This window comes from Varanus komodoensis, unplaced genomic scaffold, assembly GCF_004798865.1.
Source record: "Varanus komodoensis strain SLA01 unplaced genomic scaffold, ASM479886v1 scaffold1, whole genome shotgun sequence".
Lineage (NCBI taxonomy): Eukaryota > Metazoa > Chordata > Lepidosauria > Squamata > Varanidae > Varanus > Varanus komodoensis.
The window spans coordinates 8,475,076-8,601,415 of record NW_025335268.1 but is presented as its reverse complement, the minus strand read 5'-3'; the positions used below and the strand labels follow the sequence as shown (position 1 = coordinate 8,601,415).

Below are 126,340 nucleotides of genomic sequence, written 5' to 3'. Positions count from 1 at the left end.
CCAGTGGTTGGGGCATAGACTTGGACTACTGTGATGTTGAATGGTTTGCCTTGGATTCAAACTGAGATCATTCTGTCATTTTGGAGATTGTATCCCAGTACTGCTTTTCCTACTCTTTTATTGACTATGAAGGCTACTGCATTTCTTCTGAGGGATTCTTGCCTGCTGTAGTATACCTGATGGTCATCTGAATTAAATTCACCCATTCCTGTCCATTTTAGTTCACTGATTCCTAAGAGGTCGATTTTCAGTTTTGTCATCTCTTGTTTGACCACATCCAGCTTGCCTTGATTCATAGATCTTACATTCCAGGTTCCTATGGAGTATAGATTTTTACAGCATCAGACTCTCCTTTCACCACCAGATGCATCAGCAACTGAGTGTCCTTTTTGCTTTGACCCAGTTGCTTCATTCTTTCTGGTGCTACTAGTACTAACCCTCTGCTCTTCCCCAGTAGCATATTGGACACTTTCCGACCTGAGGGGCTCATCTTCCGGCGTCATATCTTTTTGCCTTTTGGTACTGTCCATGGGGTTTTCATGGCAAAGATACTGGAGTGGGTTACCATTTTCTTCTCCAGTGGATCATGTTTTGTCAGAGCTCTCTGCTATGACCTGTCCGTTTTGGGAGACCCTGCACGGCACAGCTCATAGCCCCTTCACCACAACAAGGCAGTGATCCATGAAGGAGGGCACTGGCTTAGGTCCCCCCTGATCCTGGATCCAGGCCTGTCCTTATTCCAGGATGTCTCCTGGACCTCTAAAGGACTCCAGTATTCAGATATTACAGGAAATGCATGTGATCTGACCTCAGGGAAGTTGCAGCTGGCCACCCTGCAAATGTCCGGATTTCGAACTGAACATGCACTGCGCAGACCTCACTGGGGATGACTCAAGCAAGCCAGACAAGCCCAGCCTGCTAAGAGGGAGACATTCTACCTTCCTTATCCGGTGTCACCAGCCAGAGTGAGCTGGAGAAAAGCAGTCTGCCAGGGCCAAATACTTCCCAGGGCACAGAAAGGGGAAAGAGGCACAAATCTATCGCAATCCAATCTCTGAGCAAGCAAGATTACCCTTGGGAAAACAAAAGTGTGTTGACTTGGCATGCCATGCCCAGGGGCACCAGAATTGCAATCACAATATTGGTTCCTCCTCAGTTTGTCCAAATAATATCATGAGGTCTTTGTGCTCCCCACTCTTGAGGGGAATTGCCCAGGCTTCAGCTGTATGCTGGGAGAGAGAAAGTGGTCTTTCCCTTAATGAGGACCGCATTCCCTCTGCGGACATCTGTCAAGAGCTCGCCAGCCACATCTGACTGGAGATGGGATCGTCTCCTTTCTCTCTTTCTCCTTCACACCCTCCCTGCCCAGTGGACTCACGTCAGGGTAGCCATGCATGGAACTGGGCTGTTCTGTACCTCTAACAGTTAAAACTTGTTTTCCGGTTTTTATCTCCCTTCCATAAAATCACAGCAAACTTCGGTTTATGCAGGTAAAACAGATGAGAATGTTTGTGCAACCTGTACTTAGTCTTAGGATTCTGACAAGATAGAGATCAAAGTAAATAACTGTTTGTTTATTACCATGACTGTGAAAAGTAATCTTTCTTAGGGTATGAGAAAGGAAAACCATAACTTTAATTCTTTGCTGGGCAAACATCCATGCAGCTGGATGAGTATTATGGCAAGGGCGTGGGGAGGATGATAAATATGAGAATCCTAAGCCATCATGATTTATTGAGATATATACTGAAAACAGGTTAGACTTCTTCAGATCATAAATATGCCTTTCAGGATACAATGAAACACTGACTATTTGGGAGACAGCTCTGCCTTAGAGAGATAAAACACATGGCAGCCAGAGGTACTCTATGAAACTATGCCAGCCGAGGAAGTCAAACAACCGGAGATGGATTTCTCAACTGCTCTAATCAAGGAACTACATTTATTATAACCACAATGAGCAGCTCCCCAGAAGTCAAGCCTCAAAGTCAGGCAACAGAATAAAACCTATGGCGAGAGTGGCCAAACTGCAACTTGCGGACCACGTGTGATCCCCCATGGCCTGTGCCACCCCCGGCACCCCCAGAGTTGCTGCTTCAACAAAGCAGTCAGTGGCTTGCTGCCAGATTCCAGTGGCAAGAATGATAGTTGCCTAGAAAGACAGATCTGGCTGTAAAACAAGCCAAGTTGGCCCTTTGAGGCTACTGTTGTTGTAGTTTCCCGCTGAAATTTGGTGTTGTTTTCGGCTATTGCTATCAAAATTCAGTGGCACATGGTGGGAAGGCGGGACCTGAGGGCTTCCTGGGGTTTTAAAGTGGCCCTCCAAAGTTGCCCACCCTGTCCTAGAGGGCCAGGCCAGTGGAACAGGCTGCTCAAAATTTTCAAGTCAGTAGGCATGTTTGGAAGTTTGATTGTGTGTCGTAGGCACTTCCGTGCAATGGCTGCCATGGCAGGCGTGGCAAGTCACAAAGCAGCCATTTTCCAGAAGGCAAACTGGCCAGGCTAAAAGAAAAGTAAGATTCCCAACTGCCTAAGTACAAGACAGAGGTGGGGTTGAAGCATCAAGAAAGAACACTTTTGAAGCCATCAGTTGGCTCCGACTCCCATTTCACGGAAGGCAAACTGATGTCATAGCCACAGAAATAAATGACAAATGAAAAGCAGATGCTTGACCCACAAAGCACCACAAAATCTCCATTTCACAGAAGGCAAATTGGTCACACCCAAAGAAACACACACCGCATGAAACTAAGAAAAGAAAGGAAACCTGGTGGTGTGCACACATACGCCATGCATGCGCAAACCTTAGTCAAGACTTACACCAAACCACAAAGCCAACCTGAAAAAGTGTGCAAAACACCACACACTGGGTGTACCAATATGTGCACAAATCCACATATTGGAAATATGGAAATAAAGAGGCAGCATGTAGGGGTTGATCAAGAAGTCACGTTGTCCCCCAGAACCCATTGGGGACTGCAAGCTGCCCCTGCCAATTTTGTCAAGAAGGGACATGCTTTAATTGGAGCAGAGTCACACTCCCGGGAGGCTTCTGTGAGTGTGATTCTGATCACACACCCTGCCCCCCCCCACACACACACACAAGATGCCTCATTTTCAAGTAAATGTGCTGGTTTTTTGCTACCCCTGCTACTGTGGATTCATCAACAGTGACCTGGGGAGGTGGTATTCTAAGTCAAACTGAACAAAGTTGCAATATTAGACTTCTGCATTGACTTGGATGAGATCGATTGCATTATCATTACATGTCACGGGTACTCTCCCGTAATATGCTTGTCCCCCTCTCTTTCTCTTCATGTGTAAAGTTGCCACCAAGAATTTAATCCCAATTTTATTAATGAACTTCTCCCTCAATATTGTGCCCAAGCTATAAGAAGTTTATTAATGAACTTCTCATTGGACCAAGTGGTCCTGAGAATGAGACACTGGTATTCAAACAGCTTATGACCCTGGGTTAACAATACACAAAATAAACCTTTAGTTGCCTGTGCACATTAAAAAGGAGCTGTATTACTTCTCTGCCTCTTTTCTAAATAAAATCTTGATCCCATTAATGAGACTCTTGTGCAGATGAAGAGGATTTGGATTCAAAGGCATTAGACCTCATTTTTGAAGGATTTAGGAGATCTGTGCCTCCGGTCATTTTAACGGCAACATCTCACCAGCTGTGATCCTGCTCACATAGGTCAGCCTTCCCCAGCCTAGTGCCTTCCAGATGTTTTGGATGACAATCCTCTTTGCCTCATGGGCTATGTTGGCAGGGGGTTTGTTGTCTAAAATATGTGGAGGGGACCACGTTGGGCAAGGCTGACTTAGACTGTATTCTGCCTTTACTTTAACAGTATCTTTATTTGCCTGCAGAAGATAGAAAACCATCCCACATTTAAAAAAAAATGAATGTAGTGTAGTTACAAAACTAAGCTGAATCAGAATACTAAGGTGCAAAACTACAGAACAAATGACTCCATCATCCAAAGAAACTAGCAAAATAAGCTAGAGTCGGTAAAGATCTGTCTATCAAATAAGCTCTAAACATTGGAAAGCACTGCGGAAATCTGTGATTGGAACTCCCCCTTGCCTCTTTCCCAATGAAAAACACCCCAGCGGTACACCTTTTCTCCCCATAGGGAAGCTTCCGTGTTCACAGCTGAGGCACCAGGAGTGGTGAATACGTGAGGACCCATGCAGCCCTCCTTAGCTGTTTTTTGCTCCTGCCTCTGCCAATTTGCTGAGGAAACAACAAAAACACAGCAAGCAGATATATGGCCCTAGAAGCCTCCTGGGAGCAAGACTTCACTCCAGACCAGAGGCTGGCCCCTGCTTGCCTTGTTTCCTTGCGAAATCGCTCCACTGTTTCTCTCTAGTGTGAAGATTCAGACAGTCAGCCAGCCACTAGATGCAATGGGTATGCAATGAAACCAGTGCTGCCAGTCTGATATCATGGGGGAAATGACTTCTAAAATGCCCCAGTCAGTTTCAGGGTCTAGCTGGTAGACCTCTCCCATTGTAAACATCTCTGTTCAACTGAGCTATGGATTGAACTCTTCATCTGATAAAATGTAAATCATCAAGAACATCACAACTGCAATTTTTCTAAAAATCTTCCTTTTCCTTTTTTGATTTTTTTAAGCAATAAAAAGCCTTACCTTCTTCCAAGATACCTTACCCACTCACTGGAATTTAGGAACACGTCTGGGTAGAGTCGCTGTGATGGTCTTCTGGAGCACTCTGTTGGCAGCAATTGCTGTACTAACTTCTTTCATCTAAACATTGATGCTACATATGCAAATATAACAGCTAATCTCCACCTACCGAATGCTCAAGGAAGGCAAAAGGAAATACAACGGGTTTGTACAGCAGAAAGTTTTGAAATAGTATGCATTTTCTGTCACTCACATGACTTACCTGAAAGGACCCATCTATTCATCGTAAAATGACACAGCCATTGCACAGAACAAAATACACTTCCTTCTCTGTTTATGGTTTTGTTTTCCTGTCCAAATCTTAAAGCATGAACAGGTGAGATAGCCAGACACACCCATGCAACTACATGATGGATGGCTCCAGTACACAAAAACTAGACTTCTGTTTTCACATGGAGAAAAACAGGCAGGACATGACAGTCACTTCCTCTGTGCAGATTAGCTAAGGCTGAGCTCCAACACAAACACAAAAAAGCAGATGCTGTGAAGTTAATGGAACGTACTTCCAAGTAATATTCAAAGTTAGGGCTCAGTGGGAAGTAGAGCCACTCAAAGCCAGTCTTGATAAAGAGCAAATTACATGGAGTGGTGCTGACTTCCCCTGCAGACACCATGACTCCACTGAGTATTTGGGATGCAGTTTTGTTTCATTTTTAAATTCGCAACCATTTCCCAGGCATTCTTCACTGATGGGACCTACACTTGGATAAGGGGACGTTTACCCCTAGGGAATGGAATGGGCTTCCACTGGAGGTGGTTGAAGCCCCATTGGTGAGGGTGTTCAAGGATAGGCTGGACATGCACATGGTAGGCATGTCATGAGCGGAGCCGGCTGGAGCCGGGGTCAGACTAGATGGCCCAGGAGACCCCTTCTGACTTGCTCTGTTTCTCTGTTTCTGTGTTACCACTGGCCCTGACTTTAATGTCATACATGCTGCCAAGCCCCTGCCCCAATCATATTCCCTCTGAGTCTCTGGAAAGGGGCTCCTACAAATGAACCCCTATACCAACAGGGGCTGCTCTTTACAGATTCTGATGGCTTTTCCATGTGAATTACCCTTTGAGTTATGTGGTTGTTGCTGGAATAACCAGCAGCCATACATGAAACCCCACCACATGGCCCTGAGCGCTCCCAACATGGCAATGACTCATTAATAAGGGTTTCTTTAATTTGGCTAATTTCTGTCAGTGCAATGCAGCCAATGCTTCTTTTTAAAGTTAGGTAATTTGGCAATGTCCAGGACTTGTTTCTTTTGGGGAAGAGGTTATTCCATTTTGTACTGCAACTGTCTTAAATGTTTGCCAAGGCTTGGTGTGTTAAGCTATTTACCTGTTGTTGCTGAGTGACACAAGGTTACTGCATGAACAAATTTTGCATTGGAGCAGTCTTTACATTCTTTATATCTGTATGTTACAGATGTACATGTTTAAAATGTTTGTCTCCTTCATGGAAATTGATGAATGGAAGGAGAAATGGATTCTTTGTGGCCTTGGACAGCTAAAAAACTGATACTTCAACACCGGAAGATTAATCCTCACCTCCTATAATGCAATAGTTGAAGACCTTATGAACAGGTGACATACAGATGCCAATGTCAAATAAATGCTTGTCGGATATCTAGTCTGCTTTTGTTGAAGCCTATCTATAAACACTAGTAAGTTATATTAATTTAATATATATTCATTGTATATATATACAAAATCATGTCTGCATATTAAAAAAAAAACCTCAAAAAAGAGAAAGCCACTGCATGGAAGAAAGATAAGTGGCTGAAAAGGCGGGGGTTCCAAGGCATTGTCTGGAAGCCACAGAAAAGCTGAAATTCCCAGATCTGAGGTCAGCTCCTTCCACCCATGTTGTGGGTGGTGACTAATTCTGAGATGCTGATAAAGTTGCTGAACTTCCTCTTTAAGCAAACGATGAATCAGAAGTTAGTCACCGGCAAATTTTTGAGGGAATATACATTTTGGTAACACTCTTTTCCTTTGTTTGGGAGCATTGTAGTTAATGAGAAGACACGGAAAACTGTCTGTTACTAAGCATGGGACACCATGACATGTGCTAAAGGCTACCTACAGGTATGTATATACAAATATACATACAGTAGCATGTTGTGACTACAGGTATTGGCAGCTCCTGAAATATGAGATTCTGCATGAGCAGGAGCTTTGTCTGAGATACTAATATATAACCCCAGGTAATCATCAAAAGCTCATAGATTATCACCCAAAACCAAACCAAGGGTGGAGCAAGCAGAGCAAAATCCCAGAAAATTATGGAATGTTAAAATTATGATCTCCTTCATGAATCACTGCCTTGTCGTGGTGAAGGGGCTTGCATAGCTCAATGACGCTATGAGCTATGCTGTGCAGGGTCTCCCAAGACGGACAGGTCATAGCAGAGAGCTCTGACAAAACGTGATCTACTGGAAAAGGAAATGGCAACCCATGGAGAGTACCAAAAGGCAAAAAGATATGACACCGGAAGATGAGCCCCTCAGGTTGGAAGGTGTCCAATATGCTACTGGGGAAGAGCAGAGGGCTAGTACTAGTAGCACCAGAAAGAATGAAGCAACTGGGTCAAAGCCGAAAGGACACTCAGTAGCAGATGTATCTGGTGGTGAACGGAAATCCAATGGTGCAAAGATCTATACTCCATAGGAACCTGGAATGTAAGATCCATGAATCAAGGCAAGCTGGATGTGGTCAAACAAGAGATGACAAGACTGAATAATGACATCTTAGGAATCAGGGAACTAAAATGGACAGGAATGGGTGAATTTAATTCAGATGACCATCAGGTATACTACTGCAGGCAAGAATCCCTCAGAAGAAATGCAGTAGCCTTCATAGTCAATAAAAGAGTAGGAAAAGCAGTGCTGGGATACAATCTCCAAAATGACAGAATGATCTCAGTTTGAATCCAAGGAAAACCATTCAAAATCACAGTAGTCCAAGTCTATGCCCCAACCACTGGAGCTGAAGAGGCTGAAGTTGACTGGTTCTATGAAGGCCTACAACACCTTCCAGAATTAACACCCAAAAATGATGTCCTTATCATCATGGGGGATTGGAATGCTAAAGTAGGAAGCCAAAAGATAACTGAAATAACAGGCAAGTTTGGCCTTGGATAACAAAATGAAGCAGGGCACAGGCAGGTAGAATTTTTCAAGATCATACGATGGTCATAGCAAACACTCTTTTCCAACAACCCAAGAGACGACTCTAAACATGGACATCACCAGACGGTCAACACAGAAATCAGATTGACTACGTGCTCTGCAACTGAAGATGGAGAAGCTCTATACAGTCAGTAACAACTAGACCAGGAGCTGACTTTGGCTCAGAGCATGAGCTTCTTGTTGCAAAATTCAGGCTTAAATTGAAGAAAGTAGGGAGATGCACTACGCCACTCAGGTATGACCTAAATCATATCCCTGATGAATATACAGTAGAGGTGACAGTAGAGGTGAATAGATATAAGGAATTAGATCTGATAGACGGAGTGCCTGAAGAACTAAGGATGGAGGTCTGCAACATTGTACAGGAGGTAGCAACTAAAACCATCCCAAAGAAAAAGAAATGCAAGAAAGCAAAATGGCTGTTCGAGGAAGCTTTACAAATAGCTGAGGAAAGAAGGGAAGCGAAAGGCAAGGGAGAAAGAGAAAGATACACCCAACTGAATGCAGAATTCCAGAAAATAGCTAGAAGAGATAAGAATGCCTTCTTAAATGAACAGTGCAAAGAAATAGAAGAAAACAATAGAATAGGGAGGACCAGAGCTCTCTTCAAGAAAATTGGAGATCTGAAGGGAACGTTTCATGCAAAGATGGGCATGATAAAGGACCAAAATGGCAGGGACCTAACAGAGGCAGAAGAGATTAAGAAGAGGTGGCAAGATTACACAGAAGAACTATACAAGAAAGAGCTTAACATCCCTGATAACCACGATGGGATGGTCACTGACCTCGAGCCAGACATCCTGGAATGTGAAGTCAAATGGGCCTTAGGAAGTCTGAGCAACAACAAAGCTAGTGGAGGTGACAGCATTCCAGCTGAGCTATTCAAAATCTTCAAAGACGATGCAGTAAAAGTGCTACACTCAATATGCCAGCAAATTTGGAAAACTCAGCAGTGTCCACAGGATTGGAAAAGGTCAGTTTACATTCCGATCCCAAAGAAAGGCAATGCCAAAGAATGTTCAAACTAACGCACCATTGCACTCATTTCACATGCTAGCAAAGTTATGCTCAGAATCCTACAAGCTAGGCTCCAGCAGTATGTGGACAGAGAAGTACCAGAAGTACAGGCAGGATTTCGAAGAGGGAGAGGAACTAGAGATCAAATTGCCAACATATGCTGGATCATGGAGAAAGTAGGGAGTTCCAGAAAAACATCTACTTCTTCTTCATTGACTATGCTAAAGCCTTTGACTGTGTGGATCACAACAAATTGTGGCAAGTTCTTAAAGAGATGGGAGTACCAGACCATCTTATTTGTCTCTTGAGAAACCTATATTCGGGTCAAGAAGCAACAATGAGAATTGGACACGGAACCACTGATTCGTTCAAAATTGAGAAAGGAGTTCGGCAAGGCTGTATACCGTCGCCCTGCCTATTTAACTTATAGGCAGAGCACATCGTAAGAAAGTCGGGCCTAGATGAATCTCCAGTTGGAATTAAGTCTTCTGGGTGAAATATCAACAACCTCAGATATGCAGATGATACCACTCTCATGGCAGAAATTGAAGAGGAACTAAAAAGCCTCTTGATGCGGGTGAAGGAGGAGAGTGCAAAAGTTGGCTTGAAACTCAAAATTAAGAAAACTAAGATCATGGCGTCCGGTCCTATCACTTCCTGGCAAATAGATGGGGAAGAAATGGAGGTAGTTACAGATTTTTTTTTCCTGGGCTCCAGGATCACTGCAGACAGGGACTGCAGCCAAGAAATTAAAAGATGCTTGCTCCTTGGGAGGAAAGCTATGGCAAATCTAGACAGCATACTAAGAAGCAGAGACATCACCCTGCCAACAAAAGTGCGTTTAGTCAAGGCTATGATTTTCCCAATTGCAGTGTATGGCTGTGAAAGCTGGACCAAAGGGAAGGCTGAGCGCCAAAGGATTGAGGCCTTTGAATTGTGGTGCTGGAGGAGACTCCTACGAGTCCCTTGGACAGCAAGGCGATCAAACCATTCAGTCCTAGAGGAGATCATCCCTGACTGCTATTTAGAAGGCCAGTTACTGAAGATGAAACTCAAATATTTTGGCCACCTAATGAGAAGGAAGGACTCCCTGGAGAAGAGCCTAATGCTGGGAACAATAGATGGCAAAAGGAGAAGGGGACAGCAGAGGATGAGGTGGCTAGATGGAGTCACTGAAGCATTTGTTGTGAGTTTAGGTGGACTCCAGAAGATGGTGGAGAACAGGAAGGCCTGGAGGAATGTTGTCCATGGGGTGGCAATGGGTCGGACATGACTTGGTGACTAACAATAATAATAAATTGCCTCCCCCAGTTAATGTAAATATATGGTACAACCATATTTGGAATACTTTGTATACGTCTGGTCTCTGTATATTCAATATTGTAGAACTGGGGAAAGCATGGGGAAGAAACAGCTCAAGAGAGAGAAAAAAAGTCAGTGGGTGGGATGAAAGATGTTTCTAATAATATACATGGTGTGAAGAAAGAAAGTTTTGAGAAGTAAGGTTGTTTTTCCCCTCTCCTGATAAACCTGGGCGCATTCAAGGAAGCTGAATGGAGGAAGATATAGAACATATTAAAAACATGTTAGCTCCCACAAGATATATTGATGGCCATCATTTTGAAGAGGGGTTATGAGTGAAAGATAAGCTTCTCAATGGCCACTGAGAGCCACTGCAGCCTGGTGGTTAGAGAGTTGGACTGGAGACCCTGGAGATCTGGGTTCTGCTTGGCCACGAAGCTCAATGGCAACACTGGGTCAGTCATTCACTCTTGGCATACCCTACCTCACTGTTGTGAGGATAGAAGTATGCATGCCTCCTTGGGTTCCTTGCAAGAGGAGTAAAAGCAGGATATAGATGCAATGTAAGAACAGACAGTTCTGCTGACTATATGCTCCATCCAGTAGCGGAGAGAGCAATATAAGATGATTGCCAGGAGCAAGAGGTAAATATGGCAGCAGTTACTCAGCAGAATTGCAGACAGTCCCACAATTTCCATCACTATGTCCCAAAAGTAAATATTCTTCTGAGGAAAGTCATGCCTCAGAGCTCCACAGATGCAACAGCATCCCATTAAATGCTATCCATTGGCCACACATTGCTATTTGTCAGCAGAACTCTGGCAGTCTTTTCTGTCGTTATTCATGGAACAATTACAACGATTCCCATTTTTCTTTGGAAAAATCCTGACATGCTGCATAGCTACAACTGGTTCCAATTTTTCATTGAGGAGTACGCATTACTCAAATAAACCAACAAATAAATAAATATAAAAATATAGGAAAAGCCTTGCTGGATTAGACCAAGGGTGCACCTAGTCTAGCTGGATGGACTAGTAGCCAACCAGTCACAAGTAGAATAAGAGCACAACAGCACCCTCCTGCCCATGTTCCCCAGCAAATTGTGGTTATAGGAATAATACCTCTGATACTTTAGATGGCATAAATCCCTCAGGACCAGTGGCCTTTGGTAGCCTTATTCTCCAGTGAATTTGTTTAGCTCCTTTATAGCAGGCCAGATGGACGGCTGTCACCACATTCATGGCTTGAATTCTATAGCTGAACAATATGCTGTGTAAAGAAATTCTTCCTTTGTCCTTAGTGGCTATTGCGGCTTACTATGACTTATTTATTTATTTAGCAAGCTTTTGGATATTTCTTTTTGCTAATGTCCTGCTATATACAATTTTAAAAACTGTTCATGACCCTCAATGGGCATGAACTAGTACAGCCCTGCTTACACATCCATAACACAACTACTTGAGATTTCAGCTGCTCCCATAGAAATCCTAAAAGATGCTTCATTCCCTTTTGTACCCTCCAGATAGCACAGCGCCTCAGCTTTCTCCAGCCAAAGCTACCAGCTTTTACACTATTGAATTTCCTGGCATTCTGAAGAGTTGTTGATTCTCCCAGCCAAGGATGATTCCATGACTCCACATAAATAAAATGATGGTTCCCCGAGGAGCTTTGATCCCTCAAAATGGCTCCAGTCTATGCTTGAGTTGCAGGTTTTCTGTGAGAGCAGCCAGACATTGCTGTAGGGATGGAGAAAGTAGAGACATGACCTCCAGCCTGGATTTCCAGAGATATCACTCTTCCATCCCCGTGATGGGGACAGTTTTGCCTCACCCTCAGTTAGGACTGAAGAAGGACACACGGCTGCCTGAGGGCATTCAGTGCAAAAAGCACTCTGCCCATGAAAGGAAATGGGCAGACACTTTATTACAGGAGTGCAGAACCTGAGAATCAGGGTCCCAATCTAGTCCTGTGTGGGTCCCAGTCAGCCTTGCCCATTTGCCAGGTCCCACTCTTTCCCCTAGCTATGGACCACTGGATGCTTTCCCAGCTTTCCTACAGTGTTCCTCCACCCATTCAACAGGGATGAAGTGTTTCCTCTGAGATTTTGTTACTGGCAGAAAGTGCATTAATGTAAAACATGCTCTTATTTGGGTTCTTTTTGGCTCTCCCCATTTGCCTTTGGGCCTCCCCACCTCTGCCTCCCCAAGCATCTCCAAAATGGAATTTGGCCTTCTGGTGGAGAGAACCTCTGCACCCCTGCCTGAAAACATGGTCTGTTCCTCACTGCCTGCACACCTGGGGTAGTCTTTCAACACTTAGTATAATAGGCTTATTGTCTTGGTCAGTGCTAAGATAATATCTACCTACTAGGTATACAGTGACTACGCACAAGAGGTGAGCTCACATCGCCTGCCCAGCTGCCTCTCATTGCTGGCCAGAAGGGTAGGGCAGGAGTGCTCCTTGAACCCTAGAGGCTGTAGCCCAGTGGGGTGCAATGGAGCTGTTGTCAGGAGTGGCCCATCTTCGTTATGCAACTTTCTTTCTTCCTTCCTTCCTTCCTTCCTTCCTTCCTTCCTTCCTTCCTTCCTTCCTGGGCCAGGTTGAAGGTTCTAGTCCTTCTCCCTTACCAACCTGCCTGGTCACAGAGGACAACTGGTAGTTCCACAAGAACGTATCCACCAGGAGATATGTGTGTCGGGGGAGAGAAATCGCCTGTTTTCTGTGCCTTTTCTTCAGTTTTCAGTAGTTTTCAGCTACACCTTTATTCTGTGAAGCCTTTCTTTCTGAAAAACCCAGAGTTTTAACACTACCTTTGGGCATTCGGGGGCCAAGCGGGGGGCTGGGCTGGCCACGGGGCTTTGTTTGGCTGTGTGATTTTTAGCCTTCCTGCTATGCTGCATGTCTAAGTTTTTAACTGTTTTTATAATTTTATGGTATTTTACGTTGTTTTATGGAGTCGTCCCTGGCCATGTTGCCGCTTGCGCTTCCTGGGGAGCGCACGGGCACTGCCATTGGGGTAGTCTTGGGCAATGGACGTTACAGCGGTGGGAGCTTAATGTGTCCGCATAGAAGAAGGAGGGACAGATGGTTGACACCTGTCCCTACTTCTGGTTTTGCTCCCAGCCAGAGGGTGCCAGGGAGTTTTGTCAGAAACCCCTTGGGCCTGACGGTGCTGTTGCTTAACGCCAGGTCGGTCAATAACAAATCTTCCCTCATCCATGACTTGATTGTGGATGAGGGGGCCGACCTGGCTTGCATAAGGGAGACCTGGGCGGGGGGGGGGGATGTGGCCCTCTCCCAACTATGCCCGCCCGGGTATCTGGTTCAGCACTGTTCACGGCCGGAGGGGAGGGGAGGGGGGTCGCTTTGGTTTACCGGGCCTCCATCTCCCTCACAGGACTTCCGGTCCCTTCGAGGCCGGGGCTGGAGTGCCTCTACTTGGTGTTGGGCGAACAAGACAGATTGGGGATTCTGTTGGTGTACCGTGCACCCTTCTGCCCAACAGTCTCCCTGCCTGAGCTGACGGAGACCATCTCGGACCTGGTGTTGAGGACCCCCAGGATGTTGGTCCTGGGGGACTTCAATCTCCATGCCGAGACTGATCTGACCAGGGCGGCTCAGGACTTCATGGTTTCCATGGTGGCCATGGGGCTGTCTCAACATGTCATCGGCCCGACCCATGAACGTGGACACACCCTGGACCTGTTTTCTCGACGGGACAGGAAGAGGGTGGTCTGAGGGTGAGGAATTTATGTTTGACTCCCCTGTCATGGTCAGATCACTTCCTGGTGAGGTTTGTGCTCGAGAGCGACTTCTCCCTCTGTAAGGGTGCGGACCCGATTGTGTGGGTCCGCCCCCGGAGCCGGATGGATCCGGAAGGATTCCTGAAGGCCCTGGGGGAGTTTCCGGCTGACAAGACGGGTGCTCCTGTCGAGGCTCTGGTCGAACTGTGGAATGGGGAGATGACCAGGGCTGTAGACACGATCGCTCCTAAGCGTCCTCTCCCACCGGGCAGAGCCCGCTCTTCCCCTTGGTATACCCCTGAATTGAGGGCGATGAAGCAGGTTGGGAGATGGCTAGAGCATAGGTGGAGGAAATCACGTGATGAATCTGACTGAACACACTTGAGAGCCCACTATCAGGCCTATGCTGTGGCGGTGAGGGCGGCGAAAAAGAGATTTTTTTCCGCTTCCATTGCCTCCTCACAATGCCGTCCGGTGGAGCTTTTTCGAGTGGTGCAGGGCCTGGTTTGTCCAGGTCCGAAAGAAGATCTGGTTCCACCATCAAAGGCCCGCTGTGACGACTTTGCCAGGCATTTCAGGGAGAAAATCTCTCAGATTCGTCACGAGCTGGATTCCACTATTGATACAGAGGTTTTAAGGGAGATGCCAATGCCGCCGTCTGGTCCAGAATTATTGGATGAATTTCAGTTATTGCGGCCCGATGATGTGGACAAGGTGCTTGGACGAGTATGTCCCACCACTTGCTTATTGGACCCTTGCCCGTCTTGGTTAATAAATAATTCCAAGCATGGGATTGGGACCTGGATTTTGGAAGTGATTAACGCTTCTCTGAGGGAGGGTCGGGTGCCAGCCCCTTTAAAGGAGGCGGTAGTCCGACCGGTCCTGAAGAAGGCGTCACTGGATCCAGAGATGGCCACTAATTATAGACCAGTGGCCAACATCCCGTTTCTGGGCAAGGTGTTAGAGTGAGTGGTGGCGGGACAACTCCAAGCACTCTTGGATGAAACTGATTATCTGGACCCATTTCAGTCCGGCTTCAGACCCGGGTACGGTACTGAATCTGCCTTGGTTGCCCTGTACGATGACCTGTGCAGGGAGAAAGACAGGGGGAGTGCGTCCCTGTTGGTTCTCCTGGTCCTCTCAGCAGCTTTCGATGCCATCAACCATGGTATCCTTCTGGACAGGCTTGCGGGATTGGGGGTCGGAGGCACTGCTTTGCAGTGGTTCCGTTCCTATCTCAATGGCCGGTTGCAGAAGGTGGTGCTCGGGGACTATGGCTCTGTGCCATGGCAGTTATGCCATGGAGTACCGCAGGGGTCCATTTTGGCCCCTTTGCTGTTCAACATTTACATGAAACTGCTGGGAGAGGTCATCAGGAGGTGTGGGCTGCGGAACCATCAGTACGCTGATGATACCCAGCTCTACCTCTCGTTTTCCACCAATCCAGGTGAGGCAGTGGCTGTACTGAACCGGTGCCTGGCCGAGGTAATGGGCTGGATGAGGGCCAATAAACTGAAGCTCAATCCAGACAAGACGGAGGTCCTGTTGGTTGGTGGTTCTGGCTTTGGAGTGTGGGAATTCATTGCTGGGTCATGCTGTACTCACGTACCACACGAAGACCAAGAGTATTGTAATTTACCTATGTAACCATATAAGGCTTGTAACCATATAAGGCTTGTAACCATATAAGGCTTGTAACCTAAGCATTAAGGTGTTGGCTGCTTGTGTACGATGGCTAATTGGCTGTATTCAAATGCCTAGGTAAAAAGTGTGAAGTAATAAAAGCAGATGCCGGTGGTGAGGGGGGAGGAAAAAAGGAGGAGAGCAAGAAGAGAGAAGAAGAAAAAACCTTGGGGGAAGAAGTTTTTGCTGTTCTCCCCCTGCAACTAAACCGAGCATGCTTTGTAACTGATTTCTGGACTGCAGTCTTTTTTTTCTTTCTTTAAACTTTCTCGCGCCGCTTGCCGAGGTTGACTGGCTGGCCCAGCCAACCCGCCACATTGGAGAGGGTGAACTGAACCTTGTTCTGAATGGGGTTGCACTCCCTCTTAGGGACAAGGTCCGCAGCTTGGGAGTGCTCCTCGACCCGGAGCTTTCACTAGAAGCTCAGGTGACAGCAGTGGCGAGGAGCGCTTTCCTTCAGCTTCGGCTGATCCACCAGCTGCGCCCCTATCTGGAGTACGACTGCCTTGCAACAGTGACACATGCATTGGTGACTTCCCGTCTCGACTTCTGTAACACGCTCTACGTGGGGCTACCCTTGAAGACGGTCCAGATACTTCAACTGGTTCAAAACAGAGCTGCCAGGCTGCTGACGGGGACTGGGCGTTGTGTTCACATGACTCCAGTTCTCCGTCAGCTTCACTGGCTTCCCATTGAAGTCCGGGCCCAATTCAAGGTGTTGGTGATGACCTATAAAGCCCTAAACGGCTTGGGTCCTGGTTACCTGAAGGAGCGCTTGCATCCATATATGCCCAGCCGCCCCTTGAGATCGGCGGGGGAGGCCCTTCTCCGGGAGCCCTCAGTGGAAGAAGTTAGGAGGGTGGTTACTCGGAGGAGGGCTTTCTCTGCGGTGGCGCCTAAGTTATGGAATGCTCTCCCCGGAGAGGTCCGCCTGGCGCCGTCGTTCTTTGTTTTTCGGCGCCAGGCGAAGACCTTTTTATTCAAGCGGCATTTTAACTGTTAACATTATTGGTTTTATCTGGCCAGGGCGGCTTATTTTATTCTGTATTGTTGTATTCTTAATTTAATATTTATATTTTTAATTTATATTATAATTATTTTAACATAATGATGTGAGCCGCCCTGAGGCTTCGGCGAATGGGGCGGCATAAAAATGTTTTACTAAATAAAATAATAAATAAATAGATAGATAAATAAATACCTTGTTTTTAACATATTTTTAAAATCCTTTTTTACTTCGTACTGATCAGCCACCTGGATTCTGCCCTGATATGGAGTGGTATACAAATACTGTAGATAAATTCAATCACTTACAGACCTTTATGGAGGCAGGTGATGAAAGGCAGAGTTCAGTTACACTGACTGCTGCTTTGAGCCAGGGTGGTACCGCCTTGTAGGAGACGGCTGGACACTTTCTGGCAATCTCAGGAGGGAAGAATGCTTATTACAGTTAATCAATGTGGTAGCTCCTAGCTCAGCACTACTGCCTCAAGCCTCCGATGAGCTGATGAGGCAATCACAAGCCTCCATCAGCCACAATTTTGTCTGGCGTCACTCTGCCATTGCTGCAGTCATACCACTTCTGCGTCCCAGTTGATCCCCCATGAGACTGGCATTTAACACCAGCTGCCTTGCAAGGAAGGATGCTGTTGTGATGTAGCGGCCTTTCTCTGCTGCTGAAGAGAATGTGCCTGGTGGAAGATCAGCACAGCAATCCTTGTCCTTCAGTCAGAAAGCGCCTGGAGGTGGTCCTGCTGAGCACCAAATCTATCAAAGCAAAGCTCCTGTTTATTTTGCTTTAAAGCATAACGCTGAATGTAAATAGTGTTTCCCCTCCCTCTCTTAAAGCTGCATGCAGCGCAGTGTTTTCTTCTCTTTTTGCAATAGCCACCACTCTGCAGCTCGTCTCAAGGAAACATGAAGACACGGCCGCCAGGGACAGTTCCACCCCTGCTGTTTCCTGAGACGTTTTTTGCTTGCTTTCTGTGGCAAGCTAGGGGGACTAGCGAGCAATAAAGTGATTATATTTCTTCTTTTCCCAAGGAGGAAAGAATAGGGCCAATAAATTTAGCTCTGCAGCTTGGCTGTTTCCACCAGAGAGTGAGCAAGTTCGGCAGCTCGTGAGCTGACTGAAGCACGGGACATTTTCATGACTGGCAACCTGAGTCTGCAGAAGAAAATGAAGGAGCAGTAACCTTGCTTCCCTGGTTGCAAAATGTTCAGCTGGCTGGGCAATGATGACAGGCGAAGAAAAGACCCTGAAGTCTTTGAGACTGTGAGCGAGGGTCTGAAAAAACTGTACAAAACCAAGCTTCTCCCTCTGGAAGAATGCTACAAATTCCATGAGTTTCATTCGCCTGCCTTGGAAAATGCCGATTTTGACAACAAGCCCATGGTCCTGCTTGTGGGGCAGTATTCCACTGGGAAGACCACCTTCATAAGGTAAACTACGGCGTGCTCTTTATTTTTCCTGGGCAGCAAATAATCACTGGGCAGCATTGGGAAAAGGGTGAAAATGCGTGTGTGAGCATTGTGTTTCTATGTGCATATTTCAGGGCAGAATAAAACATCTAGAACCTGTGTTCCTTTCTTCTGGCTCAGGAGATCTGAGGGTGGAAGACCAGGCTGTTACCCTTCCAGGGTGTACCTGCTGTTAACAATTGCTTTACACACACCCTTAGCCATGCTGGTTTATCAGTAGTTCTTATTTGCCAGAAGAGTTTTGGGAAAGCCCTTCTGATGAGATGCAAAATGCATGAATGAATCCATACTAGCTATCAAATCGTTGCCATCCATACTGAAGAATAAGTTGCAATTCTGGCTCTGCAAGAAACATTCCTTTGTGCTTCCGTGGTCCTGGAGGTGCACAGAATCATGTCAAAAGCATGTGAGAGCAGCTGCATTTTACCAGCAAAATATTTTGCTAATATTTGTTGCTGAACTTAAACTTCTGGCAAAAGATCACATACATCTGACACTCATGACTGGAGTTTATTAAGAGGGTCTAATGTCACGTAACAGGACATTTCAGGACTTTGTGGAATCAGCTTTTCATAACTGAAGGATACTTTTGAGTGGGAGGAGATGGATTCCAGGTATCTTAAGATGGCTTCTTAGAAATTGGCAGTGGCAGCTGCAGACTTGAAATATATCCTTGAAATATGTAAGAGAAGTAATTGCATAGTCTTCACTGCTTAGCCATTTCCCCTTTCCTCTGTTGTTTCCCGGTTTCTAATTTAGATAGTAAACCCTTTGGAGACAGACACCTGTCATACCTGTTCTTTATAAAGTGCCACACGCACAGTTGTGTCATATAAATAAATATTCATATTCTTATATGTCAGCATCAAGTGTATGGAGGTTCAGTTTGAAAATATCTGCAAGTGCGCATCCCTGCTTTGGTCTCTGTGTCCAAAGTAAGGGCTGGTCAAAACTAGAGATGCTCTCTGGCTGTCATACTTACTCTACTGGTGTATGATTCTTGCAGTCATTAACCAGCCCTTTCTAGGGAATATTGGCAAGGGCCATGTGCCTAATGGAAGATCACTAGTAAGAGACTTTACATCACCTTGAGATGGTTCAGGTGTAGCTCCCATTGAGTGCTCAGCCTCTGGGTGGAGCCATTTCAGATTGCTCATACTACAGCCTAGAGACACAGACTTTGCCATTTTAATAAGTGCTTGGCCTCAGCCAGGGTTCAACTGCAAAGCTTTCCCTGATGATAAATCGAAAGCCTCTAAATTCCTGTCGTGTGGTTTATGTCCAGCATGTTTCCTCCATACGGCCAGGGCACCCTCAATGGGCCCGTCCTCCATGAGCCTTCCTTCTCACCACCATTGTCCTCAGCTGCAATAGTGCTTCATCAAGTTTTCTTTCCCATGGTTGCTCCCATGGGCTTGCTTGCTTGCTGGGCCAGCAGGTAAGCCAGTAAGTGAGCCAGTGGTTCCATCTACCACACCACCACCGTGGCCTAGGTCAGAATGAGAGGTAAGTGAACAAGGAGGTGGCAAGGCGGAGCAGAGGAGCAAGGCCACCCTACCAAGTGCCCAACCATGTCCATTCTTGATGCTGTACATGGGCACAAGCGGATCATGAGCAAGAAGTAGGATATAACCAATGCCAATTTCAGAAGGTTGTAATGGGAAGGAACTGGGGAAACATTCTAACTTCTCTGGCCTCCAGGGCGTGTAATGGAGATGCAGTCCTCTTTTAGACTGCAGTATCACACCTCCTCCTGTGTGTGTGATACTGTGTGTTCTCCTTTGCTGCTGCTTCAGAAATAGCAAGCATATCTCCATGAACACTGATATTTATTCTTTATGATCTGCAGGGAAGACATTCCAAATCTTTACCTAGCCCTTATGGACTGTAAAACAACTCTTGGAATTTTCCTCTAATAGCACAGACAATTCTTCTGCTAACGCTAGAATCTCTCTTCTGGATTAGTATAACTACAGCACCTCTGTAAAATGGAGCTACTCAGAGGCTGGAATAACTTATAAAGCGTATGAAGGGTTACAGAGAACTTTGCTTTCATTGCTGAGAATAATATCAGGAATTCGGGTTTTTAAGAAAACATTAGGGACTAGTGGAGAATGGTTTTCAATGCTATTCCTCCTACTAATAATTCATTACTGAGAAGGCAATGAACTGGGAAAAGATAATGAAACTGGCAATACTTGGTGATCCGTAATCTTGAGTGACCTAGGCATGTCTGCATGCTTTGATATTGTTGAAATCCAATGCTTGTAGCAAAGACCCAAATTAGGATTAACCTGGCAATTTAGAAAAACAAAACTGTTATCCCAGTTTTAAGCCAGAAATTCACTTATTCCAATAAGGCAGACATTTTTAAGGAGAACATGCAATGGTGGGATAAACTGTGTGCAAAATTGGGAAGGTAGAGAAATGATGTGAGTAAAATGCCCTTTTGGTGTATTCTGTTGATTCTTCCCTCAAACCTAGTGCTAGGCAAAGACCTGGTTCATATAATCCAGCAAGCCCCCATAGTTTAAATAAACCTAAGTAGCTTGCTTTAATCCCCACTATATGCAGGGCATGCCGGCAAGAGCCAGATGACATTTCCCTCATTACCCATCCTGGTGTCCGTCATGTTACCTGAACCTGGGCAGCATGTTGGAAGGGGAGGCAACCCTACTGTGGGCAAATTGAAGTCTGTTTCCCCTACAAGCCATGCTTCCTAGGTTCAGACAACAAGACAAGCCTTTTAGGGAATGTTATTTAGGGAAGTGGCATCCAACACATATCAGCACATGCCGGGGATTAAAACAAACCACCATGCCTAGAAAAGACAGCTGCTTTAAGCTGCAGTCTAACACGTATGCAGGAAACAAGGCTGGGGAACGCTCCATTAACCTGAGTCCAGAGGATAGAGCATTCATCTTGGAGACAGAACAGAGCTGTGTTCAAGTCACACTTTAGACATCAGCCTAGTGTGCAATATCTCACAGGCCCTCTCTCCAGATAAACCAGCTGCTTATTTGTAGGTTGAGCATTTGCAAGATGGGGCAACTATCCACCTTACTATGCAATCTTCCATCCCCAGCATATGCTGGCAAACGTCAATATTATATTTTGCCTCCAGGCTTCATATTCTCAATAGCGCTTCTTGCTGCCTCTAGAGCTTTACAAAAGACAACTTCAGCCTTTCCCAACTTGATGACTTCCAGACTGCAACTCCCAGGCCTCCTGGCCATTGGCGATGCTGGCTAGGGCATGGTGGGAGAGAATGTCCAAAGCACCTGCACATGACCAGGTTGCAGAAGGACAACCTATCATGTTATGAGTGTAGCCCTACCATGGAGCAGCCTTATTTTAATCAGGTGTAGTTAGTACAGTATCTTGTATGTGGACCTTGCTTCTTTACTTCAGGTGGCATTTCATCCCTGTCCTTTCCTTTCATATTAAGTGCAATAGCAAGCAGACACTGGTTCTCTTTAGATTGTTTCAGAAGGTTCAGGAGGACTTCAGCGAGGCAGCTGAAAGAGACCCAAGAGTCTTTCCATATGTGATATAAAGCTCTGTGAATGCTGAAAGACAATAATTATTAGTTGCCAGTAGTACTGTACGGAGACCAGACAGATTAAAATCTTGAAATGGTTGTCAGTGATAATCACCAGTGTTGGACCACTGTGTGATCACATACCATGAAGACAATGGCCTGAAGAAGCTTAGTTGAATCCTCCCTCTTTCACCCTGAAAGTCTGAAGAATCTGCTTTAGATCAGGGAGGGGGCCAAATGGAATTGTCACCCTCTCATGCTGTCTCAACAGTCAGGGGTATTGGGCAAGGTTACAGAGGCACAGCCAAGAAAAGCTGGCTCGTTTTAGTATTCCTGGAGGCTTTGGAAGTGAAAAGAAAGGAGCCCTACTGTGTTTAAGGTCAGTGAAGCAAGGCTGAAGTATGCCTGTCTGGTTCCAGGGGAAATCCAACTGTGCTCCTTTACAGGCCCAGGAAGCAGTCTCTTTGTCAGCTGAAGGATACTGTTTTCCCCTTAGATGGCTTATATTTCTTCTCTTCCTGTCATGTTCCCCCAATCCCTTCAGGTTGTCCTATCAGAATGCCAAAGTGTGTAGCAGGCTGCAGGAGCTTAATTATATGGCTTGAATTCCTTTCGATGTTAACTGTATCTCTTTTAATGACCAAACAGGGCTAGGGTCTCCTGAGAGAGAAGCATCTTTTGTGCTTGCCAGGCCATCCATCTTTCCACAGTTGGTTTGGAGTTGTTGTTGCTGTTTATTTTTACAAAGATCAACTCTATGTACAAGTACACCAACACTAGTGCATGTTGGGTAATCTAGGTCAGTTACACAAAAGAGTAACTGACACTTGGGATAGTTGTTGCTTTTGCTCCTCGTGGCTAGTGCTGTGCCAATATTTTAGACAAGGATTTTGAGGGGACATGCACAAAGGGGAGTACTTAAAAGAAATCATAGTCATATATTGGGTAAAGAAAGAGGAAGAAAATTTCATAGAATCTAATAGTTTGGCCCAGAGCTTACTTTACAGATGTTATGAAATGCTGGAGGGGTTTAACCCTTCCTTTAACTAGCTAACTAAACACAGAAATCCTTGCATGAATCACAACAATTTCACAGAATGTTTGTATTTCCTGGACCTTGGGCAGCCCTGAGAATTTTTCCAGAAGTCTTTTTCCCTTCCCATGCAAAATTATTATTCCATTACATCTATATCTTGCTTTTCCCCCTCTTGTGATGAAGTCAAAGCAGCTTACATAGTCCTTCACTCCAGGTCATCCTCACAAAAATGATCCTATGTACTAGGATGGTCTGAGTGAGTGACTGGCCAAAAGTCAGTGAGTTTTCAGGGCCAAGTGAGGAGTAGAACCCGGATCTCTCAGGTCCCTAGTCCAACTCTGTAACCACCGCACCACACCACACCAACAGAAGAACCACTGCTTCTTCCACGGGCAGCAAGGGGGAAGAGTTTTAGAAACTGAGAAGGTCCTTGTATTTGTGAGGACTGAATGCAGAATACTTGTGCATCTTACTTTACAGAAGATGGTCCTCCAATGGATGACATCTTCTGTTTGAAGGGCTGTGTAGTTCAAAGATAAGGGACCATCTGAAATGGCCTGCTGACAGTGAGCATCTGAACAGCAGACTGAGTGGACCTGCAGTCATAGCCTTTGATATTAGCTGAAATGTAATCCTAGAAAAAATACCTTTCACCAATGCAATCAAAGTGATGACCATGAGCATCCTCCAGACAATTAGCTGAAATCATAACGGTAGCTCCTTTGGTTTTGTAACCTGCACATGCTTTGACTATGTCACGTTAAACTTATTTTTTCTAATAAATTAAGCCCTTTCAAATTGAATGTTTTTTTAAAGAAAAGCTAGAACTACTTTATTTTGTTCATTTGTATTGTGACTTTTTCCTCTTAATGGATGGTTCAATCCATTAAGATTCTGTCTTATAACATGCACTTATTCCTTGCTCTTATGATCTGTTTTTGAAAAGCCTTCACCACTACCTGGTTCTCTTTGTCCCATGACTACCTCTCTCTTCTTTTCAGTAGCTTTTTAAATTCAATAGTACATTTTCTTGCTCATTACTCCAAAAATCAATTTCTCTCCTTCCTTCCTTCCTTCCTTCCTTCCTTCCTTCCTTCCTTCCTTCCTTCCATTCCTTCTCCCATAATGTAAGAGTCATTTATAATTTTTTCCTCCTCTACAGATTCCCACAGTTACCAATTCTTCTTTCAGCCAAACCCCTTTTGGCCAAGCTGCTTAAATTAAGCTCCCATCTAGACAGTTTGTATGCAATTTTACTAAATATAAAAAACAAGCCATCTCCTCTATTTACTAACGTTTCCATAGGCAGAACCAGGAAAACGTGCACAGAAAGACACCAATGATCAGTTTCTCCTTGTTGTATATTCTACTTCCACATCTACTATAAATATTGGCTCCTATTGAAGATACTGCAACTTGTTGTAAAATTTTATTCTATTAACAAGACCAAACGCCCATTATTGAATCCTTCTAGAATATTGCATTACTTTAAAGCTTGCTTTCTCCTTTGGATTGCAGTAGTGCTATCCAAGGTTACTGCCTGCAACCTTCCAGAAACAGAGTTTTTGGGGGCCCCTCCACAGGCACTATTAGAGGTGCTCACGGGTAGCATATGAAGGATGCCTCCTCCAAAGCTAAGCTGGAACTATGACATGCTTTATGTTTGTTCTTAGGTACCTTCTTGAACAAGATTTCCCCGGCATGAGAATTGGACCAGAACCTACCACAGACTCTTTCATTGCTGTGATGCGGGGAGATGTGGAGGGTATCATTCCCGGAAATGCACTGGTTGTGGATCCAAAAAAGCCCTTCCGGAAGCTTAATGCCTTTGGCAATGCCTTCTTGAACAGGTTAGTATGGTGTTATCTGATATCAAGCTACTTGCAAGGTAATGGAAAGATAAGTTCCTTGGCTCAAATGGGGTAAAATCTGGACTTTGTGGAAGCTCTATTGAGAAAAGCAAATTCTGTCCTAATCTTCACCCAGTGAAAGCACCAGCAGCAGCCACATCCTTTCTTTTTATTTTTGTTCTAGAGTATAAATGGACCAAGCTAGACTGGGTCTCCGGCTTGGGGGTTAGCTTCAGGAATTCCCCCTCCCACTACGGGAGCACAATTTATGGTGGGACTGCTCTGGATTGAGGGCACTCTTGCAATATCTATTGCTAAAAGCCTTTTCTATGGATTTGATGGATGAAGTATTAAATCAAGGGACTGAGAACAGGTTTTGCAGGCAGGGTCAAGGTGTTATGTCGCAGCTGCATGTACAGTACATAGCCCTACCAATAAAATACCTAGGAGAAGGAGGCATTGCTAATTGTCTGTTATAACTGCCTAAACCTGTTTTGTTGGCATTTGTTTCCTTGTCTTTTCACCGTTAAGATGAAACCTAGCCAGCACCATGAATTTCATGATGTGACAAATATGACCATAATATTCCAGTGGATGAAAAATAAAATGCATCTAGTGCATAAGATGAGAACAGTTGAAAAACATTCCTCTTACGGGCATTTTTATTATGGGCAATTATTATGGGCATTTGGACTTCCAAATTGCTGCTTCTTGTTTCTTAGATGGAACCAGCTCTTCACGATTTCTCCACTGTTCAGTGTTATATTTCTGGATTTGGTCCATTCCAGATCATTTGCATTTTTCCTCCCTCTACATTACTGGTGAGGACACATGCATTAATCAGCCCTGCAAATAAGCAGCCTTGAAGTCATTATGTGCATGACTGGTGAAATATTACACCAAGTTCTTAATGCAGTCATTGCATCCAGATTGCTTGTTTGTGGTATAGTTTATTAATGCATATCTATGCATTACAATGGGAATGGGTAGAGTTGATTAATGCATGAGTTAAAGCTGGAGATCAAGCGAAGTGGGATTCAGGAGAGAAAAGGTACGGCCAAAGCACCCTAACCAGATTTTGTATGGGATAAACATATATTGAGCAATGGACTTAAGCGAAGTGGTGGCAGGAAGGTAGGCATTGCTCTTTAATTCCAGCAGATGGGAAACTGTGAGCAGAGTAATGTGTTCAAACTAACCTTGCAGGAACATTCTGAAGAATGGCCAACTTAAAATTCTGTGGAAAAAAAGTAGAAAAATGTCTTTCACCACACCTAGCTCAGTTAATCTTTGCACAGAAAGGCTTTAAGCTGCATCATCTGAATCATGAGCATGGTATTCTAATGATCTGCACTAGGACAAGATGGAAGAATCCTTTGGCTAGGGATGGTGCCAGGATGATGTAAAGCAGGATTTCCCATCCCGTAATGCGTAGTATACTGAAAGAGAAACCAGTCTGGTAATGGTGCAAATGCTTTGTGGTTCTCCAGGTATCTTGTGGTGAAAAGGATTCCTGTAAGTTCGTCTTCTCACTCACTCAGCAGAGTATCACATAAGGAAGAAAAAGATTATCAGTTGTAGCTGTAACTGGCAGCCAAGAGGACTCAACCTGCCAGATGATTAAGACTACAGCACCCAGAATCCCAGTGAACATGCCAATGGCCCAGAATTATGGGAGCTGCTGGTACAGAGCATCTGGAGGGGTGGGCCACCCTGCTTCAGCTGCTCCTTGCTCCTTTTGCTTGCCCTCCCCTCCCCCTTCGTTCAGCCTCTCTACCCTCTGTAAGGGCAGCTGTCTGTACGGTTCGGGTCAGCTGATGGGGCTGATCCTTCCTGAGCTGCTCAGTTGTGTGCCTGCTTCAAACAGCACCTGCAAAGGGTTCACCTTTGAACAAGTCTTTAAGAAAACTGAGGTGCCAATGCAACACAAGTTTCTGTAGACAGGTATAGATAGCACATGCAGGTGTGGAGGAACCCTGCCCCCTGAGGGGAATGAAGGTAAATGAACAGTGTAAGAGGGGGGTTACAGGTTTAAAAAAGAGGCATTCCACTGGCCCTTTCAAGTACCCCCTTTCCATTCCTTCCAAAGAACTAGAAGTGATTCTCCACTGAGAGTCATGCTATAAATAGGAACAAGGACTTTGAGCACTATAAATTCAATCCAGATCCTCATTTAGCAGCGTATCCTAGAGCAGACCTCTACTCAGGACACTCCTACTGATGGAAACTGTGGTGGAGAGGTGATCTCTGGCAATTCCTCCACCACCTCCAGCAGGAAGGGATACACAGACACAGCCCTCACTACAAGAAACACCAGCAGATTATAGCTTAATGCTCTTTCTGCCAATAACTAAGCCTGAGGAGAGACATCTGCCCCTTTCCAGCATGCAACTCTTTTCCTGGCTGTCTACTCACTAACAAGCCAGGTTTAAGGGTTTGGTACTTGTGTGCAAAGCCCTAAACAGGACCAAGAGTTTCTTCTCCCTTGCCAACCTGTGTGGTTCATGAGGTCATTGGAGGGGATGCTTCTGGTAGCTGAAGTGTCAGACTGGGAGAACATTCAAGATACTATCCATGGTACTGAGCCTATGTTGGGCATAGAGATCAACACTGTGGATAGCTCCTATAAAGCTTAGAGTACAATCTGGCTATACAGCCCCACTTACACCACAACACCAGCCAACAGTTCACATAGCTTGTGGCTGAATAGGAGTCTACCCAGAGAAGAACCTTCAGGGGCTCAGCTCCCTTTCTCTAGAACTCCTTGCCTCCGGAGCTCAGAGCTGCCTCTGGAAGCATCTTTCTTTAAGGAAGCCTTCCTAAATTAACCAGCCATGGTTTTTATTGATTCTGTTTAATGTATTGTTTTACTCCTTCTTGTTGTTCACTACTTTGAAATCTGCATTCTGGAATATGGAGCTATATGCAGATGATGCAAATAAAATAAAGAATTATTAATCCTTGTAGACCATTGGAGGTGAGAGGTGGGGGACTACAGAAGCTGAGAAACTATTGAATGACTGGTGGTTACAGGATGAGACCAAGGGAAGAGGGGAAGCCAGGAGTGTCTGTCTCCTAAGAGTGTTGGATCTGGCCTGAAGGCCCAAGTTTCTCCAACACATGTTGTAGCAATATCAAATGCCTCCTGTGTTGATTTCTAATTCCAGGATAATTCAGGTCCTCACAGAAATACTCACAGAATACTCCTTAGGCTCATGTGCCTTTTCCAGCAGGATGTGTGTGTGGTACTTTTTGTTTTGCTTCTTGGCCCAATCTGCCTTCTGACCTTTCTGGCATTTAATTAGCTTGGTACGGCTTCTGCAGTGCTAACTAGCAGAGATGTCTGAAGGTCCAGTCTCCTGCAGAGGAATACTTAAAAGCAGGAAAAACAGGCATATTGGCAGAGCAACCTAAATTCACTCAGTAAAAGAGTTCTCTCCACAGCAAATGCAAACCACTCAAAGAGGGACAGAGAGTGGAGCTGGTGGCATGAGGCCAATATTTCATTTGTTATTTTGGAAAATAAAGCTGTCATAGCATGCTTTCAGGATAGCAAGCCCCACACCAGGGTGGAATGCACAGGCCAGTGTTGAAGGAATAACTCTTGCTAAGCTTTCATACTCGGGGCCCATTTTAATGCCATTCACCATCCAGACTACTTGTTGCCAGATGCAGGGTGTGGAATTAATTTTAAGCACACATTGGCTTCTGACTGAGGCTGCATCTTCACTGAGGTGGGTAAAGCTGTATTTGGGTTTTCAGTCTGCAGGTGAGGTTCACATGTTCAAATGCCCCTGAATTCAAAGCTCTGGGTTTCAAGGAACTTCTGTTATTAAGAAGAATCCAGTTGTGTGAGCCTCCATCTGTACTTTCCATTTTAGATTTCTGATTTCAGAACCTCACTTTTGTCTGGATTTTGTAAATCATCTAATGTGAAATATCCTGAGCTGTCAAATTTCCAACTGCAGTTGACAAATATCACCAGATGGCAACTACTGATTTCAAGCAGTGAATATTAGCCAAATATTCAATGTTACAATGCATAGAAGAGAGTTCAGAAGAGAATTAGTTCCTGCTCTGGATATTATCCATGCTTTGTTACCCTCAGTACTTTATTTCAGTAGGGCTGAATCTCTTTTAGCCCAAAAGCCAGATTCAATGTTAGAACAACTCTTGAGGCCCCAGTCATGAATAGGACCTGAAGCAAAAGGGGATGGATGCAAAATATACCCCAATGCCAGCACATTTTAGCTTACAGCACTTACTGCCAGTAATTAGCACTTCAAAGGGGCATGTCAAACCTTTTCACTGGGGTGCATGGATTGCAAAGGCTGGGAACCCCCCAGATGTTCAACAGTGGTGGGAAGGGGAAGGGGAAGCGGGCTGCTGCAGGGGAACCCTGAAGGGCCAGAGTAGAAGGCCAGGAGCCAGATTTGGACCATGAGCCTAAGATTTAAAACCTCTACTTGACTGTGTTTGGTTTTGTTTGTTCTTGTTCTTAGATTTATATGTGCTCAGCTGCCAAACCCGGTGCTTGAGAGCATCAGTATTATTGATACCCCTGGGATCCTTTCTGGAGAGAAGCAAAGAATTAGTCGAGGTAAGTAAAAAAACTGCTTCCAGTTTTGGGAAATGGATGCACTTGCTCTGGGTTTGGCTTAGGTTTTGTTTCAAAATATGCAAACATGCAAATTGAGTAGGGTCTGATGAGCACATTCTTACAATGCTATTGATTTGATCCTAGAATTGGCTTCAGAATGTCCTGCCTGTATAGCTGTGCACCAAGCTAGCATGTTGATTCACCTTTGCTAAGCTAGAAAATTGCAGGCCTGCAGCTGGATGGGTGACTACATGTGGAAATGGAGTAGGGTAATGGACATGATGGTCTTGTAGGCCTCTTCCAACTCTACTAGTATTTATTAAAAGTGGAAATCAGGATTGAGTGCCTATATTTCTCAAGTAAGCACCATTCCCCTTCAAGAAGGAGATAACTCATTTTTTTAATGTATCTCTCACTAAAAACATATACCAGTGAAGAGAAAAGTGATGCATTGATGGGCAAGAAAATTCCAACCTAGCCCTTGACTTGACATGCTACTTTTCTGTATGTATTTTTTTAAAAAAAATGGAAGTGAGGCATTTAAATATAAAATACACCCCATCCCCAGCATTTTGAAGTAGTATAATCCAATGAAAGGTACACTAATGAGCTAATGTGCATGGGTCTACAGTTTATTCCAGATGTGGGTGAATGATGACAGACATATTTAGGCAAGGTTTTTTTTTTTTAAACCCATAGATCTTGCTTCCTTCCAACTCTGCACCATGCCATTTATAGGCCAGATCTTAATCTTATATATGTTTACATCAAAAGAGATCAATAAAGGCAGGCATGACCCTACCATGAAGCAAAGTGAGGCAGTTGTCCCAGTTGGCTGGTGCCGGGAGGTGGCAGAAAACCTTTGGCCAAGAGAACTGTGGACCAAGTGGTCTATCCTGTGTCCCCTAAGCTAGCCTCCTGCCTCCAGCTGTGGTGGAGAATGGGATGCTGCCCCATTGCCAGAGCTGAAGAAAGTCCCGCTGCTGACCCAGTTGGTTTTTATATACAGGATAAGGGAGTGAGCTATCTTGTCCTTTGCCTCAGGCAGAGAAATATCTTGGGATTGCCTTGTCTGGAAAATGCAGCTAAGCTGCCAACTGAGTTTAATGTGACAGGTGACGTATTACTTGCACAGAAATTCTGTTTGTGTCTGAGGTTGTGGCAGCTGTGCAGGGACAACCCAAAACATTTTGCTAACAGAGACAGGAGACAAGATGCTTCTCCCATTCCATGCACAGAAATGAAGCAAATAGGCAAGTGAATTTTACTTTGGCGCTGGTGACAAGGCTGTGTCTTCCACAGTACCTGAGGGCAGTGGGCTAGTTTAATGAGGAGAGGAGAGGCCTTGTGGCTCACACAGCTCAGAGGGGGATGGCCAGAAGGGGGGCTTTGGCAGGATGACTGGGGGACTAGCCATGGCCAGTCCTAGCATTAGGCTGACTGATGGACCCACATTGGGCAGCAGAGCAGAAGAACAGTGAATTGCATTGCCTCCCCTGATGCACAACACCCCTGCCAGGACCCTCCAGCCACCTCCAGTGCATGCTCCATAGCAAGAGGGCAACTCACAGAGTTCTCCAGAACATCCTGCTGGCTACACTGCTAGCAACTGCTCCTTCTTATTGCAGACTCTCTGGGGCTCACCAACCGTACCTGCTTGGCCAGCTGGCTTGCTGGCTACTCCCTCACTTGCTTGGCCAGCCAGCACATCTAGCCATTCACTCCTGCCTGGCTGGCCACTCTTGCCTTGCAGCCCAGCGGCTGGGTACAAGGGAAGAATGGCCAGTTGGGCTGAATAGCCCAGCAAATGAGGGAGCCACCTGCTGGCTGGACAAGCAGAAGAGAGGCAGATTCACTGAGCCAGCTGTGGCTTCCAGGCTGCTCCCTCCCAAAGCAAGCTGCTGCAATCCTTCATTGTTAGCTCTTGCAAAAAGAAGAGTCCCGTGAGAAACAATCCTTCTTCCCAACAATGCACACCGAGTCCCAGAGGACTTACTGTCAGAAGACCTGTGTATGGGCACTGATGTGAAACTTGTCCCGCACTTCTAAATGCTCAACATCACGCCTCTCTTGTGTGCCATCTATGGCAGCCTTCTCAAGCTTGATGTCTGCAGAGTATTGGACACAACTGGCTGGAGCATGCTGGAATTTGTAGTCCAGCCCCTCTGGAGGACACCAGGCTGAGGAAGGCTAATCTGTGGTTGATTAAAGACTATGCAACAGTCCTTTAAAAAGGATGCTGCCAGACAGCTTGAAAGAAGAAAGGAAGGGTAGCGATGGAATGGAACCAGCAGATCAGCCAGGAATTAGTCAGATTCTCCGAGGAAGCACAGCAGTGGGTAGACATGTTTAAAAATTATTAGCCCTGCCTCATCTGGAGGGCTGGAGACACAATGGACTACAATCTGCATCTGAATGGCGCCAGGTTAGGGATGGCTGGCTTAAAGAAAACAAGGAGCAGCATAAGCTAAACTTTGTGGTGGGGGAGGGCATGCCTTGTGCAATAAATAGCTGATTAAAGGAAACTTTGAAAGATAAGATCTAGAGAGCAGATTAGATTCAGAAGAGTAAACAATCAAGCAGACACAAAAGAGGAAATCATGGAAAATGTGCAGATTAAGACTATGCAAGCATCCATGTTTGTTTCTATAGACATGTATACTCTATCTTGCTTTAATTAGCTATTTAATTTGGACAGCCAATCCATGCAACCCCCCCCAAAAAAACTCTATATAAGGGAAACCATTGATCAAAGCAGTAAAAAAGACAGAAAGTGAAATCCAGACAAACAGAAAAATGAAGCAAATTAATGACCTCTACAACCCTATTTGCATTCTCTCTCCCCCGCTCCTTCATTCTTTCTTGCACTCTCTCTTACACACATGCACACACACAACTACCCCTTAACAATATGTGTGCGGGTTACAAGATGCTGGAAATGCACATTTTAATGAGCTGAACGAATTGTGAGTCCAATATAATAGCCTGATTATGTAGAAACCTCAATCTAGTAGTTAGTGCCTTTGGTGTTCTCCAGGTAGCCCTCAGCAGTAGCCCTCACCTTCCCCTTCTCCTCCATCTGAAAAAAGGGGAGATTTCCAAACTCTGCAACTGCATGTACTTTTTGGTCCATCTCATAAACTGAGCTGTGTAGCATTTCCTCCAACTGCAATATTGCTACTAGGCATAGGAAAGTTACCAGCAGTACTCCTTGTTCATGCATGTCAGTGTATTCAATAGGAAGGACCATAAAATTATTATTTTTGTATGTAGACAGATGATACAGATACACATACATAAATTATATAGATATAGGTATGTGACTGTACTTTTGGAATCTAAAACTTTGCTAAAAATATTTTTTAAAAATCACACTGTTCCAAAATCTTACCCTTTCCTCCTATAAGATGTAAGACAGTCCATTTTGAGGCTGGCTGGCTGGCTGGCTCCCATATTGATTAATATGTGTTAGTGCCAATATCAATCACACCACAGGATACACACTGTTCGATCGAGTTCATATACACCATTTAACGGGTCAATACTTGGAACAGGAACAGTGTTTTCATAAGCACTGGACCATTTTGTCAGAATATCTTTTCTGACCTGATCTTAAATAGATCACTGAGTTATCAGCAGATTCCAAAATAAGAATGCTCTTCACAAGCTTGCCTCCAAGGATTGCTGTTTGTTTGAAGGCTTTTGAAAATCTGGATCATGGAGAAAACAGAACTGCATCACCAAAATATGACCAAGAATAGGTGGCACGGTTACAAAGCTAACACAATGTTATGTAGAAGTCAAGAGGGTGAAGGGAGAGAAGTTAAGCCCCTGAAAACCATCTTTCAAAAAATGAAGAGATCGTTTTGAAACTTGGAGCATGATTCCATTCTTGTGCAATCCGTTTTAGATGGATGCTAGTATAGTGATTTAGCAGAAATTACTCCAATGGTGTAGTGAAGGCAGGATTTGCAGGGAGAAAGCACTAAAGCACTCTTTATTTCCAAGGATGCTGAAGTCTCCCACTGCCTTCCTCAGAACTGCCTGTTCCCTGCTGAGCTTATGTGCACCCCTCACGGTGGCTGGGCTGCCAGGGGGCAGGATAGAGGGATTAATTTTTCCAGCAACAATATATTACTCCCTGTAGTACGGATGAATTTTCGGGTGGCTTTGTCTTGAACAGAAATGACAACCCGTTCACTTTACAAAAGACCTGCTCTTGGTGGAGATAAAACTGCTAGAACTAATTTGTAGGTGTGGATGAATCCAGCTGCCTAAATGTTTGGACTCTCCATGCCTGAGGCACAACTATGGGCAACTGTCATGATGCACACCTGCACTTCAAAACTTGCCATTGTGTGCAGCAGCGTAGAGAGATCCGAATCTAGTGTCCTCTCCCCTTCAGTATGAAATCCACACTTGAGCAATGCGTCAAGCTGAGATGTGCTCTGCTCTACTTTGTCTTCATCTAAATGTTAGTTCTGGATGTCTGACACACGTACATCATTCTTGGCTGAGGAAGTAGTTCAAAGGCACTGCTGTGGAAAGTCACTTATATAATTCTGCCTTGGAAATGTTTGCTTTTGTCAAGATGTCCCTTTGTTTGTTTTCCTTTTGAAGGAAGGGAAAGCAGTTGTTAGCCTAGAGTAGACATTCCAAATTAGTCTGCTTATCCAAAGTCTTCTGAGTGGCGTGATATGCACCAGGAACAACATATTTGCATCACAAAGGCAGGTTTCCCTACAATCTATATGGCTGGTATCATGGGATTCCTGGTGCATAATCTATTTATGCATAAGTGCAATGCACCCATGCAGAGCACCCCAACAGAGCGCAGTAAAGCAGCATTCCCCGACATCAGCTGCATATGCACACAAGTAAACGGTGCTCCTTTATCCTGATGTTCCCTCTCCATTCGTCCCAAATCACTTGTTCTCTGGGCACCTGCGAGGAGATGTGGGCATCCATCAGATTCCCTGGGCTCGGCTTCCCAGGCTCAAGCCACTTTCTGGCAGCCATGGGTCTGCCTGACTGGCAAGTGCACCAAGCAGCAGTGCAGCGCTTAACAGGACTCAGGAGGCCCTGGGCGATCACAACACAAGCGGCATCCTTCTTCTGTGCACATGATCTGCAGCTTCTTGTGCTGCACATGATGCAGAAAAAGGTGACAGGTGGCACATCTGGGGTTCTGTGAGTGTTCCCAGGCTTCCTTTCAGCCCAGCTCACTTTCTAAGCCAGGGCCAAGCATGAGAGGAAGACCATGAGCTGAAGAGGGACGGATTCCAAGGAGCTTTGTTGCAACATGGCACTGACTTTAACTTGGGAAAGAGCAATGTCCAGGTGGGTACCTGGAAGTTACATACTGGCTGGATATAATTTAGATGCTGATGCAAAAGTCTGACAGTGTTCCAAGCACAACTGTAGGGCACATATGGGAGTGTGGCTTGCAAGGCATTGACTGGTACTGCATGCAGGCTGAAATGCGCCAATTCAGTCTTCCCAAGCCTGCAGGTGTTTTGGGCTTCAACTCCCACCAGCCTCAACCATTGCAAACAGTGGTCAGGAGTGTGGGAGGCTGTAGACCACACATCTACAGGGCACCAAATTGGGGAAGGCCAAGCCAATGGATGCATCTTGAGTGACTGCCACTGAAAAATCATTTGGATCGTTGGATCGTCGATCCTAATGGTAAATGCAAAATATTTGCACAATTAGAAAATATGTGTCTTCAAGTACCAGATCCCTTTGAGGATTTGGTGATGAGGCTTGGTGGGGAGGGGTATTTCAGCTTTACTTCTGAATTGTGAGTTATGGCTCCACTGCTCACTTGATGCAATTAATTATAGCACGTTATAAAGTGTAACATATCCCAGAAGCAGAAACAGGAATATATTCTTCAGTGGTTCCATGGCACACTCAAGCTGCAATGGCATGCTTGTTCTTTAATAGTTTTGGTTACAGAAATAGTTATCCATGTATCTCAAATGGCAACTTTCTCCAGGCCAGTGCCCTTCTAGTTGTCTGGAGGATATTGGGAATAGTACTCAACACAACTGGAGGGTATCACACTGGGAGAAGACTGATACATGACATTATCTCTGATTTTATAAGGACCTTTTCTTCCTCACAGGCTATGACTTTGCTGCAGTCCTCGAGTGGTTTGCTGAGCGCGTCGATCGCATCATTCTCCTCTTTGATGCCCACAAACTAGATATCTCAGATGAATTCTCACAAGTTATCAAAGCATTGAAAAACCATGAGGATAAAATGAGGGTGGTACTCAACAAAGCTGACCAGATCGAGACCCAGCAGCTTATGAGGGTTTATGGCGCCCTCATGTGGTCTCTTGGGAAGATTGTCAACACACCTGAGGTGATCAGGGTCTACATTGGTTCCTTCTGGTCCCACCCATTGCTCATCGCTGATAATCGCAAGCTTTTTGAGGCAGAGGAGCAGGACCTCTTCAAAGACATTCAAAGCCTACCACGCAACGCAGCCCTTCGGAAGCTGAACGATCTTATTAAACGGGCACGGCTGGCCAAGGTAAGTGCCAGGCCCAGGTGTGCCTTTCTTCACTTCTGAAGGTAGCTTGGTAATCAGACATAAAAGGAAGGTAATTGGACTACAAATGGGCCACTCGTGAAGAAATTGTAGGGTCACTTGTGAAAAAATTAAAGGATCTGTCCCAACATACAGCAAAAGTGTTAAAATTTAAATAGGTGACCAAATGGCACCCCAATTGCGGAATTCACCCCCCAGAGAGGTTCGTCTGGTGCCACCACTTTATTCTTTTCAGCGCCAGGCTAAAACCCTTTTATTTTCCCAATGTTTTAAGGCCTGATTGTTTTAATTGGGGTTTTACTGTTAGTTGAATTTTTAGGATGCTGTGTTTTATTTTACATTTTGCATTGTTAAGCCATCCTGAGACTTTGGGAAGGGACGGTCTAGAAAAGTTAAATAAAATAAAATCAAAAAGAGCCAGAATGGATTTCTGATAAAACTCCTGCTTCATCCAGGGTGCTGAACCAGTTCCAACATCCTAGGGTTTTCTTGAACCTGAGGTTGTTGTGAGTGAAGTGGTTGGTTCTCTCTCCTGACTCCTGGACTAAATAGCCCTACATTACCATGGATCTAGAAGAGAGTTTTTCATGGCCCAGTCCACATGTCATGTTTAACAGTTTGGGAACTCACCATCCACACACTGGTTAGCTCCAGGAGGAAAAACCAGGTGGTGGGAACCAGCACACTTGCTGCATCCTCCCATGTTCATAACAAGACAGAAGTTAAAGAAAACAACCCTGGATTGTTGTGATAGGTCAACCAGGACATTTTTTCTAGGTTAGCCTGGATGAAGAGAGATAATCAAACAAATAATGACATGCACACTCCAACATACACATGTTTGTGTTGGCAGTACACATGGGCATTAGTCTTGTAACAGTTCTAATAACTGTACTGTAATAATAACCATACAAAGAGTCCCATGTGTGAACGAAGAACAGATTGGGCTTATTGACTGATTGATTTACATTTCTGTATTCCCTTTCTGCCCAGACATCCAAGGCAGTTTATAGTTTCTAAATATAGAAACAAATAAATGTTATCACATGCATACACAAAAACCTCAATTGAATATGCTTGTCTTGGGCCAGTTGAAGGTCTCCTCGGGAACTGAGGACACGAGCACTCTGGCTGGCTTCGTCCCCTCTGTGTTCTCTCAGGTACAAAGTTCTGAAGTAGCCTCAGGAAAGGTGCCAAAGGGCTAGTCCCACAGTCTTCTCAAGTTGTCAATGGACCCTGCAGACATCTGGTTGGACACCATAAAGCACTGAATGCTGATCTAATTGGTCTTTGGTCTGTTCCAGCAGGGCTCTTCTTACATTCTTATAATGCTATTGGTTTTGAGAAAGAGAGCCTTATAGTGCCTAAGTTGGAGGTACCTATTCCCTCATATATCTCTCTGTGAGCCTTTAGGAATTGCCACACATGAAGACAACATGTTCAGTAAATTTTTCTTCTCCGGTTCATGGGTAGACATGGTTGAATATTTCCATTGCTGAGTACTTCCAAGCACTCACACCCCACCAGAACCTGCTGGACTTGCTGCTCCTTCCACCGTTTCAACTGTTTGTTGGCTTGCCTGTTGTGTTGGGAAGGAGGAGCATTAGTTCCACGGCCTACTTCTTCACTGCCTCTCAGCCTGTCAAGAGAACAAGCAGTAACAGTGATGGGAAAGAGGATAAGGAGCAACAGCAGCTGGTGACAACAGTGATGAGAAAATCAGCTCACTGAAGCAAGGGCCTAGTGAGGGTATCTGACCCAGGGGCTCTCCAGAACTTAACCAGGCCCTGTTCATTATAATAAAATTTGCCCCAGGATCTTGGCATCTGATTGGATTTCCTTCACATTCAGGATCTGAGAAAATAACTTTGACAGCTGAGTGGAGTCTAGGCTACTCCATCCACCTCTGACATTATCTGTGATGTCATGCTGAATCACTGTTAGACATAACAGAATTGTTTTTGTTGTTATTTTTGGTTGGTTGATTGACTGTTTTTAAAGCTGACTAATGACATAGCTGGTATCGTTTATCCTTGTTTCAAAATTCTTGTTCAACCTTAATGTTTCCTAAATAGCTTTGAGCACATCACAGTGTCTCAGTCCAGAATACCATTAGGTTTTGCAGTTACCATTATATATGCTTCCATTGATAAATGAGGTCAGATCTATAAAAACTGGGGGATAATTCTTTCTAAAATAGAAAGGAAAAGAAGAATGGTCTCTGTATGTGGAGATACATGAACATTATATGCTAGCAATATTGTGGTGTTCCTATTACCCTTCTTTTTTTAAAAGTATACCACCTTCTGTGATGCACCAGGTCCATGCTTACATCATTAGCTCACTTAAGAAGGACATGCCATCAGTTTTCGGCAAAGACAGTAAGAAGAGAGAACTTGTGAACAATTTGGGAGAGATCTATGGGCGGATTGAGCGAGAGCATCAGATTTCACCAGGAGACTTTCCTAATTTGAAAAAGATGCAAGTAAGTGCCAGAAGCAATAGAGAATCTGAGAACAGCAATGGTGGAGAATGTTCCATTTCAATTACATGGAATAAGCTGAATTTGGCTGCTCCCTGTACTAGAAAATTCTGATTCAGAAGAAATACTGGAACCCAGAAGAGAACCCAGTTTTCAGTTTAGGTTACTGTAGAAGGGGAAATCTGCCTTTCTTCTGCCTTCCAGAATAATAGGGCAATGTGTTAAACTGTTGTGGTAAATAGAAAAAAGAAAGGAAAGTACCCGGTGTCACACACTAAACCAGTGTAACACATTAAAGGCTAATACCAGCAATGTGACCTACGTTTTTATGGATGAGACCCCGCTTTCTCAGATTCATGGGCTGGGCTCTGAAGTGGGCAGCCCTCTGTGTTGACAACCCCAAAGTCCAAGCAGTGCAAGGAAGATCTATTGTTTAGAGTAATGCTTTTAAGCATAATATTCTTACTCTGCTTCTCTACAAAGCAATTCAAAGCTGACTTATACAATGCAGGCTGATTTTGCAGTTTAGGAATACAGTGGCAAAAATTGCTTCCTTCTTGCAGTCGCACCAATAACCCCTTTCCCCCCTTGCACTAGCAAGCGCTAGTGCAAACCTTGGGTTTACACTAACCTGACATCATTAGTGCTATTGTTCAGACACCCATGCATGCCACCCAGTTAGACGTTGCAACATAATAGAATTTTAAAGTGACCTCTAATCAATGCATACCAATAAATAATACAAAATCAGGCAATTAAAATAGTCTGCATGTTAAAGCAGTAAATCCAGGATCAGCAGCTTGATGGTAAAATGTATGTCTTGCTTTTGAAAGCTGGCTGGAACTGAGAGGTCTTCAGCAATCATCGGAAAGCGAATAAAGAGGGTGCCAGACAGAGTCCCCTGCTGGGGAGTTCAGAGTCCTGGCAGGACAGCTGAAAAAGCCCATCTCGTGTGCCCTGACTCACAAAGGGATGGAACATGAGTTGGACTTGCCCTGCTGACTGTAAAGGCCCAGCAGTTTCATATCGAAATGGGTGTTTTCTAAGGTCCCTTATTCTTAACTCAGAGCTAGTAAGTAGGAATGCCTTGCGTATATTTGCCATGCCAGCGCCTTCCCCAATCTGGTGCCCCTTCAGAGAGCTAGAACAACACCACCCTGGTCATTGGCTGTATGATCTGGGGCTGATGATATTTGGTCCAAAACATCTGGAGGGTATTGGGTTAGGAAAGGTTGTCCTAGTGGGTAGAGCAACAGGAGCTGTGTCATGCCACATGGGTGAGGTTTACAACAAAATTGGGCCAGCAAGCTGTACATTTGTGGCTGGCAGCTCTGGCTTCCAACCCCCATGTTTTTGTGGAGGGATGCTGAACTTGCTTGTCACCAGACTTGCCCACTGTCTGTACTCCTGGCTAGTTCTCCCAAGAGCAGGAGCATTAAATGAATTTTGGTGGCATGTGTGGGACCCGGGAGGGTATAGCATTGGGTGGTTGCTTGGAAAAGGCTGAATATTCAAGTCCTTCTGCTCCTGCCATGTATGCGTCACATCCATCGTCCTTTGCATTTTCTCTAACTTGGGGGCTGACTGAGAAGAAAACATGTGTCTTAAATGGTTTTTTATTCATCTTAACATCCTAACCGTTGTTCCCCTCCTTCTGGAATTTTGCCAGTTTAAATGACAAGGACACCTCTGTGTCATGTGCCATTTTCATACACACCGCAAAACAAACAAAACACCATGCTGGAGCAGGAGTAAAGGAGGGAGAGCACTCCTACATCACCAACTACACCCCCTTCCATACAAATGCTGAATTCAGATTTCTGGAATTGTGCAGAAATTTGCAGTCTGACTTGATTCCAGATTCAGGATTCAGCCAGATACAAAGTCCAGCCCTTACAGCAAGTTCTTATACCTGTTTCTAGTTGCTGCCTTTATAAAGTAATTTGCCTTCTCTGTCTGATTGTGTGGTTCAGATGCAAAGCACTTTTCCTTCAGGGAACAAAACCATGCTGTTATAGTGTGTCTCAGAGTTCATCCTTCCATTAAGCTAGCTTTCAAGCTAGCTTAATGGAAAGTAGAGGCAGTGACAAAGGTTTTAGCAATGCACACCGTGGAGTTTGCAAAATCCATTGCCTTTTGCTTGTTAACTCTTTCTTGGAGAGCTATCATTTCCTCTTTCTTTTGGGACCGTGCAATGTGCTCTTCTGCATGGACGAGGAACATGCTAGTGCAGCGTATCCCTTTTCCACTGCACTCATTTGAGCTGTAATAGCCCTATGTACATAGCCAGAGCTGCAGGACTTTACAGGGAAAGCCACAGGTGGGCAAAGCAATGAATTGAGGTTCCTCAGAATTTCACTGTATTTAATTTGCTTGTAAAGATCACAGCTCGGCTCTTATCGCATGGCTTATTTTCACACAGAACTGGAGGAACACAGTGCCAGGAATATCCTGAAAAGAACAACTATTTATGACATTCATGGCCACTGTAGGCAAGAGAGAGCCTTTTTGCATCTCTCATCCAGGGCCAGAAACTGGGGCTGAATCAGAGCCATGGCTTCAATGTGGTAGCTGACGCTTCTGTGTGCAGACTATATTTGGGAAGTTTGTTGGCAAGTGGGAGCCCACAGCTGCAAAGTGATGCTGGGCATAGGCTCCTGGGCTCCTGGTATTACTCCTCTCCTATACTGAATGGCGTAAAGCACACCCTGTTCTGTGTCTTACAGGAACAGCTGCAGGCCCAAGATTTCAGCAAGTTCCATCCTCTGAAGAGCAAGTTGCTGGATGCGGTAGAGGATATGCTGGCCTACGACATTGCTCAGCTCATGGTGCTTGTCCGCCAGGAGGAGTCCCAGAGGCCTGCCCAGACGGTGAAGGGAGGCGCCTTCGAAGGCACCCTGCACGGCCCCTTTGGGCAGGGCTATGGTGAAGGAGCAGGGGAAGGAATCGACGATGCAGACTGGGTGGTGGCCAGGGACAAGCCCATGTACGATGAGATCTTCTACACGTTGTCACCCGTCGATGGGAAAATAACTGGTGCTAATGCCAAGAGGGAGATGGTGAAGTCCAAACTGCCTAACTCGGTGCTGGGCAAGATATGGAAACTGTGTGATATTGATAAGGATGGGATGCTGGATGAAGAGGAGTTTGCTTTGGCTAATCATCTCATCAAAGTCAAGTTGGAAGGCCATGAGCTTCCCAGTGAGCTTCCACTGCACCTCATCCCTCCATCTAAGAGGAAGTTGAGGGAGTGAGGCTCAAAGCAGACATTACTCCAAATGTCTGTCTTCATTTCATTTTTACTTCAGATGCAGGGATCCTGTTATAGATGCTAAAAGGCCCCTGTCCCCCATTCTAGGGTCCTGATATGGATCAGGATCCTGCACCTACTCTCAAGTAAAAATGACAAGAAAAATATGCAACTGTGTTTAAGGTAATGTCCTGAGAGGCCCCTAGAAAGCATGGGGAAGGGGAGGAGGAAAATAAAGTGGACTTGCCCACTTTGTACCTTTTGAGGTGTGAGGTCACCTTTTGGCTTATAGAAATTTCCATGAATGAGGAGGAACCTGATGGGAAAATGAAGTCCAGTATTTTTTCATAGAAACAGAGAGAGTCAGAAGGGGTCTGCCAGGCCATCTAGTCTGACCCCTGGCTCCAGCCAGCTCCGCTCATGACATGCCTACCTTTTCATGGCAGTTAACTCTTCCTTGGCAACACCCTTCTTCTTGATATGTGTTGATCCAAGGGAAGCGATGCTAAGAATTGAAGGAGTGAAGCAAGCAGTGATCTATCAACATGGGTATACGAAATTTCCAATATACGTAGGTTAGTGCTTGTTCCAAAGTACTATTTGAAATTCTTGTTGGGTTTGTTGCTGATGCTACGCACGGCAATCACTGACGGGCCCCAGGACAAGACCTTAGATGAGAAGTACCTCTGGTGGGAGGTGGGCACTTAAATGTGCATTTAATTGTTAAGCATCTTTATGGAGTAGTCTTTAATTCACATCCAGTCCTCCTGACATGCCCTTTTTAGACCTTCCCCAGTCTAGTGCCACCAGAGGTTTTGGATGACACAGATCCTGTCCCCAGACATTATGGGGCTAATGGTAGATCTGTGTCAGCTAAGCACTTATCCTTATCCTTCCATATTCCTTTATGGCATGAAGGGAGGCCTTAGCCAAAAAGTGCCACATTAGAACTCCCTTCCAGTGCTTCAGGAAATCAGGATACAAATATGCAGCCTTCCGGGCACAATGCTATCAACCCTACAGCAGATGCTCTTGGGCGGACCTCTGAACTTGGAGACTTGCAAGTGTCCAATAAGGGTGTGAGACACAGCAGCAGCAACCTCCACTGCTGCAGCAGCCTGCCATTTTCAGTCATCTAGATTTAGTTCTTGGGGCAGGGAAGGAAGGGGATTGTGGCAGTGAAGGGAACCGGGGTAATTCCACAGCCCCACCTTCCTCCCTTCCCTGATCCAGGAAACCCTCCCCTGCAACTCCAAGGTCAACTTGCCAGCTTGCAGGGACGGCTGGTGCAGTTCTTTCTGCTAGCTGGAACTTTGAAGGATCCTACAGTCTCCCAGATGAAGTCAGGAAGTTAGAGGATTGCACCCTACATATTTTCTAGTTAACAGCGCACAAGATCAGAAATGCTGCTGGGCTTCTGTGATGTAAGTCTGAGAATGGTTTAGCAAGGTTTCTATGTATTGCAAATAACAACCCAAAGCAGGTGGAGAGGCCAGTCATAGCCTCTTCCCACCACAATATTCACCTTTGATTTATCTCTGCAATAGTTGTTTCCAGCTCTGTCCACATGCACAGGTCTGGCTCAAGCTATTTCCTGCTGCTTTTCCTCTCCCTTATTTCAATTCTGTCTCTTTTTTGCCTCATCATTTTGTTGGGTTTGGGGTGGGATTGCAGCTGAATGTCTCTTTTGTTGTGATTTAAGCAGAATGAGGAACACAGAGAATCTAGCTAAACTAATTTTGTCTCTCTGTATCAATAGCGCATAGAGAAATATATCTTCTGAATGTGCAGAAATATTCTCATTGAAGTGCACTTTAAAAAAGATGGTGACACGTTAATCTTTTTTGTATCCCCTCCAAACCATGATTAAAAAATGAAGGCCAGATCTATTTTGTTTGGTGTTCCCTTGTGTGTTTTAATTGGTAGATTCTCAAAATCCTGCCCACACCTCATTTGTACAGTTTAATCCAACAATGCTTAGCATAATATTCCATGTGCCATCAATTCATCAAGTACTGATAGAAAACCATCAACATCTGTCTTCTAGAGACTTATCTCACTGGTTTGAAATCTATCTGTAAGTAAATTAAGGTTACCTGTCTGTGCAGCTATACACTGAGCTAGTGTGTAGAGCTACTTTTGCTAAGCTTGAAAGGCATGGGCCTGCAGCTGGATGGGTGACCACATGCAGAAGCAGAGCAGGGGTTTGGAATCGGTGGCCCTATAGGCCCCTTCCAACTCCTACTGTATTCTGAAGTTCAGGAACTTTAACTTGGAGTCCTGCAGTAAACAAGAGGTTGGGTCCAATGGCTTTACTGGCCCCTTCTATCTCTGCTATTCTGTGATTCTATTATTCTAGCTCATCCTGACACTCCCTACAGGCACATGGCCAACATTCAGGCAGCCATTTCACCAAACAGTTCTAGTGGGTTTTATCTCCGCTAGGAACTGGTCTTTTGTAAAGCTGATGGGCCTTGATTGCCCATTCAGGACCAAGACATCCCATTCAGGACCATGTCAGCACCCCTGCTAATACATACAGCGCAGCCCAGCTTCTGTGGCACCACTGCAAGGAGTCAGAATTGAGCTGGAAATGACCAGTGAAGCCTGCAACATCGATCAGCTCTGACTTTCTTTGGCTCTGTGGCTTCTGTAGCGACAGTACTTAGCAATCAGTGGTGGTGCAATGCAACCATACTGAGTCAAGGGTGCTTGGTTTCCCCAGCCATGACTTTTCTGTGAAGCAGCCTACAGGGTGCTGTCTTTGTACATATTTGTTGCATTCTTTTGTAAACCGCTTTAGGCTTTGTGTGAATGAGAAGCAGCATACAAAGATTGCTAATAACAGCAACAACCATGCAGACCGGCCAGTTTGAACATATTCTGCCTCCATGTTGCCATCTGCACTGGGTGCTAGAACATTTCTAGGCCCAGTTCAAAGTGCTGGTTTTCATCTTCGAAGCCCTAGATGGCTTAGGGGAGGGGGCAGGTTATGTAAAAGAGCATCTGTTCCATTTTAATCTTCCCAAGCATTAAGTTCATCACCTGAGGTCCTTCTCCTGCAATATGGTGGGGTAGGTGGCTATAAGAGAGATGGTCTTTCAATGGTGGCATGCAATCGGTGGAATGCCCTCCCTGGAAAATCCCTGTGGGGGCCTCAGGTGAAGACCTTTATATTCTCCCAGATATTTTAAGAACTGTTTTAATGCATTTAGATCATGGCATTTTTATTTTGCTGTTGCTTAACTTCAGTTTAATGTGCTATATTTTTACTATTTACTGCAGGCTTTATTTCTATTTTTATGAGATGTTATTTTTACTATTTTATTGTTTGTAATTTTAATGTATTGTACACTGCCCAGATAACTTTGATTATTGGGTGGTTTAATAGTGAAATAAATACATAATAAATATTTACTCTCCTATATAAATTAACATTATTTTGCAATTAGATCAAATGCGTACAAAACTGAGTTACATTTGAAGCAGACATCCAAGATATGCAGAAGCAAAGCATTCCATCATGCTTCAGAGGTACTATTGCTTATTTGCAAATGTTAAGGCTTTTTAATTGCAGCAGCAGTTTTGTTCCTGATTCAAAGTTTAGGTTCACACATGAAGTCCTAGAGTGCACTTCCTGGCTGTGCTTTCTTCCCAGACCAGAAAAGAACTTATGGAAATCTGGCTGGGTCAAGTTCAGGGGCACCAGAGCCCAGCCAGTCTAATGCCCTGATTACCACAACTGCCTTTCTTCCCAACCATAGCTCCAAAACAACAAGCAAATTTTGTTTGCAAATGAAATGTGCATGTGGCACAAAGGAGGTGTGCCTCTTTCCCCCTCATCCACTTGTGCATAGAGAGAAGTGCTTTTAAGAGAGTGCTTTACCATCCATCATTTTAAAGAATTTTTACTTTCATATACATCTGAAAATGAAAACTTGTTAAGGATTTAAGATACATTTTCAGCGGGGTCAGCTTTTTGTATGGGTCTATCTTAAAGAGCCACTTATAAAGAGCTCCTCAGAAGTAAGTTTGACTGAGTCTGAGTCCCTAAATATGTGTAGGGTTGCAGGCTGAATTGATTAATTTAGCTGACTGATCAATTGTAGTCCTAGTCCCAAATCTTGGCTGCAGCACCAGAAGCTTCCTAGATCCATCACAAATATGTAAAGTAGCATCAGTTCGGATATCGGAAGTGGTAGAAAGAACTATATTTCATTTATGCTTTTGTCCCCTTAATAAAGCACACTGAAGAACACAGGGATGTGTCACCATTTATCATGAATTTAGCTCCCTCTAGTGGAAAGCTGTGCAGAACATGTTAAAAGGTCATTCTACATAGAATGCCCAGCTGTGTGTGTTATATTTTAGCCCACCCTCCCTCTACAAAGCTCACAGCGGCCTGCCTGGTTTTCGCACAACAACCCTGTGATGTAGGGCAGGCTGAGATTATGTCAATGAGTCAAGGGAGCCCACCAAGCTGTCTGCCCCACTGGGGAGGTTTGGCTTGGCTTCCACTTGGCTCATGGCTACACATAAATAACATATTGTCATGGAAGAATCAAACACAGCTGCCTGAAACAAAAACATGACACCTGCTGGGGTCAGTTTCTGTAGCTGTTCCATTCCTGGAAAGCAGCACTGCTCTCTTACTCAGAGAAGAAGGAATTGAGCAGGGGAAGAGAGAACGCCAGAGAGCCCTCTGTCTCGAATTGCTCTGCAAATCCCTTGCTCTTCAAGACAGGGTCAGTTGCCCATTTTGCTGAAGGCCCTTCAGAGCAACTGCTCACTGAACAGCACATTTAGTAAGATTTAGTGCTTGGCTAAGGAGGAGGCTGGAAAACCAATTAGAATCAGCGTAAATCTGCAGCCTCGGCCTCCTTCCCTCCCAGTTTCCCAGCATGCCCCCCTTTCCCCCATTCTAGGCCCAATTGAGACCTCAGGGAGGGGAAAACCCTTTCTGTGCCAACTGTGAGCTGACAAGGTGGGGGCTCAGCCTTCCTGGAGCTGGGACTCCAAAAAATCCTATGACTTCCCAAGCAATGTCAGGAGGCCACAGAACAGCATCTTTCATTGATTATTGCTTCCTATGCCCCTAGCAGCTAGGGCCTAATCTGGCTCCATAGCACTTTGCAGGGCACAGTTCTCTCCTGGAATGCTTCCTTGGCTTGAAGGGCAATCTGGTCCAAATGAAGATAAAGAGCCATAAGAAGGCCATGGAGTAAGTTGTCCATCAACAGTTAGCACCAGTTCAGCAGACTGGTGAACTGGCTCACAGATCACCTGCTCTTTTCCACTGAGGTGCCTTAAATTTCAGGTTAAATTATAATAACTTTTCTAAATTTGAATAAATACCTAGACATTAGCAGGTTCATACCTGTGGCTTCTTTTCTCTTCCTTGTTGGCTATGCATCAATGCCCAACCTGATAAACCCTGCCACTGAAAGCCACTTCCAAGTCTTGGGATTTGGAACAACTGGGTGGTCACTCCTTCATAGTTTAAATGATCCATTCGTATTTCAGGATCTCTCTCCATGAAAGATGGAAAACATTGAAAAAGACAGCCTGGTGAAGCAATTGGACTGTTACACTGGGACTTGGGAGACCAATGTTCAAGTCGTGCCTCTACCATGAAGTTCATTGGATGACTTTGGGCCAGTCAGAGTCCACTTCACAGAGTTGTTGTCAATATAAGGAGAGGAGGAGGAGGAGGATCAAGATCATGCACGCCACCATGAGTTCCTTGCAAAAAGAAAGGAGGAGTGTGAGCATAGGCAGAGTGTGAGCATATTTTCTAGAGCAGCAAAGCAGGTGTCTAAACCAACATCAATCACTAGATGTTTTTAATTTTAAAGAGCAGTCCTTACTTGGAGAAAATATGCTTTCAGCAGGTAGCAAAGAGCACCAGAAGGCACACTTAACTATGACAAAATCAAGAACTAGTAAAGGTAGGAGCCTTTGTTCTGCTGGCAGAATAAAACATATAATGCTATTTTTTGCTGACTATCAATCTGATCATTAAAATTGCAGGCAAGAAAGGGGACATGCAGGAAAATGCTGCAGCGCTGAGCACCCCTGTGCTGTGCAGGGCCTCACCAGCCATGCATTTTCCCAGGATGCTCCAATTCACCCTCACAGGCCTTTAGCATCCTGTAACCACTTGCCAGACAACTGCAGTGACACTCAGTCTAACTCTGGTTAGTACTGCGCAGAAGAAGGACATGCTAATCCACTTCTGAATTTTCCTTCTTGAAAACACTATGATGAAACAATCCAAAATGAAACAAGAGATAGTCCAATAGCCTAAGCACTGAAATTATCTGGAATGATTGTACTGGGAAGCAATCAACAATCAAAATCTATGTAATCACAAAAAGTGTGATATTCAGTATTTCATACCTTCCTGCATACATGCCAGAGAAACAAGTCAATGAAGTACAGGCTCCAGCTACTATTAATGGATATTTTCACTGACATTTCTATATAATATTAACACTTAGACTTAGGTGAAAACTTTTTCACATATTTGAACTTTGCACAGTAACCAAGAGAACAGACTTGGCCATTTTTTCACAGGCGTTCTTTTGTGAGCAATGAGGCTGAAGGGATTTCTGGGTATGACCAGCATTATCTATATTCCTGTGGAAAATGCTGTGATTTGGCTTTCTGGTTCATTTGGGTTTCTCTGACTGTGTTGGCTATATCAGCACGCAAAACTTATCCCTGTACAAACAGTACTTTAACCTGTTACTTCTTCCCAGAGTAAACATCCATGGTCAGTTTTGTGGACACTACTTCAGGTTACTCGGCCTGCTTTTATTAGCAGAACTCCCATTCTTGAGCCGGAGAGGATAATGCAGTTCCTCACTCGAGTCTGCATCTTTGCTTCACTGGGCTTCATTTCCCTGCTGTGGTGGAGCCATCTTCTCTGGCGACCCACACGCCATGGCCAAGGTAGGACCCCTCCACCCCAGCTGCCAGTCTATAGAGCAATTCTTCACAAACTCAATCCAGGCTTGTATACATATCCCACAGTTGCTGATTTCTGCCTTGTTCTAAAGTGCTTGAACACGACAGAGGATTTTAATCATGATTAGAATGGATTTTGTGTGTGCGTGTTGTTTTTGGTCAAAAGTTTTCCTCATTTCTGCAGCCTTTGCTGCAGTAACTCAGAAACTGTGGAAGGACATTCATAAATGCACCCATCCTGGCTAACCTTGGTGGGAAAGAGCAAGTGCCAGTGCTATTTTGTCTGTCATCGATTCCCCAAAGATTTCTAGCTTATTGTGTTCAGAATTACAAGTATGAAAAAATTATTTAAAAACCAAGCTGCTTTCCACTGTCAGAGCTGTAATTCCCAGGGCTGTGGAACTAGTGGCGGTATCTACTGCATCAAAATGCACTTCAGCTGACTTTCCAGGAGTCATATTACTCCATTGCTGCTCTGATAGCGTGCCATTGGTATTATTATTATTATTATTATTATTATTATTATTATTATTATTATTATTTCATTGTGATGCAGAGGTTTGTGCAGCATTACTGGTGTAAATTCATTTATTCTATAGTCTGCCTGGAATTTCTTGAAAAAGCAGGATACACTTTTCCAAAATCCCAGCAAATAGCCCATTAAGGAGAGGGCAGCACTCCGTGGTGTCATTTCACAAACTCAAACAGCACTAACCAAACTCTGCCAAATTCCTCCATTGTGCAAGCAGTTGCACAGTGTACTCATGCCCCCACTTGCACAACTGGTTATGCTTGCTTAAACATACCTTTAATTGCAATTTCTCCTGGCATACAGTTTGGAACCCTGTTTAATCAAGTAGTGGAAAGACAGCTGGATACTGCTCTGAGCTCCAGATTTGGAGGATGAGATCTGATCTTGCAATTCCACTCCCCTGTTCCTCCTGTTCTTCCTGCTACCTTCCCTTTCTGATACTGGAGAGTGGAAAAGAAACATTGGTTGCATCAGGACATAAGTTGGCCAGGATGGGGAAAGCTCTGGCTAGGCAACATCCAAAGCTCTGCCAGCACTCCAGCATGGAACAGTGGGAATTAGACCAGTCCATGGGGAAAATGGGAGGGAAATTCTCTCTCTCTCTCTCTCTCTCTGGAAAATTCAGATAAAAAGGAGCAGCAAATTCCCATTGGAGGCTGCTGATTCCAATGTCAGTGGAGCAGTGTATTCATTCCAGGTCATCATCTGATTTGTTAATGGACTTGTTATGGTGTTGAACCTATCTGGGAATTATGGTTTAAGAATAGCTCCTTTAAAGATCAGATTAAAATCCAGAGTGGCTACATCACTGGCATGGATAGAATCGCTGAGAAAAACCCAGAGAGCTTCTGTTATTGGATGGTATAGCAATGAAATTAGTAATAATGGATAAACTGACATCTTCCTATCTTCTTTTCTAGGTAATCTGATCATTAAGGATGAGGGAGTACATTTTCCATACAAATTTGACACTCTCCTGCATATTCAACAGTCCCGGAAAAAAATGCTGAGGTCCTTCTGCAGCAAAAATCATAAAATTGTCACACTTCCTCCTTCCCAGGAGGAAACTTCTCAGTTATTGTCTTTCATTGCAGTAAACAACAAATTGCATTTTCTGTATTGCAAAATACCTGGCACAGGAGTTAAAGGCTGGGAACAGCTGCTAGAAATGCTGGAGGAGAAAGGTGTCACACCGCCAATGCCAATCCCCTATCACCAGCTGTTCGGTACCCAAAAGTCACTCAGAGATTACAACCTGTCATCCATGGAAAATATGCTGAAATCCTACACAAAAGTGATGTTCATCAGGGAACCTTTCCAGAGACTCATCTCTGCTTATTTGCATGGCTTGGCCAAAGGCGTAACCTTCCAGGAGTTCATTCAGAACATCTTATCCAGGGGATCCATGAATGCCAGTGCTGAATGGGCACCATTGGTCAACCTGTGTCATCCATGCCTTGTCCAATATGATTACATCATCATGTTTGGATCCCTTGGCAGTGAGGTGCAACATTTATTGCTCCGGGCTGGAGTTGCTGGGAACCTCCAGATTCCTGTGTTCAAAAACTCCAAAAGTCCGTGGGCATATAGGTGGTCAGAAGAGCAGATGCTCAGCAAACTCTCACTCATGGAGAGGACACAGCTCTGCCATTTCTTTCAGTCTGACTTTGCTGCATTTCACTTTCCCAGCAGCTTGCTGTGGTACTACACTTGTGTTCCAAGAAGCAATTCGATGGAATAAAACACCTTGACTGGGATGTTCAGTATGCAAAAGTGAGTGCAAAACTGAGCTGAACTGCTGAAATTGCTGCAGGAAACAGAAGGGTGGTCAGCACAGATCAGTGAACTGTTCCTGGAAAGCACTTTTGACAAAATAAGCAAGGGATGTGATCTAGTTCCTCAGTCTCAACCCATTCAAGAGAACTGCCTGAAAGTTTTGTCACCAGAAATGGCATTTTCTCCACATCTATTTCATTTATTCATTGATTCATTTAGAAACAAAGAAACAGAGTGAGTCAGAAGGGGTCTCCCGGGCCATCTAGTCTGACCTCCAGCACTTATCATGTTTCAATACCTCCCAATAGCTAAAGGTCTCTGGGTGGTTTACAAAGATTAAAGCTGAAAAAGCCCAGTATTCTACATAATGTAAAAGGCATTTACATAGATGCATATAAACAGATAAAATGGATGGATGGATGGACAGAATTGTCACAATCAAAAATATAAAATCCCAGGACCTGATTGAAAACCTTATTGTATGTTGCAAAAGACTTGAGAGTAGGGAAAGGTCTTAAATTGGCACAAAAAGGTGATAGCATTGGTACCAAACTGTTTCCCTGGGAAAATCATTTCTGAATTCTGGGCCCATCACCAAGAAGGCCCCCCACGTTTTTCCAGCTTCTGATTCTTCCATGGAGGAAGCACTCAGAGGAGTCCCAGATGATGAGTGAAGCATCTGGGTAGGTTTACACTAGGAGAGGCTCTCTGATGGGTATTGCAATCTCAAGGCCTGTAAGACTTTATAGCTCAAAAGCAGCATCCTGTATCAGGCTTGAAAATGTATGGGCAGCCAGTGCCAGTGGCCAGAACTGTGGTATATGTCCGGAGTGCTTTCAGTCTGGATGCTGCACTTGGCACAAGCTACAGCTTCTGAACAATCTTTCAAGGGATCCCCACACAGAGTGTATCCAGTCTCTAACCTGTTGCAGGCAGTACCCATCAGGGCTGGATACCCTCAGGATGGCCTGGCTGGTGACCCCTGGTAACCAAATGATCTGGTAGGCTTGGTACCTGGTTCTGAAGAGCTGTCTGTCAAAAGGGAGGCCCCCTCCTCCATGAAATCATTGTGAGGGAGGGGGAGAGAGGCAGCCTTATTAGCAATTGGAATTTGACCATTGGAGCTTGGCTACTGGGGGAAGCAGCTAAGGTGGGGGAAATTGATCTAAGCTTGTGGTGTTTGCGGAGGGGGACATTCAGTTTTTATTGTGAAACTTAACCAAATTTTATAAAAAGAAATGGAGAAAAAAGAGAAATGTATCTGTATGCATACATAGATTTGTTCTACATTGGTGACTACATATGAGATGTTTATTATATGAAAATACAGTTTTCTAGTAATCATGCATAAGTAAAAGCAGACCAGATATCCAAGTAAGCATCCACCTGAAGGCAGCATCTCTAAACTTGCTCCATTTAAAACTTGAAAAAGTTGTAATGTGTAATCCATAATCCATAGGAGTTCTACTATGGATTTCTATTTTCGGTGTTCTACACTCGGTCCTTTAGCTGTCAAAAGATGGCAGAAAATCTGTCAAAGCCTATAAGTCATATATATAATGAGATTCAAATGGACCAAAGCTTAGAGTTTGGTAGAAATGGTAGCCAGTGTGTTTCTTTTGTTTCTCTTAAGTAAACTCTCTGTCTCTTAATCCATGTTTTCGATCTGCAAATCCTTCCTTCTTTTAACCATGAATGAAGAAGCCGCATTGTGAGCATTCAGTGGATCCTGCAGCATCATTGCTAAGATACCTTCCTCACTGACTTCCCCTATGATGCTGTAACCTCAACCCTGATGCACAAATGAATAGGTAGAACTTCCATTGATTAAATCATGCAATCATTGACACATAACCAGGCCTGAGAAAAACCCCTCTTCTAGAAATCAGCATGTGCATCCTTGAAATGTAGCTGACACTGACCAGGCACCAGTCCAGAGAAAACTAGTAGGTACTTGACAGATCAAAGCAGCTCAGACAAAGAGCAATTCACCCCAGCCCCACCGCATTCTCCTCCTCTTCTATGTAACAGCAGCCCATCCTCACCCCTCCTTCAGAGCATCTTCTTTGGTATGCAAGTGGGAAAGATCACACCTTGTAACTTTTTGCTTCTATAACCTATTGGATAGTGTTAATTATATTTTGTGTAACCCTCTAATGATCATTGTATTCAAGGGTCAGCTGAAAACTGCTCAGGTGCACCATCTGGAACAATTTGTAGGTAGCCAGTTATTCTTAAGAATAAATCCTTTTGAAGAAAACTCCCCCTGTTGTGTGTTTTGGGCATGCGCACACCAAGACATGGACCTTTTGGTCAACAAGCCTGTCCACAGCGTTCACAGGGTGCTTCCTCAGAGATTGCAAAGGGCCAAGGGTGCTCCCAACCCAGCCAGGGAAATACAGGAGGTGGGGACTGGTGGCAATGATCCTCCTGAACAAACTGGATATTGCATGTTACTAATGCTGGAATCTTCCTGTGTAATAGGAAGATGGTCACATCACAGCCTGAATGAGAATTTTGAGGTGCTGGAGAAAATGCATGGCGTGCCTCTAGTTTTGGCATGTGGACACATTTGATTTTTTGTTGAGTTCCTGAACATTGCATGTCCCATTTTTATTCAGTGCGGTAATATTTCCTTCAGAAGAGGAGGTGGCCAGATGGAGTCACTGGGACGGTGGGTGTGAGCTTGGGTGGAATTCCAAGGGATGGTGGACAGGAGAGCCTGGAGGAATGTTGTCCGCGGGGTCGTGATGGGTTGGGCATGACTTTGCAACTAACAACAACATTTGCTTAAAAAGTAGTATGGAGCAATGTTCACAATAGTTTATGAATTAATTTGAGAGTTGTGATGGCATTTGAAGCACTATTAATACTGCAAGGTTTTGAACTGTCAAGCTTCATATTGTGTTAGATGGGCATTTGTCTGTATCACCTATCAGGAATTCTGTAACAATGGATTTTTGGCATTGGCAGGAGCTGGATGAGATGGGCTTTCCTGCTCCCTTACCATAGAGGTCATCCAAGGATATTCTCCTGGTAGTTCTGTATGGACCTATGACCCTACTGGAGTCCACCAGTAGGAGAGCCTTCCATATGGTGACTTCAGTTCTTTGGAACTTCCTGCCCCTGGAGATCAGCCAGGCCTTAACATGATGCTCTTCTCAGCACCTGCTGAAGACACCTTTTTCCGGGAAGCCTTCCTTGTTGACAAGCTATATTTTTAATGTAATGTTTTTATTCTTTTAGCTGTCTTATCTTTTTATTGTTCCCCACTCTGGAATTTGCCAGATGGAACAATATACAAATAAACTCTATGACTGCACAACTTTGTGACTAAGTAAGCTAGTGCCCAGTATTTCACCCCAATATTCTGAGTTACCAAGAACCCAGGATGAGGCTCTGTTTATGAAGTGGTGGGACTGTGCAGCTAAGAACTGGCTTGATTCATAGTGTCTGTAGTCATCAGAAGTTCTAGTCTTCAACCTAGGTGAGTTCAGAGTGTACCCTTTTGCTTTCTCCCATATAACATGGTTGATAGCCAATCCGTGGAAGTGGGGAACACCACTGCGTTGGACAATATGCTTTGTCTTCCACACCCAACCCTGTGTGGCATGAACATCACTTGCAAGGATCTGTAGAAGCCCATGCTCAATCTCGAGCTAGTAGGTAAGAAACAGATTACAATGTATTTTTAAAGCACATTTATTTTCAGTGTTGTTCATTTCCAGCTCAAATTCTTACACATCCTGATCACAAAGATACCAAACAATGAGAAACTTAATTAAAAGGATTCTATACATGTGCCATGCTATGCACGTTAAACGGGAAAAAGGCCTATTACTCCTAGCATATACTAGCCAGCCGTCCTGGCTGGGACATGCTGGGAACAGTTGGCCTTTCTACTGTCTAAACATGCACAAGATTGTGCCTTAAAGTAATTAAAACAAAGCTCAGTGGTTCCTAGAGACACGTCATTCTTATGAAGGATTATTAACAATTATAGGCTGTTTGTACTATGTGTTTATTTGACTTAGCATCATATTTTATGGATGGGACAAAAAGCATGGACCTTGCTGAGCATGATATTTTATGGAATAGTTAAACATCACAGATTTTTCCACAAAAAGTAATTGCAGAAGGAACCCTTCAAGACTCCAAAAACTGAGAAAGAGTCATGGGTTGGATTTATGACAGCAAATATCAAGGACTGGAAAATGATGGTTATAAATGAATCACAAGAAGTTATACCGTTGGCTACAATGCTGAATTAATGCACTAAATGTTTGCTGTGATTTGGCTGTTCTTTAATCCACAAAGTTTACATACACTAGAAGAGTCCACACAATAGTCACACTTGACCAGTCTATTTTCTTTGTACCAGTGGAACACAAAACATTTGATAGCTTCGAGGACCAACTTTCATTTTAATAACAAACAGTAGCAACAAGTAATACCACCCTACTATTAAACAGTACCACTAATTCCCTAGATTCCACTAGACATCCATAGGAGAAGTCAGAACCCCAGCCCAGACCTCAGAAGTATGATCCAAATTCAGAACTGGGTCTCCAACCTTGGAGTGCCCCCCACTGCCTTCAGAGCACCCTCTTTCCACCCATTCCACACGAGCTACAAGGTTGGAAGATAGACCTCAGATATGGAAGCCTGGGGGCACTCCAAGGGGTCAGGTGAGGAGAGAGGCTGTTGAGGTGGCACTCAGCCTCCTCACCTGGGGCATATGGCCAGAAGCTTGACATGGCCAAACCTGGTTGTCAGGTGCACTTCTCCCACCCTCCACTGGGTGTTCATAATCCTCCAATTTAGGAGGGTTATAAGCAGTCACACTGGATTGCACAGCCCACATATTAAACAGATCATTAGACAAACCAGGGATTGTAAATACAGAACCATTGAAATCAATAGGCCCTAAACTAGACAGGACTAACATAATTTCCATTGATTTTACTGGGTCTACTCTAAGTATGTCTCACTCTAAATCCAAACCAATATTGCCTTGTCTCACATCCATCCCTATCCACCTTTTTCAGGCTCTTTTCTTACACTGTGGAAATGCCAAAATCAATGAACGTTGACTGTGTCTGTGTCCTAGAAGGTATGCACCCTGTTTCCATATTGCATGCCTGATGTCAACAAGGTATCCTATCTCAAGGGCACAAGGCAAAATCAGAACCTGAATTTACATTTAATTACTTGTTCTTCTTTGTACATAGGAAGTATATAGCACAAGGAGTGCAATATGGTTTGGCCTGGGGACATGGAGTGTAGGCTGGGCAAAGGAACTTACATGGTTAGCCAATTTTTATTCCAACATCTTTACTGTTCTTGTGAACTGATGCATCTTTAGAAAAGAATTGTCCAGGGCTCTCCTCATTGCTCCATCATTTTAGGGCATTTCTTTTATCATTTAAACATGGCAATAGCTCTTCCTACAATACGTTTGAGAAATAGCCATACACTGCTCTGCAGCGCACCTGAGCTTATTGATTTTAATCCTGGATGCTATGAAAAGCTACAGTAGTCACTCTAGGAGTCGTGTAAATAGCGAGTCAATGGACTTCTACGGCTGCTCCACACACATGATAGGACAGAGAGAATGTAAGACACATCTAAACTAATATACATTCAATGGAGCGTTCATCTGACCTTCTCTGTACCGCAAAGGAGGGGATGACAGCACTTCATAGGGAGTCACCACCAGCTTTCTAATGTGCATAAAACCCACCATCCTCAGCTAGCCTCCTTTCAGAAAAACCAGTTGGGGAGGGGGGAAGCACCATAAGATGCAAGAAAAATGGACTTTCCATGACTTATCAACACCTATCATAGCTAAAGCTCTCTAGGAAGTTCATGGGATTGTTCACAAGTCTCTTGCAGTGCAATATTAGACATATCTACTCAAAAATAAGTCCCATTGAATTGGGTGCTTACTTCCAGGAAACTGAGTATACTCATGGAGTCTTATACTTCAGATTCAAGCACACTTACCCTTGAGTAAATTGCATTGAAATCAATGTGTCTTACTTTCAAGTAAATACATTCAGGGTCAAGACAGTAACCAACCATTGTGCATTTTATCCTAATCTACTTGAGATCCTCAATTTACCAAAGGAAGAAAAAACAAAGGCAGGAGCAGAGGTAAGAGCCTGTTCATGAGATGTTAATGGTTTTCCCATGAACGTGGGAAGAGTGCAACAGGGACCTGCCCTCACTGTTGTTAGCGATTATCCATCCAAAATACCAGGGAGGAAACAGAAGAAGAATTGGCTGCATCAAAAGCTGTTAAATTAGGATTTCTCTGAAAGTCACAATTACACTTCAGAAGTGAACACATTCACAAACAGGCTTAAGTATTTCTCTGACCTTCGCCTGAAGCTTAAATGAACTTCATCACAGTTTCTGTTTCACAGATTGCAAAACCATCATTTTTCCCCTTCTTCATTAAGTCCCAGCAGTAATCCATCAGCAATAACCCTTTTCTTAGGCAACCGATGATGTAGCAATTGAAGTACAAGGGTCCATGGATCAGCAGGGCAAAAACAAGAATGGGGATCTGTTTGCAGCAGTGAGTCTTTTTGGTCCCTCATGATGAAACCAGCTGAACCAGCTGACATGGATTCTAGATATCAAGTCATTCATACTCTCACAGACCATGGTTTGAAGGTGCCTGGCTCAGCAGATGGACACTGCACAAAAAATAAGATTGAGATACTTGAAATGGAAGGGGAACAAACAGTTGCCATCACAGAAAACATCTAGGCCCAATCCCAGATTTGACCTGTCTTGGCAACTACAGAACACATTGTCTTCAGATTTAATCATTTTTCACCCATACAAAGCAAAACTGAGTATTGTAGCTGTTTGACTTTCATCTACTACATGGTCAGGGTACAATGTGATCAGCTGCCCTATTTTAGAGAAGACAGTCCTCTGTTTGGAGGTGCCCTCCATTTGCTGGGTCACAGTCTGGATTAACGTAGATGGGTTAGCCCCTCAAGAGCAGACTAACTGAGCACACAAGTCACCTGGTCAGTCCTCCTTCCATGGTGAGATGTCTCATATGTCTAATTTAATTATTCTTTCTACAGTTGTATTTATCCTTGCAGAACAACATATGCACCTCTTATGCAATTGAGCATCCTCCTTTGTCCTCTTTTTGGCTGACGCATTTCCTCTTTCTAGCAAAGCATTAAGTGGGTAGCAAATCAGAGCATAGGGCAAGGCCCCCAGTTTCTGGTGCAATCCTGCATAAATGCCAAGAAAGATGAAAGCGTCTGGTACAGAGTAAAGAAGCAGGTCCAGGCAGAGAACAGCTTTGGAAGGAAGTGGTGAAGTTAAACCTGTTTGAAAGTCTCGTGTTCATTTCAAAGATTCTGGCACTTGGGTGGGCTTAGGGGATGGCGCTTGGGTGGGTCAAGGACAGGGTCTGCACAGGTACACATACAGTTAGGCAGGTGCATTAGAATGAAAGATCAACTTTGGGCATGTAGAAGCAGGCCACCTGACTATACTTCAACAAAAATTGTGGAAACTAGTGAGGATGCAGGAAAAAATGGCCAGCCAGAAAGACAAGAAAAAAGCCCATCTGGCTGGCAACACAACACACTCTCATGCAGACACCCTCCCATCAAAAGTCCACTTGAGGTGTGATACACTGAGAGGTGGAGCAGTACAACAGCTCAGAGAGTGAGCTGTGGCTCAGAAATCCCTGATTTGAATGTTGCATTGGGCATAAACTCACTGTGTAATCTACCTTACAAGATTTGGGTAAAGTTTGCAGCTAGATAATGCACAGGTAGCACTTTGGACTATACAAATGTTAAGCGTTGCTGTTCTTATTGCTTAATATAAGGGTAAATCATTAGCACAGAAAAGTGTTCCCAGCTGTCCCCCTAGTTCACAGTCAGCGATTGCAGAGTGTTGAATGTATCATATTACAAAAGAGAAAGACACGTGGCACAGACAAGTTATCCTACCAGTTTGGTGAAGACATCAACGCAAGCATTGCGAATTCTCTCTGGGGTGGCTGGGCTGTCCAGTCGGAATGGCCCTTTTAACCCTGACTCTTCCCTGGCAGAGACAATTGCATCCTTGATGGCATAAAAGACGGAGGCTGACAGGAACAAGGGGGGCTCACCCACAGCCTAGAGGGAGTCAAGAAAATCAAGCACTGAATCAGGCACGGCTCCTGCACAACTTACAGCAAAATGCTCATTGTATCGATTGGTCATAATCAATATTCATAGCAGGAAACTTTTCTTCATTTATTGATTCGTATTTTCACCACAAGTTTCACTTTAAACACACAGTCAAGCCACATATTCACCATCCCTTTCACAAACAAGGTAATGACCAATAACCATCCAAGGGAATGGAATAAATGCAGGAAACACAGAATGAGCCATTCTAAAGGTTCATAGGAAATTCCCCACAATGCCCCAAGTTTCAATGTTTAGATGCGGTAGATATCCTCAGAGTAAGGAAACCTATAAAATGTTATAGCAATTGTAGCAAACCCTATTAAAACACACGGGAAATTTCAGAACAACTTTCTGTCTTTGGCATAACCCATGGACATGCAATAGCCTCTTTCTTCCTCACTTGTATAGGAGTCCCCACTAGACTAGTGCCAGTGAAGATCCATCACCATCGCCTAAGCTGGTTAGGGCTGGTGGGCGCTGTAAACAGAAACATGTGGTGTGCAATGCTTGCGCATCCCTGCTCAAATGGTACAATTACCTTGGATGAATAAATGGCTTTTCTATTTGGACAGTCCCGGAGAAGAGAAACATAGAACTCTGTTGGTATGTCTCCAAATGCAGGGATTTTGTACATTCCTGGCCCTCGGGTGTATAAGTTGCCTTCTGGGGAATAGCGCAGCTCCTCTAGAGTAAATAGCCCAATTCCTTGGACAAATGCTCCTTCTATCTGCAAAAGTAAACCAAGACTGAGTCACTTTTTCCCTTAACAGAATGGAACAGAATCATACAGTTGGAAGGGAAGGTCAGGTCCAACCCCCTGCTCAATGTAGGACTCAAGTCTCCCATCCAAATACTGACCAGGCCTGACCCTACTTAGCTTCCAAGATTAGGTAGGATCAGTCAATTCAGGCTATATGGAATGTCAATTAACCCCAAAGTGGAAGGTTTCAGACTGCACTGTTTCACATAGGTGCCAAGTCAATGCACCTGTAGCACAATATATTCAGGGGAAACCAAACCAGGGAAGGTTGTTCTAAAGGAATAAACTTCACTATCTTCAGTTGTTGAAAGTGCTTTAAAATTAAGTGCCATATCTACTGCCAATGCATTATTAAATAACAGTGTGGCATCCAATCTTATCTTGAAGATAATGGTTTTCCCCTTTTTCCAGTTGATGGAGAAAACTGCCCCATGGGATAAAAAGAAACAACATAAGGTAATTATAAATTAGCATCTAAAACCTTCCAGAACAAGCAAGTTCATGTTTATGCCACTGTTTGTCAGGCTTGTTGCTGCTTCTTAACTAATTTAATTTGCTTGCATGCACATCCTGCCCCCCAGAGCAGAGCCCTGTTCTGTCGCTTACCTGCCCTATATCTATAGCTGGGTTCAAGCTGGTACCAACGTCCATCACAATGTCTGTTCGGAGGTTCTAAAGAGTGGCAGAAGCAAAGACTAAATAAGCACAGGGTTAACCATATACAATTAACTAAACCTTACTTCTGTCTGGCTCTGTGTTTTCATAAGCATTATAGGTGACGGTTCTTAGTGCTGAATAGCCTGAGCTGAGCCAGGCATGAATGTGCCCTGCTTTTGCCTAAGGCAAGACATTGGTTGCATCCACTGATAAGACAAGCCACACGGCAATTGCTTGTTGCTATGCGTGGTCCATTTGGTTATGGCGAATCCCCACAAAGAGCCAGCGGTCTGTTCCCTGCTGTCCTTGCTTGGCAGAACATGTGAATAAAGTTGCAGTGTTTTTCCACAGTTTCCCCATTTACTTCAGTGAATTCATATGCACCATGGAATGCATGAAGAAAAGATGGAGACTTGTGGAAACTACTTAGAGTGGTTACCATGCAAACATGCGAACCCAGGACACAATGTAAGAGACCATGCTATACAGTAAGCATGCGGCCTGGTTTAGCATTATGTGTGAACACATCCATTGTCTCTCAACCAGGACTCACATTCGCACGTGTAATGCAGCAATAAGAAAACTGACATAAATTATGACAATGCTGTATGGACCCACAAGATAGGAGAGAGGGCACTGGATTTCGGTTTAATCATTCCTAGAGCAGATCCATTGAAATCAAAAGTCCTTGAATAACTCAATGCCCATTGATTTCAATGGTTCTACTCTACGTGTGATTAAATTTTGGAAGTGACACATAGCATGGTTGACTGGGAAATTATGGGAGTTGGAGGACTTTTTCTGCCTAATATAAATTATCAGTCCCTATCAGAGCAGCCTTCACAGCTTGTCAATTCTGTGCAGAAACTATTCAGAGAAACCCACCATCAAGATGAACTACATGATTATTATAAAATGGACTGGGGGTACAGAGAAAGAGAGAGAGAGAAGTTAAGACCCTTACTCAAGGACATGTATGAAGGCCAGAGCAGAAAACAATTTTTCTTGTTAAGTATGATCAAATTATTACATTAGATATATAGAGTAATACATATTTTCCCCATCAAAATGAACCAAATAACTTTTAATTGTCTGCCTAGCTGGCTTACCTTGTGGTCACCTGTCAGGCAATCTATCTCAACCTCAGAACAGGCAACACCATAAGTGAAGTAACAAAAGGGCGTCCCTGTATTTGTCTTGAAGTCATATCCAACGTCAGGAATTCTTGAAAGAAAGAGAGAGGAAAAGATCAAGTGAGCAGAGATTTCATTTACCATTCCACTGAAGTCAAGCTCCTCACCACCACCACCACCACCACACACACAGGTGAATCACAACCTGATGTATAAAACTGAAGGCTATTGGATTCAAAAAGGTGAGCTAATTTTGAGGATCAGGCTAGGATCACTACAAACTAATAATGGATGGCTATTGGTGCTGTGCTACCATCATCATCATCATCATCATCATATTGTATGTATATCCTTTTTTCTTCTGGTGAGGAACCCAAGACGGCTTACATGATCTTTCTCCTCCTCAATTGTATCCTCACAACAACCCTGTGAAGTAAGTTAGGCTTAGTCAGTTCTGGCCCACGCAGGGAACTCAGATAACAAAATGGGGACTAGAACCCAGATCACCTGGGTCCAAACTAACCAATTTTCCACACCAGCTCTCAGTATGGCGTGAGCCTACCTATGCAATAAGTTCTTCCTCCAAGGCCCTCCTCAAGGTGCCATCTATGAGTGAAACTTGGAAGGTAGGGAATGCTTACCCCAGCAAGGCCTACCTGGCACCATGATACTTATCTTTTGACCTCCATGTTAAGACTTTTCTCTTAGTTCAGGCATTTAGCAGCTTATGATGCTATTTTAATCAGGTTATTTTTTTAATCTGGATTATTTTATTGTTGATAGTTTACATTTCTTGTAGATGTACATGTGTTTTTGTGTGTGCTGTATGTTTATAAGGCATTTTAAAGGCTTTAATCTTTGTAACCCATCCAGAGTGCTCCGGTTACAGAGCAATATAGAAATTTAATGAATGTACTAATTTTTTAGGGGGCTTCTGTAGCTCAATGAAGCTATGAACTATGCCGTGCAGGGCCACCCAAGACGGACAGGACATAGCAGAGAGCTCTGACAAAATGTGATCCACTGGAGGAGGAAATGGCAACCCACTCCAGTATCTTTGCCATGAAAACCCCATGGACAGTACCAAAAGGCAAAAAGATATGATGCCGGAAGATGAGCCCCTCAGGTCAGAAGGTGTCCAATATGCTACTGGGGAAGAGCGGAGGGCTAGTACTAGGAGCGCCAGAAAGAATGAAGCGACTGGATCAAAGCCGAAAGGACACTCAGTTGCAGATGTATCTGGTGGTGAAAGGAGAGTTCGATGCTGCAAAGATCTATACTCCATAGGAACCTGGAATGTAAGATCCATGAATCAAGGCAAGCTGGATGTGGTCAAACAAGAGATGACAAGACTGAACATCGACATCTTAGGAATCAGTGAACTAAAATGGACAGGAATGGGTGAATTTAATTCAGATGACCATCAGGTATACTACTGCGGGCAAGAATCCCTCAGAAGAAATACAGTAGCCTTCATAGTCAATAAAAGAGTAGGAAAAGCAGTATTGGGATACAATCTCCAAAATGACAGAATGATCTCAGTTCGAATCCAAGGAAAACCATTCAACATCACAATAGTCCAAGTCTATGCCCCAACCACTGGTGCTGAAGAGGCTGCAGTTGACCAGTTCTATGAAGGCCTACAACACCTTCTAGAATTAACACCAAAACATGATGTCCTTATTATCATGGGGGATTGCAATGCTAAAGTAGGAAGCCAAACGATAACTGGAGTAACAGGTAAGTTTGGCCTTGGAGTACAAAATGAAGCAGGGCACAGGCTGGTATAATTTTGTCAAGAGAACACGATGGTCATAGCAAACACTCTTTTCCAACAACCCAAGAGACGACTCTACACATGGACATCACCAGATGGTCAACACAGAAATCAGATTGACTATGTGCTCTGCAGCCAAAGATGGAGAAGCTCTATACAGTCAGTAAAAACTAGACCAGGAACTGACTGTGGCTCAGATCAGGAGCTTCTTGTTGCAAAATTTAGGCTTAAATTGAAGAAAGTAGGGGAAAGCACTAGGTCACTCAGGTGTGCCTGAAGAACTATGGATGGAGGTTCACAACAATGTACAAGAGGTAGCAACTAAAACCATCCCAAAGAAAAAGAAATGCAAGAAAGCAAAATGGCTGTTCGAGGAAGCTTTACAAATAGCTGAGGAAAGAAGGGAAGCGAAAGGCAAGGGAGAAAGAGAAAGATACACCCAACTGAATGCAGAATTCCAGAAAATAGCTAGAAGAGATAAGAATGCCTTCTTAAATGAACAGTGCAAAGAAATAGAAGAAAACAATAAAATAGGGAGGACCAGAGATCTCTTCAAGAAAACTAAAGATATGAAGGGAACGTTTCAGGCAAAGATGGGCATGATAAAGAATCAAAATGGCAAGGACCTAACAGAAGCAGAAGAGATTAAGAAGAAGTGGCAAGATTACACAGAAGAACTATACAAGAAAGAGCTTAATGTCCCTGATAACCACAATGGGGTGGTCACTGACCTCGAGCCAGACATCCTGGAATGTGAAGTAAAATGGGCCTTAGGAAGTCTGAGCAACAACAAAGCTAGTGGAGGCGACAGTATTCCAGCTGAGCTATTCAAAATCCTAAAATATGATGCAGTAAAAGTGCTACACTCAATATGCCAGCAAATTTGGAAAACTCAGCAGTGACCACAGGATTTAGTTTACATTCCAATTCCAAAGAAGGACAATGCCAAAGAATGTTCAAACTACCACACCATTACATTCATTTCACATGCTAGCAAAATTACGCTCAAAATCCTACAAGCTAGGCTCCAGCAGTATGTGGACCAAGAAGTACCAGAAGTACAGGCAGGATTTCGAAGAGGGAGAGGAACTAGAGATCAAATTGTCAACATGCGCTGGATCATGGAGAAAGATAGGAAGTTCCAGAAAAACATCTACTTCTGCTTCATTGACTATGCTAGAGCCTTTGAGTGTGTGGATCACAACAAATTGTGGCAAGTTCTTAAAGAGATGGGAGTACCAGACCATCTTATTTGTCTCTTGAGAAACCTATATGTGGGTCAAGAAGCAACAGTGAGAACTGGACATGGAACCACTTCCTATTTAACTTATATGCAGAGCACATCATGAGAAAGGTGGAGCTAGATGAATCACCAGTTGGAATTAAGATTGCCTGGAGAAATATTAACAACCTCAGATATGCAGATGATACCACTCTAATGGCAGAAAGTGAAGAGGAACTAAAGAGCCTCTTGATGCTGGTGAAGGAGGAGAGTGCAAAAGAAACTCAACATTAAGAAAACTCAGATCATGGCATCCGGTCTTCTCACTTCCTGGCAAATAGATGGGGAAGAAATGGAGGTAGTGACAGATTTTATTTTCCTGGGCTCCAAGATCACTGAAGACAGGGACTGCAGCCAAGAAATTAAAAGATGCTTCCTCCTTGGGAGAAAAACTATGGCAAATCTAGACAGCATACTAAAAAGCAGAGACATCACGCTGCCAAAAAAAAGTGCGTATAGTCAAGGCTATGGTTTTCCCAGTTGCAATGCATGGCTGTGAAAGCTGGACCATAAGGAAGGCTGAGCAACGAAAAACTGAGGCCTTTGAATTGTGGTGCTGGAGGAGACTCCTGCAAGTCCCTTGGACTACAAGGTGATCAAACAATTCAGTCCTAGAGGTGATCAACCCTGGCTGCTCTTTAGAAGGCCAGATACTGAAGGTGAAACTCAAATACTTTGGCCACCTAATGAGAAGGAAGGACTCCCTGGAGAAGAGCCTAATGTTGGGAACAATTGACAGCAAAAGAAGGGGACGGCAGAGAATGAGGTGGCTGGATGGAGTCACTGAACCAGTCAGCGTGAGCTTAAGTGGACTCCAGGAGATGGTGAAGGACAGGAATGCCTGGAGGAATGTTGTCCATGGGGTCGTGATGGGTCGGACATGACTTCGCGACTAACAACAGCAACAGGACTATGCATCACTGTAATCATTTCAGTGCCTCTCCCTCTCTTCTTCTTCACTGCCTTCACTGCCTTCCTCCTCCCCTCCCCATCTTATCCACCAGCCACAGCAGATGTTCAGCTGTTCTCCCTCTTGTGCAGCCTTCCCCAGCCCAGGTCCCTCAGAAACGTTGCTTCATACTTCTAAGGGCATGATGCTGTGTGCTTCCAGCATTGTCAGGGGAGCATACAGTTATTTGGAGTCCCAGCTACAAGGTCCTCTCAGACTGGTGCAAGGACACACACACACACCTCTGAGAGCCAACTCAAGAAGAACTGTGTTGGCCACCTCTCCAAGGCTGTCTATCGGCTTTGCAGAGAACTAACAGGGCATGTAGGGGGTGGCTAAGGGAGGAGACTGGAGCTAACAGCTTATCTCAATGGCCATCCCATCCAAATGCAGTGCCGGGGCATGAGAGCTGGGCCAGTGAAGACCGCAGCTGCAGCTCATCCCTGCATTGGATATATGGGAGCTTCTCTGTTCAAAGGTCTCTGCAGGATCAGGATGGAAGACTTTGGATTGTTCCACAGTAAATCAAATAAAAATAATTTAATCTTTAGCCATCCATTTTAAGTGTAATGATGCAAATGAAGGGAAATGCTTTGTGTGTATTTTTCATTATGGATCAAGCAGAGTTTGGGACTTCAACACAAAGGGGGAGTACACTCCTGGCGCCAGGTAAAGACCTTTTTATTCAACCATTATTTTAATAATCAAGGGTTTTAGATGTTTTAGGATTTTTTTTTCTTTTTCCTCTCTTCACAGTCACATTTTCTATTCTTTCCTCCTTTTTCTCAAGTTCATGATGTGTTGTTTTATATTGTTTTAATAACTGAGGTTTTACATTGTAATTTTATATTTTGTAAGCCATCCTGAGCACTTGATGGAAGGACGGGATATAAATGCTTGAGATATAGATAGATAGATGTATTTGACGTGTTTTTATCCCATCCTTTACAGGAGTCTCAGGACTGCACTACAAAGCAAAGTGGCAGCATACAATAGATTATAATTCTAATAAAGCACAATATTAAAACCACAATTAAGTCTTAAAATGAAGAGAAAATAAAAAGGTTTTAGCCTGGCGCCGAAATGTATAAAGGGACAGTGCCAGGAGCACCCTTCTGCAGAGCAGTTTCTAGAGTTAACAGGCAAATCATGTTTACAATACAAAGCATTCATGAAAGAGGTGGCTGAATCATTTATCTTCTTCCTTGTCCAAACACTTATTGAAATTAGGACTTACAACAGCCTTTCAAAGGCCACCTGGAAGCTATGCTGACTCACCTATAAAATCCTGTAGCGGAGAGGCTCACACAGTTATGGTAGGCTGCTAACACCTGATGAAAGAATACAGATTTCTTTTTGAAAAGCTAGTTCTCTTTAACTAGACTGGCTGCCAGTTATTACAGAAACCTCAGGGCAGAGGTGTTCTTTAGCAGGGCAAGAAATGAATGCATCCCATCTATGTTCCAAAGGAACAGCATCATTTATTTTTATTATTTATTTATTAAAACATTTCTATGCCACCCCTTGCCGAAGCCTCGGGGCGGCTCACAGCACAAATAAAATACAATAAAATACAAAAATAACAATATAAAATTAACAATATAAAATAAATAACAATATAAAAGAAGTCGCCCTGGCCAGATAAATAAGCAAATTTTGTTAACAATTAAAATGACGTTTAAATAAAAAGGTCTTCGCCTGGCACCGAAAAACAAATAACGACGGCGCCAGGAGGACCTCTCTGGGGAGCGCATTCCATAGATTGGGCGCCACCGCAGAGAAAGCCCTCTTCCGAGTACCTACCCTCCTAATTTCTTTCACGGAGGGTTCCCGGAGAAGGGCCTCTCCCGCAGATCTCAAGGGGCGGCCGGGCATATATGGATGCAAGCGCTCCTTCAGGTAACCAGGACCCAAGCCGTTTAGGGCTTTATAGGTCATCACCAACACCTTGAATTGGGCCCGGACTTCAATGGGAAGCCAGTGAAGCTGACGGAGGACTGGAGTCATGTGAACATAACGCCCAGTCCCCATCAGTAGCCTGGCAGCTCTATTTTGAACCAACTGAAGTATCTGGACCGTCTTCAAGGGAAGCCCCACGTAAAGCGCGTTACCAGGAGACTCTTACACCGCAGGCAAACCCTCCTCAAAGACAGGGCACAGAGCACTTCTTGAAGAGTAGCTACAATGTCAGACAGTCCCCACTAACTCCCTTGGTCCTTTCCACAGCAGAACATAGGACAGATTATGGATAATTTGCTAAGGGTTGCAAATGCACACACTGTAATGGCAGCAACATACCCAGTCTTCCCAGGATCCTTTTGGGTTAGCAGATTTCATTGGTTCCAATCTCTTTAAGATCGTCTGACAAGCATTCTAAAAGAAGAAGAAAGAACTCACAGCAAACAGCAATGCATTAGAAATCCATATGTGTTGTACCCGACAACTGCAGTTAAGTAGACTCATTTTTCTTAAGCTTAAGAACAGGTGACTGCCCACCACATATCCTCTGCTCCTTTGTGATAGCACTCGCTCTGTGTTCCTGTGAAGGCTCCGGATCAAGAGTGAGCCAAAATTTACTGTTTCCCAGGTTAGAAAAACCCAAATTTCATCATAAAGCCAGACAACCACATGCCACAGATTCTCAAGTCCCTACTGCTGGTCACTTTTAACCATACTAGTCACCCTAAAACTAAGTCACATAGGATCCTACAATCCTTGCTTTTATAAAGCAAACCAGACAGACTTTTAAACAGGGTACAAACATACCACAACAGAATGAATATTATTAGTGATACCCTATTAGTCTTTCAATCCAATGGCTAAATTCAGTTTTGCAGGGTAGACTCCTGTTAATGGCAGGCTTAAACACAAAGCAGGGTATGTCAAAGGGTAAAAGGAGAAGACCAAATATATTATAGTTTAAAGATGCAATGAAATGCATGCTGAGAGAGAAAATCATTGAAAGTTAGACATGGCAAACTTGGAGTTCATTGGTTTCAGTGGGTCTGCTTCAGATATGACTATAGCTGGTTCCGATTCAGAATATAATATGTTAAAAGAGAGGTGATTTTATTTTTCAGTGGCATCACATATAAGTGTACACTCACAAATTGCTGGCCCTTGAAACATTTCCAAAACATGGGCCAATTCATACTTGTGAAGATACAAATATCTTGTTTACAGTTCTCCCTGTAGATTGATAAAAAATATACTGATGGAGCTGTGTATAATGAATGTTCCTTACTAAAACAGCCATCCCATTGATATCAGAACTGACGGAGGCAGCTGTTGGAGATGCGTTTGGCACGGTGTTGGTGCTTGTCTCACTGATGTGGATCTTGGAGGTGGGTATCGCCAGAGCCCTGCTGGCAACCTGCAAAGACACAGCACAATCTCATTCTAAGTCCACCAAGTTCTGAAGCTCCTCATCACACCGTATTTCATGACATTATGAAAGGAGCATCGCCCAGTTAAGCAATTACAGAATACACTGCTTTGGACTAAACTGATCTGTCTTCATTTGTTGTTGCAAGTAAAATCAAAAAATTCCACACAAGAAAGATTCCACACTCCCAAAGAACATCTCATTTTCAAGCAAGCATTGAAAATAATATGTTATTCATCAACCAGATTTTCTCAAAGTAAGGAGGAAAATTCTTTTACTTTCCTCTTTATTAGGATTTTCCTATTATACTGGAGATATTTAAATAATAATGGCCACAGTCCACAGGAACACAGGAGGTTAAGTAACTTGGACATCTCATTCTTTTGCTTCTTTTCTCAGAAATAGTCCAGCCCTCTGCCTATCCGAAAAGTGGCTTCTCACATAACATGGAGGAAAAAGGGTGGTGTGGAAATTTGCTTTGGAAACGAAGGGCTTACTAGGTAGTCAGTATCTCCTGTCATATAAACCTAGTGGAGCATGGATGATACATTTTAAACAGCACCAGACCATTACATATGCACTCATAAGTTACCTGGATCATCTTGGTGTGTAGGCCCTGACCCATCTCGGTCCCACCATGTGTGAGCAACACAGAACCATCTGTGTACACGTGTACCAGTGCACCAGCCTGCCACAGAAATTAGGGGGAGGGGTTGTCAAAAACTATTTATTCACAGTTTGAGGGCATGCTTTACAGTCATAGTACATTTACAAACATTTTCTTCATTCCATATTTGTATATGTGGCTCTAACCATCTGCATGGCCTCAGAAACCCACCTTCGTCCCTGTTAGTTGAGCAACTGAATAGAATGTGACAATATAGGATGCAAATAATCCTTGCATCTCCTTTCTCTTTGCAATCCCACATTCAATAAGAATATATGCAGCTTGTAGACAGGGGCTGCCACCGGGACAGTGACAGCCATCATTGTCATCATTTATTTGTACCCTGCTTTTACTTTTCAAAGGAAGCCTGAAGCAGCTAACATTATACAAAAAGAAGTACAAGAATATCATAAGACAATTAAACAATACGGCTGAGAAAATGGGCTGGATGAGTGCCAATAAACTGAGACTCAATTCAGATAAGACAGAGGTCCTATTGGTGGGCTGTTCGGGTTTTCAGGTAAGTGATTTTGGTCCTGTCCTGGATGGGGTTGCACTCCTTCTAAAGGTCAGGGTCCGCAGCTTGAGAGTGCTCCTCGCCCCGGACCTGTCCCTGGAGGCCCAGGTGATGGTGGTGGCAAGGAGCACTTTCCTTCAGCTTCGGCTGATCCATCAGCTGCATCCTTACCTGGAGGAGAACTGCCTAGCAACAGTGACACACGCACTGGTTAGCTCCCACTCGGATTACTGCAACGCTTTTATTATATGCTTTTCGGTGCCAGGTCAAGACCTTTTTATCTGATCAATATTTTAACATCAAGCAATTTTAATTGTATATGATTTATTTAATTTATTTTAAATATGTCAGTTTTATGCTCAGTTCGTGGAATAGATAATTTGTTTTGTTTGGGATTTGGAATAATTCTGCAAGCCATCCAGAGATGACAGTGATGGACGGCCTATAAATTTCCTAAATAAATAAAAATAATAAAGGTTTTTGGATGTTTAATGAACTTTTCCCCACAGTTGCATTTTCTATTCTGTTCTTTTCCTCCTTCTCTCTTTCCCTTAGTTTTATGATGTGCTGTTTTATATTGATTTTATATCTGCTGTTTTATTATTGTATTATTGTAATTCTAAATAGTTGTGAGCTGTTCATCAGAAAGGATGGAATATAAATGTTTGTTTAATTTAATTTAAATTAAAAAATCAACTAACAATACAAAAGTTACAGTGAACACAAACAAATTTTCAAATCAGTACAAAAGAAAACACTGCACTTCCTTATTTTTCCTCATCTCATGCTAGTTGAGGGGAAAGAGTTTGGTGCATGGGGGCACCATGTGCTCCTCGATGCCTTTCTCAGAGTCCACCAAAGTGTTTTACCCCTACATTATTAAATTTTTTACACATTTTCTTACTGGCAGCTGGGATCACTTCTGGACAAACTGAGGGCCTCTGTCTGCTGCCATCTTCATTTCCCATTAGAGCCTCTAGGCCACAAGTCGAACTCAGATATCCTTAGGAAATAAAGATGGCTGCAACTGTGGGCAGTGCTTTCCTTCGCAACCTGTGCAGCCATCAAGAAAAAAGAAAGAAGGGGGAAAAGGAAAAGGCCCTGAACTGTGTTCCACCTGTACCTCGCACACTGTTGTCTGGGTATGTTATTTGTCCTTTCTGACTAGCCATGCCTCCCATGAAGGCTACTTCAGAGTGGCACCCACAAAAGTTCCGCAAATTGCCAGATAGGCTCACAGGCCCTAACAGTTGGTCTTTCCCTGGTTAGTGTTTAAGCAGAGCCAGTATCACTGAAGCAAAACAAAATTCAGTGAACAGAATTCATAGCATTTACTTAGAAGATGAAGGCAAACTGGAGGGCAGCATCATAACCAAGTGTAAAGTTCCGTGCCTTGAATGTGATCTAGTCCAAGCTTGGAACTAAAATGGGCATCTAGTGGTACTGCTCCAACTATTTCCTTTCCAGGGAATCTTAAAAAGGTGGAGTGAGCATTTTGGCAGAAAGGTGATCTAAGGCGGTAAGCACTGTGATAGTTAATTATAATATGTAAACACTGTGATAATAAATGTGCTTGCTGACCTGATTGAGAAAGGGAACGGTGAAGCTGATGCCAAACTTGGTTGGAATTATGGCCATGCCTCTCTTCTTCCAGCGATTCTGCCTGGGAGAACAGGAAAGTGTTATTCCCTCATTATTTCTCAGCATGCACCCATCTTAAACAAGACTGAAAGCTTTCTTCTGTGTGCCTTCTCCTCCTACAGAGTTTTGCATCAGAACAAACTGAACACAAATAGGAAGGGTGCAAGGAGGACTACAGTAAGCAAATCATCGTTGCGCTCTTCATTTGGTCCCCCACATTTCATTTTGAACTCAGCACGGCAAGGTTATGCGCAAGTGACCTTCTCCATGCACTTCAGTGAGCACCTTTGATAAGCTGCAGAGAACACAATCCAAGCCACTGGATGTGCAGGTCAGTTTAACCTGCTTTGCAGCTCTCAGTATGAAATTAATGCAAACAGGGAAAGCTGAAAAACACAGCTTTATCTCAACACTTGGATTCTAGATGACAAAAATGAGATCTACCAGTATTTTTGAATACACCTCAAATCATTCTTGAAAGTAAAACACCTACTTGTTAAACTCATCAATGAGTTTCCTTCTGGAATGATAGTCTGAATTTCTGAGGCATTCTTCCAAGCATCTGGGCACTGTGAAGCCTTCTAGCTTTTGATCAAAATGAGTCAGATCTCCTTCATTATATAGATTGAGCTTTCGTACCTTCCCAAAGTAAAAGACACAACATCAGCTTGTGTTAACATCATAAAAGCACATGAACTTTTGAATTAAAGAGTGGCTTTAATAGTATATTGTTTACTGGGCACCTTGATCCAAAGTTGGCATCCTAAGTGTACAGATCAATGGCACCAACATTCTGTATAGTGATGAGCTGTTAAATAATAGGGCACAACACCTCTGACAGGTATGATTTTGACATCCAGCACATAAAGAACTCATTTATTTCTAAATAGAAACCACAACTGGACTGGACTGGCTGATGAATGTTCCCTTGCTTAAAATATAATTTTTGCTACCTTCGTGTCCATTGACTGAAAGATGCATGCTTTAGAGAAATGGCAGTTTTGGAGATATATCTCTTTGAATGCATACCTCTTCTGCTGGCAGCCCACACTTCAAGGCAATGTCACTCATCCAGCACTCGGCAATCATCATCCCCTGGGGACCCCCAAACCCACGGAATGCTGTGTTGGAGGACAAGTTAGTCTTACAGACTATGCCTGTGCCTCTGAGGTTTGGGATGTTGTATGTATTGTCCATGTGCAGCACTGCTCTGTCCATGACCTAGTGAGCAACAAAAACAAAACAGGTAGAAAAATCATCTTATTTAATAGAATTTGAGTGGGTTTTTTCTGATTCTATAATCTTAGACAGCACCAATCAGTAATATTTGGCACATTTTTCATTCACATTACAACTGCAGAAATGTAGCCTTGTAGCATTGAGGTGATGTCGTTGATGATGATGATGATGATGATGACGATGATGACAATGATGACGACGATGACAACAACAAAAAACTATTACTACTACTACTACAATGGCAGGATTAATTTCTGGAGAGGTAGGTATCTGAACCAACATTAGTTTCAGTGTTTAAATGAAGCAACTTCATGGTGGAGCAATGTTGTGGAAGAACAGCATGTCCGTCTGTCTGTGAGCATGTGTCTGATGTGCAAACATGGTGAACCTTCTCCCTGCCCATCAGTTTTATGCTCCAGACCACCACAAACTTCCCAGCCACTGTGTTCGCCTTAACAAAAATACATCTAGAACCATTCTAGAAGGTAGTTTTTGGGGGAGATGGTTTAGAGTGGAAAAATAACCCCTTCCATCCCTACTCATCATGCAGATGTATGCAGATGTGCACACCTGCACGTCACTCAGGTGCTCATGATTGCTCTGAAAGGGCTTTATTCCAAGCAAATGTGTCAAAAATGTTTTGTCCATTGCACCTTGTTACTGAACTACTCACTCGCTGTTACATACATGCAGAACAGCTCTAAAGTAATCTTTCCCAACCTGACGCCCTTCAGAAGGACTTAAGAGCATTTAATTTATTTTTTTATTTATTAAAACATTTTTATGCCGCCCCATTCGCCGAATGTTATTGGTGCTACAATCCATGTGGAGGATGCTTAAGCTGGATATTTTAGCATTTTAATGGAAATTGTTAGCTGTGAGTTATTATTACATTGCAGTGATATTCCACCTGTCTTCCTTTTGCAAGGAACTTAAGACAGCTTACAAGGTTCTCCTCCTCTCCACTTAAAGCTCAAAACAACAACCTTGTGAGGTAGATTAGACTGAGAGGCAGTGACTAAAGCCCAGAGTCACCCAGTGGGTTCCATGGCTGAGTGGAGACTAGAACCCAGATCTCCTGAGTCCCAATGAAGCACTCTTAACTACTACACCAAACTGGATATAGTTTCTAGCTCTCTCTAACTGTCTCTAAGAGTTAGAATCTCTTAGGGGAAAACCCTATGCATGCTTATTTCTTTTATTTATTTATTAAAACATTTTTATGCCGCCCCATTCGCCGAAGCCTCGGGGCGGCTTACAACAATAAATTAAAACAACATTTTAAAATATATACATTAAATAAAATACAAATATACGATATAAAACATACAATATAAAACAAGCCTCCCTGGCCAGATAAAATTCAATAATATTAACATTTAAAATACTGCTTAAATAAAAAGGTCTTCGCCTGGCACCGATAAACAAATAACGACGGCGCCAGGCAGACCTCTCTGGGGAGCGCATTCCATAACTTAGGCGCCACCGCTGAGAAAGCCCTCCTCCAAGTAACCACCCTCCTAACTTCTTCCACTGAGGGCTCCCGGAGAAGGGCCTCTCCCGCCGATCTCAGGGGGCGGCTGGGCATATATGGATGCAAGCGCTCCTTCAGGTAACCAGGACCCAAGCCATTTAGGGCTTTATAGGTCATCACCAACACCTTGAATTGGGCCCGGACTTCAATGGGAAGTCAGTGAAGCTGACGGAGAACTGGAGTCATGTGAACATAACGTCCAGTCCCCGTCAGCAGCCTGGCAGCTCTATTTTGAATTGAAGTATCTGGAGCGTCTTCAAGGGTAGCCCCACGTAGACCGCGTTACAGAAGTCAAGACGGGAAGTCACCAACGCATGTGTCACTGTCGCAAGGCAGTCGTTCTCCAGATAGGGGCGCAGCTGATGAATCAGCCGAAGCTGGAGGAAAGCGCTCCTCGCCGCTGCTGTTACCTGAGCTTCCAGTGAAAGCTCCGGGTCGAGGAGCACTCCCAAGCTGCGGGCCTTGTCCCTAAGAGGGAGTGCAACCCCGTTCAGGACAAGGTTCAATTCACCCTCTCCGAAGCCCGATCCGCCAACCAACAGGACCTCCGTCTTGTCTGGATTGAGCTTCAGTTTATTGGCCCTCATCCAGCCCATTACCTCGGCCAGGCACCGGTTCAGCACAGCCACTGCCTCACCTGGATTGGTGGAAAACGAGAGGTAGAGCTGGGTATCATCAGCGTACTGATGGCTCCGCAGCCCACACCTCCTGATGACCTCTCCCAGCGGTTTCATGTATATGTTGAACAGCAAAGGGGACAAAATGGACCCCTGTGGTACTCCATGGCATAGCTGCCATGGCGCAGAGCCATAGTCCCCCAGCACCACTTTCTGGAATCGGCCATTGAGATAGGAGCGGAACCACTGCAAAGCAGTGCCTCCGACCCCCAATCCCGCAAGCCTATCCAGAAGGATACCATGGTCGATGGTATCGAAAGCCTCTGAGAGGTCCAGGAGAACCAACAGGGACGCACTCCCCTGTCCTTCTCCCTGCACAGGTCATCGTACAGGGCGACCAAGGCAGATTCAGTACCGTACCCGGGTCTGAAGCCGGACTGCAGTGGGTCCAGATAATCAGTTTCATCCAAGAGTGCTTGGATTTGTCCCGCCACCACCCGCTCTAACACCTTGCCCAGAAACGGGATGTTGGCCACTGGTCTATAATTAGTGGCCATCTCTGGATCCAGTGACGCCTTCTTCAGGACCGGTTGGACTACTGCCTCCTTTAAAGGGGCAGGCACCCAACCCTCCCTCAGAGAAGCGTTAACCACTTCCAAGATCCAGGTTCCAATCCCGTGCTTGGAATCATTTATTAACCAAGACGGGCAAGGGTCCAAAAGGCAAGTGGTTGGACGTACTCGCCCAAGCACCTTGTCCACGTCATCGGGCCACAGTAACTGAAATTCATCCAATAAATCTGGACCAGACGGCAGCGTTGGTGTCTCCTTTGAAACCTCTGAATCAATAGTGGTGTCCAGCTCGTGACGAATCTGAGCGATTTTCTCCCTGAAATGCCTGGCAAAGTCGTCACAGCGGGCCTTTGAGGGTGGAATCAGGTCTTCCTTCGGACCTGGACGAACCAGGCCTTGCACCACTCGAAAGAGCTCCGCCGGACGGCATTGTGAGGAGGCAATGGAAGCGGAAAAGAATCTCTTTTTCACCGCCCTCACCGCCACAGCATAGGCCCGATAGTGGGCTCTTAAGTGTGTTCGGTCAGATTCATCCCGTGATTTCCTCCACCTACGCTCTAGTCGTCTCCCAACCTGCTTCATCGCCCTCAATTCAGGAGTATACCAAGGGGAAGAGCGGGCTCTGCCCGGTGGGAGAGGACGCTTAGGAGCGATCATGTCTACAGCCCTATTCATCTCCCCATTCCACAGTTCGACCAGAGCCTCAACAGGAGCACCCGTCTTGTCAGCCGGAAACTCCCCCAGGGCCTTCAGGAATCCTTCCGGATCCATCCGGCTCCGGGGGCAGACCCACACAATCGGGTCCACACCCTTACAGAGGGAGAAGTCACTCTCGAGCACAAACCTCACCAGGAAGTGATCTGACCATGACAGGGGAGTCAAGCATAAATTACTCACCCTCAGACCACCCTCTTCCTGCTCCGTCGAGAAAACCAGGTCCAGAGTGTGTCCCCGTTCATGGGTCGGGCCGGTGACATGTTGAGACAGCCCCATGGCCGTCATGGAGGCCATGAAGTCCTGAGCTGCCCCGGTCAGACCAGTCTCGGCATGGAGATTGAAGTCCCCCAGGACCAACATCCTGGGGGTCCTCAACACCAGGTCCGAGATGATCTCCATCAGCTCAGGCAGGGAGACTGTTGGGCAGAAGGGTGCACGGTACACCAACAGAATCCCCAGTCTGTCTCGGTTGCCCAACACCAAGTAGAGACACTCCAGCCCTGGTCTCGAAGGGACCGGAAGTCCCGTGAAATGGATGGAGGCTCGGTAAACCAAAGCGACCCCCCCTCCCCTCCCCTCCGGCCGTGAGCAGTGCTGGACCAAATACCCGGGCGGGCACAATTGGGAGAGGGCAACATCCCCCCCTCCTGCCCAGGTCTCCGTTATGCAAACCAGGTCGGCCCTCTCATCCACAATCAGATCCTGGATGAGGACAGATTTGTTATTGACTGACCTGGCATTAAGCAACAGCACCGTCAGGCCCGAGGGGCGACTGACGAGACTCCCTGGCACCCTCTGGCTGGGAGCAAAACCAGAAGTAGGGACAGAAGCTTAGGAAGAAAAACTTTAGCGACTCCCAGCATGCCCCAGCTAGCCATGGTGGGCACTCATGGAAGAAGCTGCAGCGCTTTTTCTGGCCAAGCATACATACGATTGTATCTTTACAATAGCAGAGGTTCACAAAATTTTTGCCAGCAAAAATGTCTGGTCTTAAATGGCCACCTGGGGGCAGAGAGAGGGACTGAAATGTTCCTGCAAGAAGCCTCATTGTACCCTTTCACTTTTTGCGCTCTGCTTTCCAGCTGCTGCTTTGGAGCCATCCTCGCGCCTGACCCCACCTCATCCACAAGCTGTCCTCCAACTCTTTTCTTCCCAAGTGGCCCTTGGCAATTAGGAATCATGTAAGAAACAAGATAGAAACAAGATACAATAGAAAGAGGAGATGCAAATATCTTCCATGATCAAATAAAGATAAGCAGAATGTTTCTTCAGCTTACTCCATGAGAAAGATCAACTGAGTTCCCTCCATTGCTATAATATGTCACATCAAGACTAGTAATCCTTCCATTCTTCTTGAAGCCAACCTAGGAGCAGAGAAGACGAAAACCATAATTTGGCAGAGTTCGGCTTTTCCAGTTACAGATTTTTTTGATGTTGAGTAAACTCAGCTGCCTAGACCTCAAAATCAGACCTGCTGGAAAGCTATTGATAGTAATGTAGCCCTCTTCTCCTAGGCTGGTCTTCCTCAGTGCTCATTCTGTTTGGGGATGATGGGAGTTGTATTCCAACGTATCCCACATGGTGAGCAAAGCTGACCTAAATGAAGCAAAGTGAGCCCATTCACCCAATATAAACACACCTGGGCACTTTCAGTCCTCTGATGGGATACAAGAAGCTGCATTTTACCAAGTTAACCATTGATCTATTCACCTCCACAGTTTCTAAACTGAGGTGGGCAAATTGCAGACCTTCAGATGATCTGGCTTTCATTTCCCTTCATCTCTCATCATTGGCTCTAATTCACTGGCAAAAGCTTAGAATGTGGAGTGCATGAATTCTGACTAGTACAGTGCAATGGCATGGCAGTTGCTTTCAGCTGCACATCTGAGACACTGCCGCCTGTTGCACTCATTGATGTCAAGGTATAGTTCTAAAGCTGCTTTCTTTTCACCTTATACTGCCCCAGAAAGGGATGTCTTCCACCAGAAATCAGCATATCTTCATCTCGATCCAGCATGCACCGTACTGGGCAACCAACCCTGTAAAGACATGGAGCACAGAATAAGCCTGTAGCATGGACATTGTTGACAATGTTGTCTTGCAATCTGCAAGGGAAGCTCTTTTCCTTCAACTCGTTGACAGCAGGGGAGAACGCCCATCCCGATGGCGCCCAGGCAACATCTCCTCTTTCGGGGGACACCCTCTACATTCTCTGCCCTGGCAAAGGCAATACGGCAGGGCTTTGGGAGTGGTAGGTTACCCAACAATCCCCCTTCCAGTTGGAACTACTCTGCCTGTTCTGATATCTTTCATCTTACTTTCCCTGAATCTAAGCAAATGTCAAATTCAGACAGCTGATAGCTCCCTCTAAATCATTTCTACATTTTAATTAATCTCTACTTTTCCTAATCTTCCTCCAGCTGTCAATACATGAAACATTAATTCCATCTCCTACTTTGTTCTAAGTTCATTCAAATGAGAGGCATAGACTTCAGTAACCTAAAGTCCCTGTTATTTCGTCAATCTTACCAGTGATCTATTTCCAAACTGTTTAATTAAGCAGGCAATGTTATGATGTAACCATGCCAGCTTTAAAATAATAATTATGGGTCTTTTTAAAGTTCTGCTCTTTTCCTAGTCTGAAAAGAACCCTAGTTAACCATCTGTGAGTCTAATTTGGTGCCTGGATACTCCACCATTTTAAGATCCTGGTTGGGATTTCAGAGGTTCTAATACTACCTTTTGATTAACTGGAGCTTCATTGGATAGCTGCATTAGATGCAGATCTGATGTACTGGACTAATAAAACACCCAGCCCTACCAATTTTGAAGACTAAGGGTGCTTTCATATTAGGAATGTATGGATTTTGTTAAATTCATATGGATTTTGGATAAATATGGATTTGGTAAATCCATTCCACCAGAGTTTCATGGATTTTACATGGGGTCCTGAGATCATTGTCTTCTATGGTAATCCTTCTGTGTTTTTCCATCATTTCCTCCATTATTTTCCTATCATAGAAGAGCCATTAAGCAAAGCCAAATGGAATAGCTGCACAATGTCTTTTGATGCCTTAGGAACCATCCATCTGCAACAACCCCATGGATCTTTCCTTAAGAGTTAAGCTATTTAATGTCCATCCCACACAATAGGGGTGGAGCACCTGTGTTCTGTGAGACTCCAACCTCACCAGTCCCAACTCTTATAGTCAACGGAAATATGAGATAAGAGTTGTAGTCCAACATGATCTGGAGAACCAAAGGTTCCCTACTTCTGCTATATGAGTAGGAAAACTATATTTCAATAAACCATGAACTTACATTTCATGTACCTTCCCAGAGACTTCCAATGATAAATATCAGTGAAATTCTTTTGAGAATCCTAGGTTGTCTCTTAGTGAACTATTGCTGCCTACTCTCTCTTCACAATAGGTTTGGAGTCACTAAACTCCTCACCCCCACAATCCATTTTTTTAACTTTCTTTGCTTCCTTCCTTCCTTCCCACCCTCCCTTTGTTTTCCTATGACATCAGTTCCCAAGAAGCAGAAACATGAGTATGAAGTCTGTGTTGAGAAGGAAGAAATATTCTCATTACTCTGTTGAACCAGGACTCTTGTGATTGCAAAATTTTGTCACCTATCAACCAGTGGACAAGTAATCCTTACCTGTAATTGCATGAGATGTGCCATAAGGAGCCATTATTTCTACTAATCTATATACTATAATGAACAGCAAACCAGTTGCATCAACTGAGAAGAGGTTTCAGTATCCTCTCCCAGTTACACAGCCCAGGTTCAAGCACATGCCACTCTTGAGCATCATGGACGAGAGTGGTCCTTCTCTTCCAAAACCATGTAGATAGCCTCACCTGTGATCCATCTAAATGCCCCATCATATGGTTGCCCAGTTCTCACTGTTCTTTCCCTCCAACAAACAGGTGGGAAGATTTCACTAAGAATGTGTCTATGCACTGGGACATTCAAAAGGCACACCCTACAGATGTATGACAATACGTTGTACATGGTGCAAAAACCGGCCACATGGGGAGAGAGACCCTGCCCTACGTGATGCCAAAGACCAGTCCAATTTCTTAAACACAGCAGAGTTCTGGATTTGTAGTAGGAAAAGAAGGGAGGGAATCATCCTGCAAAGTACAGACAGAAGCTCTAGACATGAAGCTAATCCATTTTCCCAGTCCTCTTAGAACAAACATCTTTTGAAAGCAGGTTACCCTTGGGTAGCCAAACAGAAGTTCCATTCATCAGAACTTACTTGACCGCAGCCACTGCTACAGCTGTGGATACAATTGTGTTTCTTGTCTCTTTTCCTCCAAATCCTCCACCCATTCTCTTCACTCGGACGACGATTCTATTGGATGGGACCCCTAAGGCTTTGGCAACAAATTCCTAAACAAAACCAGATATGCGCATCAGCCTAGAAGCAGCATAGCAGAACAAAACATAAAACCAGTCCTCCTTCTGCACAGGTGTGTGTTTGTGTATGAGAAATACAGTGAAAGGCCAATAAATGAACATTTAAGTGGCATTTATGTGAAGACTTCACAACACCTTTATCAGGGCTACTTGACTCTCATAAGCTACATATTAGCATCAAGAAACTAGAATCCCACGTCTCTTGGTTCTCTGCTTACCAATACAATACAGTATGGTAAGTTAGGTGGACATGCCAGATTGCTAGCACTAAAGCAAGGGTACATTTTTGACCACTCCCTGTGCAGCCCCCGAAGCCAGCAGTCTCCCTCTTCTACATAGCTCAGGAGAGGAACTGGGCTGCCGGTGGGTGAGGCAGGGACACAGTTCCTTGGCTTCTGTGATCACTGATTTTCCACTGCTACGAGTGCTTGATAAACGGCAAGCTCTGTAGCACTGAGGCAGAAGAGGCTTTGGTGAGCAGGGTGGAATGAGCTGGATGGGGGAATATGGGTATCTATGTGTGGCCCCAGTCTAACACAGAACGTAGCCCTCAAAAAGGTTGTGCACCTCTGCACAAAAGAACAAAATGAAGTGCTTTTATTTATCCATAGACAAACAACAGATGCTGTTGCAAAAGAAGGGTTTTTATTTTCATCTAGAATACTCTGTTTCAGCTCAATTGCTAGGATTTTATGCTTTGCTTGGTTGCTGAGTCTGAATGTAAAATGAGTCTTCAGAACTACTGTGCAGGTTTATAAGTGCAAATAGCAAAATTGCATCAGCTGGTTGCATGTGATGGGAGGGAGAGGTGAAAAGAGGTCAAAGCAGACATGAAGTTGGAATTTAACCCTTTCCTCGCCTTCTGCCCTGAGAAAATCTCTGCAGCACTTCTAAGCAGTTCTGAAGCACTAAGGAGCACTTGTCAATGATATTTTTCATGTTTATTTCACACACCCCAAATGGAATGTACCACAAGAGGATGACTCACTTGTGTCTTTGTTAGATTCTGGGTAGATACAAAGAGCTCCATTTCTCCATCTTCTCCTTTTGGCACAGCGATAGTACAATGAGTCTCCAGATAAAAGTGCTCCTGGCCACCAAGGTACATCTCCCCTGCAGGGGGCAAAGTTGGAAAGGAATAAAGGGAGCTCAGAGGGTCATTTTCTGGGATGGCATGAGAGTTTGTCAAAGTCTGGCTCAGATGCAGTCGCAGGGAACCCAGAAGACCGAAGCCCAACCCCTGAATGTCCAAATGCCCAGGAGACAGTGTCTTGCACTCCCTTCAGTCTTTTCGTTCCTCCCATCCCCAACCAAACCATCTCTTCCAGAACACACACTGCCATTTCCCTTTCCTCCTTACTTCTCCTTAACAGAGGAATGGCAGCAAGAGAGGCTTTTTCCTCTCCCTCTCTGGGTATCTCTGGGCATGGGGATTCTGAGAAGTGTAGCTCTCTCAAAGAACTCCTTCTTCCAGACTGCACCATACCCTATCGCAGCATTAACTGCCATGTTGCTAGCACCCAGTCACTCATTTTGGCTCAGGAGATGTTTCTAGATTTTCCCTGATTTGGGGGCAGAGAGAGACTGGCAAACCCCCAAGCCAAACAAAGGAGAATTTCAGAAGGTTCACCCTTTTCTAATTAATTTTCAAGCACAGAATCTGAGCCATATGATGACGACATGAAAGGAGAACTTTGACAAATGCATATTGCCCTATTAAAAATAAACATGAAGCTCACCTTCTACAATATGATCAGCCTCTTGAAATCCTTTCTCGATGTTTCCTTTCACAATTGTCCTATCAGTCTCAAAGAAAGACTGTTTCTCAATAGCCTCCTGTACAAATCAGATGTGGACAGTAGATATTTGTAACGGCTGACTTTGCCTGAGCTATCTAGACATCTGAGAATATCTCTGTGCTGGGCTTGGTATAATATTGCATCAATAAAACACAATCTAGCCTATTTAGTATCTAGGATGGCCAGGTGCTGTAGAGGACCGGGCTCCTCTATACAGCTGTATGAAACAAATTTTTTAGCAAGTGACATTGTGCATAGCACATGACTGGGTGCAGCACAAGCAACATTCCCTGCTTTTCACAGGAACCCTGCCACCAGCAATTTAGTTGCCTTAGCTGTACCTCTTGTTCACCAGAATCAGCCCCGCATGTCTAGAACCCAACACGACCCAACCCAACCGTCACAAGCAATTAGACCACTAAAGCTAAGTAAGTCTGTGTCTGACCAATGCTTGGATTGAAAGCCATCTGGGACCATCTTCCTGGAGATACAGTTTATATGCATCAGGGTTATGGGGAATAATAGCCTCTTTGCATATAGGGCTCTTTTCCAATGAAATACCCACACCAGAACATGAAAAGCTCTCTCAATATAGAGAATGCATAGGCTGAACTCAGATCGGGCAGCATCCAGCACAGCAACTCCACCTCTGCAGGTACTGTTGTGCTCGTAGAAGCAATGTGTACAGATTAATCTCTACCTTGCTTGCTTTCTCTTTCTCTCTCTCTCTCTCTCTCTCCCCCCCCTCCCTCCCCCTCTCCCACACACACACCTATATCAGAAAGCCGAGCAGCTGCCTCCAAAGACATCGCTTTTAGAAGGACCTAGGCTAAATCTTCAGGAGTTCGGGACTGAGAGGAGCATCACATTGGTGTTACTGTCTTACCTGAATGGTGACAATAGGTGGAAGATCTTCGTATGTGATCTTCACTGCTCTTGCGGCTCTTCGGGAATGTTCTTGTGTGTCTGCCAGCACCCCACCAATTATGTGGCCGACACAGGTGGCCTAAGATTCAAAACACTTCAGTTTATTAACTGACTTCTGAGAAACTTGAGGCGACCATTCTTGTTTATCTGGAACATTTCATTTTTTGATATATTTTTTGAAATCCAATGTCAATTAAATTGGACACAGTTTTGAATGTTGGATAAACTGTTGTACAACAGTTTGTTGTTCTTATGGGCAGTCAAGCAATCTCCAACTTAGGATGACCCTATTATTTTATTGTTGTTATTTAAGTTGGACAGGATCCTTTATTATTGTTATTTATTTCATTTCTATACTGCCTGTAGCAGAAGTTCTCTAGGCAGTTTACAACGAAGTATAATAACAATAACATACAGTAGATAGTTATTTGTTTTTTGGCACCAGGCTAAGACCTTTTTATTTAAAACTCATTTTAATTGTTAATTTATTTGTATTTATAGGATTTTAAATTTTTTAAGCCGAGATGCTCTGGGTTTTAATATTTTTACTGTTTAATTGTTATAGTTATGTATTTTGCTTTTGTTGTGAGCTGCCCCAAGGCTTTGTTGCAATGGGGGCAGCATAAAAATGTTTTAAATAAATAAATAAAGACATTAACAATGATTCAGAATGAATGAATGAATGCCCTTTCTAATATCCTGTCCTTCACAGCCCTGCTCAGCTCTTGTAAACTCAAGGCTGTGACTTCCTTTATACAGTTTATTTGTACACCAGCAGGACCGTGTGTGTGTGTGTGTGTGTGTGTGTGTGTGTGTGTGTGTGTGTGTTACCAGAGTATGTGACTGCTCATTGCTATCACTTAAGGCTGCAGTTTTCCTTAGAAGTAAGTTACACTGAGTTCACTGGCTAAGCATGTATAAGACTGCAATCCCAAGGTATGTCTGCACCTGCTCAGTTTTGTATGGTTCATCCATTCAAACAGTGCAAGTTTGTGCTCTGCACCATTTTGTCACTAAATTTCCCTCATTTTCTGTTTTCTAGTTCCTGTCATAGCTATGTGGGAGTTAACACTTCATTAGAAAATCACCAAAATCCTCACAATTAATGTGCATAATATTTGTCATTGCAGCCAGTGCCCCACACCTCTTCCTTTATTATGAAGGATTCTCCTTTTAAAAAAAGCACAAATCTACTACAATTACTCAACCAATTCATTCTGTTAATTTTTGGGTGGCAGGCATGAGTGAAAAAGTACTGAAAGCTTCCATTTTAGGGTGAAAAGTTGGCAAATATTTGGCAAATTAACTTCACTCTGAATATACAATAAAGTAATGTTAACTTCTTAGGGATAAACTTCACTCTAAATATACAATTAACTCCTTAGGGATAACATTTTATGAATGAAGTGAATGAAGCAAAGTTGCATACGGTGTCCTTTGCAAAGACAGTTTCATCATTGGCAATCCCCGTGACGTTGCTCCCTGGAACATCCTCGGCAGAGACAAAACACACAAAGCCAGGTACCTTCTGGGCCTCAGTGGCATCAATAGAACTGAGGAGCAAGAGGAGCACAAAGACGGATTACTTCATGCTATCTAACCACATCTTTATTTATGTATTTGATTTTTATCCTGCCCCACTAGCCATACGGCTCACCGGGCAGGGAGCCTTTTGCAGGCTGAAACTGAAGAAAGGACTTCCTCAACAAAGTTCTAAGTCCTCAGTGTACATATGCGAAGCTGTTGTGCAGCAGGTGGGTGCTTCTACCCCTGCAGATTTTGAGCTACCCTCTGAGATGTGTGCGAGGCACAAATATTCCCTGAATTCTCATTCTAGTCAAAAGCAGATGGAACGTGGTTTTTGGAGAGCAGCAGGCAGAGACACCCTGTTCTTCCCCAGGGCCCTTTGCAACATAAAAACCACCATTAGTCTAGCCTAAGTCCCATTCAATTCAATGGGCCTATTCTAAACAGGACTAGTATTGGATGTAACCCTAAGACCCACAATTTGGTAACTGTTTGAAAAAGCAAAGATTTCCCTTACTGAAGCAGTACTTACACAATCACTTGTGTAATCACAGTTACACTTACACAATCTTAGCATGGGCTTTGGTGCTGGTGACCAGCGTTAAGTACAGCTCATTCTCATAGTGAGGAATGTCATCACAGTAGACGGCCTCCCCGCTCGCCTGTTTGCCAGCTGAGAGGTGCACCAGAGGTCGTCCGACAGTGTCTTCAACAGACTGCCCAGGAGGCACTTCCTGTAACAGAACCAGAGGATGGTAGTCCATTCCTGGGCTGTCGCTCCAAGATGAACAAGCCCAGCGTGGATACATTATGCCACTGAAATACTGCATAAGCTCCAGTAGCAACAGCAGGGAGGTGTAGAGAAATAATATTCAGCATATACAAACCCATGGACAGCTCCTTCTATCTAGAGCTGAAAGGAGGAAGCACTTACACACCCAAATCCACAAATCATTAACTGAGAAAAGGGAGGAAATACTAAATATCGGACTTGTTCAGTGTAAGGCTCAGGGAAGAGCAAAGGCCAAGCAGGTTTGTAAAATGAAGCAAAAGGACAGCACAAGGTATAACAGCTGTTGGAAGGTTGAGCACATGATTCTGTGTACTTACTTGGAACAGCTGTACGTTATTGATGGGATCTTTGCGAAATAACTCAGTGGCACTGGCGTAGCTCGAGGGGACCATGTCACCTAGATTGTTCTGCAAAAACATTTTGGGGCACAACTTTAATTTGATTTCTCCTAGAGGAAGTGACATCTTTTCATCTTATAACCTGGGCAAGAGCATTACTATTTTTTAAAAAAATTGAGAAGCCCCTTCCAATAGCTAGCACTACCTGTATTACTTACTGTAAAGAACCCTTTGTGGATACTTTAAATAAACATTTACTTGGGACTAAGTATCATTAAACCCACTGGGATATATTTTAAGCAGACATGTGTAGTATCACCCAAAAATGCTATTTAGTCCATCCCATACTCTTTGGGGTCCTTTCCAGATGTGCCACATCCATCCTTCCACTCCCGTAAGGCTTCCATGACAAGCACACACCCAACAGTGATAGGTTGAACGGTACTTTGCTTTCATATCCCAGGAAGCCTCTTCATTGGAGGTTCTCAAGCACTGTTTAATTCTGCTTTGGACAATTTAAGGTATTATGAGTCCATCCTATTAAGAGCTTCTCTACATGAGTTGTTTCTCACAAGCTCTCCATTGCCCACCCACAGTTGTTTACAGGTTCTTTAGACAATGGCCAATGTTTTTAAGACCACCATTGCAGGGAAATGCAGCATCATTTTTGAAAGCAAAACGAAATGCATTGCTTCACTTGTGTAATTGCATTATTCTGCTATACCACAGCACCACTAGTGGTTATGTAGCAGAAAAGCAGGAAAGGAAAAGCTTTGTAGAGCTCAGTCCTCTGTAGCAAAACCAAAATCAGATGCAGCGGATTAACAGCCTTGTGTAGAAAAGCGCTAAATACATATTGCAAAATTCTAGTGGTAGAAGTTCTCCAGGATGTCTGCTGAGATAGCAGGAATATCAAAGAAATGTTTCTCGACCCTTCCTAACATAAAAAGAGAAATTCTAAAGTACACAGAACCTAAGCAGTTGCCAGAATGCCCACCAAAAGACCAGTTCCCCACAATGCCCCAGTTGTTTGAGAACTCCCAGAATTCAACAGAAGCAGCATCTGTCTCATGTGCTGTGAATTCTTGTTCAACCCTCATTCCAGGAAGACGATGGAAGCACTCACATTCTCACTGAGTTCTGAGTGTAATTTCTGAAGCACGGTGAGATAGAACTTGAAGAAGAAGCTGAGCACAAGAGTCCGCCGGAAGTCCACCATGCCGCCCGGAGCTGAGGGGGACAGGTTCATCTCACCCGCCAGTCTGTGGCAGGCTTCCTGCAGAAGATTTTCTTTCCACTCCCTGCCAAGAAGCACACCACAATTAGCCCCAAACTTTCATTCACTTGCCTTACAGCCCATTTGGTACAAGCCTTTAGGCTTTGCTCATGTTCAAGGCACCTGCATTGCCAACAGCGGCTGTGGTAAGCAGTGTGGCCAACATAGACAGGTGCGCAATTTGGGAGTGCTCCTCCACCCGGAGGCATCCCTGGAACTCCAGATGGGTGCTGTGGTGAGGGGTGCTTTCCTTCAGCTTCAGCTGGTTCATCAACTGTGCCCTTACCTGGATGAGCAGAGCCTAGCAATGGTGACCCACACTCTGGTAACCTCCCAGCTGGACTATTGCATCTTGCTGTATGTGGGGCTGCCCTTGAAGATGGTCCCGATACTTCAGTTGGTCCAGAACAGAGCAGCCAGGATATTAACAGGGACTGGCAGATATGCACACATAACACCGGTCCTTTACCACCTACACTGAAGTCCGGGCCAAATTTAAGGTGTTGGTGATAACCTATAAAGCCCTAAATGGTTTAGGACCTGGTTACCTGAAGGAGTGTGTCCTCCTCTATGTACCTGCCCGCACCTTAAGATCTGGGTTGAAGGTCGTTTTTGGGAGCCCTCTTTGAAAGAGATTAGGAGAGTGGCTACCCAGAGAAGGGCCTTCTCAGTGGTGGTGCCCCAGCTGTGGAACATGCTCCCCAAAGAGGTGCATCTGGAGCTGACACTTTATTCTTTTCAGTGCCAGGCCAAACCTTTCTTATTTTCCCATTATATTAAGATCTAATTTTTGTTTTAGTTGGTTATTATTATAGATATGATGGTGGCCTTTGTTGCTGGACCGTTCTGAGACTTCTATGTATAGGACGGGATACAAATGTTTTAAATAAACAGACAGACAGACAATACGTGGACAGAAACTGCCAGCAAGGGGTTCTCCTGTATAATATTCTCTCACTCACCAAACTCTTGTGCAGGAGCCCTGTAAGAACTTCCCCTATTGTGTAATATCATGATTTTGTTCCAATACCTCCCAACAAGCTCCTGACACGTCTTTACAGCCAGTACAGTGGTGGGAGCCATTCCTCCATAGCTCAGCTTGATCTCTTTTACTCGATCCGTCCCCTCTTGAAACAGGACCCTCAACCCGCAGGTCACAATGGCAATGTCATCCTCCCGCCGTGAAGCTTGCTTAAATGCTGAGAAATATTCGCCCTAGGATGAGAAACAGAAACAAATGCTTGCCTCCATTGCTCACCTTGATCACAGGTGGGAGCAACAGAATACAGGCAGACCAAGAGTCCCTTTCTAGGAACAGAGGCGAAAATAAGAGAATTGCTGTTTCACAGGATACTTCCAAGACATGGAAGCAGTGGCAGACATAAGCCAGAATGGCATATATGGAAAAGGGAGGGAGGGAGGGAGGACCAAGCTCTAGGAGTGACAGGATTAAAATATGCACACCACTTTATTTTTACTCTGCACAGCAATCCATATGAATAGTTCCATGTTTAAGAAAGACCCTAAGACACATAGGTGGACATCTGGAAAGGGAACTGGGCTGTTCTGCATTTTGTGGTTCTTAGGGCTTTTGTGTTTCATGTTCACTTTACTGTTCTGTGGCAGCCCCTCAGGTGAGATAGTACGAAAATCCGTGACCTTGAGCACAATTACAAAGTAAGAACACGCACACATGCACAGCAGAGCTTGCTGTGGCCAGATAGGAAGCACAAGGAAACAGGAGGGATTTCACTACCCCACTGTTATACTTAAAAGCACAAGGGTTAGCCCTTCTAAGGCAGCAGCAAGCAACTTGTGGCCCATCCGATGTTTTGGCCTGCAGCATCCCTCAGCACTAGATGGCATAATCAGGGGTGAGGAGAGTCCTAGGCGAAACAGCCTGGAAGCCCACAAGTTGCCCACACCTGTCCCATGCACACCTGTGGCTCGGAAGGAATGGTTGCACATCATTGCAAAGGAGACGAGGGTCCTTCTGAAGATGCTGTAATGCTGGGAATCCTTGTTTGTTAGTTTGTAGATCATAATCAAAAATTCTGTGTGGTCAGCGATGCTGGTCTGAAGGGCATGAAGGATCTACCTTGTTCTGGGCTCTGGGGCAAATTCCTCTGTGATCCCTTTAGATATCTCTTGACGGGACAAGCAAATTTCACCTGAGGGCACTAGGACCGTTTGCTCCAGCAGTTCACTGTGTGTGTGCTTGCCCTGTTTCTTGCAGATGCAGAGGGCAGCTGAGGCCAGGAAAGCTGGTTTTCCGCTTGGACACAGCTCCCCTGCCGTCGCGGTGGTGAAGAGCAGCACAGTGCACACCACAAGTGCCTGCAGAACCAGGATCACGTCTGTGGGCACTTGCAAAGCCCCTGCAATCTCACAGCAGAGCTGGAGCTCTGAAATGGCTTCCCTGGGCCACTCAGCTCTTCTTCGGCAGCCGGGGCTTTTGCGGCAGCTGCAGTGTGGGTCTGCCTCCAGCCTTGCCATGCCTTCAACTGAGGCCCGCTGCTGACTTTGCCCTTGCCTGAGATCTGACCCTTGTCCTGCAAGATACCTGATGTCTCTGGCCCTGCCAGCCTCTGAACTTGGCAGGCTGAGCATCCTCTGCAGAGCAAGGGATGCTTTGCGAATCAGCCAGGTTTGGCCATCTAGCTGAGGTACTTCAGGTGGGAAGCAGGCTGGAGCCCAGCCAGGGCACCCTGCCTCCTGGCAACCCTGGTTTCCTCCTCTGCCCACTCACTGGATCATGCCCTTGTCTAAGGACTTAGTTTATTTTACCTCAGATCTGAAGAATCCTACAGCTCCCCAGGCAGTGCCTTAGGGGTCATATGGTCGCTCTCTGAGGGCGTGTGATTTGGAGTGGAAAAAATGGAGTGTGGGAAAAACCTTTCCTTGCTGAGCTTTAAATAACCCCCACCCTTCAAGTTGCTTTGTCATCAGTGAAGCAAGTGAATCCTTTGCACGCAACGTCTAGCCAACCCCTCCTTCCTTCCCTTTCAGTTGTTTTGCAGCCCTTTTGGGGTGGCTGCATCATCAAAAACCAGGACAGAGGAATACACCGGTTGGCCTGAAATACGCATGTGTGCATTTAGGTTTATAAACTTTGAAATAACTACTGTAATTGAGAAAGCAATGCAGTACCTTAGTGGGGAAGATGGTGAGCAGGTGAAAGGTGTGTGATCAGGAGGCTGGAGTCAAAGCCTCTGGAGGAGAGACTAAAAGAACTGGGCATGCTTAGCCTTGTGAAAAGGAGACTGGGGGAGGTATAATAGCGCTCTTCGAGTACTTGAAAGGTTGTTGCCACATACCATTCCAGGTTGGGATCTCTTCTTGGTCATTCCAGGGTGTAAGGCATAAAATAATGGGCTCAAGTTACAGGGCATTAGATTCTGCCTGAGCATCAGGAAAAGCTCCATGTGAGAAGAGTACAGCGATGGAACCAATTACCTAAGGCGGTCTTGGACTCCCACACTGAAACCAGGCAGCCATCTGTTAAAGATGCTTTAGCGTGGAGTCCTGCATGAAGCAGGAGGTTGGGCCCCAGGAGGTTGGGCCCCATGGCCTTATGGGCCCTTTCTATGGCTTTATATGATAAGTTGCACATAGTTGCAACAGGGCAGAAGGAATTCTTAGACTAAAAGGAACACAAAGAGGATCCCCTCCAACACTAAATGGGAAAATGCAATCTCTGCTCCCCCCATGAGAAAATGTGGTGACATTCTCTCCCTTCCTGTGCAAGAGACGATGAAAGCAATACTCCTTTCACAGGGAGGGAAGAATTTTATGGTAGCAGAGGGCAGGGCCTGGCACAGCACTGATTAGGATAGCCAAGAGATTAAAACGGCATTCACGATAAAGGCATTAAACTGTGTTTGGAAGACAATGTGCATCCCAGTCTCCTCACCTTCCTGCTGAATGGAATCTCAATTGAGACCAGTATTTCTTGAGGCTTTAGTATAGTCTTTCTATAGCTAGTAAAGAACGTTTCGTCCATCTTTATAGTCCTGCTGCCCTCTGTAAGGAAAGAAGAAGGTGGGTGGAATGTGCAAGCAGACCATTTCCCGTGCCGTACCATCTATCAGTCATTCCTTGCAGCCTAGCTGATGTTTTGCCTCCACAAGGAAAACCATGGAGCAGCACTGAGAGAGCGATGCCTTCTCCTAGCAGGTACAGCTCGGGCAAAACTGGAATCACAATGATTTCTTCCCATGATATGTCTCATGTGCCTGCATCTTGCGCTATGTCACATAATGACTGAGATCAGCATCTCTTTTCAGGATTAGGATCCCCTGAAGACACTTCTGAAAGGGTCAAGAGGTGTGGGACGCCAACAGTTCTACAGATAGGGTGCCCTTACAGACTAGGTTCATTTCAAGGCAAGGCAAACCCATGGAATGGGAAAAATATTGGTGTGTCACCCATCAAACACTATTGATTGACTGACTGACTGATTGATTATTAGATTTATATCCCCCTTTTTTGTTTTAAAGAACTCAGAGTAACTTATATCATTCTCCTCCTGATGCTCTCAGTCTTCTCAACCTTGTGAGGTAGGTTGGACTGAGAATCTATGACTGGTCCCAAGTCACCCAGTTGGCTCCCTGACTAGAACCCAGGTCATCTGAGTCCCAGGTGCTCTTAACTACTACAGTACACTGTTAAACGTCATATGGTAATAATTCTTCAGCAAGGATAACAACTGAAAACAGTTTGCCAACTACTTCTGATCCTCCTCTGCATGTCTGGGTTCCTTGACAGATGTTGATACAGAAACTCTTCCCTAGAGATAAAATGTTTGATAGCTGTCGTGACAGACCAGGGCATATCAGCTCCCCAAATGGTCAAATACTATCAGAGCTTATCTCTCATCAAATACTGCAAGATCTCAACTGATACCAAATACACTGATCAGTATCTAGCGCTGCTTGTGCACCTCATCCTGTTGGGCCAGTAATGCGGCCTACCAGCAACACAACAGGGGCCCAGTGCTTCCTAGGGAAACCCCAGAAACAACCTGAAGCCTCATTGCTGGAATGGGACGGATCAGCGGTGCTCTCTAGCAATAGGCAGAAGCCTCGCAGGTGGGAGCTTCTGCCTCTCCTGTGCTGCCACAGACCTGTATAGCTGACCTACCTGGTTGCAAGCAGAGACACTGACTAAGAAAATGAAGGATCCTGGCCTCTCACCACCAGAATATCCCCCGTTTAACCTCTTTGAGCTCTTCCAAGGACACTGTTGCAGCCTCATAAGAACCGCTGCTGTAGCACTTTCCACAGAGGCTGCAAAGGGGGTAGGGTGGGAATGGTCTGATGTTGGATTCGTCCTCCCAAGGTCATCAAAATGTCTACAGGGGATGGGATCTGACCTCCCCTATAGTCCTGAGTCACTCGAACTGTTACAAAGCTATCCAATTATTCTCCACTGAGGCAGATGGGATTAACAAGCCTTGAAACTCTGCCTGACTTAGCCCAGAGAGAATATGAGCCTGAACAGCAGTTCTCATCAGACACTTTTTAACCTCTCCTAACAAACTAGGAGTTGGATGATAGTTGACCCCAGCAGCCATCCTCAGTTAAAATGCAGGGAGGCTCACCATTTGACTCCAAAGTCAGCTTGCTGCCACTTGCCATGAACACTGGATTTAGGTCAGATATCGGACTTGCAGTCATTATATTTCCCCCAACAGCCTGAAATGAAATACAGAAAATGCATGGCTTCGGTGTCAGCCCAAAAGACATCACTGAAATGCTTTTTAGTTTTACAGGCAACATTAGTACCATTACTAGGTTTGGGAAAATAGGCAGAGCCAGAAGATTCCGATTTTTGCAAAACTTATGATACTATTAAGGCAGGATGCAAAGTCCTGAGCTGCAGCACAAGTAGATCACACAGGCTCTGCATCCATTCATGAGCCCAACTCTGGCTAGCCATGATTCTTAAGATGAGCAACTGGCAGATTTAATGTATGAAATGAATTTATTATCACATTGTATTTTGGGGTGTTTCAGTTATGTGAACCACCAGTTGGGCACAATAGAAATGCAATTAGTTAGTACATAGATAATTAAGAGTATAACTCCACACATATTTGGTAGGCATAGTCCTACAACTCCCTGTATGGCATGTAGTGAGTTTTAGGATTTTTTTTCTCTTACAGTAACCTTCCATATACTGGTGCCTTTGATGTTTTGAACTACGACTTTTATTTACTTATTTAAAGTTTTTATATGCCATCCAATACCAGAGTCCCTGGACGGCTTACAAAAAACAACAATAACAACAACATACCAACAAACAACACACTGCATCCAATCATTAATGATAAAAACAAAGAAAAAACCAATTAAATGTTAAAATGTTGGGAAAATAAAAAAGGTTTTCCACCAGCCCCAGCTAGCAGGGATTATAGGAGCTGTAGTCTGAAACATGTGAATGTCTGTAGGCTGGGGAAGGATGCCTTCAATTCACTCACCCCACTGCCAGTGCCCGTGCTGTGGGCATCCCTTCAGGAAAGTCTATGGGCATGGAGAAGTACGTGTGCTGGCCAGCCTTCTCCAACCCAATACCCTCAAATGTTTTGTTCTTCAGCTCCCATCCGCCCCAAATGGTATGGTCAATGGTCAGGAATGTCGCAAGCTGTCGTCCAAAATGTCTGGAGGGCACCAGTTTGAGGAAGGCTGAGATAGGCTTTTTCCTCGGGGGTGCCATGCATGGACATCAGGGTTTCCAATGTGCAGGGCCCCTTGATCATGCTAGCACCATTTCATGCAAGTAACACATGAAGGAGGCCAGTGTCAGACAGGAAGTACAACCACAAAGCACATCACACTTTCCTCTCTCTTCCCTAGCAAAAACCTACAGCAACATTTCGGATCTGAGGTCCTGCAAACCATCTCAGTTGTTCTAGGACAGCCTGGAACACCTCCGACTTATAACGAGGAAGCTCAGCTACAGCTTTCTGCAGAACCTCTTCCATGCGTCTCAGCGTGCAGGAGGCACCAAAGCTTATTCCTGGAAAATCAGACACAAGAGAGATTTGGCCATTGTTCTAATACACATTCCCAGGATTCAAGAGGACCAAATACTGGCAGTCAGTGAAAGTCTCAAGATCTTTATTCTGGTCTTCCAGGAGAACCAGGACAGATTTCATTTCCCTTGGCCCTTGGAGGATGCATGCACCAGCCACTCTTGGGTGTCCTGGTCCCTGAATCTCTCCCACTTCTGCGGAAGCTGCCATCACATGGGTCACACAATGAGGATGATCCACACACGTCCTGAGCAAAATAATTTTGCAGAAGCCCCATTTTCCCGTAGAATTGGGCTCCTGCCAAACAGCTGCAGCTCTGCAGGGAAGCAATAGGCATGGGGATGGCTCCCCCTGCGGTCCCTAAAGGCTGTCCAGCCTGATCTAATTCCAGGGGGCAGGGAACCTGTCCTCCCGGCCATCGGGAACTGCCGCACTGTTAAATTTGAAAAGTTGTCAACAAGACAGGATTCTGTCATTTTTGGCCACTTGCTAGATTTAGGGGACATAAAGCCACAAAGCAATTTCAGAAATGCCCTGTTCGTAGTCTGTTGTGAAAAATCAGTTGTGCTACACACATGCACTAAGATACCTGTGAGAAGAGTTGCTGTATTTGAAAGGGTGTGTGTTTGGGCTTTGCTGCATGAGGTGCTTATTCCCTTAACTTTGCTCCACACCAACGGCAGTTTGCCAGTGCTTTACACAACGTTATCAGCTTCCAGAGTCTTTTCCATGCTAAGTATTTCTTTGCCTTTTTTTTTAAAAGAAGAAGGATAATGAACTATTAAAGAGCCAGAATGCTGCAAAATGCTACAAAATGGTTGTGTGTTTTTTTCCATTTCTGCTATACCACAGTGCCACTTTGTGGTTGAGTAATGGAACGTATAGAAAGGCAAAGGGGAAAAAAAAAACTGGGGAGGAGGGAATGCAAAGGAGCTGATCTTAATCCTACAAAGAATCAGAAAATGGCTGCCTCGGTGGAGTGGCAGTTTGCCCGACATGCTTCTCCGGAAGTCAGGTGACTTCATTAAACAGCAAGCTAGCCAACCTACCTAATGGTTTTGAGACTCAGTTTCCCCAGGCCAACTTATCCAGATTTCCATGCACTAAGCCTGTGGGACCACCATCACCCAGGGAATACGTTTCAGGGCACAACTTAAGACATTAGAGCACCGAGTACATTCAGACAGACAAGGCAGGTAAAGGAGAATCACACTTTGCTTCAGTTGCAATTCCGTCCTGAAAAACCTCCACCTTCCTTTTCCTTGTGAAAAAAACAAAACTGTGTATGGCTGAGAATCTTGGCCTAAAGTGATAATCTGAGAACAAAAGCAAAAGTGGGTGGATTGTTACACTGCCGGCCAGAGTTTAGTGAACATTTTATGTGGACATATTTGGTAGAGCCATGTTTATTTTTAGTCAAACTCATATTGATGCCTAGGATAGGAATAGGTACATAATTTTTCATTGGTCATATCAGTGCTGACCCTTTTTTTTTTTTTTTTGCCTTTTCTTAAAGATTAGAATTCAGCTGGGCTCACTTTCTTGAGTCCTTCATTACATCCTCTTCACAAAGTCTATAGCAGTTCCTCTTCCTGCATTGGTGTTCTCTTTATGGCAAGCAGCTGTGGTGTGGACTGATAAGTTTACATGTGGAAGACTGAGGTAGAAACCTGAATGCCAGCCATTAATAGCAACAAAACCATGAGTTTAGTCTATCCAACTATAGGCTGTAATTGCCTTCACAAGTGTCACAGGTTCTCAGGCCTTTATTGCATTTATCCCATGTGCAGCAGCTCAGAGAATACTGTCCCAGTTCACCTACCAACATTTTATTCACTGACTTAGGGCAGTAGAGGGGAGAGGAGTAACCTCGATAGCTTCTGTTTCTCTGGGTAAGTATGACAGTTAATGGATGCCTGCTTCTGGGATGAACCAGAAAGGCAGACAGCCTGTCCTTCCCCTCTAAGTCAGGGGTGGACTGAAAGTAGATTTAGCCAGGCTAAAGTTGAGCATGGATGGAGGTCTGCCTTTTCCCCATCCCACATACGCACTCTAGGACACTGGCAAGCCTTTATGGGCTGCCCATTTTACCTGCCTATTTGTTCTCCCCCTTTATCCTTCCCAGCCCCATCTTGTGTGCTCAGCCTTGGGATCGATCAGCATTCTGCATTTTTACTCAATATTATCCTCCCATGGAACAATGAACATTTCTATGAATTCTTGTTCACTAAACTTATGCGATGTGCTATGAGTTTTATTACAATTTGCCCACCTAGGCAAAACCAATACATTACAGGCACGGAAGAAAGTGCAAGGGGAAGGGCTCCTGCCCCGAGCTGAAGAGCTGCTGTCCTTTGTGTTGCTTCCAGCTTTGCCTCGCCCATCACCAGAACACCTTGCCAGGCCCTTGAGGCGAGCAGAGCATTGCTCCATACCTTCGTTTGTATGTTGAACAGAGTTCATTTCCGGGATCCAGGTTGGTGCAATTATCACAGGGTACAGCATGTTCTTTAACCTCATTTCAATACCTTAAGGAGACAAAATCCAGTGAGGTCAAAGCAGACATGGCAGGCAGCCAAAATGTGCAGGTTTACCAATGGAACAGCAGAGTTGTTATGCAAAAGCTCCAGCCCACTTGCCACCTGTCTCAGTGACTGTCCCATATTGACAGTGAGACCAACCCTCGGAGCCGCTTCTGCAAGATCAGCAAGAGACGGGCTTCGCGCTGCTCGCGCTGCAAGCTTATGGCCAAGGCCCAGAGGAACGCTTTCACTTACCCAGCAGTGTCAACAACCACTTTTGCAATATGTGATTCATATGCCCGCTGTTATCTTTCTTGGTAACATGAAGTAAGAAAATGCAAGCAGGGGCCAGGCCTTGGGATTAAGATACATGCACTGGAGGTCTAGAGGTGATGTTTTTGAGGAAATCCTATTGGTCTGGTTAGCACACACCCTTCAGCTGCGAAGTGTGTGCTTTTAAGATACTCAGAATGTAAGATGCGTGTGTCTATTTCCCAAGAGGGCGCAGGAAGTTGAAGGCACTCAGGAACCCAGATGGGGAACGAATGGTCTCCGAGCCAGAGCCGTAAGCAAAGTGTTTTGTGAAACACTAGTACGTCACAAAAACATAAGAAGAGTCCTATTGACTCGGCCAAAGTCCCATCTACTCCACATCCTATTTCTCATGGTGGCCAACCATGAGAAAGTCAGGAGCGCAATAGCCCTCTCTCAGTTTTTGCTGCCCAGACACTGGCATGCGGAACTTTTCTACATAAGGCATTTATTGCATTCTTGTCATTCCCAGCACAGAGGTGTTTGCGGGTTCTTTAGACAATGTTGTGAGTCTCTAAGTTTCACTTCTGTGTCTAACAAGCACTTTCAGAGATTTTTTTTTTAAGAGGAGGGAAATGGCAGCATTTGATTGCAAAAGTGAAAAAAGCACTTTTTCCACTTGTGTATTTGTTCTATTCTGCTATGCCACCTAGAGGTTACATAATGGAAAAGTGGTAAGAGAAACACTCCTGAGATCTCAGTTCTGCCAGAAGTAGAATAGAAAACTAAAGCAGACAGAAAAGCTGCAAGCAGCGCTCCACCTCTGAATCTGGAGATGGCATATAGCCCTCACGACTATTTGTGATTAATAGAACAGTTCTCCCTAAATCTGTCTGAAATCCTTTAAAAAGCCATTTAAGGGTCAAACAGTATGTTTTATGTTAATTGGGCAGCATGTAGATGACCCTGATCCTTTCTGTTATTTCAGTCTAACTCCGATTTGGATTAGGAACAGCACACTCTATAAGGGGAGGGTTAAATCTGGGGAAGCAAAGGGGTTAGGGAGAAGTTCTGGGACATGCTGGTTCTTATCCAAAGGAATGCTATGTGCACTTACACTAAAGTAAAGGAAAAGATCAGGCTCAGCAACATACGACCCATTTAATAATACCATCTGACCCTAGCCTCTTTTGTGGCAGTTAATTCTACAGTTTAATGTGCATGTTGTCAAGTGGTGCTTTCTTTTTACTGTCCCAAATCTCCTGCCTTTCTATTTCAATAGATCCCCAAAGATTGTAGAACTGCCTACTATACCAGGGGAGGGGGGTGGGCATAGGATATCTGGGATTCCTAGGTGGGAGACAGCATTCTGACCTTGGAATTGGGAATCACGCCCCACCACCTGCACGCACCAGCAGCTCTCTAATCCTGGGAAAGAAGCCCCTGGGAGGGTGGGGTGGAGAGGATACAGGAAGGGCCAGGACAGCAGCTAACCTGAAGCCTCTCCAGCCTCCTTTCCTCCCTCTCCAAAATGTTCCAGGTAGATAGGCAAAGAGCATACCTGGTGAAAAGGTAAGATAGGAAGATGAAGCCATTGGCTTCAACGGCTCTTCCCACTACACAGGATAACCATAACTCTCCTAGTGCAGGGGCCTACAGGCATCACCAGAGGCATGTGCCCATAAGCCCGTTCTCTCTGGCCTACCATTGCCACGTGGAAACATCTTTATTCTACCAGGCATTTGGCTTCCTGAGATGACAGTATTTAGTGAACTCATCCTTCATTTTACATTGCTGGTATTTAAAACAGCTGGGCCTGTCTTGTATTGTTTCAAGTTTTCATTGTCTTTCGAAACTGAGCCCCAAAAGCAGACAGACACACCCTCCTTAGTTATTCCATCGGCCACAGGGAGGCCACGGCATGAAGGAGAGAGCACGGTGGGTCAACAGGCATATCCCTGCTCTCTTCTTCGTGCCGTGGCCTCTCCGTGGCTGGTGGCACACAATTGGTGGGTCTGGCTGTGTTCCACTACATGGAGGCCAAAGGTCTGCAGGGTCCTAAACAGGAACTACGCAAGTACACAAAAGTGCAGAGTGCAGCAAGACTCTTCTCTCCACCTCCCAGGGTGCTGAAGACACTCCTCCGATCTGGGTAGTGTAACAAAGCCAGCAAGGAGAACATGATGGTGGGAGTGGGCCCGATCTTCTTCCTCACTCTCCCCACATCCCACTTCTCATCAAGGGGGAGTGGAATGACTGGAGAGAACACAACAATTGGCTCACTTTTCTTTACCTATTTCTATACTGCCCAATAGTTCAAGCTCCCTATTAAGGGGGAGCCCTTCATTAGATCTTTAAGAAGGAAAAGGAGCAATCTTGACCCTATAGGCATTTTCATTCTTGGAATTCTAGCACTGCGTTGTACTGGCAAAAGACCTTGGACGGGGCCAAGCACTTCTTCTTACCCACTTCTGTGTTCCCAACCACAAGCTTGGCCGATGGGTATTGAGCTTTGAGAGCCACCAGTTCCCTGAGGGTTGAGGGCTGAAACCACATCACACGTTCACCTTTGAAGCACAGCTGCTTTTGCGGTTTATTGTTTTGTGTCTGCGGAAACAATGCAAGGACTTCAAATAGTGATACATGGACAAATAAGCTTGGCTCTGTTCGGTTCTTGCTGAGACCAAGCTTAGGCTTGTTATCATCAAAACTATAGGTCAGTAGAAGAGATAGATTAAAAAAGATTAGAGAATAATCGTTATTGTTGCACTCTGGTGTTTCATTCTCTTGGGGCAGTACCAGACAAAACAACTCTATCACATTGATATAAAAGTCACCACAAGGTAACTTTGTCCTTCAAGACGGCTGTGATAATTAGTCTTCTTAAAGTCATTGTAGCTTAACATTTCCACGTTGGAGAAGAGCTTCACACAACCCTCTGCCACTTCCTATTCCAGGCATCCTCCATTTTTCCATATTTTCTTACCTCAGTGCTCTCAGGATTTGCAGAGCTAGTTAGAGCAGGCAACCTGGTTCACCTCACAAGTACTTGCAGGACTGGTATGAGGCCTACAGATGCTTACAGGGATTAGGGCCACTGAAGTCATGGAAACTAGTTGAAAGCCACAAGAGAGACCATGAAAGGCTGCTCAGTTCTGCCTAGTTTTGCCACAGTAGCACGAACCTTCGTGATGAACCTTCACGTTCTTGGGCTGTTCTGCAACACCTTCTTCCTTACTTTGCCTTTGTCCCTGGCCCTACCATGCTTTGTTTAGGCATCTGCTCCTTACCTTCTCCTGGCCTTTCCTTTGCCTCTAGTTCTGCCCTGTCTTGATGGTATCCAACCTTTGCTTGTACCTGACTTTGCCTTTGGCTCTGCAGCATCTTGCCAGGACCTTCATCGATCTCCATCAACCCCAGTCCTGGTGCTCCAGTTGTAGATAGCTGTTGTTGATGTTCCATAGCTGACCTATGTGGTCCATTGTTCAGTGGTATTTCAAACCACTGCACCTATTCTTAAAAATGGCCTGATCTGGCCGCCATGACGCATGCCTTAGTTGTATTGCATTTGGACTACAGTAATACATGGTTCTGCCTTGAAAAATTGCTCAGAAACACAGTCCAGCTGGTTCAGAACATTATGGCCTGATGCTTTACCAGGCCCAGTTCCAGGGACCATGTGACTCCCTTATTACCACAATTTCCTTGGCTACAATCTGCTTCCCAGCACAATTCAACAAACCAGATGTGACCCATATGATCCATGTGACATATTCTGCTCCACATAAATGTTCTTAAGATCTTTGAGAAAGGTCTTTCTTTCAAGACTGTCCCTTTCATGGGTGTGATTGGTGGCAATGCCAAAGAGAAGGGTCAATCTCAGTCTGTGCAACTCTCTCCCAAGGAAGGCTAGGTGTGCTCCTTCGCTGCTCTCCTTCTGCCCAGCATTCTGGCCAGATAGTTCTGGAATTTCTGGGCCTGTTTTCTGTCTAAATATGCACAGGGTTCCACCTTCAGTGCTTGTTACAAAGGTCAGAAGATCAAGGTAACTTAGTGACGCAACGTCCAAACAAGACATGCACTGTTTAACCATTCGATCTTATACATGCCTACTCAGAGGTCAGAGTGAGTTAAATGGGGCTTATTCCCAGTGCATATAGGATTGCAGCCTAATGGGCTTGTGGATTTCATGAGTGACAGAAATTAATTGATTAATTGGGCAAGATTAATTAGTTTTGGCCAACTAAAAAAGGTATTCAATTCATTGACCAACAGACTTGTTAAAATAGAAAGTCCATTGGTTCTTGTGCCTTCAGATGATGAAAGTCTAGAAGAAATCCAACGAATTGTGCTTTCTCAACATGGAGATGGAGGCTTGCAAACAGATGAAATTCTGTTGGCCTACAATTATTAAACAGACTGGATCTGTGCCAGAAACAAACAAGCTAACAAACCGGTAGGAGGATCAGAAGAAAACAAAAGGTAAATGGTGCCAGACACACCATCCTCAGCTGCACTAAAAAGCAATACAAGCCTGTGAAAAGCACTGGCAGCAGGCAAGTGAGGAAAGCCCTGAGCTCCAGTGGAAGGCGGGATGAGTGCAGAGGCTGAGGTGGCTTGATTTCAGCCATATCAATGTTTTTCTTCTCTTTACAAGAAGGAAAGGCTGAGGCACCACTGGATCCTTTGGAGAATAGCAATGCCTCCTTCTTCTCTTCAGCCCCCAGAAAATCCAAAACATCAGCTCTAAAAATGGCTTCTAGGCACCCTGGTTGAGGGCATGGAGTCCCAACAGCAACCTCTGAGCTTTTTCCAAAGACAGAGCTGAGATTCCAAGCTCTCTTATGCCGCTACTTGACAAGTTCAGTTGACAGGCAGCGTATCTGAGCACGGAGCAGGAACTGGACTGCATGGCCCTCTGGCCCATACCAACTCTACTGTTCTATGATTCTATCATACTCAACATATATAATAAAGGTCAAAGGTCATATACAGATTAATGCAAAACACCTTATTCTTAATTTTAATGTATTTGTATATGTGAAAACAAACAATGGAAATTTGAAAAATATACACAAATGTTTTCAACCCATTATTTACTTAAAAATGGAGTCCTTTAGTGATGGACATATTATATGCTAAGTAAGAGTTCCAACTGGCAGCTGTTTTAGCCTTATGGTCTTCTTCAAAGTGGTACAGATATAGGAAACAGTGCCCTAGTTAATCAAAAGTATGAGATGAGACAGACTTACATTAATTGGAGGGCATGTTCATGTATTTCTTTAGATACAAAGACTTACTGTGAACACTTGATCGATACAAGTCTGATCCACTGACCGTAAAATACCTCTGGCAATAAGAACAGTTATTCACTGTAAATGTACATGGCTGATTTGGTTTCTTCTTCCTCCTTACCAAACAACTGGGATTGCACTTTCACTAAATAATATCCTTTACTGAGAAAGAATAAATCAAACCACACAACACAAGCCAGAGTACTGTATGAGTATGGGCTGGGTGTGGGTTGGTACTGAACCAGGGGTTGTTGTTAAATTGCAGATTGCTGTGTGAAAGCAGCCACAGTTTGTTAACCATGCACAACTCAACAAGAAACCACATGTGTCATTGCTGGGTCCTGAACTGTGGATTGTTTTTGCAGCTGAGTTTGCACAACACTCGGCCCATAACCTGACCTGTTGTGTTGAGTGAAGCAAGCCAATAACTCAGAATATTCTGTCCCACACAATAGTTGTTGTGACATTACTGTATTTTAAGAGATTCTAATCATGAGAAGAAAGGCAGTAGATGTTCAGTTACTTGGAGAGCTGGGAATGAGAAGGGCAAGTTATATGTAGTTGCTAACTGTTACTAAACAAGAGTTATAAAATGTCACCTTGAATTGTCTATTTGGTCAAACATGGTTGTGACAATACAATGGGATAACTGAATTTCCGTCACAAGGAGTTCATGGGGAAAGGTCTGAACATAAATGTAAAAAACGAGCAAATTTCTGTGCCAAGTCTATCATTCCAGGATAAATTTCTGATAAAACAATCGCAGTCTATCTAAACATGAAATGAGAAGCCGTTTCAAAAGTACACTGCTGCTTAATGTCTTGGATTATCCACAGTGTGTTATTCGAACGATAACAATCCTTCTATTGTATGTAAGATTATTTAACCAAAGATTAAGAAGCAGTGAATAAAGAGTCCTTACTTCGCCTCTGATGGTTGAAACATATGCCTTTCCTCATGCACAGACTCTCTCCCTCCTTTGCTCTCCCCCACCCTCACTTTACTTCATTATTTAAATATGCCCAGTATTTAAGCAGTGCAGAAACTCAGTTCTGGGGCCAAAATCTTTCCTTGCTGGGTTCCCCTGCCTCACCCACTTTTTTCCAACAACCAGCTCTCTGGTGGTTTCCTTGCTTTTGCACAATTTTGGCATTCTGCAAGGATAAACACCCTTCTCCAAATGCTTGCTTACTAGTAGTAACAACTTTTAGCAAAATATGCTGATATATTTGGTATTTTGGCCCTGGCCACATTGCCTTCAGCTCCACTCATCACTGGAATGCAGCCCCGGGAGTTTTCCCAAAATGAAATCCTGTCCCCAAGCAGAAAAAGATTCAACACTCCTGCCCTGTGTGTGCACATGGATGTCAACAGGTATGCTCAAATCTTCTAAAGAGTGTGGAATCGTCAAGAAATGAATTTGGCCTCTGTGAGAAGAAAATGTACCTACCAATAACTCTGGTGGGAATATAGGCTCTTGTGTGGGATCCAAAGGCTGGAATTCAGATGGATTGAACAAGTTTGAGGTTATCAAGCCCTATAGAAGATAAATTGTCACTGGTTAGTGCCATTTTCTTTACCACTAAAAAAGAGTGCTACTTCTCTGGAGATCTTGCTACCAGCCAGGTCAGGCTCCAGGTTTCAGAAAGCCCTTGAACAAAGCACCCACCACAGCACCTCTCCTTTAGTAAGCCCAGCTTCTCCCACCAGTGTTGCCAGTCATTCTTGCTTCTCTGTCTCTTGCAGGGAGACAGCCAGAGAGCAAGCAGGCAGTGGTATCTACTGCTTCTCCTTCTCACCACCATCATTGTCTTTGTGAGGCAAGGATGAAATCCAGCAGGTCCTTGAGAGCAGGCCCTTGATAGATGCCCAGCAGGCCTCCTCTTAAACCCAGTCCTGCTACCGGTGTGGAAGCACAGTGCTTCCTGGTGGCTTCCATGGCCCTAATCTTGGAACAACTAAGGATGCAAAACCCCACCTACAATAGACTGCTCAACAATAAGTAGAACAAGAATGAGAGGACATATCCACAGGTCCTCTGGACTTACTGCGTGGTCATCTTTTCCATCCATGCAGCACCCTGCGCCATTGGCCTTTTTCCCACAGCAGCCCTGGCCCAACTGGAAAGAAAGAGAAGGATGTTTAATAAGCTACCATCAGAAAAATAACACTTTCCTTACATGCAGATAAAAAAACTTATGTTGTTCCTTTAAAAAAAATCATATTAAAAATTCTCTGCCCAACCCCCCTCCAAAAAAATGAAAGGTCATGAACTCAGAGCATTTTATGTCTCTAATTTGGAAAACCATGCTATGCTATCCAAAATGGTGTAAAACCACTAAGGTTAATGTCAGTTAATTTTTCTGTGTTCCCTCATTTTAATATATATATCTAAGTCTCTGGTAACAACCCACATCTTATTTAATCACTTTAAATCACATGGGTGTGTTGACTGAATTCTACATAGAAACTACCTTTTCCACAGATATTTGAGAAGATTTATGCAATATTAATCTAATATGGTTGATGGACAAGGGCAGGAACATATTTTATAAAAGATGTAGATCATTAGAAAACTGTGATTATTCCAACACCAAACTACTCCAAGTCAGATCATATTTTACTCAGTATGTCCAAAGAAAACTTGAACATAATCCTTTATATTTTCAGTTTTTCTCTTAAATCCAATAGCATCCTTTTTATGTCCCTTTCTCATGTTTTTGTTAGCCTTCCATCCAAAGAGGATGTTGTCTAAAAATATATATTTTGTGATTTTTAAACCAAATAACAATTTTCATTCTGGACTAGAACATCTGTGGTATTTTCCAAGCCTAAGAAACCTGTTTTTCTTGGGGCCAGTCTACAGAATGTATTGATATTAATGAAAGTAACCTCAAGTTAACTTCTCACCCTTTAGAAAAATGATCCTTCCTGTCAGTTTTTCTTCCTAAATCTGAAGCAGAAGGCTATTATATCCAGAGAATTTTGCACAGTGAATATTTTTTAGTACGCTTACATGTTGTCCTCTGGTGCTTCTTGAACAAGGACTATCCTGATTAAAATTTAATTGCTAATTAGTGATGCTTTGCACACCCTCTCTAAATGCAAAAGTTTAAATACCCAAAAGGCATGGTTACTGACACACATAATGAAGGTTCACCCTCTCGTTTTCCTAGGAGACCTCAGTCAGCTGATTTCCTCCTCTGATATTGGATGGCTCACATGAGCTGTGATTATGAGCTACTGAGAACATACATGGACAACAAATAATCATAAAGCAAGCTAAGCATGCGATCCTATCCACGTTTATTCAAAAGCCCTACTATATTCAACAGTGCATACTCAAATAGGATGAATACGGATAGGATTTCATATTAATAGTTCTAGGGAATCTGTCCATTTTAGCAGCGGCAGAAGGTTGGTTTCTCATTTTTTCAGTCTGTGGTTCAATTTGCCCTATTTCAACATTAGTCTGAGATTTTCTTTTAAGTTGCTGCCTCGCCTTCAGAGGATTATATAGGATGGGAGGCACATGGAGTAAAGAGGTGCTTCCATGGTTCTCTCAGCCTCCAAAACACGTAGGCGACTGATTTCACCATTCTGCCCTCACTCATATCTGTCTCTGCAGTGGAGGATTACTCCTCCCATCATCACCTCCCAGAATGCCTTTCTCCCTGCTGTGCTGGCCCCGAAATGACACTTGTGATGTCAGAGCTTCAGTCAGCAAAGAAAGAACCACACTGGCTATGGAGGGGAAAGAAAGAAAATTGGAGCCCTGCTCCAACCCCAGGGCACTTTTCCAAGGTTGAAGCTGGGGCTCCAAATTTTCCTATAGCTGTCTAGACAGAGTCTAGAGGCCACTGGATTGTGCCCTAAACTGCTTTAAAAGCCATTTCTTCCTACCAGTTCTTGGCAAACTACAATCCTAGTAATACATTTAAGCTGGTATTACAATATAGATTATAGTGTCAGTGCACAATAATTATACTAATTATAGTAAATTAATGTAGAGCATTAAACAAAAGTTAATTGTAATTTCTGGAAATATTTAAGGGATTTGAGAGGAAGCCCAATGCAACTTACCACTTTATTTTCCTTTCCAGCCATACAGCAACCAAAGTCATTTACTTTTCCTCCACAGCATCCGCCATCCTAAAGAGAAAGGAATGCTTCAGAATAAACCTTCTATTAAGGTTAACACATTTTAAAAGAGACGCTGACTCTCTTTCAATCAGGGGGCATGGATTGAAAACGATGGCCTCCCAGATGTTGTTGAACATCAGTTCCCACCATTCACTTGTTTATTCTGTTGTTTATGAGTGAAACCTCACTGGGCAGTCTACAAAGCACACTTTACGCCATTAAGGGTAATAATAAAAACAGAGGGGTAAAACATTATATAAAATCTGCAAGTGTAAAACAGAGTAGGAACCAGGGAAACAGCCAGCTGTAACACAAAGATCTAAGAATGCACTAAAGCAATGTTAAACCTAAACAGTGAAACAGCCCAGGAAAAGAAAATGATCTTCATCTGGTGCGGAAAACCAGGCAGGTCTTTCTGGAGAGGGCATGCAGCAACCTGGTCTGATCCTGAGTAGCAGCTTAGGTCCAAGCAGGTATATATAGAAACAAACAGTCCTTTAGTAACCTGGCCCCAGGCTATTTAGAGCTGAGTAGATTAATACCAGTTCTTTGAAATAGAGTGGCAGCTAGTGCCAATCATGGCATAATATGATATTTTGGGCAGTCACCATTGACCATCTCACTACTCTATTTTTGGACCATTTTCAAAGGCAACCTGATGCATAATGCATTGCAGCAATCCAAAGGAATCGTTACTGGAGTGTGTATAAGTGTAACCAGGCTATCTTGTTCTTTGTAAGCCGTCCAGAGACTTTTAGTAATGGAATGGCAGAGAAAAACTTTAAATAAATGAAAAATTAAATTAAAAAAATCTCATTCCAGAAAGGCTCAAAGGCAGGACCTTTGCCCAAGCTGCTACAGGGGCTTTGGGCCTCCAAGGACAGTGCAGGATCCAAAAGCAGCCCAGCCTATGACTTGATCCAATAATCATCCTTGAATATTGTCATGCTGGCTGGGACTGATGGAAGTTCCTGAGCTTCTAGAAACTTCAGGTTATGGATAACACGCTTTACCCATTGTTAATGGGGCCATCCTCCCGAGGAAGCTTCACAGCACAAAAGTTACAAATTCGCAGAACAAAATCTGTATGAGGTAAAAGCTCTAAAGCAGCATAGGAATAGAACTAAATAAAACCAAGGACCAAAAATAATGCTAATCACAAACAACATTCAGCCTAGGAAGAGCAATAAGAACAAAAATTTGGAAGCAATGTGTACCACAACCCAAGATGATCCTCAGAAGAGGAACAAAAAGTCAAAACTCTTTAGGTGCTTTGCAGCGGCTGCAATGTTATTTATAATAATGATCATTATTATTTATATTAACATCTACAGAAGGTGTGGCCTGGGGGTTGCATTCTAGGAGAAATGAAAACGGCTCCCAGGCTGGCTGCAGTTGCCCACCCCTAACCTAGATTGCTCTGGTACGGCTGCCTACCGAACACAGAACTATCAGAGCTGTAAGGACTCCTATGGAGTAAAGATATGCTCCTGGGCAAGGCTCTGCTCACAAGCAGGACATTCCTCAGGTGCTGATGGCCTGCAAGTGTGCTCTGGATGGAGCTCTGAAGGTTCAGGCTCAAAACCTTCTGTGACAGGCAGAGAAGAATGAAACAATGTCCGTGTGTTGTTGTTTTTTGCTGGCCTGGCACTGCTCTGGAACATCTCATGTGTGGACTCCCTGCTGACCTTGCCTAATAGCCTGGAGTTCTGTACTTGCATCACTGTGAACAGAACACTTATCTATTAAATAGCATGACATTGGTTAAAAGCCCTGGCAGATCTGCCAGGGCAACGGGGAAGCCACCAAGATTACGGAGGTTGGGTGCTGGGCTAGAAGGAAAACTGGTGGATAGCTTTTTCTGCTGATTCCCCCTCACCTGTTGCCATCACTTTCACTGCATTACCGTCATTGTGACCCATCTTCCTCCTTGCCCCTACATCTCCAGTGTCTTCCCAGACATGAAACAGGCAGCAAATGGCCTAATGTTCAATAATTACATTGATTGATTGATTGATTGATTGATTGATTGATTGGATTTCTGTCCCACCCCCTTAGCCTAAACTAACTTAAAAGCAACAGCCCTGCACAAGAGGCCAGCAAGCTTCCATTACACCAAAGATGCAAAGGTGAGGACCCATCCTACATCCCTGCTCATCCCCAGCAAATAGTTTACTTCTCCCACACCTGGCTCTCTTCTGTGGATATTCCACAAAGCCTTGATGTGCCAGCACTGGGAGGGGCAGAGACACAACATTCTTAAGATATTTTTGCCCTGGGCTTCCCAATAACCTGAGCATATAATAAATGGCTTTTTTGTTTTGATTTGTTTTATCTGTGCTCAATGTCTCTTGCCAATGTTTTCTGAGGTAGCAGCCAAAAAGAATGTTTTCAAACTGCTCTCTGAGTACTTAATATTTCACTGCCTGTGTTCATACCTTCTGTTCCTACAGAGAGAACTACAGCATGGTTCAGCCACTGTCTCTGAGCAAAAGTTAGACCAAGTCCTTCCCAAACTCTGTCTTTTTATCTGTAGCCTCTTACCTTTGCAAATGTCCTGTACCCCTCCAGAATAGGCCTGTATCCTGTACAGCGGCAAAGGTTTCCTGAAATACCAAATCAAGTTGCAAAAGTTAGGAGTCACTTAGGACATAGGAGAAGGAGATGGATTTGTAATGTTGCCTCCGATCTGCCTTGTGAAATACCTGGCTTTGCTTCCAAAGTAGTATTTCACAATGGGGGAAAGAATAGCAGCAGTGGAAGGCCAGGTAACTTTGGAAGACGGGGCTCCAGCCTCACAAAGCACTGCACCAAGCCCAGGCAACACGAAATCTCTTTGAACTGACTGCCGATCATTCCCATGTGTATCTCCTGAATCACTATTTATTTATTTCTTAATGACTAGCTGGTACTTTTTGCATGATCCATTCGGGACCTCTCAAAGATTCTGTTAGGGCTCAGTGCTGAAAGAGATGGGGGAATTCTGTTCAGCATCTTTTTTCTTGGGAAATTTCATTGTAATGTTATAGCTTGTTTTTCTTCTGTGACCTGACTCCTTCACCAATGCCAGATTAATAGGATTGAATTTCAGGGAAATGTCTACCCTTTGTTTTAAATGTGCTGCCTATTCAGCTGGGTTAAGCTGCACACTGGATTAAAAATAGGGCCATGGAAAACACAGGCTGAAACGAGACCAAATCATCTTTACCTTGGAAAGCATCTTCAATCTCCTCCATTTTAGGCGCAGGGTGATTGCGAAGCAGTGTGTACATGGACATGACGATGCCAGGGGTGCAAAAACCACACTGTGATCCATGGCTTTTTGCTATTCTTTCCTGGAAGTGAGGAAAAACCTATAACTATCATTGCTGTGAAACTTTGTGTAATCCTGTGGTAAAGCTGTCCTCAGTTGAGTTTCCCAGGAGCTAAATTAGTTCTTACCAGAGATTGGTAACCAGAAGCAGGTCAGATGCCCAATTACCTAAGTAATAACCAATTGCATATACTGTCCTGTGACACTTTAAAGAATCAGAAAGTATTATTGACATTAGATACTCTTTCCCAAGATGGTGCCTTCCGTATATGCTGCAGTACAACTCTTATCATCCCCAGCCAGCATGGCCAATGGTGATGCTGGTTGGGGATGATAGGAGGTATAGTTCGAGCACACCTGAAGGACACCAGGTTGGAAAGGGCTGAATACTAGAATGCAGTTCCTCAGATGTCTGACGTGTTTTCCTGATATTCAGCTGTAGATGCATATAGCTGGGCTTGGGGGAACAATTCTGAATAGTGATGTCAGAGGAAACATACGGACGGAGGCATTTGCATTATAGGCCATAGTCACTGGCAACACAATGGGATGTATTTTAATCACACTATAGGCATTACTTACTAATACCAGATTTGGCCATAGCTCAGTGGTAGAGACATGAAAAAGGTCCCATGTCCAGTACCTGGCATCTCCAGGTAGCACTGGAAAAGATCCTGCCTGAAATGCTGGACAACCATGCCAGCCAGTATTGAGAAGACTGGCCTAGCTGGACCAAGGGGCTGATTCTGCATAACGTGGGTTGCCATGGATTGTTTTCCACACAGCCACAGTTATTAATATAATTGCCACTGACAGTAATTTCCCCACTGTATTTCTTTGGACCTTACTGTTTACAATCCTCCTGCCATAGCTAACTCAGGACAACACTTCAGGTAAACTATAGAGCTTTTCTAACAGGGATCTTAATCAGGTGTTAATCCACTGTACTTTCTCCCTGTTTTGTTACAGAACTGGCACCCAAGCACTATGCAAGGGATATTTCCTTTCCTGATTTCTGCTTCAACAACAGATTCTAGGTATAGAATCTGTTATATAGCAAAATAACACAATTACACAAGTGGAAGATGAATTTGCTTTGACAAATACCACATTTTCAGATAGCACATAATGGCAGAAAATTTCTTTAGACACAAGCAAAACTGGAAGGTCTCAATGTCATCTAAAGGATCTATAAAGAACTGAAAGTTGTTTTTACAGATTACTTTGGTGATATTTTTAAGCAGGGTGAAAGTAAAAGAAAAAATATTTGTCCATAATTGTGCTATTCCACAACAGCAGCAAGAGCTTCAGTAGTGAACAAGCAGGAAAGGAAAAGTTTTTGAGGTAGTGTTCAGATCTATGATGAAATGGAAAGCAATGTAAGATTAGCCTTGTATGGAAAAGTCCCCTAGACTTACATGATTTTTACTTTTGAATGCTGTTATTTTAAGTAGGGTAATAATTCTTTATTCTACATAGGATTATCATTGGATATGACCCATGGCCTGGAAAAGGTCCAATGAAACCATGCTGGCTACAATTTAGTGTGCAGGAACAAGCCATTTAAGGTACTTTGGGCAAATACAAATACAATAGAAGAGCCCAGACACTGTATACAAAGTTTCCACAGTTCCACAGCTTACCTGTACTGGATGCAGTCTTGTCTTCGTGCTTCCTATGCCTTCAACAGTAGTTACTGCTGAACGGTGGAGAGCACATATGGGGAATAAACACGCATTTGCAGTATAGTGTCTACAACCACGTTAAGGATCGATACTGCTCGCTTTGTAAAATCATTTCCTTGTAACATGAAAAAAGGATGATGAAATCATGAAGACCAACAGTGGAGAGCTGAATGCTTCAGTCTTTGCACCGAAGCTGCATGTGCATAAAGGAAATTCGTCTTTGGGTTGAATTTGTATGTAAGTCAGATCACGTATTGTTAACCATCCACGTGTGTCAACCCTCCTCGTGAAAGTGGAAAAACCGCAAATATCTCAGCCCCCCACCCACCCAAACTCACCAGCACTCCTCTTTGCAGCAAGGAAAGCCAGAGAAATTCCCCTCTAGGGATGGGCAGCTCAGGAAGGCATGCTTTGGACTCCTCCCTCTCTACCCTTTTGCTCCCTCTCTCTCTATGGTGATTATTATTTTCTGCAATAATTTTAAAAAATCAATAGACTTTATGGCAGTTTCTTTGTAAGTGCAGGTTGTTGTAACTTGGGGGTCCATAACTGGGGGACTGCTGGTATCCTAGTAAAATGTGCAGCTGCAGGCAGAAAAGCCAATGTGGTATTACATGACAGTGTGCCACTCGCGTGGTGCGATAGATGGGAAGATGTACTCCCACCCAAAGCAAGTAGGGATTGCCTTAGATGCAAATTTGCACACATAAATGAACATTCATATCCCGTTTGTGTCCAGGGTTCTCAATCCAAGAAAGGAATTCTTGTAGAGAGAACAGCTTCCACACATATGTCTCTTTCCATGGAACATCTGGAAAAGTTGTGAAACTTTTTTTCCTAAGAAGTGAGCAATGCAAAAATCGTGATTGATAAAGTCCTAATGCCAGCAGTGTGAAAATAAACAATGCCATATAGAAACGGCACCCTTTGTCAGCCCCATTCTGGCTGTGAATAATAGTTGTTGTCGTCTTGAGGGCTCCAGGATGGGCAGGTTGTTCTAAAGACTACCCAAGAAATCCAGTGATATAAGTTCTTGCTATTCTGAAGGGAAAATTAAGATGAAAGAGCGAAAAGGGAAAGGGAGACTAAGAAAAGACTGAAACAGAGGAAATATCATTACTGATTCCTTAGAAGTGTCATGTATTGTTCACTGTACACTGGGATATTGAACTTTAAACTGCACAGTCTGTCATATAAAACAAATATTAAGCAACTAAACAAGGCAATGGGAAAGGTACTGTGGATACACAACCTCATCAGCTGCTTTCATTAACATGAACGGACCATGACCGCTTCTAGAAAAGCCAGGTCATTGTGTTGTGTAGACCAACAGCTTGATAGCAATCAGACGCACAGTCTAGAAGGGCGTCAACAATCCACAACTGCAATGGACTTGAAAGAGATGCATTTAAAAACCTTTCCTATCAATAGATCTTACTGTGACTTGGAATGGAGCCAAGGTTTTGGGAAGAACAAACTTTGCACAGTAATATTTTTTCAACCACTCAGTTTCTGGACTCATTATTGCAGATGTTTACATTCCAGACTTGCTCTCCTATCTCACCACACATTACTCAAAGGATACATGATTTTCTTTTGAAAGCTGTCAAACTTGGAAATCATAACAGTGCAGGCACCACATCCACCTTCTCCACAGCCCAGCTTGGTTCCACATAGGCCCACTTGTGAAACTGAAGTTAAGGAAACTATACCACTGGTCATATAACAGACTCACTTTGGGTCCAGAGGAACAGAATGGATTTTTAAAGGTAGTCTCAAAATGTTTACTCCTAGGCTGGGTTCACATGTCACATTAAGCCATGGTGGCTTGTAATCATACATGTCCAAACCTGGAGAGGTTGTCATGGGTAGTTCTATGCAAACAAGTCATCTTGAGAATATATGGCTTGTAGCAGGGTTGGTAAGGAAGGGTGGGTCTTAGAGTGGCTTAGTGTGATGTGCAAATCCAGCAGGGAGGCCTTTTTCATGGGATCTTGGATTAGAGAGCTGGCCATCTTGTGCAACAAAAGCTGCTTCCACACCTTATGTTCTCATTTGTGCTCCCTCGTTCTTTCTCAGCCCTAGGATGCATTTCTGTTTGTTGTTCTTGTCATTTCTGGTAGGAGTCATGAAGAAGGAACACCCATGAGAGCCCAAAATGTCTTCATATTTTTTTTAACTTACTGCTTCTGGGAATTTTGTGTAAATTTCCACTCTTTTTATTGGCACATTTTTGCCTGTTTCAGGCAGGATGCCTACTGCCCTACCACGCCAAGCATATGGCCTTCAGAAATATGTTTAGGATTGCAGCCCCAATGCACCCAATTTTGGTCATGATGATCACGCTTATTGAGGCAGCTTAAATATACCTTAACCAAATAAATACGACTGTACCCTTTCTTTCAGTTGCTCAACTCAGCTGGTGCAACCAAAATGTAGAATTAGTGTGCACAAGCTATATTCTATTGGTTATATACCCATGACTGGAAAAGGAAATTAAATTAGGCATTACTCGTTCAACATGAAAGTAATTGAATATTTACTTTTGACAGACATTATGGATGTCAGCATATATCTCTGGATGGCAAAATGCATGGTATTCTCCTCAACAGAATTCTGAATTCGCTCAGCACTGCAGAGTCACTTGCCCGTGGCTTTACAGCCCAGCTTTTGATGAACACAAAAAATCCTGATGGAAGGATTTCCTTACTCATTCATGTTTCCCCCTCTGAGCATCAGCATCCTAGAATTTGTTAAAATACAGACTTTCCCCGTGCTTGGGACTGTAGATAAATTGTTGATTTTTCCTCTCTGATTCAGAGTTTAGTCAAAATTAGAAAACTATTCCCCTCCAGCCTGTGTCTCTACCCACCTATTTCATCTACTGATCACCCGCTTCCCTTTCTTCCCCTTTTAGTAAGCATCACTCACCACTACCAGTAATGGTGGCAGTTCTCTTGTGGTGGCAAACCATGAAGAGATGGAAGGGAAGGGCCTCTTCCCAGCATCTGGCATCCTACAAAACAGTATGGCAGCCTATGGGAAGAGCCATCTATAGAATTTAGGCCATCAATCTTGTGGGGCAGGGACATCATTTAAACTAATCTAGGTCTAAACATGGTGGAAGGAATAGGATTGGCCCAGTTAAATTCTCAGAATTCAATTAAGACTCAAATTTCATAGCACTTAGACCCGTCCTGCACCATCAGACAACTATGAAATACTTCGATCATTTAAAATTTCATGGAGTACATGTTGTCTGACATTAGATACATTTCCTTCGAAGGTAGGTTAGCAAAGTAGTTTCTGGATCCACGTCTCTTTCCACCACCTGAAAGACAAGAATTTTTTAAAATAAATTGCCTGTGCCTGTGTGTGCGTGTTTATGCCACAGATAATGTCAGAAACAAGGTGGGTGTTGAAACTTACCTGCAACACTTTGAAATGTCAGGAAATTCTAACTTTTGCCAGTGAATCTCTGAAATCAAAAGCTTCAACCATTTCTTGCATGATCCTTCTGAGGTATTACTGTGTCATGCAGTAGTACCAAAGCACCATTAAGTGCTTTAAAATTGTTTTTACCTGTTTGCATTTTTACTTTATGAAAGTATTAAAAATACTTTAATGAAAGTGTTGATCGTCACCTTGAACGGGACCTATGAGAAGGAGGGCATCAGCTGATCTTTCAGCTAGGAAAATGATCGCCATCCATAGAGAGCTTCTTGTGGTCCCAGCAGAGTGTTCCAGGCACCAAAGGTTTCTTTGGATTTTTGAAAGGACACAGTTCTAAATGGATCTTCACAGTTGCACAGGGCTTGGTTTGTACTGCCTGCTGATAAGAAGACCCACTGAATTGGGCAGGTACTTTCTGCCAACATCAACATAGCTTTTTTCTCCTGTACACAGTACAAGAAAGACAGGGCACAAGTAAAGATATGTGCTTATTACAGCAAGGTAGACTCCTTGGCACCTGAAGTTACACTGAACTCCTACACCTGGTTTTGCTGCCCTCACAGGGGTCAGGAGCTTCAGCCAATGCTTTTCTTATCTGAATCATGGCTCTTGTCCAGTGCCTACTTCCATATTATGTTCAGAGGCTTTCTCCACAGACTGAAGCTACATATCTACAAACCACAGATGCTATAAGGTCTGGGGTAGCCTCCTGCATCTTCAGCCACCTGCAATTATTTTCCAGGTGTCTTCTGTGCTCCACACAGGCTCCTTTTCTCTTTGGTAGGCCAGGCCAAGGCATTTTTTCCCCCTCCTGAGCTGGGGCAGCAAATGAGGCTCCTGTATCGCCACCATTCCTGCACCTGCCCCACCTTGAATAGGTGCAGAGTATTTAAGGCTAGTCAAGTCATTTTGGCACTTGAAGCAAAGAAATACAGCAAGCATCTCTCCTCTGTTTTGCAGTAAAAATATAACAATATTAAATTAAATAACCAGCAGCTTGCTGCCCTTTCATGACATGAAAAACTCATGCCTTATGTTGCCTAATACTACAGTCAGCACTAACTTCCAAAACTGCACCCTGGTCTAAAGTAACTTATTTGAAAACAAAAGATAGTATGGACTAGGACCACATAGGCCAATTTGTGCCAATAATGGTTTGTAATCCAATGGTGTCCATCTGCCAGCACAACAGGCACTAATGGTGGAATAGATTTCCTCTCCCCACTGTGAAAAAGCATGTCACAGCCCTTCTCTGGAGAAGTGATGGATCCTCTGGATAAGATACGGGAAGGCACAGGAGATTGCAAAGGGGAAAAGAGAAGGGGAAATCACATTGCATGTATGGATGTCCACTCATGCCCTGATGGAGGCCACCCATTCTATTTACTGTATTTGAAATGTTTTGGTGCAAAAAAGGATGGAAAAATGGGAGTAGCCAAGTTAATACTGGGTGTAAGATTGGGGAGAGACAGTGACACAAAACTGGAAGAACCAGTTGAGTTAACTCTCAATTTAGCTACTTGGTTCCTCTGAATCTCTTCACTGATTCCTCAACTTGGAAAGAAGCTGCATGGAGCTCAATTAGGCATGAACTGTTGATCTCTTCGAGCAGAATACCAGCTCGAATTGCCAGCAGAAGTTAGAAGAGTTCCTGAGGTCAGAAGAACAACCTAGTGCTAATCAAGGAATGTAGAACAGCTGAGCAGAAAGTTCTCAGAACTGTTTTGGCATGACTTTGGAGGCCTCTGGGTCACAGCTCACCTTTTAAGCTGTTGTCACCTGTTTTGTGGCCCTAGCTGTAGAGACTGTGCTCCTGGGAGTCTCAGGGGGAGCCATTTCCCCTTTCCCACCTACCACCTCTCCTCCAGCAGGCTTCAGAGGGCAGGCAGGAAGCATTGCCTTCAGTCTAACTGGCTTCACAACAACCAAACTGGAATGAAATGGTTGCTTCCTGATTTCTCTCTTCTGCCTACTGGGAAGAAATGGGTCCCCCAAGTTAACAGGTCTCCAGAGAACACTAGTGGGCATAACCCCTCCCTACTTTTTAAGCTGCCTTGACTCTCCAAAAGGAGAAGTAATTTTGGACTGGTGGACTTTTAATCTGAAGAACTCCTGCCAACTAAGCCTTGATCATCAATAATTTTGCTTGTTCTTAACTTTTCTTACTGGCTATCAAACATGGAAAACTTTGCCCTTTAGTTCAATAAACAAAATTCCTTCCTGGCTGTAGGGCATGGAGTTTTCTTTTGTTATTAACAGATGATCTAAGCACATTTCTCAGGTACTCGCATATGCCAAGATGACCATGTGCTCTTGGTCATATCCTTGCACCAAACTAAAAAAAGTGTTCAGTAGCATGCAACCAAAGAGAGTCAGGCCACAACTGTGTGTCTGCACACCATGCAATTCACTGTCACCAAGTGTGGCAATGATCACTAGCGAAGGTCACTTTTTAAAAGGGGGACTAAACAGGCTCGTGGAGGACAGGCCTCCGCTGTGCCAAACTGGCTGTGAGATGGAACCACCACGCGCAGGCTCAGTATCAGTGGCTGTGGGGCAAAGCATGGGAGAGGGCTGATTGCTTTATGCATAGCTGGTGGGCTTTCCTAGAGGCACCCTATGGAAGCAAGTTGCTAGCCTAAATGGTCCTTTGGTTGGATTCCCCCAAAGCTCATTATGTGTTCAATGTCGTGACAATAATTCAAGTATCTACCAGAATGTTACAGGCCAGACTATACGGTATCTTAAACGTGGTGCTTGGCCCAGCACATGTTGCTTTGCTGTTTGTAAATAGCGGCGGTGAGGGCACCCAGCAGAGGGAAGGGCTGAGTGATCCTTTATCCTGGAGTGGGCAGCCTTTTTCTACCAAGGGCCACATTCCTTCATGCATAATCTATCTGGGGGGCCAGGGTGGGGCCTGGCAGAGGCAGGGTCTCAAACTAAGTGGGTCACTCCTCTACCTCCTTATCTTTTTCTCTCTTTTTGTCACCCTGTTTTCTCTCCCTCTTCCTTTATGCCCAGAAAGCTGCCACAGAAGGGATACGTTGCTCTTTTCTGAACTGTCTGTGTGCAGCAGATGTTTGAAAATAGACTGAGGGCACATGAAATCGGATGGGGGCCACAAGTGCCGTGCCCTTGCTTCACCCCCATGTTGTCACCCCAGTGAAGATGCCCCTTGAAGCTGCTATTGGCACCCACGGCAGCCTGCCTCCAGGTATAAGCCTGATTTCACTGAGCCGCTTTCGCTATGGACAGTGAAAGGAGAAAGCGTGGAAGGAAAACAGTGTGGAAGGAAAAAGAAGATTTTCATGATTCCTACAGCTGCTGTTGAAAGGGAATAGATGCACTAGGGCAATCCAAGTTAGCACAATGCACCACTTGGCTCTTAGTCTGACATCATCATCATCATCATCTAGCGGGGGACAAATTTTGTGCAGATGAGCTGCTAACACTTTTTCTTCAAACAATTTTTTCTCCATTCACCTTCTCAAAAAAATACTTCCAGATGTAATCAAGCAGCAACAGCGTGCTATCACAGGCCAACAAGGAACCCGATCTAAGCTTCTGATTTTGCAGAGAAACTGAACATATGTTTGACACATCAAAAATTATGCTGATGAAATACCCTCGTTTGGTGGAATACTATTACAGCATGTATTCCTATATGAAAGGCATATCTTATCAATTGTTCCCTATCATTCAGCCTTGAAGTAGCACATGACAAACAATACTGATTATTTGCTATGTCAGGGAGCCAGAAATAGAGACAAAGTAACCCCTTTCATCCACAAAGTGCAATATAACTTGTTCTGCTCCCAGATCTTGGTAAACATTCCCAGGAGCGTGTTGAACTGCTGCCCCTTGCTTCTAACCTCCTGTTCTGGTAGCATTGACTAATAATCCATTCCTTTCCACAGTGGCTTTAAGGGATTTCTACAGCAGAGCCTAACCTTGGGACTTTCGAGTTATGGTTATGGAACTAGCACAAGTCTGTCACAATATCAGCCCACTATATTAGGCAAGTATCTAAAATAAATAACCCTTTAAGATCAATTTCCAAAGGTGGGCTGGTGGATCAACATTAGCAACACTGGAGAAAGCAGCTCAGGCAGTTTCTGGATTGCAGAAGGCAATGCTGTGCCCATGTACACCAAGACTCCCTGAACACCTTCATTGGCACCCATCAAAGTGCCCCACTACCCCCCCCTTTTCACAATTAATACATTTCCTTATCAGCAACCAGAACTGCTGATAAAATAGATTGCTGTCAGTGCTGAAAAGTGTTTAGTTCAACGGAGTTGAGGAGTGTGTTTGACCTCCGGCCCCACCTCTGCCTTGTATTCAGGTGTTTGGGCAGCTTACCTGCCCTTTGCCGCGCCTTCCACGGCAGACATTCTGTGGCAATGGTCCAGGCACTTTCTCAAACTGCCTAGTGTACCCATGGCCCCAGCATGGTTGCTTGGCCCTCTTCTAATTCATGTAAAACACACTGCCAATGCAAAACCCACGAGCATAAGATGAGAAGGTGGCCTCCAAGAGTGTGTGAGGAGGGGATTCATTATCTGAATCCCATCCCTTCTTAGATGGCCAGAACTTAGGCATGATTTCTGAACAGGTGAAGTACCTTTTCACATATTACATAGCAACAGAACCTGGTTGGCCACAAATCAGACAGCTAACAGGGAGCCAATCCCTCTTCCCTGGTGGGCATGAAGCATGTGCATTGACTGCCTTCACCCTTTCCACATGTGCAGTTAATATATCTGAAGGTGTGCAGCATCCAGAACAACCCAGATGCGCATGGTCCTCATGGAGGGGAGCACCTGGGCTGAGCATCCATCACCACCTGAGGAGCTGGTGTCCCATGTATCAGTGGGGCTCTTTATCCACGGCAGCTTTTGTGCTGAGTTTATAGGAGCAATCCATGGTGCTGAAATCCACCTCCAAAATAGGTTCACTACCAGGGAGCACCATGGATATCTCCTGTGATGCTCAGAAAAAAACCTGCAATGGCTAAGGAGCCCCACTGATGTAGGAGTTGACTACAGCATCCCCTGGTAACCTGAGTCCAATCTAACCCAGAATTGTCTGCCCTGATCTGGTTCATGGGATCAGGCTGGAGACTGATCAGGGATGGGGAGAACTGACATGGGCGAAGGACTGTCAGGTGGAGGACTGAGATGGGGGAAAGTTTGCATGACCCAGGCAATGAGTCCTCCATGGGATAGATATAAATCCACAAATAATTATGGAAAAATGATGTGTGAAAGTGAGGGGTCCAACTGTACCTCTGTATATCAGGATAGGCATGAGCTAGGATCCCTATTATGCTCCATACTTCCAGCTATTTAAAGAGAGAGCGATGAAGGATGTGTGCTGCGGAGATCTGAAAAAGCAGCAGGGGAGGCACGTTTCGCAACCTCTTGACTGCTTGAGCAAAATGCCAGCAGTCACATTCTGCTTCCTAGTTGCAGCCACACTACCAGCTCAGAGCCAAAGCATCCACCCCTGTGGGAGGGCAGGGTGGTGGCTCTGCTCTGTGATTTGCTGGGGCAGCTCAGTCTCATCTCCACCCCTGCCCTTCCCAAGCCTGCCGTGCACAAGGAAACTCTCCAGAGCTGCCAGAACACCTAGGACACGTGTTATCTCTGTGTGTCACCAAGGTCCTGTTGAGCAAGGAGAGTCCAACTCAGCCGACGTCAGCCGAAGCGATGGGCAAAGGAGCAGAATCCCTCCAGGCCAAATCAGCTCAATCTAAGCCTTTTATGCTGTACGTGGAGGGGAGATGCTGCTTTGTTTCTGTTTATGCACAGCAGTCCTGGGGCCACAGTGAAATCTCCATGGGGTCAGGCAACCCTGATGGCTTGGAGGTTCAGGCAGAGCCTTTCTGAGCAGACAGAGCATTTGGAGGCAAGGACCTGCCTCTAGAGCACTTTAGGAACAGAATGATCCACCTGTCAGCCCACCTTGGGCTGCCGCTGTGGTAATTGCAAGCACCTGATCTCTCTCTGCAGCAGAGAGATGTGCTTGGCTTTCTGGGGGCTGTTGCATTTGCTTTGGTAATTTAATTTTTGTGTGGGCAACAGTCTGGAGCTTTTCAGCTACAAAGCAATCCAGGTTAGCTTGTTATGAATTGTAGAAGGCATCACACCAGGCATGCATGAAGAGCTATTTACAGTGTATGTATTCATACATGTTTTTAAAGCTACACAGGAAATATTTGCAGCATATGGGTTTGCAGGCACTGCTTTAGTTTAGCAGGATTCTCTTGGTAGCCTTCTTCAGCTCTGCTTCACTGATGATTAATTTAGATATGACATATCCTTATTAAATTAGTGCCCATGTTTTTACTCTAAAGTATGCAACCAGCTGATCAGTATGAAATTAAGAATCTGCAGTTCAGGAAGAAAGATTAAAAATTGTTGTAATTACATTTATGATCCATCCTCATCATTGATGCCAGGAATATTACCAAAAATAGTAACAGTGACCTTTTGACCAATATTCCATTTTCCTTTCTTAAATATGTGCCAGTTATTAAATGAGGCAGTGGGGAAGTTGAAGCTCTGCTTTCCCAAATATTAAAAGCTGCACAGCTGTTTCAGGATTGTGCGGTCCTCTGAAGAGGGGGACAGAGCAAGAACAATCCCTGAGCTGAGATTCAAAGCAACAAACAGAAATGTTTAATGTGTAGTCTCCCCTACCTTCTTGCCATTTACAAAGAAGACAAGTTCATCCTTCTTTTCTGGAACCATCCTGTGCACTTTCCAAACTCCGTCGAGTGTGGGAGGGTATCAGGTCACACTGTTTTGAGTAGTCACAGCACTGCAGCAGTCTGAATCCTGGTGCTACCAACCCAAGCAATATGAGTAGTCTTTAGGAATCTTTAACCCTATTTCAACATTGGTGCCTTGTAAGAGTCCAAGTTATATAAGAGCCACCCAGAGGCGTGCCAGCTGCACTTGGCTGTGCTCTAATGATAGCACAGGAGAAGTTGAAAAGAATAAAGTCACCACCCCTTTCTATGGCATGAGATTAGATGGGATCTCTCAAGTTCATGGCTGATTCAGTACATACATAGGGATGGCCAAAACTTGGCAGAAGAAAGTGTCACTGGCCATTCTGTAGCACTATGTAGCTGTTACAGAAGAATTGTCCTCTGCATATATTGGTGAATCAGGTTACTGACTTACTAAAAGGATCAAAAGGTTGGAACAGCTGTCCCGTGAGGAATGATTGCAGTAGCTGGGATTTTTAGCTTAGAAAAAAGGTGAGTAAGGGAAAACATGACAGGGGTGTACAGAATTATTCATGAAGTGCAGAAAGTAGACAGAGAGGCATTTTGCTACCTCTCTCACAATACTAAAGCCCAATGTGATCACCCGATGAAGCTGAATGGTGGGAAATTCAGGACAGGTAAAAAAGGCAGGACTTCTTCATACAGCACATACTTAAATTATGGAATGCACTCCCATGACTCGTAGTGATGCCTACTAATTTGGATGGCTTTGAATGGGGAATAGGCATATTCAAGAAGCATAAGACTGTGGATGGCTACTAGTCCTGATGGCTTATGCTACCTCTAATATCAGAGGCAGCAAGCCTAGGTATGCCAGTTACTGAGCAGCATGACCGTGAAGTTGCTAAGATACTCATATTCTACTTGCGACTGGTTCACCGCTGTGTGAACAGAAAGCTGGATTAGATGGACCTTTGGTCTGACCTGGCATGGTCTAAATTCTTAATGTTTAAGTACGAGTGTACAGGAGGAGAAAGTGTGCCTGTGAACCAATGGACTTGGATTCTGAGAAAATCTATATGTGATTAGAAGCCTTAGGCAGATTGCTAATCAGTATGACTACCATAGCACTGTAAGGGCTCAGTAGATTCCATTGATTTGTATGCATTTCTGCCAAGGAAAGTAGCACTCCAGACACTTTAAGTCAAATGAAACTAGTAAAAAAAAAAAACAACCTCCTACAATACTTGGCAGTTACCTAAAGAAACTAGGGAAGCTGAAAGAAATCATGGGATAATATACACATCATCATAAAGTGTCTAAGGACACAGCCCTATGCAAGTTTACACATAAAAAGGACTACAACTCCCAGCATACTCCAGTCAGCCATGCTGAGTGGTGATCTTGGCACAGGTGCAGAAAAAAGAAGTTATCAGAAGAACATCTGCTGATACCAAACCTGCCCATCAAGTGCAGGGATCTTCTAAGACTATGCAGGTCTGGGAACCCTGCAATCCATCCCTGAATGACAGAAAAATGTGTAAAAAAAATCAAAGCACACCATCACCATTTCATCAGGACAGCTCGACTTGTCAGGCACTGCCTGGCTCTGTTCTCTAGAGGAAGTTCACAGACCACCGTTTGAGAAGTAGAAGAAATTACTAACCCTGTACGCAGCTAACATTGTGACACACTGCCTTTCCACCAAGCTCAATCCTTCGCAGTTTTTCCTTCTGTGCTGGTAGATAAAATATTTCAAAATCCTGTTCTTTCCAGTTCCAGGTAAATTTTATTTAATCAATTAGTTGACTTCCATCTCACTTTTCTGCAGAAAGGTACTCAAGGAGGCTAACCAAAACAAAACAAAAAATTCCACATTTGAAACAAAATCTTAATTAAAACTTAACAAGCAGCCCATTAAACACTCCTTCGGCAACCAATCATGAATACAAACATTCTGGCCAGCCAGAAGAAGGACAGTGGAAAGGAAGCCAACCAAACCCCATCAAGCAGGGAGTTCCAGAGCCTTCAAGGTAGGTCCTTGCTCCCCTCCCCAGCTCTGGTCGCAGTAGTACAGAGAGAAAGGCCTTTTCCTGGACTCAGGAGGGCTGGCAAGTAAGAAGGCAAAGCTGTCTTGAACTCCCTGTTGCTGATTTCTGTCCTGATGGCTACTGATTATTATGTATATGACCCACTACCTAGCAAGCAATAACGTTGTAACAAATCTGCCTAGCTATAAAGCTTATGAAACATGGGATTTCTGTAACTCCTACAGTTAGAGGGTGACTCAAGGCCAAAAACAGGCAGGAGTCTGTGTGCCTGTTCAGAGTGTAAAGGCATCATTAACTGTCATATGAATACTCATCCAATTATTCTCTCCAGCACAGATTTTGTGATGCTTCAAAACTGCAATCCCATTTTATGAGCATCAATAACTGGATAAAAGAAATGAGCATATTCACCATGAGAAATCATGTCTCTGTCATATGACCTTCAGCTTCCTTGAAAACTGCCCATGTTCTGTCTTCAACTACAAACTTTTCTAGCTGTTCCTCCAGATTTCTAGGCAAGGGGGATCGCTCAGTTCAACCGCTCCACACCAGTAATTCAGTCATGACCATGCTCTGATGCAGCTCTGCACCCAGAAGAACTGAAAGCTCCCCACCCCATTCCTGGGTAAGTCCAAACTATGGAAGAAGTGGCAAAAGTAGGGGAAAGAGGGCAGCAATGCTTGAGGCTGCCAGGTGAGCTGCAAGTCATGAACCAATCCACACCCGTGGCGCTTCCCTGCCCTACCCCATCCAAAGGACCAGCAAGCTGATCCATGCCAAGGAAACCCGGCAAGTGTAAACTCATCAAAGAGCAGACATGTGCACTGCCAATTACAGGGAGAAGAGGAAGGCTCAGAATGGAATGCTTTCCCCACCATGATCTGCCTGGTTCCAGCATCTTTTGGTGCCTGGTTAAGAAAGTCCTCTATTCAAGGCATTTGGCAGCATAAGATGGGGTTACTAATCACAGGCCCCAGAACCCCCTGTAACTGTTCTTAGGTGTTTTAGATTGCTTTTAAATGTTGCACCTTAAAGCTTTTCTAGTACATTTTGGTTTTGTAGTTTTTGTGAACTGGCCAGAGACTTTAGCGACCAAGTTGTATAGAAATGGAATGAAATGAAATCTGGGCAGAATGTCAGCAAAGACATGAGCAGACGCCCATGTGCCTCACTCTAATGCATCCATTCACATGTGCTAGGATGTCACAAGCGATGATCCCTAGGATTCAGATTCACCCAGGAATGCTGTGGGATGCACACACATGCATGCACAAACACAGAGAACCCTCTAGCCCTCTAGTCCATGCCATCACCTCACCCATCTCCATCCACGGTCCTCACCTCTCCACAGAAGCTCAAGAAGGAATACATGGCTTGCCAGGGTCAGAAGTCTGACAAAAGCAGCATTTATGGAAAAGAGGGGCAGGGTAAGTCAGGGAGCAAGATGCTGATCACACATCACCGTGGTACCCAGTACAAAATACAGAGTCACACCCAGCACTCAGCATTCTTTGGCAAAGTTGGGGGAGGCAATGCCATCCTTGCAAGTGGTACCAGCAGCCAAGCCTCCCTAACCAAGCCGGAGGTCGAGGGGACCATTCAGTGGGAGCAGCTGACCTTGTAATTCCTGAGATGATCCCCTCGTTTCAGGGGTGTACCCCACTAGGCTACAGGTTCAAGATTCCTACACATAGAAAATGCTAATGTCAAGGAGAAGGCTAGGCTAGGATCCTAGAATCACTTTTCTTTTTACTTTTCTGCAGAAGGAGCACATGTCCATACAGACACCATGGGCAACTGCAGCGGCACTGCCCAGACAGATTTATTGCTTCAGGGAGATCTCGGCCCAAGGCTTTTATACATAAGATGGCTAAAGAAGGAAGTAGAGACAAACTACATGTGACAAATCTAACAATGCCACAGTTATGTTAGACTCATAGTCTGCTATACCTGTTTCTTTATCTGCCAGGATTATCTCTGGTTGATTGATTTTTTTAATTTATTTTTTTAGTATCTTGCCAAGTTGGCCCCAGTTCACCAAGCATGAGAAAAAGAGTCCTATTTCTTAAGAGTAAACAAGTATGTATCCCCACTAATGCCAGTGGGGCTATTAATATGCCTTGCAATCTGATCTTATGCATGCTTAATCAGACATGACTTCCACTGAGTTCACAGAGTTCTGTGCTGGATTTGAAACAAACTTCTGCTCAACTCTGGTTTCTGGAGTCCTTGCTCCTGTTTAGTTTCTTCCAAGATTTCATGGATATTGGATGGAAATGGTTTCATTTGGTGTACTAATATTGGTTAGGAATGCAGTTGCCTGTGTGTGTGTGTGTGTGTGTGTGTGTGTGTGTGTGTGTGTG

General features: G+C 44.2%; 4 protein-coding genes across 4 annotated transcripts in view; 2 read left to right on the top strand and 2 right to left on the bottom strand.

The window, feature by feature from the left end:
• Positions 1-4,707, bottom strand: part of CAPN14 (calpain 14) — a 56,698-nt gene extending 51,991 nt beyond the window's left edge. Inside the window, exon 1 of the mRNA XM_044450321.1 lies at positions 4,668-4,707. The gene's annotated coding sequence lies outside the window, so the exon portion shown is untranslated. The remainder of the gene's footprint in view (positions 1-4,667) is intronic.
• Positions 4,708-17,866: 13,159 nt separating this feature from the next.
• On the top strand, positions 17,867-41,456 carry EHD3 (EH domain containing 3). Its single transcript, XM_044448293.1, has 6 exons — positions 17,867-18,093; positions 24,383-24,559; positions 29,062-29,159; positions 35,290-35,702; positions 38,041-38,205; positions 40,929-41,456. Exons 1-6 carry the CDS (start codon positions 17,867-17,869, stop codon positions 41,454-41,456), a joined length of 1,608 nt encoding a protein of 535 aa, XP_044304228.1.
• Positions 41,457-48,306: 6,850 nt separating this feature from the next.
• LOC123032411 (carbohydrate sulfotransferase 8-like) lies at positions 48,307-52,408 on the top strand. Its single transcript, XM_044448280.1, has 2 exons — positions 48,307-48,406; positions 49,874-52,408. The coding sequence occupies exons 1-2, from the start codon at positions 48,307-48,309 to the stop codon at positions 50,692-50,694; spliced, it is 921 nt and encodes a 306-aa protein (XP_044304215.1). The 3' UTR covers positions 50,695-52,408.
• Positions 52,409-55,133: 2,725 nt separating this feature from the next.
• XDH (xanthine dehydrogenase) lies at positions 55,134-121,960 on the bottom strand. The gene is made up of 37 exons (XM_044437029.1): positions 121,892-121,960; positions 115,008-115,065; positions 113,320-113,416; positions 111,693-111,801; positions 109,945-110,071; positions 109,281-109,342; positions 106,677-106,745; positions 104,645-104,713; positions 104,044-104,130; positions 99,765-99,906; positions 96,961-97,053; positions 94,358-94,509; positions 93,092-93,185; positions 91,403-91,512; positions 88,520-88,704; positions 87,340-87,514; positions 86,193-86,282; positions 85,647-85,816; positions 84,985-85,108; positions 83,515-83,634; positions 82,569-82,665; positions 81,818-81,942; positions 80,669-80,802; positions 78,347-78,434; positions 77,673-77,759; positions 72,746-72,937; positions 72,210-72,355; positions 71,657-71,738; positions 69,484-69,579; positions 68,751-68,879; positions 67,805-67,879; positions 66,785-66,837; positions 61,475-61,589; positions 60,315-60,380; positions 59,487-59,675; positions 58,724-58,891; positions 55,134-57,433 (listed from the first exon to the last, which is right to left on the bottom strand). The coding sequence occupies exons 1-37, from the start codon at positions 121,940-121,942 to the stop codon at positions 57,383-57,385; spliced, it is 4,077 nt and encodes a 1,358-aa protein (XP_044292964.1). The 5' UTR covers positions 121,943-121,960; the 3' UTR covers positions 55,134-57,382.
• Between the last annotated feature and the right edge of the window lie 4,380 nt (positions 121,961-126,340).

Coding starts and splice junctions, on each gene's coding strand:
- EHD3 (XM_044448293.1), top strand. CDS start 17,867: ATGTTCAGCTGGCTGGGCAATGATGACAGGCGAAGAAAAGACCCTGAA. Junction 18,094..24,382: donor GGGAAGACCACCTTCATAAG/GTAAACTACGGC, acceptor GTTTGTTCTTAG/GTACCTTCTTGAACAAGATT. Junction 38,206..40,928: donor CTAATTTGAAAAAGATGCAA/GTAAGTGCCAGA, acceptor TGTGTCTTACAG/GAACAGCTGCAGGCCCAAGA.
- LOC123032411 (XM_044448280.1), top strand. CDS start 48,307: ATGCAGTTCCTCACTCGAGTCTGCATCTTTGCTTCACTGGGCTTCATT. Junction 48,407..49,873: donor ACCCACACGCCATGGCCAAG/GTAGGACCCCTC, acceptor CTTCTTTTCTAG/GTAATCTGATCATTAAGGAT.
- XDH (XM_044437029.1), bottom strand. CDS start 121,942: ATGGTTCCAGAAAAGAAGGATGAACTTGTCTTCTTTGTAAATGGCAAG. Junction 104,131..104,644: donor TGGATGGAAAAGATGACCAC/GCAGTAAGTCCA, acceptor TATCTTCTATAG/GGCTTGATAACCTCAAACTT. Junction 60,381..61,474: donor GCCTGACAGGTGACCACAAG/GTAAGCCAGCTA, acceptor GCCACTCTTTAG/AACCTCCGAACAGACATTGT.